The sequence below is a fragment of the Rhipicephalus microplus genome, chromosome 6 (genome assembly GCF_043290135.1).
Source record: "Rhipicephalus microplus isolate Deutch F79 chromosome 6, USDA_Rmic, whole genome shotgun sequence".
NCBI classification, from domain to species: Eukaryota; Metazoa; Arthropoda; class Arachnida; order Ixodida; family Ixodidae; genus Rhipicephalus; species Rhipicephalus microplus.
Window position 1 is genome coordinate 86,739,816 of NC_134705.1, and position 144,179 is coordinate 86,883,994.

Here is a 144,179-nt window from a genome sequence, read left to right on the forward strand (position 1 = left end):
TGGCTGGTCTACCGGTCGAAACCGTTGGTAAAAAATTAGGACAACTGCTAAGTTGTGTTCGTTCTTTCTCTTTTATCTCTCTCTCTCTCTCGCTATATATATATATATATATATATATATATATATATATCGAGAGAGAGAGAGAGCGAGAAAATAGAACATATATATATATATATATATATATATATATATATATATATATATATATATATATATATATATATATATATATATATATATATATATATATATATATGTAGAGAGAGATAGAGAGAGAGAAAGAGAGGGAAGAGAAGGCTAACGAGTGAGGCAGATTTGTCCCCTGCCCCCACTCACGAAAGAGTTGGTACGCCACTGGAAAGAAAGCTGAGAGGCACTCGCAAATGCGCGCTGCAGAGTGTTACGACCGGCCCTAGGGAACCAAGCAAGAGAAGTTGCGGGGAGAACCGGTTCTTGACCGACTGTGTCGTCGACCCCCACCTCCCCATTCAGGCTCTCCCTCTCGCCGGGAGAATTCCGGAATCTGCTGTGCGTTCGTGACCATGTCTGGGCATTTTTTAGGGCGCCGTGACCATATATGGACATCGTGTTAGGTTGTGCCACTCCATGTGTTGTGAGGTGTGTTTCCCCCTCCCTCGTGGCCGAGGTGCCGGGGCCACCGTATTGGCTGACGATGCGGACAATGCGCCCAGTGTTGGCAACGCGGCGCTATAAAATGCCGAAGACGTTTTGTATCTCTCTCTCTCTTCTCTCTTTGGATCAGTTGATCACTTCTCCACATGTAAATAAATCTCTGTCGTTCGTTCGGGCGCTTCTTCTCGCTGAATTGTTGGACGATGGATCCTGCGACGGGGCCAGCTACCGAAAACGAGACCGGCAGGACCCGGAGTCCCAACAAGAGCGATATGATATGTGGTGTTTAACGTCCCGAAATTACCATATGATTATGCGAGACGCCGTAGTGGAGGGCTCCGGAAATTTCGACCACCTGGAGGTTCTTTAACCTGCACCCACATCTGAGCACGCGGGCTGCCTCCATCGGAAATGCAGCCGGGATTTGATCCTGCGGCCTGCGGGTCAGCAGCCGAGTACCTTAACCACTAGACCACCGCGGCGGGGTGAGCTGCAGAGCGAAAACGGTGGTGGAAGTCACGTGCACTTGCAGAGGGGCTGTGGGATTGGGAGGGCACGCCGGCGTCTTGTGTCGTCTGCACTGCATCCCCACTCGTACGACCGAGTTGTTGCTAGCCGGCTGGAGTTCGGAATATGCATTTTGGTGCAGCTGTTGCACTTCACAGATAATACAATGTGTTGGAAGTGTGCAGCGAGCGCTGGTTTTGACGATTGCGAGTTAAACTCGCTTGAGGTCGAAAGCAGTCTTAACGAAGCTCGAGACCACTTCTCCGAAAATGGTCGGCGCCGCAGCTTCGCTCCTTTCCTTCGACACTGTGCTGTTTCGTGCCTCAGCGAAGGAAGCCTACAATGCCAAGACGAAAACGGCAGCGTACGGGGCTCTTAATGCGAGAGGCGGCGGTGAGTTGTTCTCGTGTACGACTGGCACAACTATCGGAAATCTGTACGTGGCCCACTGTTCTCACCGGAGCTTGCCGAATCAAGAATTAGACGTGCCTGACGGAGAAGATGATTTATTGTTTAAGTTATCGCTTAATGTTTACGTTTTGCGCGCAGTAACCTAATCTTTGGGCAAGTTTTTTCGATATGGTCACAGTCGGCCGACCCGCGCACTGCTGCGACGATACTGTTGCGCGCGTATCGAGACACGCATGGCAAATAATGATTCGAAGGTACTCAGCTGGCTAAATAGCAAAGCAAATCAAATAACATTTCAATGTTACATTATGTTCCGTACCCCGAACTTACCGCATCTGTACAAAAAAAAAAGGAGCCTGTCATGGCGATTATCTGGCCGATACGTGTCGGTGCTCTCTTGCATTCAGCGGATTAAACACAAAGTACAAAGCTTCAAGTTTATTGTACGTGCACATTAACAATACGAGCCGTAATGAGGCTATGAATGACACACGGGCACCCCACAAGCGAGTATCGCTGACAAGCTTGCTCAGAATCAGCTCAAAAGTTTCGCTTTTCCAGCGCGTCGTCTATCAGATGGCGGTAGTACCGCCCGACACGTCCGAAATCGGTTCACCCGGTTCGCCTCCTTCTCGCTGGCGCCCGTTGCGCATGCGCGAGCCGCCGTAGCGTGCCCACCATCGCGAGGAGGAGTCCTCTACTCTTCCCAACTTCCGGCTTCACAAAATGCTACGTAACGGCCTCTCCTCAGTTTATTCCTTCCTCCATGCACGAACAGAACAGTTATCTCATCACGTCATTGTTGAGGTCACCAAATAGAAGGAAAGAGTGAAAAGTGAGAGGAGGATTGCCGATAAACCTCTCCTTTCTCACTTTGGATGCAAGCGATATGCGCTCGTGCCTTCCATGAGGACCACTGGCCGCTTGGGCGATGCGGTCATTAGTAGAACTTTATTATTAAATGTTCGTTCAACCGTTTTGAAGTGGCGAAAGTTCAGCTGACTAATTTCTCAAAAATACGAAACTTGATCGACTCAAATAAAATCAACTTTTTCATTACACTTTTTGTTCAAAAAAAAGGAGACATTCGTGTAGCGTGAAAATGTCAGTCTATAAATGCCGCTTTAATATAAAACTCACGTATGGACATAATAAACAAACACTGACCCCAGGATATGCGAACCAATGCGAAAATGATCGTCACGATAAGGACACGTCGTACTTGACTCAACTACGTTTTTTATGACGAAACACATAGTTTTCTTACGGAACTCGAGTACGAAACGAGATGGAGTACCAGAGGAACGGAGAGGCTTAAATCAATCGGAAATTTCTCGAGGGGGAACGTCTCTGGAAACGGTGTTTTGGGTAGTGACTAGTCGATCGCCAGTGACTCCGCCAGTGACTAGTCAATCGTCAAGGCAAGGGCGTTGCCTTGGCAAAGAAAAGTTCACTTGTAAAAACGTTGGCTCCAGCGACATTCGCTGCAATATTTTAAAGAAAGGTTTAGTCCATCACGTGTATTTGAGTGAGAATATGAGAAGTAATGACACACAAAGTTTCAAACCATGGCAGCACAAATTTTATGAACAGGAAGGGGCCTATAATTACTTAACACAGTATTTGAAGTACATGCCGAAAGCAATCAAAGAAAAAGCTATGTAACCAAGCCAGCATGAATTCAAGACTTTCATTAAATGCATTTTGCCGACAACAGATTGGGTACCATCTTGAGCAAATAGTCTAGCGACACTGCCCTTCTGTCAGTCCAGTCAGGCTTGCATAGAACTGCGTTTACTCGTGCACTCATCTAAAATTAATACCTGCTCAAATAATGGGTCCAAATACTTTTTCTTCACCCGTTGCCAATAGCAAACCTTCGCGGAACTGGAAATCCCGGGTTCACGTACTGCAGAGCCGCGAAAAAACGTGTTGCCTGATTCAGTCATCTTCGTCGGATTTGGTTGACTTGCTCGGCGTAGCTCACTGCGGCTTCCCTTCTATGCCCACCACAGCTTGCTGTCTTCATCTTTCCCGTAGTTTGCACGGCAACCGAGCGTGATAACTGAGTGCGATTCAACTTGTAATATAGCTGAGCGAGTGGCGAGAAGGAGTGGAGGCATGCGCTACGAACGCAAATCAGTCCCTTTCCCCGCTCCGCCCAATTTCAAATTCACAAAATAAGAAGTAAAAAAGACATAAACAAAAGTTCTTTACAGTAGTATATATATATTTTTTTCTAATTTGTAGAAACTAGTGAAATCCAACTAATGCGAACATGTACATCAACCTCACTCCGTTCAACCAAATCTTAGGACGCCCAGCAACCGCTATGAGCGTGCCCGGCTCCACTATCAAAACTGCGTCATCTTGGAGGCCGTAATTAAACATCACGATTCTTTCCCTTTGCTAATGTATTTCTTATTATTCGCCCGTGCTGAGTGATTCACATAAGTAGTGAAAGTTTTGGAACCCTTAACGCAGGTAAACGTGAGTAACTGTAACTGCGTCTGAGACCAAATTGTCCCAGCCTAAAGCAAACTGGTGCCATCTGGTTTCTAACTGGTCCCAAGCTGGGCCATGTGGCTTCCCAATGAAACCAGCTGGGTGCTAAATGGGACCATTTGGGAACCGCGGGGCACCGGTTTGTCCAGGTTCTTGTTCACAGCTGGTCCCACACATCGCTCAAAGAAGGCTCGCTGAAAAACAGAATGGCCTCCAACTGGGGCCAATAGGCTTCTATTTGGGGAATCAGTTTGAGCCACGAAAATCCTGTTTAGAACTCATTGCTGGACAGGTTGCATGGCTCGGAACGCTCAAGTTGCGGGAGAGTTTTATGTCACAAAGAGGAAAAGTTACTGTGTCAGGGATAAGTGGCATTGAGCAACAAAGAGGAATGTTTAAGTATGCTCTTTCGATTTAGCATTCTCGCGATACATCTTTTGTTTTACTCATGACTGGCAGTGCACTAATTTGCACACGCCGGGTGGAAAGTCTACAAATGTCAGGAAGTTCTCTGAAATAACACCTAGGGTCTTACGGGCTGAAATCACAATACATAATTACGAGGCACGTCATAGAGGGAGTCTTCAGAAAATTTGACCATCTGGTGTCCTTTAACATACACTGACAATGCACAGTATTCAAGCCTCTAGCACTTCGCCTCCATCAAAAGGAGACCGCCGCGGCCGGTATGCAACCCGCTACCTTTGGTTCGGCAGCCGAGCACCATAGCCGATGTTACACAGTGACGGAAAATTTTTTACGATAGCTCGTGTTAGCTTTTGTCCTGTGTTGTGTATTTTATTCTATGTGTAGTATTGAATTTGTGCGACGCAGCTTAGCATTAGCTAATAGTGAGCGTTTCGTTCTCGTAAGCTTCATCTCTCGGTTTCTGGATGCAGTGGGGGAGCAAGAAGACGGCGGTATCCTCGAGGGAGGAGGTGGAGGTGGAGGAGGTGGTGGAGGAGGTGGTGGTGGTGGCGGCGGAGGTGGCGGTGGCGGTCTACCAGCCCCACCAAGTATAGCTCCAGGCGGCACACCTACAGCGACAACCGGTGATGAAGGGCCTGGAAAAATTACTAGGCGTCCTTCCACACCCCCTAGTCCTCCGCCAGCGGCTCCGCCAGTGGCTCCACCAGTGGCACCACCAGTGGCTCCGCCAGTGGCACCACCAGTGGCTCCACCAGTGGCTCCACCAGTGGCTCCACCAGTGGCTCCGCCAGTGGCTCCACCAGTGGCTCCACCAGTGGCTCCACCAGTGGCTCCGCCAGTGACTAGGCGTCCCGGCCCCATCACGGCCAAGCCGAAAACGCGCAAACCGTCGGGTGAGTATTTGTTGGAACAGGCAGGCAGATGTCAGTGGCATAGCCAGGGGGGGGAGCTTATAGGTTTTCAGTCCCCCCCCCCCCCTGAAAATGTTTCTTGCTTTCATGCACCACCGACCAGCGGCGCTGCCCGGGGGGTGAAAGTTATTGGGCTCAAGCCCCCTCCTCCCGCGCGTTTTGAATTTTTTTTCGTGCTTTAATACATCGCCATCCGAAATAACCATCTCCGCTGAAAACCACACAAGATGACGTCTAAAATGAGTTTTTTTTTGAACCCGACAAGCCAATGGAGTTAGAAAAGTTCTGGAAGGTGGCTGTTCTGCAATGTTTATTTCAACCATGCAGTTTGTGAAACAGTTTATGTAATGGAATGCAACCTTTTTGACCCATCATAATGCAAAGTAGCATGCGGCGCGCCACCTCCGTTGACCGGAGCACCGGCTTGGGTGCGAAAATATTTGTGTAGGAGGGAAGATCCTTTCAGTCTAACCTTGTCCGCGTCAGGCGTAACTGGCAGTATCTCTCGAACAGTAGAATAGATGGCACTGTCTCTTAGTACTTACAAACTGGTGAGGATATTTCATACGGTGCTGTACCGCTACTCTCCGAGTGACTGCTGCGTTGGCTGTGCCTGTGTGTGCGGGTAACTAGTGAATTTCTCTCTCACGCATCGTCGTCGTACGTGCGGGATTGTTTGTGGGGCATGGACGAAGTGGAGCGGCGGCCGTGGAGAGCCAAGAGCGTTGCCGTACGTATCAGTGTAATGGTGGGGCATGCAGGGAGTGGATTGGCTCTTGCTCGTCACCAGACAGGAAGACAGACGCACAGATGAACGAACGGAAGGACGGATACACGGATGAACGCGTGGACAGACGGACGAACGAATGAACGCTTCGCCTCTCCATTATTAATCACTCCATAGATATGCTACGATTCTTTTTTAGAACCGCGAAGAGCACTGGAAGCGGGAGTTGTTTTCCGAATGTTACTGTGGAGGCAGCTTCGTTGTTCTGTATCGTGGCCTGGTGTCAAAAGCTTTTGTTTCAAGGCCAAAATGGAAGTTTTGACTGCAAAAAGCTCGGCTGAGAACCGAGACCAATTACTGTTCCCACAGAAAAAGCTGCATGTGTGCTAGCGACCTACGTGGTTACCTTACATCGGTTGTCAGTGTTATTAGATGCCTGGCAGCTTTTTGACTAGCCTATGTAACGGTGTCCGTCCGTGTTTCCGTGTCAACGCGCCACACCACGCTCCCCTCGCCGCAAGTGTTGGGGTGGTGTCAAGTAGGTTACGCCTTCCCTCGCAGCACGTGGTGGTGTCACTCTTCCTCGCCTGCCGCCACTCACCGCGTGTCACTTCTCTCTCACTTCACCCTCTCCACCGCTCGCAACGTTCTAGCGCACATCAAGTGAACGCTCTTTCAGCTCGTTTATTTGCGATGTAGAGGACGCCAGAAAACGAACCTCCTTCGCCCGCCGAAACATGCACCGAAGTGATTTGGGCTAATCTGGCCGTCGTCGGTGTTCGAAGTTACACAGAGCCGATTGCGTTAGTGAATGGCAACGTCGCACCCGCAACAGTGACGAGGCGCGAGTCAAAAACGATGATTGCGTCCATACACAACGCCACTGCTTCGCATCCGATCAGGGTTCCCTTTGAGAAGATGGTGACGAAGGATGGAAAGTCACCTTGCCAGCAACAAGTTGTCGTCCCCATCGCTGTTTACAGCACACCAATACAAACGCCGGATGATTGTCTTTCTCCAGCCTAGCACAATCTGACGTAGCTTCGCACGGCCTAGAGAGAGTTGATATCTTCTTCCTCGAGCCTATAAGAATAAGTTCTAAATATCCATGATGTTTTACTGTGCATTACATCTATGACCTGAGACCACTGCACTTGTACTTGCACACACTATGCTGAAAGCATTACACCACTTGCATTTTCCAATGTGCCACAAATCAAACAGGTGCTTTATGTATGGATGGTACTTCTTGAGAAAAGCCTTGATCTCCGATTGTCTGTCAGTCACAAGAAATATGACCACATCCTGCTTCGTTAAATAGTTAAGAGCTATCTGCAACCTTTTTGTTCATCCACTTTGTTGATACTTAACACTTGATGATGATGAAAAACATTTATTATAAAAGAGAGAAGAGAGAGGTACGGGGCCAAAGCATGACCCCGCTACATGGTCGGCGTCCTTAGTCCGGGACACCGCATGACGAGGCCCCTACTCGCGCCCGTCTCACCAGAGCCCGTTGAGACTCTAGTGATGAGCAGTTGAGGAGGGCAGTCTCCCATGCCTCTCGGGAAGGGGTAGGGGAAGGGGGTAGGTGGGGATTTTTCGGACATGCCCATACCATGTGGAAGATATCACACGTCTCCCCACAGTATGGGCACTGCCCATCTGTGTTCGCATCGAAATGCTTTAGGATTGCAGGACAGAGTAGAGTACCTGTCTGCAGGCGCCTTAGAGTTCGCTCTTCCGCCTTACTCAACCCCTTTGCAGGAGCCGGGTAAAGGCGGTGAGTGTCACGATAATAGGTCAGAATTTCTTTGAACCGCAGCAGCGGTCTATTGGCCTCCGAGTCATAAGAGCCAAGGTGAGGAGCCCGGTGGGTAAGCGCTCGGGCGGCCGCTTCAGCGGCCTCATTACCTCGTAAGCCCTGATGGCCAGGAGCCCATACGATGCGTTTCGGGGCTGGATCAGCGAGAGCCCGTTTTAGAATTTGGCTGGCTAGGGGGGATATCTCTCCTACCAAGTAATGAGTACATGCTTTCCGGGAGTCCGTGATGATAACTTTCGAGTTGGGGTCCGCAGCAGCAAGCGCTATCGCGACTTCCTCAGCGCGCTCTGGATTTTGTGCTCGGAACGAGAGCCCATTGACATGCTTTTCCCGGTGAACTACAGAGGCCGTGTAAAATCCCGTGGGCGAAGGCCCTGCTATATCTACGTAGAATACACCAGGTCGGGAGCCGTGTTGCCTCTCAAGCGTGCGAGCCCGCGGCTGTCTTCTGCTTTCGTGCGTGTGCTTATCCATGTTACTGGGGAGTGGAGCGACCGAGAGCATATGCCGCCACAGTTCCGGAATACGCTCCGCCTCCTCTGCAGTGCAAGTGTGCTGTATATGTAAGCGGTTTAGCAGGCGGCGCCCGGGAGCCGTCTGCACGAGCCGCGTATATTGATTCATAAGGTGGGCCTCCCGCAACTCCTGGTAGGAGTTGAGCACACCTAACACCCTCAGTTTGGCGTTGGAAGTGGCCACCAGGAGATCCAGAGCTCGTTTAGTAGCCTTACGAATGATGGCATCTATTCTTTCGTCTTCTTGCTTGTTAGTGCGAAGGTATGGGACGGCGTAGAGGATCCGGCTAGTCACGAAGGCATGCGCGAGCCGAAGCGCGTCCCTGCCCCGCAGACCACCCCGCTGGTTGGAAACGCGGTGGATCATGCGCCCTACCTGTTCGCCTATTCTCTTAAGTTTTGCTATAGTGGAGTCCGGTCTAAGTCTGTGGTGAATGAACAGGCCCAGAACCCAGAGCTCCTCCACCTCTCTGATGGGAACCCCAGACAGGGAGATGTGTATGGCTGACTTATCTCTTGGCTTCGCTCTAACGTGCAGAAGCTCTGATTTGTTTGGAGCACATTGGAGTCCACAATCGTTGGCATACGCCTCGACTATGGATGCGGCCTGCTGAAGGCGTTCCTGCATTTCACCAAGGCTCCCTTCAGTGGTCCAGATTGTAATATCGTCGGCATATACTGCGTGTTGTGTGCCTTCCACCCTGGCCAATTCGCTTGGAAGGCGCATCATAGCAATGTTGAAAAGGAGTGGTGATAACACTGCTCCCTGTGGGGTACCCCGTGTTCCCATAATGTACGGGCCTCGTCCTCGATCCGAAGAAGTGCCTGGCGTTTAGAGAGAAAATCTCTGACATATGCAAAGGCCTTAGCCCCACAATCAGTGGAGCTCAAGTTAGCCAGGATGCTGCTGCGTTTAACATTGTCGAAAGCCCCCTTCAGATCAAGGGCGAGGATGGCTTTATCATTGTGTTGCATACTTATGGGCTGTATGACGGCCCTATGGAGCTGGAGAAGGACGTCCTGTGCAGACATGTGTGGGCGAAACCCAAACATGGTGTCTGCAAAGAAGCCCTTGCCCTCAAGGTATGGGGAGAGGCGATCCCGTACCATCGTCTCCATAAGCTTGCCCGCGCACGAAGTCAGTGATATGGGCCTCAGATTTTCCGTATTCACGGCCTTGCCTGCTTTGGGGATAAAAGTCACAAGTGACGTTTTCCATTCGGAAGGGAGCGCACGGCCGTCCCAGATCTCGTTCATGTATTCCAATAAATGGAGGTAGGCTGTGTCAGGGAGGTTTGCCAACAGCTTTACTGTTATGCGGTCCAGCCCCGGAGCCGTACCCCTGCGCATTTTAGCTAAAGCCGCTTTAAGGTCATGCAACTCAAAACGGGCATCGAGTTGGTGGTTAGGCTTACCAGAGTACGTGTACGCCGGCCCAGGCGGGTCCTCCGTACGACAGAGATACCTATCGCACAGAGCATCCGCAAGCTGTGCCGGAGTGCCTTGGTGCCCTTGCAGAGCTCGCCGGAGCTGCTTCTGCGCCTCCCCTTTCGTTTGAGAGGGGTCTATGAGACTGCGAAAGAGACGCCATGTCCCCTTCGAGCTCATCTGACGAGCTGCGGCGTCGCAGCGGGCTATCCAATTTGAATCTGAGAGTTGGGCAGCATACGCTGCAGCTTGTTCCGTGAGTTGGGCTATGCGGATACGTAATTTGCGATTAGTCTTCTGCTTTTTCCAACGTTTTGTTAAGCTTCGGCGCGCCTCCCACAAGTGTAGGAGGTGAGTGTCAACTGCGGGGATTTCTTCGTTGGTTTGGAGGGTAGTAGTAAGTCTTTTCTGAATGTTGTTTACGTGTTGAGCCCATTCTGCATAGCCTCCAGAAAATAGTACGGGAGGGATAGTCTGATTGCGAAATTGGGTCCAATCGGTCAACTTGGCTTGACCGCATTTTTTATGAGCTGACTTTTCCAGGAGTGTGACCCGGAGAAGGCAGTGATCACTGCCTAGAGAATGGCCCAAGTTCTCCCAGGTAGCATCCTTAGCGTTTTTTACGAGAGAAAGGTCCGGACACGTGTCACGGGTTACCGAATTCCCCACTCAAGTGGGGTACGCCGGATCCGTGAGCAGCGTGAGGCGAAGGGTGGAGATAAGCTCCGCCAGCTTACGTCCTCTGGCCTTCTCGTAGTGATAGCCCCAGTGAAGGCTGGGAGCATTGAAGTCTCCCACGATCACTAAGGGGTCCTTGTCTGCCAACTTGATCGCCCGGAGGAAGATTTCGCTAAAAGTTACGCGGGGCTTATGCGGGGGGCTGTATATATTTAGGATGTGTATTGACTGGTCGCGACGTCTGAGAGGCAGTACTCTGACCATTGTGTATTCTTGTTCAGTACTTAAGTTTAAATCGACCTGAATCGCGGTATATGCCTTGTTCACCAGGATGCATGACGAGGGCCCCCCCCCTGGAAAGTGCTATAGCCAGAGAATTTAACGTCCAAACCGGGCTCCTGCAAAGCAAGCAAGGCAGGCATGTTTCCGAGGGACTGCAAGTAGAGCTGAAGGTGCGACCGTTTTTTCCAGGCTCTAAAACCCCTGCAGTTCCATTGTATAATCTCAAATTTTTGTAGATATTTAGCTTGTTTATTAGATCGGCTAGCCATCTTTTAGTATTTATTTACGGTGCAGAGGACCGGTCCGTATCTGGAGCCGGCCCCGAAAAGCCTTCTTCTGCTGCCTGACGGGAGGCCGGCTGGCGCTTAACCTGCGGGGAGTCGCTCTGAGTGGTGTTTTTAATTTGGGCGATAACCCAGGGCTGCATGGCTTTAAGGACTGAGTTAGAGACCTGCGCTACAATTTCGGGAAGTGCTTGCGTTAAGGCTGCCTTGAACATGTCCTGAAAGGACTCGCGGACTGCCGACATGATTTGAGTGAGGAGGGCTGCCACGCTCGCCTCTAATTGCTCGGTTTTATGCTCTAGGGACTCGATGCGACCGATGGATCCGGTAATGGAAGCTGGTCCAACTACCGTGTCCGCGTCCTGCCGCGAGACGCTAGTGAGGCGGGATGTGACGGAAGAGCCGTCATCCCCGTCCTCTGCCTCGGCTTCCTGCACTGGCTCGGATGACCCAACCTGCTTCGCTTCTAATTCCTGAATTTTGCGCGCAAGAATTTGGTTCTGGCGCCTGAGCTCCCCTGTCTGCTGCTGTAGGGCGGTTTCGGTAGGGGAGGGAGAAGAGGAAGGTCCAGAGACTGCCCCACCCCAACAGCTCACCTGTGCTTGGACGGGTGTCAAGGGTGGGAAGTCCTTGACCAAGGCAGGAGGCCCCGACGGGGTCCCAGGCTTTACATTGGTGGAGTGCTCGGTGTCGGTCTTCTTGAGTTCTGGCTTATTCGACTTGGCGGCTGGTGCTTTCTTGGGGCCAGTCTTGGGAGTCGGAGCCTGTTTGTTCCCCCCGTTTCCCCCCCGTTGTCCTCGGCTTGGATCCGCGTGGGGATCCCGACTTGACCGGCTGCCGGAACCATCCAGCACAACCGGGAGCTCCAGTATTGTGGCCACCGCCGCAGAGTAGGCAGCTCGGAATGCACTGGTGTTCCGTAGGGCCGTCAGGAGTAGCAGCAGGTACCTGAACGCCGCAGCTTGTGCAGCGGCCGGGCTGCGGGCGCGGGCAAGTATCTGCTCGATGGCCCACTGTGCCACAAAGTGGGCATGCAGGCACTGTCTTCTTATACAAGCGAACAGGGAGCCGCTCGCAGTTGTATAACACCGTCCGTGGCACCTTGGTCCCCGCGAAGGTGATCACCGCAACCGGGGTGTCCCCAAGCTTGCGCACAGACACTATATTTGGCTCAGCACTGAGCTTGCTTTTCACAGTTTCGGACGTTTCGTCTTGAGAGACATGCACGATGCGCCGACAGAACTCACCGGAGAGTTTGGGATGTCCCCGGAATGTTAGCTGGCGGCCCCCGACTGGCAGCTTAATGTCCCCGAGGAGTCTCTCGGCGGCGTCCACTGATTTGAGCGTGCACACAAGTACATTCTGATCCCAGAGGGGCCACACCGCAAGTCCCACACTTGCGTCGGCTCCGAGGATGCTGCGGACTGCAGCGCCGGCTTGTCCAGGACCAAACGTGGCCTTGAGGTCGAGCGTCTCACGCGGTTTCAGCACCACTATGATGTCGTCTTCTTCGATGCGCGGCGTGTTCTTCGGCCGCCACTGGAGTTGCTTGACGCGCTGCGAGGCGACGCTCGGCGCGTTCTTGCCCTGTGCTTGCTGAGGGCGAGACGCTGCTTGTTGTTTGGCTGCAGGAGCCCTGGCGTCTCTCGAAGCCACTGCTGTGTTCTTCCTTCCGCGCCAGACGCGGACCATATTCTTGAGGTACTCTTCCTCGGTTGGTAGAGGTGTCTCGGTTTGAGCGGTATCCATCTGTATTATCTGTATGGACTCCGGATCGTAGCCGGTGACTTGATTTGGAGACGCCATTACCGGGGAAACCCCGGGCAGGGCCAGCGCGGCCCTTACTGCGGTTAGGCTTAACTCCGCGGTGGTTTGGCGAAAGCTTCAAGTGACCAAAAAAGGGTTAGAAGACGGCCCACCTGACAAGACGTGATGTCTTCGGTTGCGGCTGACGTTCTTGGAGACGGTGGTAGAAGGCTTGCAGGAGAACGACTTGATGTGACGCAAATAATTGCGATATTTCACAGAGCCGACGTGGTATGCGACCGCTCCCGTCGATCGACGCCAGCGCCCCCCCTTAACACTTGAGTGGACCGGAGGAAAGTTGAAAGTTATTCAATTCAATGAGGACATAGTGTGTTCTATTTCATGCAACTGCGAACCGAATAGGTTGAAGCACATTTTATAAGGACTATATGAGTGCTTTAGTATTCACAAGACATCTAAAGCACCGTTTTCGGAGTACTCTGCTGCCATTTTCATGAAGTGTTTACTATACTGGCCAACATAAATAAAATTAAGGAGTACACGGGTGCCTTGTACCATTTTGAAAGCATAACTTTAGTCACTGTACATCAATCTTGACTTTAATGATGAATTTTATGGTTCCAATGTTGAAATGCTATTGCGAGGTAATGACACAGGTCGTCAAACTTTCTCATTAGCTAAACCAGTTAGGCTCATATTGAGTCGGAAGCTTGAGCGATTTCAGTAGAGAAAAAATGTTGCCAAGAGTGCTCAATTAAGCCCCAAGAGCAAGCTATATTTCTTCAGTGAGTCTGAAGTCCATAAGCTTGCTGACCTATGGCCCTAACTACTCATCTTCAGCATTACCATCAACCTTATATACAATGATATTTAAACTGGCACCAACAAATCACATAATTGCACTTATAAAGAGCCAATGATAAAATTTAAAGCTCGAGGTGTGTTTTTATCTGTATGCTAATCTATTTTCGACAAAATATCAATTCTGTCCGTCACATGAGAGCTAAATTGTTTCGAGGCCAAAGAGCGTACCAAAGCCCAAAGGTTTTTCAGCACCGTAAGACATCAACGCTAGTACGATGTCTTGGGCATGACTCACAGCATTCTTAGTGATGGCATCGACAATAAGAGTATTGTTATCGTGGCGCTACGTGGCAACACTCTCTATCTTGATTCCCGGCCCTCGTCGTGCCACTTTTATTGATTTAATGAAATTACAAGATAAGACAGGTGAAAATGAAGAGCATGATTTGACGTGTGCTCGTCAGGCAGCATGTGCGTATAAAAAGTGTAGTTGCGTTGTTGGAAGCGTGAAGCAAGCTGAACGAGTGTGCCGTTTCACTGCATGTACACCGCACGGCAACACGACCACAAGCTATGAAAGTGGATTAGCATATAGGCAAGCTAACAAGTACAATGCACATAGACCTAATAGTACAATTTCGTTCATCCGAAGACTGTGCGCTAGCGTAATGCCAGGTTACAGCAGCCGTAATCATGAGAGGTCACGTAGGCGGGCCCATCTGGCAGCTCAAAGAACCCTGCAAGCAAACAACAGAGGAGGCCATGCCACAACATTGTTATTGTAGAATTGCAGCATGTTCTGTTTCTCGGCTGGTGTGCATTTGCTATACCTATATTCAATAAACCACTTTGGGTATACCAGAATACCGCCCATGCTAATACAGCTAATACAGCTAATCGAGAGATATCAGTGAGCGTAGTCCAAGCGTCGCCACCGGGCATCTCATCATTGCTTGGAATGGCATCGATATTTAATCGCTGTTTTGCAAAAGGTCGAAAAGAAATGATTCGAGCTGTCGGGAACAATGGCGATTCAGAGTTCCAGAATGTCGCTATCAACACTAGTCGACACTTTCGATGGCAATACTGGTGACAAGGCATGACTAAACGTGTGCACCTAGCAGACGAAGCGTCAGCTGAGCATCTGAACCTCTCATCACTCCTTTCTGAGGAATGTAGTCAGTTAGGGCGCGCTCTAGAGATGACCGCAAAGAAGTTATGCCAACGCTAAAACATGGCCAGGTTGCCAACTGTCTTGACTCGAGCTAGGTACCGGCGATACAAATTGGAGCAAGCCACGTGCGCTACACTTTGAATAAAATGTCAAAACAAATCAAGACAAGAGGCAAGGGAGGTGAAAGGCATAACGTAGTAGTTTTGTCACGAATCGCTGCTAGGGGGCTGATCACTGTCAATGGATGCAAAAATCTTGGCATGCGTGAATTTGCCGTCAGTGTTCCTTTAAAGCAACGCTGCTTAGAGATATATGCATGACATGTCAAAAGTCCTGTTCTGCAATTAAGTTATTTAGGCATTAACACTGATTATTGTTTTACTATGCCTTTTCTTGGTGTTTTCATAGCTATCGAAAAAAATGCAGATAAATGGTGTAAAACGGAGTGGGAGTGGCATAGCGTAACAATATCTAGCATAGCATAGCGTAACAATACCTTGTGCATAACAACATCTCACGTGATCAAGACATTACACAATGCTTTGGCATTTCAAATAACTTACAGATATACACAAAAAGAAAAAAGTTCACAAATTTCATATGTATATTTAGAATAGAAAAAGTTGGTTCCAAATCTGCATGTTACACCGCAAATGTAGCCGAAAGACGATAGTCTTGTGTCTGGAGAAAGTGAAAAAAAAAACGTTTATTTGATGTTCATGCGCAATAAAATTGGTGAATGGTATTCTGGAGGTGCTGCGTCAGAGTGCCTCGAGCGTGTAGCGGAGGTGAACGAGCGCATAGAGGCACGTTAGACACAAGTGCCATCTGGCAGTTATCTTCGAAAACGAAGCCGTGCAGCCCGCGGAGAAAGATGCGCGCCAGTCTCGGAGGTGATAAGGTGTAGAACGCAAAGCGACGGGTAGGTGCCACCACCGTAACGTCGTAGCAAAGCGTTGGAAACACGCTATTGAGCATCGCGTTGCACTGTCAGCGCAGCGCGACAAACGCGACATTCCTTAGAGTTACTTGTGCGCGCCTCTTCTAGTATGAAGGAAGACGTACAAAACTTAGAAGTGTTGTTATGGTGCCTCAGATATGTGCAATAATTGCTTTTTAATTGACAGTCGCACAACTAGGAACGCTAAACCTTGAGCAATATTGGTGGGCGATGCGAATGGGGTTGGCCGTTTAGTGCCGTTTGAGATATTGTTGGGGCGAACAAACAGACAAATGTACAGACAAATGTGCAGACAGATGCACACAGACAGTCAGACAGACAGACCAAAATTTTTCCGTCGAAGGTCCCCAATAACGACTACCGTTTTTAGTAAAAGCAGTGAGCCTTCACAAGTTCATGTGCAGGACTTTGTACTCGTGTCAATTAAGGTGTACGCGCCAAATTCCGAAGAATGACAAGGTGTGTCACACGTTCCATCGCATGCAAAAGACAGGGGCTACTGTTTATGCCTTTTTAAGGAGATTCATTTGTTGTGATAACCAGGCCTACTAAACAAGGCAATGTTTTCATATTCACTGAACAAAGCTTTCCAGTGTGTGTTTGAACTTACATTACGTATACTGAAGATTATGTCACATGCTCAAAGTTTACACCATAGCTCACATTATATGTTCATACTGTGAATCTCTAGCCATTAGAGCTGTTAGCAAATACTTCTTAATATATATCTTGAACATTATTGTTGGGCGGCAGGTCTTTTTATAAATGGCCAATAGAAGGGCAGTAAACAACACAAAATCTGTGGTTACTACAAAAAATAAAAACTGTTACAGAAAAACCTCGTATTGTTAGCAATTTTCGGTGAAGATATATTAAACGAGTATTGACGCCATTTATTGGAGGCATTTTTGCAGTGCTACACAAATATTTGAATACACAGACAGCTTTGAGAAGTGTGAGGCTCAGCAAATGATCGTAATGTGATTTACTTGGTTATTAAGTTAACTTTTCCGTAGTGCTCGTACCGACATCAACAGTAGCTAAACATAGACTATGCTACGTATTCTGGTGACCTCATGCAGCTAACTAGTTGGCATGATGTGAGGCAACAAACCTTCCAAAATGGCGGCTTGCGCATCACTAAAACATCGAAAATGGTCATTCGTGGGTTGCCAATGAAGTCGCGGCGTAAAGCGGCCGTGTAAATATCATGATATCTTGCCTAAGCACATGACCAGAATCTCATAATACCATTTTGTGATATTTGGCAACCGTAGGAATTGAAACTAGCTTTCAAAAACACACGGTAGTTACTCTTTCAGGGCACACACTTGGCAGCACTATTTCTAGACTCCTGAGGGCTTTACCTGTAATATTACGCAAGAAAACATCAACGAATGCATTAAGCACCTGTTACTTCCCTATAGGTCCCTATGCACCTGTTACTTCCCTATAGGTCTTATTTTTCACTCAAATAAGATCAATAAATGTGCAAACCTGCTGCACGGCTGGAAGAAAGTAGCACCGCTGGTACGGGAAGTACTGCGTTTTTTGTAGACACTGTACTCCCATCGATCACAAAAGCCGAATAACTTCGGTTGGGCTGCTACCAGCGAAGAGGATCGCAGAGCAGAGAGGCACATTTCCAAGGGGCTTTTTGGTTACAGGTTGGCTGCACCATTTCATCACTTGCTTTTTGCTGCATGTCGTGGTCGCACAAATCATAGTTCCACTGGATGTCAAGTTAACGGTGGTCTCAGCCTTTCCACAAGCCCGGCACTTTTTTGAGAAGTTGCATGAGGCATGAATGAAAAACAAGATATTTTTGTCATCTGGCAAGCTTTGTACAGGTACTTCTGGTGCTCATGGCCTTTGCAAAAACACACAAAAAAGGAAAGTGTGGCGCACCCTTGAGTTTATGCAATTTCAACAAACCTACTGATAGCTGTTAAAAAATGAATATGCAGCTAGCATTTTAAAAAGCTTCAGCAGGGGTATAAGAACATCTGTATCCACTATGAAACATACCAGGCAAGCCCTTCAGAAGGCACAATAAGGTTACCCAGAATCACTGTCACTTTTTTCCAGCTCATCAAACGTATTAAGATTCATTTGCATGGTCCCTGTAAAATTTCAAAAGCTTTGTTACTCATTCGAATAAACTGGCATAGACACAAAACCGTTACATGATAATTTCAAATATTCTATTGAAGGTAACTGCTGCAGCACAATTCAGGATATTTCGCTTAGATATTCTTGAAATGCTCTCACACGGTGATGTGCTCACTCAATATGCAATATACACTAAATTGTACTAATTTAATTTGCACTAATTCTACTGATTTGTGCTAATTTTTCTAACGACAAGTTTGTGAATTTGAAATCGAAATTGCTGCATTCCGAGACAAGGTGAAAGAGCATCAGCAAACCTTGCCTTGTGGGCTATGTGTGATCAACATAATTCATTGACCACCAATTAGTCAAGCTGCACCATCAGGACGTGTGGCTGTTCATATGTCTGTGAAAATTTGTGAGAAATAAGTCACTTCTTACTTTTCCTCGGTGTCTGGTTCATCATGCATAGTCATCACAGGCATATATGTCACCTCAGTTTGACCTAAAGAAACAATGAAAGAAGTAAGTAACTGTAATTGTTTAACTTTTTGTAATTTTCATTGCACATGTCAATGCTGTATGTCCCACTCGCTTGTATCAAGAGCTGGTGCACATACATTTTGTTTTGGGCCTAGAACAATGGTTCCGCTGCACCTGATGCAACTCATTCATATCATCTGTTATGATGTCACTTGTGGGCATACCACTGTCCCGGACAAGCACCCTATCGGTCTGGATTCCTGGCATATAAAAAATGGTTTGATGCTAGTGTGCTAGTGCTATCTTCATCACTAGCAAAAATTTCTCACCAATTGAAGGGTTCTCAAAGTGGGTCTGAGTAGCCACTGCGCAGCAACTGAGATACGTTGGCACGCCAGCGCAACGTGTATGCTGTGTTGTGGCACACATATTCGAAACTGCGAGTTTACTGCTCCGCTGGCATGCTGGTGGCTGTCTGGAGGCTTACACCGATGTCAGTATATACTGCCTTCCGAAGAATGCTCCGGCTGCTCAGCTGAACAAAGAGGTCTTGGACAACCAATGAACCAACCATAAGGTAAAAGCACACTGTTAAACAATGCATTGATCAGGCAAGACAGGGGGAGGGAAAATAGTGTGGTAGTGGAGAGGCAAAGGAAGGAGGTCATCGCTGCCGCGGCACGTCAGTACGCGACAGTTTAGTTCAGTTTACAGTAGCCAAGAACTGCTCCTTCTCAATATAATAACGCTAATGAGACTGCAATGAACCAACAAGTGACACAAAAACTAAACATCTAAAACGATGCCCCCGAACAGTATACCTGATTGGTCTCTATGTTGAACACACACACATGCACACACATATTATTCATATTTTTCCCAATACATGGGCCACATAAGCTGTAAAGTGAAGCTTCGGGCTAGTTGTTTTTGCATTATGAAGTAGCAACAATATTCTAAACGAAAACACACAGAAGAAACGACACAGACAAGCGCTGACTTTCAACGGAACTTTTATTAGGCACAAAATGAATATATATGTGGAAAGATTTTTAATAACAAAAACATAGGAAGATCTTTTTAAAGGGATGATTACGTGCAGCTTTTCATAAAAGAGAAATATTTTATCGATAAACACGCAGATACCGTTGATGCATAATGAACCTTCTTGGGCAATATGGGTAGCTTCAATCTTGGCCTGACTGGAAGGTGTCCAAATGACCATCTTCGTGAGCACAATAAAAATGTGCACAATGCTAAAGAAAGTTTTCAGCTATTTATTGCTCTTCCTGCAAATGCACCCACCCCGTCCCGTTAAAACAAACCGCAATCATTAGCACACATCAGGGCCACTGCACTTGCGAAGTCATACAGGCCACCCATATTGAACAAGAACGTTCATTAGGCATTGGTATGGCAGCTGTCAGTTTATCAACCAAAGAATGGTCTTTTTTTTTTTTTGAAAGAGCACGTGTTATCATCTCTTGAACAAAATCTTGTCATGCTTTTGTGCTTTAAAAATTTTTGCCACATATATATTCCTGTTATTTTTGTTTTTTTTTAATAAAAGTTCACTTGAAAGTTAGTGCTTGTCTGCGTCATTTCTTTTGAGTTTCCCGTTTGCAATATCGTGCTGTTCTTACTTCATACTCCACATAACCAATTATCGCCCCGATTTGTGTCACGCGTTACTCTGCATGCGAACTGATGAGAACCGCTGTCCGACATAAACAAGAGTAATCTTGCACGCGTAGCAACATAACTTGCCTTACTTGGTTGCTGTTTGGCTGCCTCCCCTAGCTGGTACTGCGGCTGGACTTCTTTTGCGTGCACGAACACTGTTGGCACAGCTTCTTCCTTTAATCTCCTGCGAGTGTTTGGCGGGGTGAGCCCGAATGCTTTCATCAAGAGCGCGCTGCATTCATAGCCTCCCCCCCCCCCCCCAAAGTGAAAAGATCGGAGCACACAGAAGTATTTTTACTGGCGGACCACTTGACACGCCCAACTGCACAAAGCCACTTCTCCCGAAGAGTGCTGTTGGATGGAAACGAATGCACACACCCTTGGTGTTCTTCACTTTGTTCTCGCAAACTTCAAGACAGCACCGGCTCCCACCTTTTTCGTTTTTTACCGCGTTGTGGCACACATAACCGAAACAGAGAGTTCGCTGCTCCCTCACGTGCTCGTGGTTGTCTGGAAGCTTGGACCGATGTCATCACTGCCTTCCACCAAACAATGCCTAGCTCCTCCGCCGCAGAAAAGGGGTCTTGCAAAACCTGCCGAGAAGCCAGGAGAGGAAAGTACACAGTAGCAAATGCATAAGTATGTGGGAAAAGAACAATGCTAGTTTATTTTAGGCTATAGAAGTAGAAAACAGTTCACAGTGAGACACTAATTAACCAACAAGCGACCCGTGAACAAACCAATCAGTGTATTCCTGAACAGAATATCATACAAAGGTTTTAACTAGCACCGCTTAAACCATCAAGAACCTTCCCTCTAGGTTTCGTATGCACATCACACTTATTCCTAGTTGCTCAATATTGTGCACGCTCACTGCAAGGCCCGATGTCAATGGTGACTTCTCTTGCTGCCCAATCAAATTATATTTTCTCTATTCTTGCTGAAGCAAATCATGTTCTCTCTATTTTGCTTTAATTTTCCATGCGTTGATCTACTCTTTTGCTTCTTTTTCATTATTAGCCACTATTTAACTGTGTTGCGAAGCTATGTGCGTAGTTTAATTCATTTAATCCTGTATAATAATAAGTATTCACTATGCATAGTAAATTTTGTGACGCCCCCTTTTACTATACACCTCTAACGAGGCCTGTAAGGACTTTTTTTAAACAGAATGAAAGGAATGACCTGTACTACATTTGTGTGCCACAATGCCCTTTCGATCAGTATAAGAAAACTCGTCCCGATTGGGCCACTTCGCGATCTCACGAACTCATCAGGCTTTTCGTGATATCACCTGAATTCATGCTCTAACCATGAGCCAGAACGGCGGTCACAACACATTAAGTCACTTTCGACAGCGATCGTACATGACCGAGGTCGAATCATCCTACCGAAGTTTACTACCTTTCACAAATCGTGCAAGTGTATTGCGATATAAAATTCGAGCACAATCTAAATCGAAAGTACCTATGACTAATTACGCTCGAGACAATAGGCAGCTTGAACATGCAAGAGTATATACAACTTGCCTCGGTTTGCTGCTGTTTGGCCATTTCCCCTGGTAGGTACTGCGACCGGCTTTGCTCTGTGTACAGGAACACCGTCGGCACAGCATCTTCCTTTATTCTTCTGCGATAGTTCAGTTCGGCGAGCCGGAATAATCGCATTAAGAGCGCGCTGCATTTACAATTTTCCCGAGAGAAGTGATCGGAGCACACACTGGCGTTACTACCGTGGGACGAGTTGACGCGACGAACAGCACAAAGCCACGTCTCCCCAAGAGCGCTGTCACAGGGGAACGAGTGTTAACACATTCCCTTCGTGTTCCTCGCTTTGTTCGTGCAACCTTGAACGCAACATCGCATTCCAACTTTCATTTTTAACAGCACGCTATACACGCAGCTGTCAAAACCGAACTGTACGAGTTTTGTCGTCGGCGATTCGAGAAACAGCGTGCGGCGAGACGGGGGTAGACCATGGAGGAACACACGGGAGAAGGAAAGACGCAGCCCCTTTCTGTGCGGGGTAGAAAACCTCCTTGGGGTAGACGGATACGTCACGTACACCGTGTAGCCCGCATGTAAAGGCGTGATTTCGAAATGGGCTACCAATTTTCAAACTTCATTTCACAGAGAACTAAACGACTTACGGTTGTATAACTTCGCACATATCATCAGAGCACCAAAGACAACTTATGTTGAAAGTTTTATTGAATTCGATGAATATGGAAGAATCGCCGGTGTTCCCCTGGTGCATTTTCGACCACACTGAGATAATGCTGTTTTCAAATAGCATTGGCAGTCCTGCTAAATATAGGGTGGTTCATTTTGCCCACACACTCGTGAATATTTTAATTAGGCAATAAATTACGAGTCAAAACTGAAACCGAAACAAGAAACTGCTCCGTCATCTATGGTGGGTACGTATTGGATGACGTCTCAAGAATCACTCGTCGATGACGTCATGAGATCCACTATACCTCGCCACGGCTGGCCAGGGTGTAAACGTAGCCCACGTGTCTCTTCTGACGCGCCAAAAGCAAGTTGACGAGAGAGAGCGAAAGTTTTTATTTCAATCATAGAGGAATGCCGGGTGGGGCTGTCAGTCTAGAGCTCCAACAGCCGCTTCTGCGTCCCGCGCCCACCGAACCAGCGCCCGCTGGGCACTCGGGCTTTCATCACGCAGCATGGCCTCCCAGACTTGTGAAGTAGGAATAGGAGAAGAGCTGGCAGAGCGCCTGGCTGGCGGACGCTGACATTCCAGTGTTACGTGAAATAACGTCGGTACTGCTCCGCAGCCAGGGCATTTGTCCAAGTAAGAAGTGGGATGGAGGATGTGTAGGAAATATAGGTTCGGAAACGTGTTGGCCTACATTTGGCGCACCGTACTTGCATCCTCTCGTGTGAGCGTGTGGTGTAGTGGAGGGTACCGAATGCGTTCTCCTCTATAGTAATCGAAAGCGTCTCGATATCCTAGAAGTTCCGTGTTTGTGTCCTCCTCATCTTGGTTGGACAGCTCTTCCTCCTGTTCCCTGTTAGTGAGTGCTCGAATAGCTGCATGTGCGCAGTCATGACAGGAGAGAGGTGTGCCCAGGCGTGCAGGCAAGTCGGAACTTATGTGGTGTGTAGATTCGGTGTGTGTGCTGTGAGACAATACCCCGTGTGAAGGCACGGCAGGTATCCATTGAGTCTGTGAAGATTTAAATAACGTCTGCGTGAGGAAGGTTTATGGCAGCGTGGGAAATCGTCAGAGCAACGGCACACTCTTCGCCCTCACATATGTTCTTTGTAGGTACGCTGATTGAGGCTACTACGTCGTGATCATTGTTCACCACTGCTCCAACTGTGACACTGCGGGACTAGTGTCTAGCGGCCTCGCAGTATAAGGGAGTGTTTGGGGGAGACTGATTGATGAGGCGCGTGAGGTTTTTCACTCTTGCCCGCCGGCGCCGAGCGTTGCGCTCAGGGTGCATATTGCGTGGAAGTGGCGCGACTGTAATTCTTGCTCGGAGATCATAGCTGTTTACCTGGTGCGTGATATTCATATCGGGTAGAAGGATAGCTTAGCTGACTACCATGTTGTGTTCGGTTAGTTCTCTTAGGTTGTTGTGTACTCCCATGGCTAGGATACGGTTGGTGGATGCGTACGTAGGTAGTCCAAGCGCCGCCTTGACACTCTACGAAGGAGAATGTCCAGTCGTCTCCTCTTTTGTGCGAGCGTTAGGGTTTGATAAGGGACGTGGTAGGTGATGCGGCTTGGTATGCAGGCATTAACTATACGTAGAATGTCTTCCTTCTGAAGTCCATGCCTTCAGTTGGTGATGCGGCGGATCATATGCGTGATTTGAGAAACTTGCTGTTCGAATATTTTTATGGTGGGCGTTGCCTTGAGATCAGCCTGAATATGAAGGCCCAGGACGCGGAGTTTTTGTACGCAGGGAATCGCATGGTCTTCTAAGGTGACCGTGATTTGCGGGCTGTTGTAGGGATTTCGCTGGGGATGACGAATGAGCAGAAGTACCGACTTCTCTGGAGAGCACGTTAAACCACCTGCTCGTGCGTATGCCTGAACTGTATTTACTGCTTCTTGGAGCGTATGTTGTATTTGTCCGTCTGAGCTTTTGGTCACCCATATAGTGACGTCGTCAGCGTCTAAAACATGCCGCAGACTTAATGGTGGCCCGTAGAGGCGGTCATTTAGCCATGGTGATGTTAAAAAGTGTCTGAGACAACAGCGATCCTTGTGGAATGCCTTTATCCTCGAGTTTGATGATGTCACTGCGAAGATAGTCTAACGCTATGGTTGCCACCCTGTTTGTTAGAAATGCTTTCACATAGTCGTAAACTCGGCGTCCGCACCATGTCGACGCGGGATTTCCAGTATTAAGTCATGTGAGACGTTGTCAAATGCAATGAGCATGTCCACGATAAGCAGATTTCTAGGTTGCGCTGAACTGAGCCTTTCCATTACTTCCTCTTTTAGTTGGAGAAGCATGTGTTGCATGGACAGATGAGCCCGGTACCCAAACAGTGTGTCTGGAAAAAATCACTGAACCTCAAGGTGTGGTTGCAGTTTTTGGAGGACGATGTGCTTCATTAATTTACCGACGCAAGACATCAACGAGATTAACCACAAGTTTCCAAGCTCTAGGGGTTCACCGGACTTAGGAATTAGTGTTATTTCAGTATGTCTCCATTCTTGGGGCAACGTTCCGGATTTCCAGTGAGTTGTAAAAATCTGTGAGCTGTTCTAAATCTTCGTCGTTGAGGTTTCGTATGAGAAAGTATTGGATGTTGTCTTTCCCTGGCGCTGTGATGCGCTTGATATTCAGAAGGGCAGCTCGAACTTCGTGCACAGTGATATCAGCATCCAGCGGTGTTGACTCTGTATATGGGTAGTTTTTATATTTTGGCTGAGGGCCTGCAGCGATGTATTTTTCTTGAAGCGTCTGTAAGATGCTGTGGTCGTCCCTATTCTGCTTGTGAAAAAGTGTTTGGATGGTACTGCTCGTGCAGGACTTGGTACTTTTCGGGTCAACAAGGGCTCCTAGTATGGCCCACGTGCGCGCAGTGCATAGTGTTCTATTAAGTGACTTACAAAAGTTGTGCCAATTGTTCCTCGTGAGCTATGTGGCGTATTGTTCGGCTTGCAGCGTGAGTTGAGCAATGCGAATTTTAAGCTTGCGATTGTGTCTCTGCCTACGCCAACGTTTTATGAGGCTTCTGCGATGTCATCCGACGCGGAATCAAGCTGTGCCAGCTCGTGTGAACTTACCAGTGAGAAGTTCAGTGATGATTGCAGATACTATCTCGGCGCGGAAGCATCGATCGCTTTTCGATTTCGACCCACCAGCGCGTGAAGCATCTGACATGCCCCGAATCGATTTTCTCATTGCTCAATATTGTAGGACCGACGTAACTACGACTAGCACGCTGTATGCAGCTGACGAAACTCAACTCTGCTCGCATTGTCGTCACCTCGCAGAAGAAAGCGCGCGCTGCATCCATGTGCTGGGAAAGGCGAAGTTTTTTTAAAGAGTAGGCCCTTACGTCACATACACTGGGTGGCCCGCGTTTACAAGAGTGATTCCAGAATCGGCTACCCTTTACTTTTTTAACAAAATTTAAAAATGTTGTTTAAAAAGACTAAATGGCTTACGATTGAATAATTTAGCACTTATTGCCACGGTACCGACGAGAACACATGTTCAAAGTTTTATTGAAATCGGTGAACATAAAAAAGCACTAGAGTTTTCTTGGAGACTGCCAGCCTTAAAAGGGTATTTCACTTTCGCGCAGCTGTGCCCGACGATTTGATCTGCACGCTGGGCGCCTACGCGGTGATACCCGCCATGTACCCGCCGGATGGTCTCTGCAACTACCTCTTCTACACGCACGTCATCGTGTTCAACAAGACGGAGCTGGCGGGCGTCGAGGTGAACGCTAGCTGGACATTGTTCAAGAAGCAGATAGCAGCCCGAACCAAGACGGCAGGCGGCGCCAGCTTCGACGCCAAGTAAGCAATAATTCACATATACAGGCAACGCTATAGGTCTTCAATAACACAATGATGCCTTCGTTGTAACGAAGAGCCACACTTTTCATGTCTATAGAACAAGACGTATTTTGAACGTCGATGTAGGGAAGCTTGTGTACCGTGATTTTATTGTAAGAAGATTTCATTGCTGCCACCGAGGGAAATCGAAATGGTAAAGTGAAACCTCTGAATTTAAGGGACCAGGGGTCATATGGTTGAGTTGCACACGGTTTTTACGGATGAATATTCCGCGTGGCCACAATGTATTACCCGTGGCGGCGTTACAGTTTATGGTAATCAATTGTTGACCCGAAGGCCGTAGGATAAAATCCTCGCCGTGGCATCCACCTTCCGGTGGAGGGAAAATGTTATGATAGTTCGAGGCTTATTTGCACTGTCGAGTTGAATTACAGCGGGGCGTTGCTCAAGAATTTTGGGTAGCTCCGGAAATGCGACCCCACGGTGGTCGAATTTATAAAGCCCACCACCAAGGCGTCTTTTGTAATCAATTGTGGTTTTGGGACACGAAAAACCAACAAGTAAGGTACAACGCCAGCAACAACCGCAGTATGTCGGACATGCAGTTTTTCGGTTTCATGGTACTTTCGGCAGCTGAGAAAAGAACTTCACCGGCGCAACGTCTAGCCATGGTCGCCGGATCTCACGTCCAAAGCATTCGACTTTTTTACCATTATTGAAATTTCATTTTGTACTCCCGCATCGTTCAATCATTCTAATGGCACTTCGCATGCAAACTGCCTATTTTCTTGATTCCGATCATTTTCATTGCACACCGACATTGTTTTTCTGCAAGCATTACGCTTCTTTATTATAGTCGTGCACAGTTGCATCATCAGCCTGACTTGCACAGTCTACAAGTCCTCATCTCCACCCCTGTCTTTCAGCCTACCTCGTGTATCGTGGTACATGTAAACTGTGTTTATCATTGTCTTTCTGTATTTCTCGTTTTGTTCTAATGCGTATTGCCTCTCACTGTTCTGTTTTCTGTGTTCACTTTCGCTCTTCGTATTTTTTAGCGCAGGCGTTTTTGATTCTGGGTAGATAGATAGATAGATATATATGTAGATAGATGATAAATCATAGATAGATGACATAGACAGATGACATAGATAGACAGATGACTTAGACAGACAGACAGACAGACAGACAGACAGACAGACAGACAGACAGACAGACAGACAGACAGACAGACAGATAGATAGATAGATAGATAGATAGATAGATAGATAGATAGATAGATAGATAGATAGATAGATAGATAGATAGATAGATAGATAGATAGATAGATAGATAGATAGATAGATAGATAGATAGATAGATAGATAGATAGATAGATAGATAGATAGATAGATAGATAGATAGATAGATAGATAGATAGATAGATAGATAGATAGATAGATAGATAGATAGATAGATAGATAGATAGATAGATAGATAGATAGATAGATAGATAGATGGTAGGCTCTTTAGTTGATGTTATCTTGTTGTAGATCACGACGTGAATTGCTAAGGGCTTGAAACATGGTGTGCACCAACTATACTGTTTTCATGCGGATGGGTCTACTGTAACCCTGTTCATTTAGTCGTTAAAAACGAGAAACGCAAAAACCAATAGCTCGATATGCGGCACTGACAGAAAATAGTTTCGACCCCCGATGTTCGTTTCGTACAGCGCGCATGCTCATAGCTGTTAGCAGATTTCTTATAACGCCGCCATCCTTTCATTTTCGGCTCAGGTACGTCACGGCGCAGGCATTCGACGACCAAGGTTTGAAGAAGCATCTCGCCAAACTGGCTTCGGCGAACGTCAAGAACTACGGCATACTGAATATGGTGACGAGTGTCAAAAATTGGGACGATTTTATGAATAGGGCCAGAGGAACGATTGCGGTGAGTAAGGGTGCCGTCGCCATTGTCATCATAACAGCTAACACTTCCGTCAAGAAAGTCCGTGATGACATTACACCGGGTGTTCGAAATTAAGATTTAGTGCTAGAAGGTACGCGAAAACTACTTTTGCGCAAAAATTATGTGTCCCGGAGACACAATGAAATATTTATTGCGGTCAGTCACCCAATTAACTAATTGGCTAAGGAACTTTTTGGTGACCGCAGCAAGCAGGCATATTTGTATGGAAACGTCATAGGCAGCTAACAATTCTAGCGTGTTTCTACTTCGAGATATCTCACCGTGAAGTTTGATTGCGGTTTTTATCACGTTCTAAATTGCAGAACTACAGCGTTTGAAAATCGCAAACGAGCGTCCATGTTTAGTTTTTTTTCTTTCTCTGCGCCCTCGCAGAAATTAAAGGCAATTCAAGGGAACGACAGCAAGAGAAAGATAGTGATGGCGATTGGCTTGTTCGATTACAACGAGCCGAATGCCTGGGATAAGTACCGTAAAGGTTTCCAGGATGCCGTCGAGTAAGTACACACACCGCCGCCGATATCGATAAACAGCAAAGTTTTATTTAGTCGACTGGAAACGATGGTGCTGCAGTTGGTTACGGCCTACATGAGGACCTAAAGAAGTGCTTAAGTTCCTATCACTGAACCGTGGTGCAACTGGCATTCAAAACTGAAAGTCCTGCTCGCGTTTATCCCTTTCGAACCGTACAAACTGACTCTTCTAATTTATAAATGCTACGCGTACTTAGAACCCAAACGTTCGTCGTTACTGTAACTTGAAGCCTCACGTCTGGACGAGCAGGGAAGTCGGAATCACTGACGAGACTTACCGGGAAGTTGAAGTGCTTGAGAAGTGCTTCACGTCATGACAATGCTTAATAGTTGATGGAAGAAGTATTTATTTAAATTCTTTTCCGAAGTATCACGTGAGCAGTGGACGGAGCTCAAATTGTTGCTTAGATTGCCACAGACTATAGCTCCACGTCGTATCTCGCTGCTTCTTACTCCAATATCGAGTGGGAAATTTGGGCGGAAGTACAACGTGCAACACACGTCACTTCCGTGACTGCGCGATATTGCGCAGTTGTATCCCAACGATGCCTAGTGTATCATACTTGATAAATCAAATGCGTAAAAAAGGGTAATGAACCAGTAAGGGCTTCATTTAAACGCTGTCATTGCATAATTGCCACGCTAGAATTAGGTTAATTTAGCTTAAAATTTAATCAATGTTCATCAATAATGTAATTACTAATAATTAAACTGTAATCTAAATAAAATTACACTATTCTTTTTTAATAAATTATTCGAGAAGAGTAAAAATTGTCAGTGTTTTTCACAATTTTTTTAGACCTACTGCCTGTGAGCATTACAGAGATAATATAGACAGTCGGGAGAGTCGTAAATGATTCATAAAATGTGTGGCATTTTTTAATTATTTTAATAACGTAGTGGTTATGCTGAAGCACAAAGACAGAAGGGTTCGGAACCTCGCGGCAGTTTTCATCGAATTGAAGGGTGGTTATTTCCTATCTTAAACGTCTGCATGCTTGTTCGTTAGATTGCGAAATATGCAGTATTAACAATCTCTTTCGCGTTCCCCGAAATTCCTGTGCACGTGTGGTGTGGAATTCCGTTGCGTTATATTTTTTTTTCAGTGAACTTCAGTTGAGAAACAGCGCTTGTACTGTGTCCGCCTCGTCGTTTGCTCCGTCCCATTCACGCTGAGCATTGTTGTACAGTTGTATAAAACTTCAGTAGTTTTCTTCTGTGGGTATTCAGGTATTAGTGGAGCCTTGGTAAACAACTTTCGACTGACCTATGCATCACGGTTGGACCTATGCATCTTAGCACTGAGATATGTAACTCTGTCGACAACGAACAGGCGAACCAAAAGGGAGTGGCATTGGTGTTGATCTGCGTGCAGAAGCACCATGGCCGACACGGTGATTGCGATCAGCTCGATGAGCATGATGGAAACATCGGAGACGTGCTACGCCGCCCCGACATCGGTGTTGGACAGCTCGAGGCTCCAGGATCCGGCCAGGACGATAGCAAAGTCCTACCCGGACCTCGTGAGTGCCACCTTTGCAGTCTTTGTGACGCCCGTGTTTGCCAAGCGCGGTGAGGCATACGTTGCGGTTGCGATTTCGCGGAACATTTTTGGCCGGGTATTCTGCAGTCCTTGCCATGTGGCGAAATTGCGGAAGATTGCGATGGGGACGCTGTATGTCCATACTGTTTCACACCTATACATAATAACTCGGAGGGCAACAATGGCGATGTGCTCCGAGGTTACCTCCTGTCTGGAAGAGCCTGTACAATATTGTTACTGATTGTATATTGCCACCTGCCCGTAATGTCAATGAAAAGAGTAGCTTTCACCTTGGAAGAAAATATCAAACGCTTTTTTGCTGCTCGAAATTCAGACCCGGTTCCCCCCCCCCCCCCCACACACACAGCTTTTGCTGGGGAAAGAGGGTTTATTCGCAATGTTCATATACTGTCACGCCGCCAAGCAGAATTCAGGAGCGTCTTTTTAAGGATGATCAGTAGGCAGACGCTCTGAACGCTTCCTTGTTCGGCAGTGCTAGCCTCAGTGTTGAAGCGTTGGCCAGGAACGAACACAGGCCACTTTGTTTGTTGCGTCCATCAGTGAATATACCAGACCATTCATGACACGATAAATCTGATTCGTTCTTCCGAGAGGTGGAGTATTCGTGAAACATCACACGAGGCAACTCGCACTTTCTATTATAGCCCGCAGAGTACACATGTCAGCTTCGCGAGATTTTCTGCAGCCAAGTTGGATACTTAAATGTTATACCTAGTCTAACCTTTGCAGTTGAAACTCACCTTGTTTTACGTGCGTATAGCATTCGCAAGCGCTTATGTAGTGCATGAATACCATAACATTAATAAGTTGAAAGTTGAAAGTTGAAATTTTATTTCACGACAACGATACACCGTGATTTACACAAACAAAAAACAATTGTGGCATGGAAAGTAGGAAAAAAAGCTGCGCTATAGCAGCTTGACTAGCCCCACCTCCCATTTGTACAAGGCAACAGAAACAATGGCACACCAAACTCCATACGGTGCTCACGTATGATTGAAAGAAAAAAGAAAAGAAAATAACATTGTAGTGCTTGTTTATGAAGTACAGAATAGATGCACACTTGGGTGTTTACAAACAAACAATTATTGGGAAAAAAGGCAACCAAAATAAGACGCTATAACAGAAAGGGGTACACTTAAAATTTCATGCATTTACAAGTACTGGGTGCAATTTTTCTGGGTTTATAGCTCCTTATACAAACAGGTTTAATATATCACTACTTGAAAGGAGACGCAATTGCTGTTCTGTGAGCTTGAACTTATTTAGTATATGGGGAACAGAGTGCTTTAGCATTTGGAGTCCGTAATTTGTTCGCCGTCGGGGGATGTGCCAGTGTTCAGAACTCCGCATCGGATGCAACAAAATTTTCGGCTGTAAATGTGCTAAGCCTCTCAGGTTTGCGCAATTCTTTGGAATTTCAGGCCTCAAAGACAACAAGTTATGTTCATATGCAACACAAAATTTTAAAACTTTAAACTTGACAAATAAATGGGATGTGTGTTCTCTGTAACCTATATTTGCAACAGCCCGCAAAGCGCTTTTTTGAAGTGTATACAACTTTTGTTTTGATGTTTCAGTTCCAGAAGCCCATACCAACTGACAATAGCGTAGATGAGAACAAAAAAGCGTATTAAAGATAAGAAGTTTCTGGGGGAGCGGTAGAAACGACTGACACCTTCTCAGCACGCCAAGGGCTTTCCTTAGCTTAATACACAATTGTTCAGTGTGAGAATTCCAGAACATATGTTGATGAAAGATGACGCCCAAAGTTTTGACAGTCTCTGAAAGTTCGATATTGAAATTATTTAGCATTAGTTTTTGTGTGTACGTACATGTCATTCCTTTCGCACGGAAAAGAACGGCCTTGGTTTTAGAGCTGCTGATCTGTAAAGAATTTCGGCAGGACCATTTCGAAAAATTGACTAACGTTTTATTAGCTGCTTTTATCAAATCGTCTATATTTGTTCCCCTAAAGAATAAGCTTGTATCATCTGCATAAATAATGTACGTTATTGAGTGATCCACATTTACAATATCATTGATATAAAAGTTAAATAGAAGAGGTCCTAATATGCTTTCCTGTGGTACACCACGTTTGATTTTTTTGGGCATAGATGTTTGCCTATTTATAGACACAAACTGGTACCGATTACTAAGGTAGCTTTCTATTAAATTGAGCGCGATGCCTCTAATCCCGTAATAAAACAATTTTTCTAACAAGGTTTGGTGATCAATTCTGTCGAACGCCTTCGTAAAGTCTATGAATACGCCTAATGTTAGCTTTCTTGCTTCAACGTTGCCCAGTATCACCTCTTTTTGATGCAACAGCGCTGTCTCCGTCGATACGCCAGACCTGAACCCATATTGTGCTGTTGTAATCACAGAATGCGAGTCCAAAAATTTATACAATCTAGTGAAAATAATTTTTTTTCTAGAGCCTTTGAAAATATAGGTAATACCGATATTGGCCGGTAATTACTCATTTGATTTTTGTCACCACCTTTATAAAGCACTGCAACTTTGGCATTTTCCATCCGCTTAGGGAACATACCTGTGCTTAAAACAATATTATAAATATGCGTCAGCCAGGGTCATAATATATCAATAACAAAGGTAACTGGTTCCATTTTTATGCCGTCAATGTCCTCATTTTTGCTTTTTTTAAGTTTCATGAAAACGTTGTTTACCTCAGTTTGCTCCGTAGGGTCAATAAATATTGAGGGGGCTACAGGTGTTGGCATGTAACTTAATGCATTTTCGTCGTAAGTACTTTCTGACAAAGAAGTAAAGTACCCATTGAATTTATTGGCTAATGTTGTTCCTTTAAATATATGATTATCAATTGTAATTTCGTCGACACCGGGCGTCCTATTACTTGAAGATATAATTGTGTTTAGTTTTTTCCACATTTGCTTAACATCTACGATACCGTTAAAAATAGTATGGTAATAGTCGCGTTTGGCTTGCCTTAAAGTTTTTGAAAGACTGTTTCTGTAGGCCCTAAACGCTTTCAGTGCATTCAAATCGCGATTTTTCAAGAACACCTGGTACAGTCTGTTTTTCGTACGTATCATTTTTAATATACTTAACGTTACCCAAGCCTTACGTGTGCGGTTTGGCTTAGTTATTTCTTTGTACAGAAAGTGTTTTTATATACCGAAGAAAAAATTTCTATGAAATGGTCATATGCGGTATCAGCCGTAGAGCACGCAAAAACTGCGTTTCAGCTTGTTCTGGCGAGTTCATCTCGGAACTGCGACAGTGTAACCGCGTTGATGTCTTGATATATTATATTAACAGTGAATTCTTTTGCCGTATTGTACGTATCAGTTACTAAATAGATAGGCAAGTGGTCGCTAAGTGTCACATTAATGGTACCAGAAAATAGGTCATTAATTGCTAGGTTAGTAATAAAAAGGTCGATAAGAGTTTCACTAGTTGCAGTGATACGTGTGGGGGTGGTTATTACATTCAACAAAAAATGGGAATCGAGAATCACAGATAATTCGCCCTGTTTAGGAGTTTTTGTCAGCATATCAATGTTTAGGTCACCTCCTAAAATTAAAGAGTATTAGTTTAGGTTTACAAGCGAAAAAATAGCCTCTAGAAACGTGAAAAATTCGCTCAAGTTACCATCAGGTGGCCTATACACGACAGCAAATACAAAATTGTCGCATTTTGTACAAATTACCTCAATGTCCGTTGTGGACCAAGAAAAGTCATCGAGGAGGTCATAGGTAAATCCCAGTTTTGTGAACATGCATACGCCGCCTCCCCTTTTCAATTTCCTATTCAAAGAAACGGCACTGTAGCCGTCTAAATGTATGGTATCAAGATCAGAGTACCACGTCTCAGTCAGCATAATAACCGAGAAGGAAAACCCGAACTCGTTTATTAAAATGCAAAAGTCATCATATTTTTGGCGTAATGACTGCATGTTCATATGTAAAAATGTTAATGGCGATTTACACTTTTCAACAATATCCGACTTGAGTGTGGTTGGACTAATACAAGATAGAGTCATTGCTGATTATTATGGGTCAACATAGAAGTGCTGTCAGTTTGCAGACAAGTAGTGACATACTCCCAAATGAGAAACAAACAACGAAAATTATCACTGTGCCTACAGATTTCATCAAGGGCAGAAAAACGAAGCCAAGTTGTTTCCCAGCTCATGTCGCGATACAAGCATAAACGCAAACAATCCAGAAAATAGCAAAAGCGGCAACTACAAACCAGTACTTCCAAAATTAAAGCACACAAGACAAAAAAAAATAAAAAAGCAGGCAACAAATATTGAAAAGAGAACAAATGTGTGGTGAACAGCGCATGCGCACATGGCCTTTGCTCCGGGTAGACTATCGCAACATATACAACTATGTGTCTCCTTAACACATATGAACGGCATGATAAGATGCGCCATAGCACCACAAAGGGCTCCTTCAAAGCTTGGAACATTGGTCTTATTTTCCAGCTTTCATAATGGGTTGACCATTTTAGCAACGTCCCCACTGCATGAAATCTTTATTTTTGGAGCGTTGTCCATGCGCCGTGCGAAAATTTTGCCATTTTGCACCCAAACGTATTTCCAACCAGTTTCGCGTTTGCGTGCAGTAGCCTGACCTAGTAGACGTTTCAGCTCTGGGCATAGGTGCTCGTTAACAAAGAACGGCTCCTCCGAGTCAAAGCATACGTCAGAGCACTTGAGCCGGGCAGTACGCGCATTCTCGAGGAAACAGTCCCTCTTCTGCCTCCGTGCGAACTGAACTACTACGTTCTTTTTTGTTAGATTGGAGGTTGGTACCCTGTGCACCGACTCAAAATCGGCTTCCTTAAGTGGTACACCTACTTTCTCGCCAATTTTGATCACTGTATCTTTAAGGTTTTCAGTGGCGTTGTACGGGATACCTTTGAGCTCCACATTTGCATTACGAGAATACTGCTCAAGGTGTAGCAGCCTACTCTCATGATCTTTCACCTTTTGAGCAAGATTAGCGCACGTGGCCTCTAGCATAGCGTTGGTCGCCTTGAGCTTTACATTTTCAGCCTTTACTTCTTCACAATCAGTGTTTAAGGAAGCCACAGAGGACTTAATTTCCCTCAGCTCATTACGAAAGTCTCGCTCGAGTGTTTCCTTGAAGCCTTTAAATTCAGCCCGTAATTCACGCATAAGTTCCTCGAAAAGTGCTCTTATCTCTTTCGCCATGTCTCAATGAGTCAATACAGACAACAGAACACTTGTGGCAGCACCAGCAGCAGCAAAACGAAACAGGCGAAAATTCAAGAAACAAGCAGGAATTTGGGCACAAACCTGCGTGAAAGATGTGTAGCGTTTTAGTCCTCGAGCTTCGCTGTCGCCTCTGCTGCCATGTGAAGGACGGGGGGCGTTGTTCAGTCAATTTGTAGTTTTCCGTCGGGGTTGAGGAACCAATGCAAGTCGATGGTCCAGGCAGCGTCACAATCACACGAGGGCTGACGTGGAAGGGCCTTTCTTGAAGTAGATGCAGATAGCTGGGCTGATATCAGCGCATCCAAACCGCCGCACGATGCCGGAACGAAATATTCCACAGCCCTGCGTGAAAGATGTGTAGCGTTTTAGTCCTCCAGCTTCGCTGCCGCCTCTGCTGCCATGTGTGCGGAAAGTAGCGCACGCTCACGAATAGTATGCGGAAAGTAGCGCACGCTCGCGATTTGCTCTTCCAAACCTTGGCCAACGCTGCGCCACATGATTTTTACTTCAGATGAAAAACTTCCGGCCAATAAAATAACGCACACAGGAAACGAAGAAGGAGACAGGAAAGAGGCCAGACTACCAACTGTTTATTCACATATGCATGGCTCAAGTATATATACTCATACGGTCACATGGTGAAGCTAAGTGCTCTTTAAAAAATAACCAAAAATTGCCCAAAGTAATAAACTGACTCATAATCATTCAAAGCTTTCTTCGCTCTACTAATCGCTACAGATTACAAACAAGATTCTAGGAACGTGTTTTCCTTCCTGCGCAGTGTCACGGAGCTATCGCTGCAGCATGCTTCACCACTCTTTGCAATATGAAAAGCTTCCAAAATTTCCCGTGCCAATTTTTCATGGCTTTTGCCTAAAATCTTGATTTCGTTCAGCAGTGGCTTACAATTGCACTGTTTACAATGAAGGGCTAGATTGGAGCCTGTGCCTTTCTCAAGTGATTTGAAATGTTCCCAGGCCCTAAAATTCACACAACGCCCTGTTTGGCCTATGTATAACATCCCGCACGTCAATGGAATTGCATACACCACGCCAACAACACACTTCACAAAAACCTTCCCATGCTTCGCCTCACACTGAAACTTCTTCTTTTTCCCGATGCGTGCACACAAACCACCCAATTTCCTTGGTGCGGAAAATACCACGGACACTCCAAACCTGAACGCCACTTTTTTCAAGCCATGCGCTACACGGTGCGTATAGGGCAACACCTGTGGTATCCTCTGCTCTGGACCTGTCTGTTTGGTTTTCTTTTTTCCTTTCATTTTTTGTAGTAACGTTTCAGCAACAGCTGACAAAACAGAACTGGGAAAGCCAGCGTTTTTTAGTCTCTCTATCTGGGCGGTGAAGCTCGTCTCAAGCATGTGCTCACATGACTTTGTCAGGGCAGATTCAAGGCAAAGAGAACCGATGGCCCTCTTTACCGTTTTAGAGTGTGAAGAGTTATACGGTAACAGCTCTTTCTTTGCTCTTGGCGAATACATCCAACACACGTTTCCATCACAACATCTAATGTTTATGTCTAAAAATTGGAGGCTATTGTTCAGCGGCACCTCATGCGTAAAACTCAGGCCTTTCCCTAGGTTTTTAAAGTAGCATAATACGCTTTGTACGGTGTTGTCATAAGTCAGATTAAAATCAGCTGCTAAAACTACCAAAAAGTCATCCACGTATCTAAAAATTTGCAGGACAGTGCCTTTGTCAAACGTGGATTCTAAATCCCGGTCAATGGAAGATAAAAAAATATTACACAGCACAGGGGCAACGCAAGATCCAATGCATATCCCTTTCTTTTGAACAAACAAGCCTGAGTCAAAGGAAACAACCGTCGCCCGAAGGTAAAACTCGAGGAGCGACATAAACTTGTCCACACTAATGCCCACAGAATTTTGAAATGCAACAGTTCCATTACACTCAATGCACTCTCGGACAGACTTAAACAGCTCTGTATGCGGTACAGAGTAGAACAAATCCTCGACATCAATAGAAAATAAAAAACCTATTTCCTTCTGCTTCTTTTTTAGAAAAGCAATGACATCTGTCGAATTCTTTGTTAAGAATGGGTCCCGCAACTCGAGCCCCCGCAAGTGGTCAAATAAAAAAGAGCTAACTTGTTGTAACCAAGTACCGCGTTCACTGACGATACACCTGAATGGCATGTGTGGCTTGTGTGTCTTCACCACGAAGAATACGTCCAGAGTTCCTTTCTTGCATTTCCTGATGTCACTGGCTAACCTAGGAAGCTGCATCCCGTTGCACATAGCTATCGCTTTAGTCTTCACTCTGCAAGTTTTGCTGCTCACCTGTACAAAGTTCTTCGATAAAGCTTCAGTGGCCTTTTCCTTGTACATTGTCGCAGACATCACCACGAATCCGCCTTCTTTATCTCCTTGTAGTAGTCGAAGGTTGTTCCTTTCAAAGTAGGAGACGACATGCCGTGTGCTGTCTTTTGGTAGAAGGTCCCTTTTCCGCGCAGTTTTCATGATGCTGTCAACACCGTCCAACAGACACCGCTCACTGTCATCTCCAGCTTTATAAGCCAACTTCCTGTTTAACGCGAGTAGATCGTGCGCTTGGATCGTAGGCGGCACGCTGTACTTCGGGCCTTTCTGCAAAACGGCAGCAACACCCTCGGGAACAGACGCTCCGTCCAGGAGAACAAGACTGCAAGGTTTCGTGGTCGCCTTTCTAGCCTTCCTCGGCAAGAACGGAAGGATTCCTTGCCACAGGAACTCGGTGTTCTGTGTTGCTATTCGCCTGAAGGTCCTCATTTTTTCTTCAACAATCCATGCCGCGTCGCTAGCACAGCACAGCACCCGAATCCAATCGTAGAGTAGTCTAACCTGCCTCCATAATTCAGACTTCATGATCCGGCAGATACGCTTAACGTGTCCACTAGACGGTGTAGCCATTCCGAAAAAGGCCACGATTTCTGGTGGCACCAGACCATTTCGTAGGTAATAGGAGTAACACCTTGCACGGCATATAGCTGTGGCAATTTGACCGATGAGGACGTGTACTTGAGCACCCTGAAGATAGGAACATTGAAAAGGGCCCACTGTATGAGAAAGATATTTCAATAATACTCGTTGTTGGGCTAGTTGGTGCATTGCTTCAGATGAAAAACTTCCGGCCAATAAAATAACGCACACAGGAAACGAAGAAGGAGACAGGAAAGAGGCCAGACTACCAACTGTTTATTCACATATGCATGGCTCAAGTATATATACTCATACGGTCACATGGTGAAGCTAAGTGCTCTTTAAAAAATAACCAAAAATTGCCCAAAGTAATAAACTGACTCATAATCATTCAAAGCTTTCTTCGCTCTACTAATCGCTACAGATTACAAACAAGATTCTAGGAACGTGTTTTCCTTCCTGCGCAGTGTCACGGAGCTATCGCTGCAGCATGCTTCACCACTCTTTGCAATATGAAAAGCTTCCAAAATTTCCCGTGCCAATTTTTCATGGCTTTTGCCTAAAATCTTGATTTCGTTCAGCAGTGGCTTACAATTGCACTGTTTACAATGAAGGGCTAGATTGGAGCCTGTGCCTTTCTCAAGTGATTTGAAATGTTCCCAGGCCCTAAAATTCACACAACGCCCTGTTTGGCCTATGTATAACATCCCGCACGTCAATGGAATTGCATACACCACGCCAACAACACACTTCACAAAAACCTTCCCATGCTTCGCCTCACACTGAAACTTCTTCTTTTTCCCGATGCGTGCACACAAACCACCCAATTTCCTTGGTGCGGAAAATACCACGGACACTCCAAACCTGAACGCCACTTTTTTCAAGCCATGCGCTACACGGTGCGTATAGGGCAACACCTGTGGTATCCTCTGCTCTGGACCTGTCTGTTTGGTTTTCTTTTTTCCTTTCATTTTTTGTAGTAACGTTTCAGCAACAGCTGACAAAACAGAACTGGGAAAGCCAGCGTTTTTTAGTCTCTCTATCTGGGCGGTGAAGCTCGTCTCAAGCATGTGCTCACATGACTTTGTCAGGGCAGATTCAAGGCAAAGAGAACCGATGGCCCTCTTTACCGTTTTAGAGTGTGAAGAGTTATACGGTAACAGCTCTTTCTTTGCTCTTGTGTGAGGCGAAGCATGGGAAGGTTTTTGTGAAGTGTGTTGTTGGCGTGGTGTATGCAATTCCATTGACGTGCGGGATGTTATACATAGGCCAAACAGGGCGTTGTGTGAATTTTAGGGCCTGGGAACATTTCAAATCACTTGAGAAAGGCACAGGCTCCAATCTAGCCCTTCATTGTAAACAGTGCAATTGTAAGCCACTGCTGAACGAAATCAAGATTTTAGGCAAAAGCCATGAAAAATTGGCACGGGAAATTTTGGAAGCTTTTCATATTGCAAAGAGTGGTGAAGCATGCTGCAGCGATAGCTCCGTGACACTGCGCAGGAAGGAAAACACGTTCCTAGAATCTTGTTTGTAATCTGTAGCGATTAGTAGAGCGAAGAAAGCTTTGAATGATTATGAGTCAGTTTATTACTTTGGGCAATTTTTGGTTATTTTTTAAAGAGCACTTAGCTTCACCATGTGACCGTATGAGTATATATACTTGAGCCATGCATATGTGAATAAACAGTTGGTAGTCTGGCCTCTTTCCTGTCTCCTTCTTCGTTTCCTGTGTGCGTTATTTTATTGGCCGGAAGTTTTTCATCTGAAGCAATGCACCAACTAGCCCAACAACGAGTATTAATGATTTTTACGTTCGTTCATAGATGGCAGCACAATGCAAGCAATTCCTTTCTTGCACGGTAACGGAGCGAAAAGTACTCCGCACACCCGATTAACGTGGTGCGTGACGCCGTGTTGGGGCTGTGCAATGATGCTGATGACGCGTTGTTGGTGCCATCAAAGTCGTTTGGCGAAGAGAATTTCTCTGATTACTTTCAGCAGTGATGTTCAAATAAACCGTCTTGACGTCGAGGATTTTCACTGGACGTAGATGGTTTTCAACTTGTTGAGAGTGACAGTGACGATGAACGATAAGCTTGATTGATTGATTGATATTTGGGGTTTAACGTCCCAAAACCACCATTTGATTACGAGAGACGCCGTAGTGGAGGGCTCCGGAAATTTCGACCACCTGGGGTTCTTTAACGTGCACCCAAATCTGAGTACACGGGCCTACAACATTTCTGCCTCCATCGGAAATGCAGCCGCCGCAGCCGGGATACGAACCCGCGATCTGCGCGTCAGCAGCCGAGTACCTTAGCCACTAGACCATCGCGGCGGGGCTATGAACGATCAGCTGCTAGCTTACGAGCAGCCAGTTGCACTTCCCGTCCCGTCGTGTGTTAATTCTTTTTTTCACGCTCGTAAGTGACGTTGATTGTATTTATTGTACACTTATCTTTCAGAGACCACAAAAAAAAACATAGTGTTTCCTGTGCATTGCATGTAGCCCAATTACAGTGAATATTACAAAACGTCGCATGGCGCCAATACGCCCGAGCTTGACAGTGAAGCGAAATGGTTAGAGCAACGACATATGCAGTTACGGCTACCGTTCACGCTATCTCCTTCTGCACTTATCGGTGCCGTCCGAACGACGTGGTTGTTCGACAAACTTTCACAATGTTGACGTTGCGAAAAGCGTACGCGTGTATTCATTTTGATATACTTGTTTCGATCGCGTTGATGGAACCTGCATTGCAACATCCGAGTGCAGCGAATTGCGCACTGTTTGAGTCTGATCATGGTTGTGGTACAAGCGCTACTTAATGGGAAGTTAAATGCTTGTATTCCGTCCAAGAAACAGCTGCATGATGCTTACAGCGCAAGTAATGACGACGGCGTAATATGTTTTCTAACCATCGCTACGTTAAACACTCGTTCCTGTGCAGCCGCGACGGCGCGCTATTCGCTATTGGCCTACTACTGCGGCAAATCCGCCAGGCAGTCTCGGCGTAAATGATCTCGAAGTGCCGTTCAGTTCATACGTGAATTCGTTTGCGCAGTTTTCTGTAGCACGCACAGGATTACGCAAAGCATCGTTGATACACGAACGATCAACTCACACTACCACCATTCGCACAGCGGCAAGAAATGAGGTAGCGAACATTCACCAGTTCCTATAATTTGGGGAAGTACTTTGGTTCTATATACATTCATTTGACGATCAAGAGTTCATCCAGTGAAAGCGGCACGGGAAGTAGGTTCGTGCGTCCTATTTTTTCCATGCGAGATCACGGGTTGATCATCCCTCCGCGGCCATCACGGATTGCACGGATAGTCCGGGTCTCTCTTTTTTGCCATTGGCGGCGAGATCAAGCAGAATCGACGCCTGGAGGCAATTGGCTGAAGCGTGCCTAGTGTTAATTTCTCCCTGCGTCGTCTGCGATAGCCATGAAGTGTTTGCATGTGCGGGTACGTCGTGCATGTTCTCAGAGGGTGGTTTGTTAGGTTACGTTAGCGCGAATTGAAATGTTTGTACTTATGTCTGAAACTACATAAAAAGCATTTGGTTTTGCTCAGCTGTTAATGCACTAATATGATCAGCGAGTGCAACTTTTCAGAGTGCTCTGTATTGTCATCGTACCCTCCATTCACCAGAATTATTTCAATCTGCGTGCCACTTTCTGCTTTAAGCACATCGTAAAATGCACTTAGCATCGTCTCGATCATGACGACTAATACATGGTGTGCGAATGCAGCGTTTTAGTGACTCGTTTGTAAACAAAAACGAGGCTCCAGGTCACGCACCTAAACGTTGTTTGTTAAGTGTACAAATACGGCACTTTAGATATCTATTATGTGATGAGCTTTTGTTATGTTTATCTGGCTGCGATACCACTACAGAGAAATATTACTACGAGATTAAGTGTGGCCCTTTGGTACTTAAACTGTACTTAAAGGGACACTAAATGCAACTATATTAAGTCAACGTTGGTTAATGAAATAGTGGTCCAGAAACCATATAATGATACTTTTGTGCCAAAGAAGAGCGTATTTTGAAATAAAATCACATTTTAGTGATTGCCTAAAATTACGTTGCTTGCCATAGGAAGGCAACGATGCAAGTAGCAAGCACATACCTTCTTTCTTCAAATTTTAAAGAATATTGGACGCATTTCTTGAAACGCGCTGTATATATGGTATAGTGACTATATGCTAGCAGGCCGCTACATACAACCGATATATATAGTATGAGGCTTGGTTATGGTGTTTTTTTTTTTTTTTTTGCTCGCAGGATGATCACACAGTCAAAGTTCGCTGTTATGTTTCCCAGAGCTATTTCGCAGGGGGTTCAGCGCAGATAGGGGAAATTCTCGTTTCAAGCACGATAGGACAGCATTTCTCTCTCGGAGATTTGGAGCAATTAGAGCAGCCATTCTATTGATTTCCGGGGAGAAGCTCTACGTTCCGACCAGGGTGGACGCGCGAAGATTGGCTCCCGCTTTCAAGAATACTTTCCTGTGGAATCCACGAAGTTGTCGCCGTTTTTTCAGCCACATCGTGTGCCTAAGTTCTCAAGAAACCAGTAGATACCACATTTGTGCCGGTGAGTGGACTTTTAAACCATTTTTGGGACATTTTTACATGGCAACGCCACGGGAAGATTTAGGCTTAACCAAGGAAGCGATTGCCGCCGATGCGCCGGCCCGGCGCCAACGTGACTCAACGCTCTGCGCGTTCCAGGAGCTGCAATGAAGAATGGAATACCAACTAGATGGAGAGGACATCTCTCCAGAGGATTGCATGGAAGACATGGGTTGGAAGGAAGCCGTAGTGAGGCGCTCAAGGAATCAGCTAGCCGCAGTTAGCGTTCTCGCTGCCAAGGGCTCGACCAATACTGGCGTTGGGGAAGACGCTCGAGCCAGTCGTTGTAGGCATGGCACCAAGCACACTATCGTGCTAGCTTGACGTATGCCGCCACTACCCAAGGACTTTAGCAAAATTGTGCTACGACCACATGGAGATTAGATATCTTGAGAATTGGCGATGTATGGAGCCATGGCAGATGCGATAGTACTGGCGGCCAGCATCAAAGAGGAGGACATCATGCAGGACATCATCTGTTCCAACTTGTAGCAGAACATTATGATGGCAAGCACTCCGGACCAGGGCCGAGCTTCAAGATACCTCAAGGTCAAGCAAAGTGACATTGGAGGCAATGTTTTTGAGGTTAGCGCATATGCCACGGCACCCCATGATACTTGTAAAGGAGTGATTCGCGGGATTCCCGTAAGCGATACTCAGGACATTTTGACCCGAAAGATTGTGAACGCGAACAACCTGCTCGCACTGCAGGCCAAGAGAATCAAGGACACTGGGACAATCATCATAGCGTTCGAAGGACACGAATTGCCGAGATTCGTGAGACATGGTCCTTCACTTTTTCAGTGCTCTCTTTACTGCAATAAGTAGTAGTAGTAGAAAACTTTATTATGTACATAATCCAGACAGGCTAGCAAAACATCGACGTTGTTACGCCGGTCGAAAGCTGGGTGTGATGAGTGAAGAAAACGACAACGACGGAAGTGCGGGGCAAGGCGCGCGTAATGTGCGCGTGAGTGTCAGCGAATCAGCTGATGACCTGTGGTGGCCCATAGAGGTGGCGTGCCACGATTGGGCCACGGGCGACCATCACGTGGCAGTGGGCTTTGTGGCTGGGTACGAGCCGAAGCAGCGGCCGACGGGAGACAGCGGGCCGAAGCGTCGGACGCAGGCGATCCAGATTCCGGCCAGGGAACGCGGCCGTCCACGCTACTGCTGTCCAACTACCAGCTGGGGCGGCGTTGCCGGCACGAGTACTGCATCTCGGGGCGCGGCCTGGCCTGCTGTTCTCTTCCTTGCCGAGGGCATCGCGGATCTCGGCGAGGCGTCTCCACGGTGAGCCGTTCGACACAGCGATGAACGTGGCCTGGCTAATGGTCACGGTTGCGTCGAGCATCGCGTCTCGGCGCACGCTCTTCGATGGACGGGCTGGCTATGCCCCGCATGGAGCATCGCGTCTCCGATGCGTGTTGACTGCTCCGTGGCCGCACCCATGCCATCAAGCACCGGTGTCACCGGAGCGTCGCACTTCGGCAAGGAACGAGCGAGGTGTTCTGCCGGGCGAGGCGCGGGAGTGCGCACAGAGGAGCACGTAGCCGGGCGAGGTTCAGGGTGGCCGAGGATCCAGGTGCCAGGGGAGTTCTGGCTGAATCGAGGATCGTCGAGCGGTGCCGAGCCGTACCGAGCGACGCGCCAGACTCGGACGTGGGCCGCGAGCTCATGAGCTGCAGTGTGCACCCGAGGGTACCTGGCGGTGCCCTGGCCAAGAAGAAGGAACGTGCGGAAAAGAGAGCTCGAGGGTTGAGGCCACGAAGGCAGAGGAAGCGGTGCGCCGCTCGAGAGGACGACTTCCTGGCAGCGTTCCTGAGCCGGACGTGAGACCCGTACGTGTCGGCCAGGTCGAGCTTCGGTGTGTCTGTTCAAGGTCCAAGGCCGAGACCTGCCGAACGGCTCCTGCCTGGGTGCAGTGGCCGGGAGCAGGTTCGTGGGCGAGGCCTACCGGGTGTGGTCCTCGTGAGCCGTGGCCTGATCCTGGACCTCCGGAGTTGCGACCCTGACTGCTGGGTTGGCCGCGACGTCCGACTCAACGGCGCTGCACACGGTAGCATATCCGTGTGCCGTCAGCCGTTCCACCCATGCCATGAAATAAAAAAGTTCATGTTAATCCTTTCTTGTCTGCTATAAGCAAACATAGTGACGAACGTTCCTTAACCATTACACTGGGACATCGGTCTGACGTCTGTCCGAACCCAGCTGAAACCATCTGCAGAGGCTGCGAGATCAAGAACCCAGATAAGCTGCACCAGTGCAATCCAAGATGCAGGCTGTGCGATGGTCACCATCCCCTGGCAGATAAGGAGTGCAAGAACACGTTTATAGTGCCATACGTCGTCAGACGCAGACGTTGGGAAAGATCGCGAGCATCCGCAGAAGTCCGTGACGCATCAATGGCATCGAGTCGAGACATCAACGACAAGCTGCATGATAGAATTGCACAGCTAAAGCAAGAAAACGCGAGGCTTACAAAATCGAATGGGAGGCTATCAGCTGAGTTAAAGGAAATAAAAAATCTTCTCACTAAGCTAACCAGCGCGCAGTCTTCACAGCCAACGCCTCAGCCAGTTGATGTCCCTGTGGCTGAAAACGGGGGGGGGGGGGGGGGACTCGGGAACCACAAAAAAGAGGGCAGTCATGGCAGAACTCGTGGAAGCCAACCAAGCGACCATATCAGATATGAAAGAGCTCTTTGACACGTTCAGCAAGGTAGTAGTCAATCTTAGCGAACAGATGAGCAGGCTACAATCAATCGTGGCGGCACTGGAAGATCATATTGTTACACGACATCGGCAACGAAAGAGCATCATAGACGACGAAGACGATAAAAGCGACCGTGCTCGTGTTGTTGTTGCTGTTGTTCTTCCATCTTGGCTGCAGCTGCCTCTGACTCTCCCTGTATATTTTGTAAATATATTTATTTCATTCATTCTCTCACCCCCGTAACATTTGGTGGAGGTGCGGGTCTGCCTACTTTTCATCTATCGACTTGCGATCAGGATACTGGCAGATTTCTGTCGATCATCGAGACCGTGAGAAAACCGCATTCATCACACCGGATGAACTTTTCCAGTTCAAGGTTATGCCATTCGGAGTGTGTAATGCGCCAGCTACATTTGAAAGAATGATGGACTCTCTCCTGCGTGGATACAAATGGGCCACGTGCCTGTGCTATCTCGATGAGGTCATCGTATTTTCACCTACATTCGAAAGCCACCTTAGCCGCCTAACGGCTGTTCTTGAGGTTTTCTGGAAAGCAGGACTTCAGCTCAACTCTTCCAAATGTCGCTTTGGCCGTCGGGAAATCACTGTGCTCGGCCACCTTGTCAGTGCTCGAGGCGTGCAACCTGATCCTGACAAAATTCGAGTTGTCAAAGATTTTCTAATACCACGTTCTGCAAAAGATGTACGGAGTTTTATCGGCCTTTGTTCTTACTTTCGACGTTTCGTGAAGAATTTTGCTGACATTGCCCGACCACTTACGGAGCTACTGAAGAAAGACATGCCTTTTTATTCGGGTACTGACAAAGCAACTGCCTTCAGCACCCTCACAATATTACTTACTTCCCCACCCATCTTGGCCCATTTCGACCCGTCAGCCCATACTGAAGTTTGTACCGATGCCAGCGGACATGGAATTGGTGCTGTTCTCGCCCAGCGGCAACGAGGACAAGATCACGTCATTGCTTATGCCAGTCGCCTCCTTTCTCCTTCGGAGAGCAAGTTTTTTATTACAGAGCGTGAGTGCCTCGCGCTAGTCTGGGCAGTCGAAAAATTTCGACCATACTTGTTTGGCCGCACCTTTTCGGTAATTACAGATCACCATGCCTTGTGCTGGCTGTCGTCCCTTAAAGTTCCAACAGGACGACTTGGCCGTTGGGCCTTGAAACTACAAGAATACAGCTTCGACGTGGCATACAAATCTGGCCTAATGCACCAGGATGCCGACTGTCTATCCCGTCACCCTGTGGACCCACCTAACCTTTCAGCACATGATTCTGACCCTTATGTCTTCGCCATGTCGGCTTTTACCGACATACGCGAGGAACAGCTAAGCGATGTCCACTTTCGGTCTATGATGCAGAGTCTACGTTTGCCCCACGTAGACCCGTCGCTACACTTGTTCGTTCTACACGATGGCATTCTTTACCGACCTAACACCAGCGCCGAAGGACCAGAGCTACTACTCGTAGTTCCTGCGACACTCCGTTCCGCTGTACTTGAACAGCTTCCCGACGCCCCAACCGCGGGACATCTCGGGGTCACGCGCTTGTACGATTGCGTGCGGCGTAGATTCTTCTGGCCAGGCCTTTAGCGTTATGTGCGCCGATACGTTGCTGCATGCGAGTCCTGCCAGCGCTTCAAACATTCCACCTTGCCACCAGCTGGTCCGCTCCAACCAATAGACATACCATCCGTTCCCTTCTACCGCGTCGGTCTTGATCTCGTGGGACCATTTCCTACTTCTCTCACTGGAAACAAGTGGATAGCCGTAGCCACTGATTACGCCACAAGATACGCTATCACACGAGCGCTACCGACAAGCTGTGCCATTGACGTCGCGGACTTCTTGCTTCATGTCGTAATTCTTCACCATGGCGCTCCTCGACAGCTGCTGACTGATCGTGGTCGCTCATTTCTTTCAAAAGTAGTAAGTGACATCTTTCGCTCTTGTTCGACGCGTCACAAGCTCACAACGGCCTATCACCCACAAACAAACGGTCTTACCGAGCGCCTAAATCGAACATTGACAACAATGCTCTCCATGTACGTTTCCAAAGATCACCTTGACTGGGATAGTACTTTGCCTTATGTGACATTCGCGTACAATTCGTCACGCCACGACACCGCTGGCTTCTCCCCCTTCTATTTATTGTTCGGCCGCCATCCAGCGTTACCCTTCGAGACTCTTCTCCCATCAACTACGCAAACGGTTACAGAGTACTCCCGGGATGGCACTGCTCGGGCTTAAGTGGCCCGCCAAATCACACGGGAACGTCTTCTTGGCTCGCAGCTCTCTCAGAAGGCCCGCTACAATAGCCATCACAGAGTAGTTTCCTACTCTCCAGGTTCATTGGTCCTCCTCTGGACACCATGCCGCCACGTTGGCCTCTCTTCGAAGCTCCTGTCTCGCTACTCGGGGCCTTACAATGTTTTTCGCCGGCTTACCGATGTCACATACGAGATTGCTCCGTTGGACAGTCAGTCATCATCGTCCGCACCCGCTACTGACTTCGTCCACGTGGCCCGCCTCAAACCGTACATATTTGCATATGACCCTACTCTCCTTTAGGCGCCGAGACGGTGCTGCCAGCAGCGGGGGGTTTTATGTTACACGACATCGGCAACGAATAAATGTGCAAGTACCCCGGCTATTGAACATTGTTGAACATCATATAGATTTTCATGCACCCCGCTTTAAAAAAATTATAAAGAACTTTCTGTTACATTCCACGATAACTTATCAATAAAATATATCTGTCTAATTTTCTACGTGTACCGCATATACAGTTTGTGCTACAATTTGAAAGTTCACAATTTAATGCGTATAGGTATTGTAGCGATGCTGAGGCAGACAGGCTAAAAACAAGCAACTTTATTAGGGCGAACTTGTGCCCACAAGTCTAATGACTATGGTCGTCGAGTCCGAGTAGCCGAGAGGCACCGATTCAACTATCTTCTTCTTCCTCGTTGTTGGAGCGCACGAACGCGTGGCGCATGCCAGCCGGGTCTTGCTGGTGCTCTTGCCATGATGATTGCGGCGGGCTACTTGGACGTGGCCAACCTGTCGCGGCATTATCCCCCTCCTCAGGTGCATCGTCCCGATGCTTGAGAGAGTGAAATGATACATGCGCCCTCTCACTCGTTTTCCGACGATCTGTCATGATAGGGCTTCATGCGGACTACGTGTACCACTTCCGTGGTATTGCGGCGTCTTGAGCCCACGTGTCCAGCGGATCTGACTTCATAAGTGACGTCGCTGATTCGGTTGAGTACTTCATAAGGGCCGAAGTATCGACAAAGAAGCTTTTCAGAGAGTCCGCGGCGGCGCACTGGGATCCATATCCACACTTTGTCACCGGGATGATAGAGTTCGTCACTGCGTCGCTTGTTGTACCGACTAGAGTCGATGCGCTGTTGACGGCGTATTCGGTACCTTGCCATTTGTCGTGCTTCTTCGGCTCTTTGCAAGAAGTCATCTAAGTCAGGTGGATAGCTGTTTTCGTCCTGTAGTGGTAACATAGCATCCAGTGGGGGGGTCACTCTTCGGCCGAATACTAGTTCGAAAGGGGCAACGTGGGTTGTTTCTTGAACGGCCGTATTATATACGAATGTTACGTAGGGTAATATTTCATCCCACTGTTTATGCTCAACATCGACATACATTGATAGCATGTCGGTCAGAGTTCGGTTGAGGCTTTCGGTTAAGCCATTTGACTGAGGGTGATACGCCGTTGTTCTTCTGTGATCGGTATTTGTCATGCGCATGAGACATTGCATAAGGTCTGCAGTAAATGCGGTGCCCCGATACGTAATAACGACGACGGGCGCACCATGTCTGAGCACTATGTTGTTCACAAAGAACTTGGCGACTTCGGCAGCTGTCGCACTGTACAGAGAGTCAGTCTCAGCATAACGGGTCAGATAGTCTGTAGCTACGACAATCCATTTCTTGCCTGCACATGATGTCGGGAAAGGTCTTAGGAAGTCCATGCCGACTTGTTGGAATGGGGCATCCGGAGGTTCTATTGGATGGAGAAGGCCGGCTGGTTTTACGGCTGGAGTTTTGCGCCGTTGACATTGACGACAAGTTTTCACGTAGCGCTGCACTGATGCGAGCAACTTAGGCCAATAGTACTTCAGGCAAATCCTGGCGAATGTTCGGCTCACACCCATGTGGCCAGATGTTGGCTCGTCATGGCATGCATGCAGAATTTCCTGTCGCATGGCTGTGGGCACGACTAGCAGAAACGTTTCGCCATTAGGTTCAAAGTTCCTCCTGTAAAGGACACTTCCTCGAAGGCAGAACGTGGAGAGCCCTCTGGAGAATATGCGAGGAACTTGACCGTCGAGACCCTGCAGGTGTTGTATAAGCGCCAGCAAATCCGGGTCATCTCGTTGTTGTTGAGCAATTTCGGATGCGTCGACAACGCCTAGAAACGGGAAGTCTTCCTCTTCAGGTACACTTGGATCGACGGGAGAGCGTGACAGGCAGTCGGCATCACTGTGTTTCCTTCTAGATTTGTATACGACCATAATGTCATACTCCTGCAGCCTAAGGCTCCATCTGGCTAGTCGACCTGACGGATCCTTGAGATTTGCTAGCCAGCATAGAGCATGGTGGTCACTGACAGCTCTGAACGGTCTACCATAAAGGTAGGGTCGAAACCTATTTATTGCCCAGATGACTGCGAGGCACTCTTTTTCAGTAGCAGAGTAGTTTGCCTCAGCTTTTGATAGTTTGCGGCTGGAATAGGCTAACACTTTCTCTTGACCATTTTGCCACTGGACCAGGATGGCGCCGAGGCCGACATTGCTGGCATCGGTATGGACTTCAGTGTTGGCTGTCTCATCAAAATGGGCAAGTATTGGTGAACCCTGTAGCCGTTTTCTTAATTCATCAAAAGCTTTCTGTTGTTCGCTTTCCCATGTGAAGGGCACGTCGTCTTTCGTTAGTTTTGTAAGCGGTTCCGCAATCTTTGAGAAGTTTTCCACAAATCGCCTATAGTAGGCACATAAACCCAAAAATCGACGCACTGACTTTTTGTCTTTCGGTGTAGGGAACCTCTGAACAGCGGCTGTCTTTTCGGCATCAGGACGAACCCCGTCAGAACTAATGACATGTCCAAGGAATCTCAGCTCTTCGAAGCAGAAGTGGCATTTTTCGGGTTTGATTGTCAAGTTTGCTGACCGGATGGCTTGTAATACAGTGCGCAGTCACTCTAGGTGTTTGTCGAACGTTGCAGAGAATACCACCACGTCATCCAAATACACTAGGCATGACTGCAATTTCAATCCCGCGAGGACAGTGTCCATCATTCGCTGGAACGTCGCTGGCGCGGAACAGAGGCCGAATGGAAGCACTTTGAATTCGTAGAGGCCATCTGGTGTTACGAATGCCGTTTTTTCACGGTCCCACTCGTCTACCTCTATTTGCCAATATCCGCTTTTCAGATCCAAGGAGGACAAAACCTTTGCGGATCGCAGCCGATCTAGTGTATCGTCAATACGTAGCAAGGGGTAGACATCTCGTTTAGTTACACTGTTGAGGTTTCGGTAGTCGACACAGAATCTAAGCGTATTGTCTTTCTTTTTAACGAGCACTACGGGGGACGCCCACGGACTATTCGAAGGCTGGATGACATCATCCGAAAGCATCTCCTTCACTTGCTTCTTGATAATTTCCCGTTCTTTCTGTGACACTCGATATGGATGCTGGCATATAGGCCTCGTGCCGTCTTGCGTTATAATTCTGTGTTTCGTGATTGACGTGCGCTGGACCTTCGAGGTACTTGAAAAGCAATCAGAGAATTCTTTCACCAAGGCGTAAATCTGCTTCTTTTGACTGTCCGGAAGGCTCTGATAGACGGTCACGGATGTGTCGATGTTGCAGGCCACTGGTCGAGTGGTTGATGTCGTTGAGCTGCATAGTTCAGTCGCCATACAGAAGTCGTGTAAGTAGGCAATAGCCGTGCCTTGAGCGATGTGTTGAAGTTCATTGGAGAAATTTGTGAGTAGGACATCTGCCCGGCCTTTTGTCAAGTGAACAAGACCCCTAGCTACGCAGACACCTTTGTTCAAAAACAGCCCTACATTTGTATCCGCAATGCCTTCGCGGTTGTAAAATGCGTCATTCTCTATGAGCACCATTATAGTGCAGCGTGGCGGCACAGTTACGTCATCATGAACAACGCGTAGAGCAGTCAGGCGTCGCTCCTCAGATTCCTCTACACGTATAGCTCGTTCAGTCGAAAACGACACGCTGGACCTACGCAGGTTAATTATGGCGCCAATAGCTCGCAAAAAATTCATTCCTATAATGAGGTCTCTTGAACAATCTGGTAGCACAATGAAATCGGCAACGTAAATAAAGCCCCGTATTTCAAGTCTTGCGGTGCATCTGCCAAGGGGCGTAATAATGTGACCACCTGCCGTGCGTATCTGCGATCCACTCCACTGTGTCACAACTTTGTTTAACTTCTTCACCATCTTGTGACTTATCACTGAATAATCAGCACCGGTGTCGACTAAGGCATTCAGCTCCCATCCTTCCATTCTCAACCGCAAATCTGAAGTAACGCTTTCGTGGCTGCACCCATTTACCGGAAATACACCATCGTCCACCTCAAGCCATATTGTAGGATCTTCGTAATTGATGTTATCAGCGGCTTCACCTCCACAGGTCGCTTGCTTCAGTTTTCCGGGAGTAGACTTGGAGAGCGATGACCAGGCTGCCTTGAAGGTGCACGTGGGCTGGATGACCGGTAGCGCATAGGCGATGGTGACCGTGACCGACGTTGGTTTAGAGGTGGCGAGTTCTGGCGCGTGGACAAGTACTCCTCAATCTCTGCTGGTCGTTCGCCGTTTCAGGGGCACGGTGCATACGACGGGAAGCCTCTTAATCCGGCCTGTCGGTAAGGGCAGAATCTGTACAAATGACCCGCTTCGCCACAATGGAAACAAAGAGGCCTGCGCTCGTGATCACGCCAGACGTCACTTTTCCTGGGCCTAGGCTCCACATAGCGATGCGTGCTACGTGCTCCTGGGGGCAGATAGGTAGCCGTTGGTTCCCGTGGACGAGGTGCGCTGCGTGCTGTAGATGGGAGAGGAGTCGCCGTCATCGCAACTGCTGCATTGTTGTGTACTGTGGGTTGTCGGAGAACTTCAGAGTACGTTCGGATAGGTCGAACCGGCTGCAGTTCACGCTCTGGTTCTCGTATTACCTGCCTCAGTTCGTCACGAACAACGTCTGTAACAGATAGTGCAGTTGGAGTCTGGGGCATTTGCAGTCTGCTCAGTTCTTCCCTAATGACTGATCTAATGAGCTCTCCCAGGGCTTCAACGTCGTTTCGCACGCCTCCAGAGAATACCTGTGCAGATGCGCAGTTAAGATTCCGGTTGTACTGCCGAGCGCGTTGTTCTAGTGTTTTTTCGATGGCCGTCGCTTCCGAATAAAACTCAGCAACAGTGCTTGGAGGGTTGCGGACGAGAACGGCGAACAGCTCTTGCTTCACTCCGCGCATTAGATGGCGCACCTTCTTATCCTCAGCCATGTTATAATCCGCACGCTTGAACAGACGGACCATGTCCTCAATGTACATGGCAGCACTCTCGTTTGTGAGCTGGTTCCTGGATTGAAGAGCAGCTTCCGCTTTTTCTTTTCGGTCCATGTTCGCGAACGTAGCCACCGCTTGTCGTCGAAATACCTCCCAGGTAGACAACGAGGTTTCATGGTTCTCAAACCATGTCTTTGCGAAGTCTTCCAGGGTGAAGTATACGCGACGGAGCTTCTCTCTTTCGTCCCATCCATTCAAGCTCGCCATCTCTCGAACAGGTCCAGCAAATCTTCAACATCCTCGTACGAGTCGCCGTGGAATACTGGCGGCTGGTGCGGTTGGCTAATGAACACTTGTGCCGGTGTTACCTGTAGTCATAGTGGTGGCATCCATAGTTTGAATTCACCTTGGTGTGAAGTGAAGAGGACCGAACTCAGGTGAGTCACCTCGAAGACGGCTACTTGCCCTCTGGTGTACAGGAGTCACTTCCACGGGGTTGATACGCTGGTCGTCGGGGCTACGCTGTCTTGAGCTCGCGGTGCTTCGATTCATACCCAGTACCTCCACCAGAAATGTAGCGATGCTGAAGCAGACAGGCTAAAAACAAGCAACTTTATTAGGGCGAACTTGTGCCCACAAGTCTAATGACTATGGTCGTCGAGTCCGAGTAGCCGAGAGGCACCGATTCAACTATCTTCTTCTTCCTCGTTGTTGGAGCGCACGAACGCGTGGCGCATGCCAGCCGGGTCTTGCTGGTGCTCTTGCCATGATGATTGCGGCGGGCTACTTGGACGTGGCCAACCTGTCGCGGCATTATATAATCTTGGAGTGTCTGTATGATATGTTTGTTTTCATGAAGAGTTTTCATGTATGATGTCTATCTGTAATGCTTTATTTGCAGTGACAATTATGTACATGCGTGTTTTGATTTTTCTGGTTGCTCTATTGTTTGTATACTTGCATCGCATGCAAACGTCTACACGCATGCCGAATGCGCATGGGAGTAGGAGCCTCTGTCAGGCAATATGGCCTTTAGCTCTTACTCCTCTTTCTGTATCAGAAAGAAATAAACTTCAATTCAATTCAATTAAAAGGGCATCATAGACGACGAAGACGATGAAATCGACCGTGCTCGTGTTGTTGTTGCTGCTGTTCTTCCATCTTGGCTACAGCTGCCTCTGTCTCTCCCTGTATCTTTTGTAAATATATTAATTTCATTCATTCTCTCACCCCCGTAACATTATCTCTGCGCATTACAAAGGTCCAAGCTTATCTGCACAAGACAGCAGTGCCTCCTCATGCATCAAAGTCACCTCTTCAGCCACCAATATTAGTGATACCAAACCTGTCAACAGCTGCAGCATCAGGCTCTGGCGGCCCATGTAATAACCATGATGACAGTGCTACGTGAAGCATTCCGTATCTGGCAATGGAACTGCAGAGGTTACCTTAGAATGAAGGCAACGCACCCTACAGCAGTATATCAGGAGCAGCCAAGAAAAGCCTCATATAATAATATTGCAAGAAACCCTTTCACCGCAAATAACGCTGCCTGGATTCCGGCCTGTAATAGGGGATACTGAAGGAAGGGCAGTCTGCACCTTCGTATGCAACAAACTAACGCACGTAACCCAAGACCTCAAGATACAAGCAGGCCGGTTGGAACACGTCATGGTAGAAATCTTACCGGGTACCAGCAACCGTCAGAGCAACTTTATTCTTAACATATATAGCAGATCAGAGGAACAAAAGCAAGGGTTTAAGACGGTTCCAAAGAAAGCTGTTACTATCGCCGGGGAATGTCCACTCGTCATAGCAGGTGATTTGCACGCCCCTCATCATACATGGGTTTACAAGTACAACACTGGAAAAGGAAATCGTTTTCGACAAAATACCAGCGAACTTGATCTCACCCTAATCATGAACCTTAGTCTACCAACAAGGCTTGGTACATCCTGCTCCAGGATTCCATCCCAGATCTTACATTTGTAAGGAACATCAAAAAGGCCCAGTGGAAGACCTTTGCTGTAGACCTCGGGAGTGACCACTGCATTCTTGCCACCACCTTCTTCGCGGAACGTAAGAAGCAGAGAGAATTTCACATCACAGACTGGGATAAGTTCAGGAAGTTAAGGGTGGAAAGGGAATAAGATGTCCACAGACCAGGCTCCAGGCTTGGAGCAGTGGGTCAAACAGATTAAAGAGGACATCAAATCCGTCTGCTAGACTATTACCACAGATTTTCCGGTTGAAAGATTGGATAGCCGGTTCGCTCATCTTCTTGAGGCAAAGCAAGCATTATTGAATCGTTGGAAGGGTCAGCGCCTGAACCGAAGACTGGGGAAGAAGATAGCCGGGGTAAACAGATCAGTCGAGGAACACTATTGTGCACTATCTAGGCAGCAATGAAACGAAATCTGCAACTCCGTCGATGATCAGATGCGCAATGGCAAAACATGGAATATGTTAAAACATCTCCTCAATAAAAACACCACGAAAACAAATCAAAAGCATGTGATCACTCGAAGTTTGAATAAAGAGATGGGCTTCTCTATAGAACAGCAAGTCGTGCAGCAGCTCGTGCTTAAGTACCTCCCAATCAAAAAAGGATTGGCACCACCAAGTAAACAGTGCCAGGGCACGCCTAATCCAGGTCTTGAAGGTGACTTTAACATCGAGGAGATCCGAAGAGCCTTGCATGATCTCAATGGCAGATCGGCCCCTGGCCCGGAAGGTATATCAAACAAGGCCCTTCGTAACCTTGATAACAATTCAATCGAGACCCTGAAGGATATGATTGATGCATCATGGAGAGAGAAGGCAGGGTGCCAGAGCAGTGGAAGCTAGCCGACACGTTCCTTATTCCAAAGTCAGGAAAGCTCCCTAACTTGGACAACATGAGGCCAATATCCTTGACATCATGTATCGGCAAGGTTGCAGAACATGCCGTACTGCACAGAATAAGCAAGTACTTGGAAGATGACACCTATACACACAATATGGTTGTATTCAGGACAGCTATCCACACAAGACACAATGAAGCTTATCAAACACCAGGTCATTGACAACGAAACCGGAGACACAAGAGCCATTCTGTGCCTAGATCTAGAAAAAGCGTTTGACAACATCTACCACTCATTCATATTCGCCGCAATTTCCAAGCTTGGTTTGGGGAAAGCCTTATCTGACTACGTGTGGTCCTTTCTTACAGATCACAAAGCCGTGATGAGGATTGCAGATATCGAGACCACAGCAATCGAACTAGAAGCAAGGGGCACACCGCAAGGGGCAGTGATTTCACAAATGCTGTTCAACATTGCCATGGTTGGGCTGTCAAAGAAATTATCGAGTATCGAAGGATTGAAGCACGGAATCTACGCAGATTACATTACTATATGATGCACCGGGGGAAGTGAGAGGCAGATTTAGAGCGTCCTACAAGATGCGATTGACATCGTAGAAGAGTACTTTCGTCCTTCTGGGCTTAATTGCTCCTCGAGCAAGTCAGAACTTTTACTTTATCGGACTACACGCCGGGAACCGAAGCCCAGGCAATGGAAGCCGTTAAATCAGATAGGCATCCACCTTCGTACAAATAAAGGGGATGCTAGCCAGAGGGTCGACTCCATCAAAGTCCTGGGACTGCTGATAGAGTCTACCGGCGCTAACAGCAAATCTATAGCCAAGTTAGCTTGGAAAACAGACAGTGCGGTGCACCTCATGTGCAGAGTGGCCAACAAAAGAAATGGGATCAAGGGAGACAAGCTCATCAGGTTTATGCATGCGTTTGTTGTAAGCCACTTCACGTACGAGGCAGCAATGCACAACTGGTCTAGAGCAGAGTCCGAGACACTGAATGTGCTCCTCACGAAAGTTATCAAGAAGTTCCTGGGCCTACCCATACATACCAGCACTGAGCGTCAACTTTAGCTTGGCATTCACAACACGCTCGAAGAAATAGCAGAAGCTCAAGAGAGAGCACAGTTTGCAAGGTTATCTACAACAAGGTCGGGGAGAATGATCCTGCAGGAACTGAGACAACACCCAATGACGATTAGACTCAAGTACAATGATATCCCCGACCACATCAGGGAGAATATCACGGTATCTCCTATACCACGAAACATGCATCCAGAACACAACATTGGAAGAAGAGTAGTGAGATCCATAACTATACTTCATCATCATCATCATCATCAGACTAACTACGTCCACTGCAGGACAAAGGCCCCTCCCATGTTCCGCCAGTTAACCTGGTCCTGTGCTTACTGCTTCCAATTTATACCCGCAAACTTCTTAATCTCATCTGCCCAGCTAACCTTCTGTGTCCCCCTAACTCGCTTGGCTTCTCTGGGAATCCAGGCAGTTACCCTTAATGACCAGCGGCTATCCTGTCTACGCGCTACATGCCCGGTCCATGTCCACTTCCTCTTCTTGATTTCAGCTATGATATCCTTAACACCCGTTTGTTCCCTAATCCACTCTGCTCTCTTCTTGTCTCTTAAGGTTGAACACGCTCTGAAAAACGGAGGAAACATCAAAGCAGTGAATAGGAAACTTGGGATAGGCGAAAATCGGATGTATGCACTAAGGGACAAAGAAGGCAAAATAACTACTAATACGGATAGGATAGTTGAAATAGCGGAAGAGTTTTACAAATATCTGTACAGTAGCCGGGACAACCACAACTTTAATACTATAATAACTAGCAGTAACCCAGATGACACCCCAGCAGTAATGATAGAAGAAGTCAGAAAAGCTTTGGAGAGCATGCAAAGAGGCAAAGCTGCTGGTGAGGATCAGGTAACATCAGATCTGTTGAAAGATGGAGGACAGATTGTGTTAGAAAAACTAGCCACCCTGTTTACGAGATGTCTCCTGACGGGAAGAGTACCAGAGTCTTAAAAGAACGATAACATTATCTTAATACATAACAAAGGTGATGACAAGGACTTGAAGAATTACAGGCCGATCAGCTTGCTCTCTCTAGTATACAAGCCATTTACAAAGGTAATTGCTAACAGAGTAAAGAAAACAATGAAATTCAATCAACCAAAAGAACAAGCAGGATTTCGAACAGGCTACTCAACAATAAACCACATTCATACTATCAATCAGGTAATAGAGAAATGCTCAGAATATAACCAACCACTATACATAGCCTTCATAGATTACGAGAAGGCGTTTGATTCAGTAGAAATATCAGCCGTCATGCAGACACTGCGGAATCAGCGCCTCGACGAATATATAAACATCCTGGAAGAAATCTACAGAGGATCAACTGCTACCATAGTGCTTCATAAAGAAAGCAACAGATGACCAATCAAGAAGGGTGTAAGGCCGGGGGACACAATCTCCCCAATGCTATTTACCGCGTGCTTACAGGAGGTTTTCAGTAACTAGAAGAATAAGAATGGGGTGGAGCACATTTGGCGAACACTCTCAAATCATGACAAGTATATTGACACTATCCCTCAAGAGGAAGGTATATAACAGCTGTATCTTGCCGGTACAGCTGTCTTGCCGGTACGGAGCAGAAACCTGGAGACTTACAAAGAGGTTTCAGCTTAAATTGAGGACGACGCAGCGAGCAATGGAAAGAAAAATGGTAGGACTATACTTCTTCAAGTCCCAAACAAGGAACGGGGGGTCGTATTTCTTGACGCGCCTTCCTACGCCAATGAGAAAGAAATTGTGGCAGTGGTGCTCGATGGGGCTCACCATGTCGTCAACTCAGCGAGGGTCAGGACGAAATACCCAATCATTGGGGAACAGGTGGCCATCGCCTTACAACTCAAGATGGATAACATTGGAGTCGTCTACAGCGATTCTATGGCAGCACTACGGGCCTTCGCATAGGGGATTGTCTCAGAACAAACGCTGAGAATACTACATGGCAAGGACATGACGCATCATCTTCTGAGTTGGTTCCCAGCTCACCTTGGACAAATCAGCGACTTCCCTTCGAACCGTGCCTCCCCGGGCATGGGTTCCACCGGTGAAAGGGATAACCGTCAAATTTTTAGAACATATAACGAGCTCACTAAACATTTCTACTTGTCTAGAAGGATTTCCCTCCAGCTCACAAAAATCTAACTCGGCCCCAAGCACTTACATTAAGGCTTTTGCAAACGCGGATGTACCTACTTTGAAGATGTTACACATCGTGTACCCTGACCTATACCCAAGTAATATTTGCCCTCATTGTGGGGAAAAAGCTTCATCAGAACATGTGCCCTGGCAGCGTAACAAAATCGCTCATTTATCGAACATCACCTTTGCCAGGTGGGAGGCGGCAATCTGCAGGTCGTCCTTGGCAGATCAGCTCTGGGCTGTCCACCAAGTCCGCGAGGCGGCTGAGGAGTTCGGCATCTCAGTCTCCACGTGGGAGCGGCCCGCAACACAGTGATCTGTGTTTCGGAGAACCAAATAAAAGTTTATCCAATCCAATCCATCGGTCACATCGGCAAGACCTTGTACAGGCGGGACGCCGACAAGTTGCGTCAAAATCTTGCAGGGATTCCTTACGCCTGTTTGTACGGTGATCTCGGCGTCCAAGTATCTCACGGTAGACTGTTTCCAGTGGGCGCGCTAAAGCTCGAGCGCGCTCTCTAACCGGCGGAGTGTGCCGGTGCAGAGCGGAAAGCAACGTCCGGTGCACGACTACGCCGTACGCACTCAATCTTCGAACCCTGCGTATAGAGTGACCTCGCTGAGACGGTGCACGAGAACTGGCGCCTGCTACGGCTTCTGGAAGATCGAATTACGCGCTTCCGACGCTATCTTCCGATGAAGTGAGTTCTCCTCCTCCTTCCCTCCTTCCTACCACGAAAGCAACATCGCCATGTGACGCTTTCTTGCCCCCGAAAGCATCCAGTTGGTGCAAATCGCTGTCGAGTTAAGTTTTGAACGTGTCGCATTAGACCGTGTTTCTCGGAATTCGGAGTGCGGTAACTTAATGCGCCCGTTGATAATGTGATTCGTGCGCGGTTCTCGTTGCAGACCGGTTCTGGTTGCCCGGTTCTGGTTTGCTCTGTGAGAGGAGAGCGCTGCATTTCATCGGTTGGGGAGGTTCGGGCCCTGCCGAGGCGGATGCATTTTCGGTGGAGGCGAAAAATGCCCGAGGCGCCCGTGTAATTAAGATTTAGGAGCATATTAAAGAACTCTATGTGATCGAAATTGCCGGAGCAATCGACTCTGACGTTCCTCATAATAAAAATGGTGATTTGGGGGACTTTAAGCCCAAAGAAACATTTTCTTCGGTTAGGAGTGGCCCATATTTTCTGAACATTTCTATTGGTACTGCCTACTTTGCAGTGAGCCTGTTTTCGAGGGGCGCCACTTTCTAATGCGCGCAAGTCTATGCACGGGTAAATTTTGAGATCTCAAGGGCTTTCTTTTTCAGCGGAAAAAAAATGATCACGGAATTGATTAGTGCGCTCTTGAAAACGCGCCGCACTTTGATGTCATTTGCACAAGACGACACAGTATGCCTTATTGACATTTCGATGATTATGTGAGTGCTTGACGACTTACAGATGTAATTATGTATAATTAATTCAACCTCGTTAACGCAAGAAAAAGTGTGATGTGTATGTACTCCAGTCTACTGGCAAAAAATATGTAGTAGGTTTGCTTAGTGTATAACACTGTTTCTCAATTTAAGAACCATGCTGCGTTAAACATGGGACACCCTGCATAGCGTTGGAAATCGTCGTACAGCGTATACCGTTGGATATCGTTGACTAGTTTCACGATATGTCAGTCAAAGGGTCACTGAAAGATTTCTTACACTTGTAAATTAATTCTTACACAAGTAAACTACTCTTACTCAATTCCAAGATCGCCATGCTTCGCGGTAGAAGACGCAAAAAAAAAGAGGGTGGTGGCTTCACCCTGAAATTCTCGCACCAAACGCCATGAGGTCATATGCTTTGACAGCGTCTACTAAGCCGTACGTAGTTCGTGATTAGCAAGTATATGTGACGCACATTGTCCTCTGATGGAGACATTGGTTTAGCAATTTCATGAACAATGGAGTGTACAAAAGCAGGGGAATTATTGTAACGACGGCAGCATCATTGCAGCTGTTTAAGGCTATCGCATTATTATCTTAAATTTGACGTTTAGGCTCAGTTGAGGAGCCGAAACTTCAAAAATAATTTTTTTTCCGCCTCAGTCAGTGTCTTTCCAGGTTTGCACAAGTGTTCCACCCCGAACTGACGAAATCTCGCCAGACACTCGACTTCGACACAGAAAATATGATCTCAAGGAGCATGTTATAAAAGATACACCTATTGTAACAGGACCCAGGCAACGAATAGGCAGGACAAGTTTCGTCTTTGGAGCGATACGTCTTCCTCAGCTGCTAAGTGCATGTACACCTGTCAAACATAACCGTACATCTAATAAGATGACAAACAACCAAGACCAAGAAAGTCAAGTGATTTCCTGTATAAGTGCAAAGGGGCCTTTCTAAAACACTTATCGCTCTCATATATTGTGATGTACAAGGCTTCGACGATGCACGTACTTTCTCCTCGCAGAAAACCCACGCGGCCCTGATCTCGGCGAACACCATGTACAACAAGAACGGCACCAGACTGGGGCTCTCGTTCGAGATGGGCACTTTGTACTACAAGCTGAACGAGACCACCGACTCCCTCGAGAACAGGCCGTACCATCCGTGCGAGAGGTTCTACCTCACCAGCATAGACGTCGTGGTCAGCATACGCCTTCTCTCCTTTTCTCTCGCGTTGCTCTAGTGTTTGTAGCGTACGACAGTGACTGTTAGGTGAAAAGAGCAAGACGAAACAAAGGGCAACTCAAGATGCGTTCATCCTTTCACCCTGCGTGCACTAGCTTATAATGATCAACCAACTGACGAACGAGTACGTGTGTCCTTTTATGGGCAGAGCGCTTTAGTGGCCCGTCCTAATTGTCATTCATTTATTTCATGTGCCATGAACACGCTCGCAGTAAAGAGCCGAATAAAGGCCATATCACAACTATTAGTTATAAAATCTGGGTTAAAATGAACAAAAAAGTCTGAAATATTGTAATTAACAGAAGTAGCCAATCAGTAATCGCTTATAAACTTCAACTCACTTTAACGTTTCGGAAACTCAGCGCTGACGCAAGCGGGCTCCGAGAGAGAGCACCGCCATCTAGTCTAGCCTAGAGTAACTGTATATGCTCCCTAAGCAAAGGTAGAATATACACTTACTCTAGTCGAGACAAAAACCCTTACACGTTGGAAAGTAGCGACACTCCTTCACCTGCGCCGTCTCACTCTCGCCACGCTGTAGACCTCCTATTATTTTACCCCTTCTTTCGCGAAGCCGGCCCATATGCGCAGCGCTGAATGGCTAGAACGCGCGCTGCCAGCTGGTCAAGTGACCCGGAAGTCACTTGAAACGCGCACAAACATCCCGCGCTTTTCATTCGCCGCGCACGCCATGAAGGCCTCGAGGCTCCCCGCTCCGAACGTGCTTTAGAGATGAATCCCGAGCTTTGTTCTTCGAGGCGACGCCTGGCTGCTGCGCGTGTCGCTACAGCAGCACATCGGAGAAAGGAGTAAAATTATTCTATATTCCTCAAGGCGAAAAAAAAAAATGCCGTGCGCCGGAAGCAGTGGATTCAAGACATCGGGAGGAAGAACTTCGCGTCTTTCAAGCACGTCGTTTTTGGGGGAGGTAATTATTGTCAATTCCCCGATATATATCTCGATATCTGGATAAAGTTGTATGAAGATTATAATATCCCTTGCATAACCGTAGTGTCCGTGGAGTTCAACAAGAAGCACATCTAAATTGGGACATAGCTTTTTTCAAGCGAGTCACTATGCTATATATATATGTGTGTGCGGGTTTTCTTTGTGCCCTGGCAAAGCTTTGGTGTGCAAAGTAAGGTATTAGGCTAGTAGGTTTTTTGTGACTGAAAGTTGCGCGGCGTGATTTCGCTCGTGCATCAATTTCTAAAGTATGCACTTTGTAAGCTAATGCGTTTAATTCCTAACTTGTAATTCCTAACTTGAGCGTAGCATGCAGTCAAGTTTTACCTGACACGCGTGTCATGATTATCATGTTTGCACCAGTCACATGCCTTCGTCGTCCATTCACGTCCCGTAATACCAAAATTGGTATATGTGAAACTATAGCGAAACGGTGGCAAGTGCATCATGAAGGGCCCAATATATTCTGACGTAATGTTGACGTGCGCGCACGCTGGGCGCAGCGACGCTATACGCTAGCAAAACACGAGCACCGGCGCGACCCAGTGGCAACCGGCGCAAAACGTGTCATGCTGCGTTTCGCGGTGACAACGTTACCCAGAGAGCACCGCATCTGCCTCTCTTCGTGACGCATGCACGCCGGGCGCGCTCAAACGCGCATGCGTCAAAGCAACGCAGAGGAGATCTGCGCCTGGCATGGCATCGCCGGCGTGACGCGACAAAACTAACGTTGGTGCACATGCGCCGGACCACGTTGAAGTGCATTGGCGCCTTTAGGGTGGCATGTAGTCACGTTCTTAGAGGGCACGCATCTCATGATTATCGTGTTTGCACCAGTCACACACAATCATCCATTCACGTGACGTAATACCAAATTTTGCATAGGTGAAGCTAGCGAAACGGCCGCCAGCGCATCATGAGTGTGGCATGTAGTCATGCTACATGACACGCATATCATGATTATCATCGTTCGATGTGTCATTTGCTTATGTCGTCTGTTCGCGCCATGTAATGCGGAATTTGGTACATGTGAAGCTAGCGAAATTGCCGCGAGCGCACGATGAGCGTAGCATGTAGTCATGTTGCTACATGACATGCATCTCATGATCATCATGTTTGCACCAGTCACATGCCTCTGTCATCCATTCACGTACTGTAATATTAAATTTGTTATATGTGACGCTCGTGAAATGGCCGCAAGCGCATCATGAGTGTGGAACGTAGTCATGTTGTTACATGACATGCATGTCATTATTTTCATGTTAGGGTCTGTCGCTTGTGTTAGCCATGCTATTATGTCATGCCATGCCAGTTTTGCAACATGCCATGTTAACGAAACAACCACAAGAGCTGCAGGACCATGAAATTTAAATCATGACATTCATGACATGCGTATCATGATTTTCATGTTATGACTCACCATATATGTTCTTCATAGAGTCATGTTATGCCATACCAAGTTTGGTATCGATACCATTATCGAAACGGCTAGGAGAGCTAAAAGTCGTAGGCGGCTAGATAGATAGATAGATAGATAGATAGATAGATAGATAGATAGATAGATAGATAGATAGATAGATAGATAGATAGATAGATAGATAGATAGATAGATAGATAGATAGATAGATAGATAGATAGATAGATAGATAGATAGATATGCTCAAAGTCGCCGAAGTTCGCTAAGAAATGCTTCGCATCTAAAAACTTCGGGGGGCTGCACACGCAGGACTGCATAGGAGGTCTGTACGACATCGACCTGCTACCCGGTGGCATGAAGTTCGGCTCCCCCTTCGTTGGACCCGACGTGGTTGTCACTTGGGAAGACGAAGAGTCGCTGAAATATAAGGTAAACTATATGTATATTAGGTGCGAAGCAGGTCTTTGACTTGCCTTTGTAACGCTGTCCCTCCGTCTGCACCATGCTCCCCTGGCTGCAGGTGTAGGGGTGGTGCCAAGTATGTCACAGCTTCGCTCACAGTGCACGTGCGTTGACGTCACTCTCTCCCTAGCCTGTCGCCGCTCGCCACGTGTGGTCTCTGTCGCTTCACCCTCGCTGCCGCTTGCAACGTTCGAGCGAGCATCGAGTGAGAACACTTTTTTGGCTCGTTTTATCTGACATGAAACTTACACAAAAGCCAACCCGCTTCCTTTTTCTTTTCTTTTCAAAGAAACGTTCACTCAAGTGAAGGCTACACTGAGTTTCTCTTTAAACTGTTCTACCAGCACCCGCGTCGACGTCTGTTCCAGCCGGGTCAACAGCATGCGCACCACTGCTGCTTTGCATCGCAATACAGGCCCCTTCGGGGAGATTGTTCATACTTTTGTGCATGACTCGCCTGGCGGATTTCTTGTCACTTGCATGCTCCGCCACCTGGCCTGGCGAACTCTCAACCTTTTAACCAGCTCGCCCAAGTTGCACGCGATCTAGACAGGTTTTACCGAAAATACTTGCTAAAAATTTTGGAGTGGCATTCCCGGAACGCCCTACATTTCTTGCGATATTCAAGTCGGCGTTTGCCCCGGAATACATTTGTCCGCGCGTTCATCCGCGCATCCGCGCGTTCCTGCGTCCGTTTGGGCATCCATCGGTCTGTCCCTGCATCCATCATCTGTGTCTGACCATCGTCCAATCGTGCGTCTTCCATTCGTGCGTCTTCAATTCGTGCGTCTTCCACTCGTACGTCCACCTAGTGAACACTCTAAGCACCGCCATCTCGCATCTTTTCATCATATATTCATCATATAGAGGTACCGCCATCCAGCCGACATTCCAAGAACTCAACGAGAGATGGCACGGCCGGACTTAAGGAGTGGCACGTGCATTCTCTGACGGCCTGTTCTTCGTGTCTAGTTCCCACTTTTCACCGCCGCTAGTTCATGGCACTGCGGTCCAACCCTCGCTAAACCATGCTAAAACCAAGGTGGTTACGCCCAGAGAGTTTAACGAGACAACCTTCCCTCGTCAGATAGTGCTCAATGCGCGTCCTTCTGACACTACGATGACGATAGGTATAACGCGAGAAGAGAACGACGACAAAGGGACAAGACGGAGACGAGCGCCAAATTCCAACTGGTCTCCTTCTTGTCCCTTTGTCGTCATTCTGTTCTCGCGCTATAACTATCGTCATGTCATACCAACTCACCCAAACTGCCACCCTTCAGATACTAGTTTCGTTTAGTAAGCATCAAATTCAAGGCAAATTTTATTGGAGATTGTCACCGATAGTCGCCTCTGTAGGTTATTTCAACAAAAACGTCTTTTTATTTATGATTAACGTGCGCAGGCTTCCTCCTCAATTCGAATGAGTGCGTGGGTGCCGTTCCTCTAGTCTGGCCGTGGAGGTTGCTACTACTACTACTACTACTACTACTACTACTACTACTACTACTACTACTACTACTACTACTACTACTACTACTACATACATCGCGGACGCACGACCCACGGCTTAAAGGGGCCCTGAAACACTTTTTTGAGTATTCATGAAACTTATTCACTAGAAAAGTGTATTGACTCACAAACTCAGCACCACAAACTTGAATGTTAAGAATCCGCCCAGTGCGAGGGAAGTTACAAAGATTTGTCACACGCTGCAACCATATTCTGTCTTCTCCCGTCTCGAGGAAAGCGCTAGAAGCTAAGCAGGGAGGGATGTGAGGGGCAAACGAAAAACGTCGCGCGCGCCTCTTGTCTTTGAGCACTTTTTATTTTTTTTTTCTTCGAATACGCAGCTTTTTCAGAGTGGTCGCGCACGCGTTTGTGTACAAGTGACGGCCTCTCACGGCGATCTCTGTAACAACCGAGCGTGCCATGTTCAAATCAGCCAATGGCTGATAAATGGGTAATCTACGTGTGATTTTTGAACATTTCCCGTCATTTGTCGAGGGAAGAGAAAGCAACCTCTAGCTGAATTTGATAGTTTATTGTGAATTGCAGGCCATGTGCTGCGCCATAACATTTGGCTCGCGTGTTCTCGGGAGGTTCTACTACCGATCGGCAGCGTTTTCTGACCATGCTAAAAAAGTGTTGCAGGGCCCCTTTAAGGAGCGTCGCCCCTAAAATTGTGAATGGCTAGGAGAAACGAAAATTCCTTTGTCAGTGGTGTCCCGAGTGGTCTCTATTGGCTGTGTTATCAGTTACGCCGTTCGCAGCGTCGTACCCATGCACGCGCACCTTTGGCTGCCTTGTGAGTGACGTCGTCCATCCAGTCGCAACCGTGGCGCCGAGCGCGCGCGCATCAGCTTCTCCTGAAACCTTCCACATGAGTAGGCCACGGGCAACTCTAGAATAGCGCCGAAAGTGAAAACGTGAGAAAGTTCGCCTTCGCCGGGCCGATGGCGCAGTCGAGGTACAACAACAGGCTTGGGATGCCAAGTGCCAGCACAAACTTCATATGGATGATCCGGCAGCCTTCCAAGCCAAGCTAAATCTAAAACGGAAATGCAAGCGCCAGTGCCGGGCGGATCCTGCCAACCAAGACGCCGAGTTAGCTGGCGATGTCAAACGCTTGAAACGTCGTTGCGGAAGCGCGTTCGCCGGGGCGAACGCCCGCTTTCGGTGAGAGTTGCTCCAGCGGAACATTGCCTTTGGCGGCGACGTTTGTGGTTCGATTCGCTCGCAGGATTTCAAGCTGGACGGTTGTGCCCTCGCGATCTCCGACATCAGCGTAGCTCCCGCCGACTGGTTCGCCCTCCGCGGTCTCCTGACGACGTGCAGCTCTCGCATTGTGGCGCCCCGCCCTTGGACTGCTTCGACCGGATCCCCACTTTCCTATCTCCTTCTTTTTTCTCTCGATTGGCTGTCTTCTTCTCCGTCTATTTTCCTTCTATTCTTTTTATCCCTCCTTCCCCCCACCCCTATAAGGCACTGCGCCGTGTCGCCTGAAGGCAGACAGAAATTAGGTGCCTTTTTCCTCTTCCTTCTAACCACTACCACCCCCACCACCGTCTGTGGTTCGAGAACAACCATTATGATGAACGCGTTGCAAAACGCATTTAACCGCTCATTGTACTCCTTCATGACCGTGGTCATGCGAGTGTGATAAGCGCACGAGTGAAACCAGTTTGTGACTCGAAAAGTGCGTGAGTGCATCGGCGTGAGAAAGACGACGATGATGACGACTGAAAGTCTGGACGCGAGCTTGTTTCGTGTATCCAGTGAGGAAGGTGATGTGAAGACGGAGTGCGTGAGGTGACGTCGTAAGACTCGATCAATGAGAGGCTCCCACGTGGTTTGGGGGAAGCAGTGAAAAAAAGAACACGAGAGACGTGGTGGAGGCGACCAGGCTACCAGGGCACGGGAGTGGCGGCTGTGTTCTGGTGGCAAGGCGGCTTCAGGCTCCCACCTGGACGAGTTCCCGGGCATCAACCGCCACCTGGCGTTGGCTGGGTTGCTCGTCGTCTGGTTGAGAACGGCATTTTGTCTGGCGTTGGCCAAGCTGCTCATCGGCTGGCGTTGGTCAGGCATTTCGTTTGGAATTGGTCTGGCACTTGCCGTCCATCTCCGGTTCGAAGTCCAAGTGTCGGAGAAGGAATGCCGACAGGGCGCTGACCTCAGGTCCACCGACGCGTCGCCACCTGTCCTCCGAGCTACACCGTGACCCCGACGGTGTTTCACCAAATCAAGCCTCTCTGTGTGCACGTGTCTGCTTCAACAGAACGGTGATCATCGTTTGTCATTTCTTCTGAACGCTTCATTTATCTGTCAGCCCCAAGCCTTGTTAACTATAGCTCTTAGGCATCATTATCACTTTTCCGCTTTTATTCAAATATATTGAGTGTTGGGTTCTTTTCTTTTTTTTGCACAAATTGTCTTGTCTCTTTTCCCCCGATGACGATTCTGTCATTGGTTTGTACTCACACGAACCTACACGAGAGCGTCTTGATAAATAGCCTCAGGACAGCGAGGCACTATGTGCGGCATGTGAAATAAACACTGGGGTAAAACCAAGCGAAACGTCTGTGTCACCTCATTAAGAATCTTAGCACGAACATGTAACCAACGATTGTGAAAGGCTTCAGTGCCACGTCGGGTTGAACCCACGGCTAAACACCGGGGTCGCACTTTTCAGCTTTCACCGGTTAACCATTTGAACGGAGTGTTTGGCCGGTGATTTTTTTAAATAACCTTTTCACTCCTGCAATTTGCCATTCATTTTAAACCTCCTTGGGTGGTACCAGTATGGCCCATGGCCAGTTTCCCTCGTCCAGCCTGATGTGTGCGCCTCGCTGCCTCAAATACGGGGTAGCCAAAAGGAAGAGCGCAGCTGGATGACTTTTCAATTATTTCTCTTGATTTTTGTCTCTTCTTTTCTTTATCTCACTGTTCCTTGTATATATCTTTTCAAAACAAAAGTGTTTCATGTCGGTGTTCACCGCGGATCCGCTGACGTATTTCCGTCATGGTTACGACGTTTTAAATAAATATTAACGAATTGCAAAGAAAAAAACGACCAGAAAAAAAGAGGAAAAAAAACCAATAGGCCACGAACCGTACGTGGTCCAGTTTACTAACGGCGAACTATTTCATACAATAATACATAGAGAGGAATCTGGCGCGTCGATCGCTGTACTCCCATAGGAATTATGGAAAGTACTGGCTTCGGATAGGATAATGTTAGCTATATAGCGAACTGTGTATGGAACTTTTTCTGCAGTTTAAGCTTCGTCCTTTGCACGGCGTTGGTAGTGGGACGCCGTACTCAAGCAGTTCCTTTGTTGTTCAAAGGGGCTGAAGGCCTCTAAGTCTCTTGATTTGCTGCGACCTTGGAGCTTTACAAGTGATACTTTCGAGTTTAAGCGAAGCGTCGTACACTTATTGCTGTGCATGGATATCCGTGCCAGTGCAGGATATTGTATTGAGTTAATATTTTTTTTTCATAATCGCGTCTTGCCAAAACTCGTTTGAATCAACCGCAAAACGACGGCAAAGCTAAGTAGATGCAACGTCATACTGCTCTGACTCGAATTTACAAGAAAACGAGAGGCGAGTCTGGGGCAGACCACTTGGCACCCTATAGCATCGCAGTAGACGAAACACTGTGTTTATCACTTAATACTGTACTGTTATTTCCATAAATATATGATGCGTATTTTCGAGGCAAGAACTAGCATGTTTGTTTTCATGTGTTATTTGTAAGAAATAGTTCATTATATTTTGATGCCCCGTCTGCAACGCAATGGCAGAGCAATGCCTACCCAGGTGGTTAAATTTGTCCCGGTTTCACTTCTATTTCACGGCTATGGAAACTCATTGAAATAAATGTTACCTACTAAAAATTGAGCAAGTTTAAATTGGTTATCATTTTATATCACTTTGTCTTACACTCGGGAAACAAACATTGAAATCTCAAGAACGTAACTCATCCGAAACGGATCTGAAGTCTGTACTTCCGATCATTCTTGGGGACGGAGGTGCACCGCTGAAGGAGCACGCGTAGACACATGGTGCCAGATTTCCCTCTAGGAATTACAGTATGCAACTTTATGATATACATCTTGTACCGCTGGTGGCCCTCAGGGCTGAGCAACCTCAGCACGGTTTCGTCATCAGTAGAGAAATGGCGCGAAGGGTGCGTGTTGGGCGTGCTCAAAAGATTGTCGTCCCATGCGTTGCGATGCGTGTGTGCCTTTTGTGCAATTCGTGGGCGCGGTCATTCGCACATGCGGTGATCTCACAAATTCAGGCGCTTTGCACGTCTTGCGCTGCCACCGCAAGCGATAGCTGTGAAGTTACAGCTGTAACTGCAAAGCTAACTTGCGGTGGTCGAAAGAGCCCGAAGGTCACTTCGATCGCTTCTACGGCCACGTTTACGAAAGGAGCGCGCTTCTCACACGTGAAGTGAGAAGTCGCGAACTGCGACAGTTCTTAGTCATCGCTCGCCTACTCGTCTCGTGCGTGCTTTCATCTTAAGGTACGCGTGGCAAGTTTCCAGCTGCTTGTCGTTTTTGCGGGACATTACGATTTGTTGCTTTTATTCCTTTGCTCTTGTGGCGAAACAATTCACAATAAATGCTTAATTTTCTCGGTAAAGAGGAAATTCACTTCCTTGTTATGCCGAATTCCTAGACAGAGAGATAAGTCATGTTTTTTTATGTATCCTTTTTTCTATCTCTCTCTTCCTCTCTCTCTCTCTCTCTCTCTCTCTATCTCTCTCTCGCTATTTTCTTCTTTTTCTGGCTCTTCCTGTAATTTAATTTTCTTCCCTTTCTATTCCTCTCATTTATTCGCTTCATTTTTCTCTTTCTGCCTTGCTCTATGTTTTTTTTCTCTTTTTCGTGCTTGTTTCTTCGCATCTCTTTCTCTCTTTTTTTCTGTCTCTACTGGTTTATCTTCCTCTTTGTTTCTATCACTTTCTTTCGCTCTTTTCCTCCATCTTCTATCGTTACCTCTTTCTGCTCTTTTATCTCCTTTGCATGCGTTTCTTCTCGTTTGAAACTTCTACCTACTGTACACGGCAGAGGGAAAACTCCTCAGGTGAAACTTGAGGAGTTTTTATGGCGACACCGCGCAAAGTACAGCTAGATAATGCAGCTTCGCTGTCTCAAACGCTCACTGCTCTTACCTCAATTCTGTGCAGTTCTATGGCCTCCAGAACTCAACCAACCTTCGTGAGGGCTTGTCGTGGCTCCTTTACGACGTGAACTTCGGGGACTTCAGCAAGAACTGCAATGATAATCCGTTTACACCGATCGAGATCATGAAGAAGTTTGCGAGCCGTCGGTGATCGTAAAGAAGAAGGGCTCACGGGAGCACGCCGTGTCGGTTATGGTTTTTGGGGATTCCAGACGGTGCCCATCTTCTCGCGTGTGAGCAATACAAACCACGCGGGCTTTAAAACGAGTCTTTTATTGTTCTGTGACTTATGTGATATAGATAACTTTGACGTGACGCCACGGACAGGTACTCTCTGCTGGGTACCTCAAGATGGCAGCTGCCATGACGTTTTATCGCGTTTCAGAGGTTAGTGCAATAATAATATATAGAGTTTTATGTCCCAAAACCAACATATGGTTATGAGACGCTGGTGAGGGGGTAGGGGCTCTCGGAATTTTGACCATTTGATGTTCTTTAAAGGAACAGAAAACTGAGCATAGCACGCGGTCAGAACCCAGTAGAAATAAAGGACTACAAAATATATTGACATATTGCACCATTCTTTTCACGTTTTGATTAGGAATTATATTTTTAAATCGTGATTAAAAGTAACAAAACTGCTATGTCGCGCACCCTAGTGGAAGAGCTTTGAAGCTGGATGATTGATTATGGAGCCGAACACATTGCTGTACGCAGTCACGGGGTCCAATTCTGTCATGCATGCCGGCTCTCAAACTTAGAGTGTGTATATTATTACCCAGCCCCGCTCGATTCTCTGCTGCTTATGACGTAAAGGAGTTGTGCGGTGAGAAGCAGCGCTGCCGTCGCGGTCGCCAGTGGCCCAAGTCGAGCCACTGCGCATGCGCAGTAAACCACCTCGATCAAGCACGAGCCTCTCTCGCGCTCACTGTTTGCAGCATGTGAGTATACGACTTCATATTCGCTCCAGCTAGATAGAAAAATTCTTATTACAAATGCTTCACGGCGTTTTCCACTTTCCGTGATTAGATTCACAGACTGAACTAAGCACCATGAAAATTGCTTGGCGTTCGTTTAACGTTCACTAACATCGCCTCTACCATTCCGCGAACTGCCAGTGCAGAGGCAGGCATGATAATTCCCTCCCCGCGTCTTTTGTGATATTTCAAATTTGTTCTGTTCACCAGGTGCTCCAAAGTACATCACAAAGAATGGAAGGTTGCACCGGCAGTGATCTGATGTCATCGTTTCATCGTTTCGTGCTACGCGCGTTCGAGCTAGAGTTAACGCAGCATTTTAATAAGCTGGTGCCCAAAAATGGTGACTCAGGGACGTCAATGAGTCATGTACAGATAGGACCTAAGGCAGAACTCTTTAAAAGTTCTGCCTTAGGAATATTTAATAACGTGTCATTGTCGTGCCTCTCTTTTCGCTTACTAGGCTTTAAGTTACTAGACATTCGAACATTTATTGGAAGTGTATTTAACGTGTTATAGCTTGAAAGCGCTCGTTTCGCAAAATTTAGGCTTTCGGCATCAGTTTGGGCGCCGCTGATTGTTTGCGAAAAATTATCTTGTCCTAACCTGCATCATGTGACCGAGAAGTTGAGAAAGATGCAAATAAACAGAAATTTTTAGGTCTCCATGAGGATCTACTACAAGCCGTTCGCGTGTCAAGCAAGTGTTCTATACCACACAGCTACGCGTTTGTTTGGAAATACAGTAAAAATAACTTCATCTTCTTGGAACTACACTGTGTAAATAACTAACACGTTTACGCCTGTATACAGGTTTCACAACAAAACGTGTAATATATATATCGCAGTAATAATGCGTGGTACAAGCGCACATTGCCAGGAGGCGCAAGATCCTGTGGATCTCGTAACGGCTTGGTGGATTAAAGCCAGCCACCCACTACCGAAAACACGCGTTACTGCGCGTATTTCCTCAAGACCACGCACTGGGTGCATAGCAAGTTCGAAAACATTTAAATTGCTCGTCGATTGAAGCATGCTACCCATTGCACAGAAGGCCGCCATATGTGAAAGCTTCAGTGATACAAGCCAGTTTCAACTTTATCGATTAGTAGTAACCTACAACCTAAATTATTCGTGTAACATTATAGGTCGAAACTTTTTACGTGCAGGTCTGGACACCTCACGATACTTTTGCAAACCGGACTACGTTTCACAGTGACTAGATCATGCCAATAAGATAAGGGAAATAAGCTGCCGCACTGACGCATTTAAAATGTCATTTTTTTTCCCAGAACGATAGCGCTGTGGAATAGGTTGCCTTCTGAAGTAGCAGAGGTTACTTCACATTAAGTATTTTCAAGTTTACTTCAGGGTCTAGAGTAGTATACTCGCGAGGATGTGTAGGGACGAGACGGTACTGTGAAGCTGCTTTGTGAATTCAACTCCCACGTGCCGCTACGTATAGTTGACAATGTATTGCGTTATTATTGTGTTGTAGAAGTGTGAGTATCTGTATTTAGTGTTGAAATTTGGTATTATCCCCCCCACTGTAATGCCCTTGGGCGCTGTGGGTACTATGATAAATAAATAAATACCATAAAAACTATAAATACTGGTTGACAGGCATATGATATCGCTATCGCGTTGAACTCGTAAAAACTAAGCTTGAGGCTCCACCTCCCCCCCATCTTTTTTTTTTCTTTGAGGCTTGCGTGGTTTTCGTTGCTATATCAATAGGATGTTCACTCTCATACTTTTGAGTTCTGCTGTTGCTTTTACGCGCGAGAGTGAAAGTAGGAGAGTACAGAATCGATGGCAGGTGCAGGTGCCAATGGCACGCTACGGAGCGGACATTATTTGTGCGCATATAGATAGATAGATAGATAGATAGATAGATAGATAGATAGATAGATAGATAGATAGATAGATAGATAGATAGATAGATAGATAGATAGATAGATAGATAGATAGATAGATAGATAGATAGATAGATAGATAGATAGATAGATAGATAGATAGATAGATAGATAGATAGATAGATAGATAGATAGATAGATAGATAGATAGATAGATAGATAGATAGATAGATAGATAGATAGATAGATAGATTTTTGTTAGGGCTTGTGTAGCTCTTTCCTTTCATGCTGTTTTTGTTTTTCGTGACACGGTTTGAATTAAGGTTTGGGGTATGTGGGGGTGCTACACCCCCTGAAAGTCGTTTGCGCCTCGTGGCGCACGTGTTTCGCGAATTTTGGCTTCACATCTACCTAGCGGTAGGCGGCGTTGTGCTCGCGAGCGTTTATCAATACCACCATCATCATCATGTTTAGCGTGGTGGCGCCGGCAGTGACGCCTGGTGGTAGGTTTGGGTGGCAGTACATGAGAGATGAGCGGCTCTCTTGTCACGTGGTGGTTGGCGCGAACGGCTGTACCTTGCGTCGTTTACCGTGGGCCCTCGCGTGTTGAGTCGGTCATTGGCGACGCCGCCTTGTGTGTGTTATATTGAGTGTTATGAAATATTGTGTAAAATTGTCTTAGCGTGCTGATCACAATTGATGTATATTAATTCGGCTGGCGATATTGTCTAAAAGTAGATAAATAAATTGTGTTAAGTTCGTTTCAACCACGTCTACTTTGTCCGTTCACTCCAAGAGTGTGGCGCCCTCCCCAGAAAGACCCCACAATACATACATACATACATACATACATACATACATACATACATACATACATACATACATACATACATACATACATACATACATACATACATACATACATACATACATACATACATACATACATACATACATACATACATACATACATACATACATGTGACGCTACATGCGGGAGACGTGGCCTGGCTCATACCCCATGTTTATTCTTTTCTGCACTTCTTCTTCATCGGCTTCTACCAACCATCGCTTCATACGTCACACGATTCCCCCTCCCCCCGAAAGAAGGCATGGGTTACGAACAAGAATAAGTAAACAAGGAGAGGTTAAAAAGTCACAAATGTCAAAATTCACAATTGGTTCTATGCTTCAGGGGAGTTCCGTAAACTTTCAAAGACTTCAGAGGAGAGTGTAGCAGTCCGGTTAACGCAGGAGTTCTGGTGGCCGAGGCTGGTGGTTGCGTCCTAGATAACACAAAAATGCTTTGGACGTAGAGATAGGGGAAATCACAGCTGGTATTCTTGTGAAGAACGAACGAGGTTCTAACATCTTGCAGAATCGACAGTTCCGATATTGTAGGCATCGAATTCCTCGTCGTGGGTGATACACAGGCCATGCAGGCAGCTTGCGTGCTCGTTGATCGAGGTTGATTGGGTGCTGCCTGTGTTCCTGCCGAGTAGAAGGGGTGCTTTTGTGGCTTTTGGAGATTTTTCTAAAGCTATGTCGCAGATGTTTTGATCGAAGGTGCATTTTCAATCTCTGATGGAGAATGAATCTACGACGATGGGCCTTTTTGAAATGCTCTTTGAGCCTTAAGAGTGGTTTCGATGAAGTTTTTTTTCGTCGTTGACAATGATGAAGAACACGTTGACGTTGTACTTTCTTGGTTTCATCGACTTGCTTGTGGTGTGACATTGATGGTGGTGTGCCCGGATTCTTAGCAAGCCCTCCGCAGGCTTCTACGACGCCAACCAATGCAGCTGTTTCTGGCGCAAGCCAATGGGGGGGGGGGGGGTTTCGCGCACTTGAATCTTCTGTATTCATAAACCGCTCATTGTTGGTCGTTGCCTTAAGGGTACTTGTGTCATCAGAAGTCGCACCTACGCTTTTGTTTTCAGTGTTGGCAGTGACGTTGTGCACTGGATTGATGTCGTTTAGATCTTGGGATTGATGAACACTAGACGCTTCTGCAAAACATTTTTCTTCACAAGATGCTGATTCTGAATTCTTCTGTCTTTGTGGAACTGCTGAGCTGAATACCAAGTCAGTTTAAAAAGTACGCATGCGGCACGAAGTATTCAATGCATTCGAGTCATCAATAGTGGATTCAAGTCTTTTATGCAGCGGAGAGTTAAGCATTGGCGATATTTGTGCGGATGAGGAACCAGGTGGAAGGTTCGGAAAACGACAGCGTGGTCTTTCCATGAGCATGTGGCTAACTTCACCTGAAGGGAATTGTAAATTCATGCTCTGTGCTCGAATGCGTGAAGGCTGCTTATGACTGCGATGACTGAGTTCGAATGCACTGAGAGTGTGTGTTCTAATCGAATCTTCATTAAAGTCTTGAAACCAGACGATCATTTCGTCTTTTATCTTTTGCCAAGACTCGTCGTTGTCGAATATGTGGGTGAGGTAAAATTTAAATGCCTCACCGGTGACGTAGTCGCTGAAGTTCGTAACCATCTCCCGCTCCGACCAATATGCAGCGGTTGCGTGGAGCTCGAACAGGTCGAACCAGTCCTGTACAGGTCCATCGTCCACTGCTCCGGTGTACTTGGGGATGGGAAGGGCAGTCGATGATTCTGTCATGGTGCTGGTCATGGTGTAGAGTTGGGATGCACTTGTGTGGTTCACATTCAGTCACTGCGTCTGGCTGAGGTGTTCGATGATGATGGCCGGTTGATGATGTGGCTACCAGGTCTTCATCCTGTCGACTCGTGTGACGCTACATGCGGGAGACGTGGCCTGGCTCATACCCCATGTTTATTCTTTTCTGCACTTCTTCTTCATCGGCTTCTACCAACCATCGCTTCATACGTCACATACATACATACATACATACTGTCACAGAACGAGCGCTAAAAATGGGCGCGCCGCCAAATTCTTGCGGCAACGCGCGGAAGAGACGCCGGGAGGTCAAAATAAAAAAAAAGAAAACAAACATCCAAGGCTCCCCGGGCGCGCGCTCTCCCCTTGGAACCTCCTTGGAACCTCGCCGACGAACCTCCTCACCCCACATCGGCGGCCGAGATAGCCCGCGAAAGTTCTAGAACGAAAGGGGCGTGGTCATACCGAGTTGAGTCATCGGCCGCGGAGGGCATTCCAACCGTCTCGCCCTCTTCCCAGCCTTCGCTGCGTATCGCGCCGACGAAATGACGAGAACCTTCTGGAATGTCGCGCGCAAGGTATTTAACCGAGCAGCCGAGATGAGAGATCAGGAGAAGATGGAAGTAGCGCCAGAGTGCGTAGGGATTCCGCCGTGTAGTCGGCGAAGGTTTTGTCCGTAGGGACGAAGCAGGAAATGAAGGGGATTTCCACCTGAGGGGTGAAGGCTCGAGCTACAGGCAAGAGAGTGTGTTTACCGCTATCGAGCGAAGACGCGTGGCGACAGCTGCGTGTGTGAAGCCGACGTGTTCGGGCGAAGAAGTTTGAAGCTTGGAGAGTGGCCAATTGAAGACGCGAGGTTTCCTGGAAGAGAAACTTCGAGGGCCGCGGAACGACAACAACGCTGGACTTTGAGTGAGTGATTCTCGAAAGAGTATCATCCAGACTTTTGTTCCAAGAACTTTGGACTGAATAGGTTTTCTATCTCTTTAGTCTCTAAGTGTCTTGGTTGTTCAATGCATGCGACTGCATTGTAGTGTGTACTGTTGTCTGTGTCCGCTGTTCGAGTGTGGCTAATTCTACTGTGTAGTACGTTGTTTGATCGGTGGCATATTGTACTCAGCTATTGTGGAGTGAGCATATTTGTGTATTGTTTTTCGGATCTGCCATTATTGAAAATATAGTTTTGTTTGTTTATCAACTCTCGGCTCTGACTTGTTCTTTGGGCCACAGCCGGCGTCCGCTGGCGCGCCAAAAAGGACCACTTCTAAATTGTCCACGCTTTCGTGGTGCAGTTCGGGGGGCCGATACTTCGGCCCTTGGAATTAGCCCGGCGATCGCCTCCCTAATTAACTGGACCTGTGTGACAATTAATCTGGCGTCCGCGACACAGGACCTTTTGGTGCACAGTGTGTCCAAAGTAGTGAGAAAAAGCCTCGAGTTGTTGATAGTGCTATCGGAACGATTTTGTGTGTTGTTCAGTGTTCTCGTTAACGAGCGCAGGGGAGTGTTCCGATAGACTGATTTAGGCAGATACTTTTTGCACGCGGCAAGACTTTATTTGCGAGACACAATGGATCTCGAAAAGTTATTAGCTCTTGGTGAGAAGATGGGTCTTTCTGGCGCCGAACTACGGAAATGCGTAAGCCAGAAGGAGAAAGAGGCGGTGGAGAGAGAGAGGTTGGCAGCTGAGAGAGCCGAGGAAGAAAAGGCAGCTGAGTTGGAACGAGAGAGGTTGGCAGCTGAGAGGGCCAAGGAGGAAAAAGCAGCTGAGTTGGAACGAGAGAGGTTGGCAGCTGAAAGGGCGAAGGAAGAAAGAGAGGCAAAGGAGCGACAACTGAAGGAAGAAAGAGAGCAGCAATTGAAGTTGGAGCTGGAGAGAGAGAAGTTGGCAGCCGAAAGGGCGAGAGAAGAAAGAGAAGCTGAGATGGCTGAAAGGGAACGGCAGCGGCAGCACGAGATGGAACTCGAGCGGCTCCGTTTGCAACAGCGAAGCGAAACTCCCGTCCAAGCTAGAGTTGAAAGCAGCGAACGGGAGGACCACGGCTTCCGCTTGAACCCAAGCAAGCTGCTCGTAGCGTTTGATGAAAGGAAGGACGACCTTGACGCGTACCTTCACAGATTTGAGACGATTGCGAGGAGCCAGAATTGGCCGGAACAGCAATGGGCAACTGCTTTGAGTACTTGCTTGGGTGGTGAAGCGCTCAGTGTGTACGGTAGGCTGACGCCGACCGATGCAGCCAACTATGCAAAGGTGAAAGCTGCTTTGCTGAAGCGATTTAGATTCACTGTAGAAGGATTCCGGGACAGATTTAGGACAGGAAAGCCAGCTGATGGTGAGACGGCTACACAGTACGCCGCCTGACTTAGCCATTATTTCGACAGATGGATTGAACTTTCAGGGACAGCGCAGGAGTACGATGAACTTAGAGAGCTCCTAATTAGAGAACAATTTCTTACTAGTTGCCACCCAAGCCTGTCGCTGTACTTGAAAGAGAGGAAGGCTGAGTCACTTGAAGGAATGCTTGAATTGGCTGATCAATTCTTGGAAGCGCAAGGTGGAACTAATTTGGCCAAGGTCAAGAAGGATTGTTCCGATGATTCGAAGAAATTGGCTCCCGAAGAAAAGAAGCGTGCACCAGAGAGCATTCCGCGATGTTTTCTGTGCAACCGAGTGGGTCATCGCGCGAAAAACTGTCGAACGATCTTTACGAGCCCTACGGCAGTAAAATGTTTCAAGTGTGGTCAGACTGGGCACAAAGCAGACGCTTGTCGGAACGGAGTGAGTAAAACTCACCAGGTATCTTGTGTGCAAGCAGCACCGACATCTGATAATAATGCCGCCACCGATGGATTCGTAGAGTTGAAGAACGGGGAGAAAATTCCTATTGTGGGTGCTGTAATGTCAAAACAGCCAACCAGTGTTACGAAAGGAATGCCAACGCTGCCTGGAAAAGTTGCGGGCAAAAAGATTACGGTGTTAAGAGATACCGGCAGCTCCACTGTTATCGTGCGGAGAAACTTGGTAGGGGAAAGCGAGTTAACCGGCAAAACAAAACCGGTTTGCTTAATTGACCGTACAGTTCGGATGCTTCCCGAAGCAGAGATTGAGGTTGAAACCCCATACTTCAGCGGGAAGGTTACCGCTCTATGTATGACGACCCCCCTTTACGACCTTGTCATCGGAAACATCGACGGGGCGCGAGGACCGAATGATCCGGAATGTTTGGGAGAAGACCTTAAGACAGAGCCCTCGCCAACCCAGCGACCGCGAGATACAGTGGAGGAGCAGCCCGTGACGGATCTCACTAGAGCCCAAGGTGAAGCCGTGGCCCAAGAGACAGCGAATGAGAAGATGATCGTGTTGAATGAGTTCACGGGCCGAGCAACTGGACTTACGTCGGCACGACCTCAACCGACCGACAGTGTAAAGGAGACGGAGTTGGCCAGCCGGGCAAAATGTAGAGACATGATCAAGCTGGTAAATAAACAGACAGGGCCCGTCGAATGTTATGACCCGTTAACGGTGTCGGAAGTGACAACGATGGCTGAGACGACGCCTCAGATATCGTCGTTGGAAAGGGCTCGCCGGAAAAGAACGTGGAAACACAAGAAGAGCTTAAGCGAGCACCGCAAGAAAGGGTGTAAGAGCCGTTCGAAATGCACAGGATAAGTGCTGAGGTCGAATCAGAATGTGGTTGGCAGTGCTGAGTGCCATATGTTGTGTTAATGTTGTGTTACCCTGTGTCACAAGTGTTGAAGTGTTTGTGCTGTGATGTGATGTATAGTGTTGTATAATTGTTGTAATGAGAGAACTGTGTACATTTGTATTATTGGGAATGTGTGGTGGAGTGTTGTACTCATGTGCCTGTGGTTATATTTCATGTATTGTGTAATTGAATTACAATGTACAATTGTATTGAGTGAACTATTGCGAATGTGACGTGTCATGAGCGACGGACTATGTTACAGTCTTTGAGTGTGTGGGGACTGTTCGCGCTCGTTTGTGTGGTTCTGAATATTATGAGATAATATTCTTAAAGTGGGGGGCAGTGTCACAGAACGAGCGCTAAAAATGGGCGCGCCGCCAAATTCTTGCGGTAACGCACAGAAGAGACGCCGGGAGGTCAAAAGAAAAAAAAAGAAAACAAACATCCAAGGCTCCCCGGGCGCGTGCTCTCCCCTTGGAAGCGTGGCTTCGCCGACGAACCTCCTCACCCCACATCGGCGGCCGAGATAGCCCGCGAAAGTTCTAGAACGAAAGGGGCGTGGTTATACCGAGTTGAGTCATCGGCCGCGGAGGGCATTCCAACCGTCTCGCCCTCTTCCCAGCCTTCGCTGCGTATCGCGCCGACGAAATGACGAGAACCTTCTGGAATGTCGCGCGCAAGGTATTTAACCGAGCAGCCGAGATGAGAGATCAGGAGAAGATGGAAGTAGCGCCAGAGTGCGTAGGGATTCCGCCGTGTAGTCGGCGAAGGTTTTGTCCGTAGGGACGAAGCAGGAAATGAAGGGGATTTCCACCTGAGGGGTGAAGGCTCGAGCTACAGGCAAGAGAGTGTGTTTACCGCTATCGAGCGAAGACGCGTGGCGACAGCTGCGTGTGTGAAGCCGACGTGTTCGGGCGAAGAAGTTTGAAGCTTGGAGAGTGGCCAATTGAAGACGCGAGGTTTCCTGGAAGAGAAACTTCGAGGGCCGTGGAACGACAACAACGCTGGACTTTGAGTGAGTGATTCTCGGAAGAGTATCATCCAGACTTTTGTTCCAAGAACTTTGGACTGAATAGGTTTTCTATCTCTTTAGTCTCTAAGTGTCTTGGTTGTTGAATGCATGCGACTGCATTGTAGTGTGTACTGTTGTCTGTGTCCGTTGTTCGAGTGTGGCTAATTGTACTGTGTAGTACGTTGTTTGATCGGTGGCATATTGTACTCAGCTATTGTGCAGTGAGCATATTTGTGTATTGTTTTTCTGATCTGCCATTATTGAAAATATAGTTTTGTTTGTTTATCAACTCTCGGCTCTGACTTGTTCTTTGGGCCACAGCCGGCTTCCGCTGGCGCGCCAAAAAGGACCACTTCTAAATTGTCCACGCTTTCGTGGTGCGGTTCGGGGGGCCGATACTTCGGCCCTTGGAATTAGCCCGGCGATCGCCTCCCTAATTAACGGGACCATGTGACACATACATACATACATACATACATACATACATACATACATACATACATACATACATACATACATACATACATACATACATACATACATACATACATACATACATACATACATACATACATACATACATACATACATACATAGAACGGATGAACAGACCCCAACCATAAGGCGCTTCGCCCCTAAAAGCAGTCTCACTATACTCGGAGACAACTTTCTGTGGCAGCACAGCCAAGGCTACGTGGGCGGAGCTTCTGCACATGTGTTACTACGCCAAGTACTCCGTTTTTGTGCGATTTCGGTTTCGCAATCGCATCCGACATGAGCTTTTTTCGCACGACCACCATGCAATAAATCTTACATTTATTAGGGAGTAAGTACATGAAATGTTCATTTTTAAGGGAAAAAAAACAGGAAGCTTCTTTGAGCATTGCGATTCCTTTCAGAAAAAAAAAAGAAAGGCATGACAGAGCAGGTACTGGCCGAATGGAACAACGCAAAGCCAAGACGTCATTTCCTATATTGCAGTGCATACTTGTTCGGTATCATTGTTTCCCTTCTTTTAGAGACGCAAGAACATGCTGGAGAAGCTCACGTTATTTTTTAAAGGACGAGAAGGCAGGAAAGAGAAGAAGAAATCTTGACACTGATCGGTCATGAGCGGGCGTCTGGCGTTCGTAAAATGAAGTTGGTGGCACGCAATCTTTACTCGGCCAAGAAGCATGTTTGTTTCGTTTTTTCACAGTCAACAGGGTAATATACGTGAACGCGTCTGTCACCCAGGCAAAGCGCAAGGAACGACTACCTCCGTAGGCACCGATGGTAGTGGTGTTACGGTACGCAATCTTCAGCGTTATCGTATCAACAATATTAGCCCGCTGAAACACCGACCACGTATGCAACGCAATTTAGAAAAAGGTTCATTCGTTTTACGAACAGTTTTCAATCGCACTCTTTATTCCAAGCAGCTGGCGTTGCTGAAGGCTGGCAGGCCTCCGGTGTCACTATCAAGGCTGCTATAGCGATCAGAGTCCCACTGATGATATTACTTGCACACAAATACTGGGTGATAGCATGCGCGGAAAACAATATATTTCACAACGCACCACTGTTTTCGTTTCTACCTGCTCGATGGATGCACATCACCTAACGAACTTGTACTTACAAGCTTGGATGTGAACTTGCTGGAACCCATAGAGTTTCCTAATATACACTATAGAAGGAACTCTCGCGCTAGTGTCTACTGGAGCTGCAACGCACGGTGCTTCAGCGAGCATGCGAATGATGGGTAGTACACATACTTGCCTAAACTTCGTACTTCTGGCCTGCTTCTGGCTCCGTGTGAATTCGCGTGGCTTGGAGCTGTTCTCTCACGAAACAAAAAATCAGCAATTGTTCAGCGGTTGTGCTTCACCACCTTATTCTTTAAAATCTTACCTTTTCAAATTAGCTAGGTCACGAAGTTCAAAAAGGTTCATTTTTTTCTTTAAAAAAACCGTAACCAGCAATAAACGAAGCCGCAAACACGATTCGCCACCCGCAAGTACGAAAACTAGGCAAACGTGTGTACTACCCATCGTTCCCATGGTCGCTGAATGATCTCAGCGCCAGAGACCCTCTAGTTAATTTTAGGAACCTCTATGCTAGAACCAAGTGACGCTATCGTTGTGTACTGCAACAGGAAAAAGGTGAATTGGCACAAGAAAACTAGAAACAGCAAATAACGAAAAACCTACACGGGTGATGCTTCTTAATAATAACGCGAACAATCTTGAACATAATATTTACTTCTTTTATTTTTATATTTTCCATTATGTTACGCAGCCTACCAAAGTAAGCGTTTGTGGACTACATGCAGAAGCGTAGTAAGGAAAGGCGTCCTTGGGCTCCGTAACCTTGGCTGTGCTTCCACAGAAAGTTGTCGCCGAGTATAGCAACTGGTGTCATTTTCAAGCAGTTTGTACGCAACTGCACAGAACATGTAGAAAAAAAGACTTAAAGGTGGTTAATATGGCTCTTTTAGATGCGGAGCATCTAATACTCGAGGCTTGTACTCGAGGCTTGCGGCGCCGTCCGCAAGCTTCCTCCTCCTTCTTCCACCATCTGTGCATCCCTGCCTCCTCTACACACCGCGCGCGCTTCACTCCTCCACCATCTGTGCACACTTCCTCCTCTACACACCGCGTGCGCTTCTCCTCTTCACGAACATTCGCTAGCTGTATAATGTAGCGCGCATGCGCCGTCACGCTTCGAGAACATCGGCAGCTGACGCGCGCGCATGTGCCGTCGCGCTTCGAGAACATCGGCAGCTGACGCGCGTGCATGCGCCGTTGCGCTTCTCCCCCTTCTCAAACATTCGACAGCTGACAGTGCATGCGCCGTCGCGCTGTATATATACTCAAGGTCGGTGCTCGCTCGCTCAGTTGCCGCTCGTCGGTTGGTTTGTACGGCGCGTCGTCGTCCGAGGTCGCAATGATCGACGTCCCTTCGACCAGCGCCGGCCAAAGTGGCATCTAAAAGCCATCGTGCTCAAAGTTCGTCGCAATAAATAAACACCGCCCTTTCGCATACGTGTCGTACGTGTTCACTCATTTAGCACCCCTCCTACAACCACGTTAACCAATTTAGCCAGCGACCCAGGTAAGTCGCAAACCCCATTTCACAACCACGTTAACCAATTTAGCCATCGACCCAAGTAAGTCGCACTTTAACACCCCGTTAACCAATTATATGCTCCGCATCCTCCTCAGTGTTCCCCCGAGGGAAGCTGCGGGCAATTTTTTTTATTTTAAAAAGATTTTGATGAACTGAGCCACAGAGCACGCAATCTTAATCCTTAGTTTAGAGTCAACGAGGCTGAATAATGACGCAAAAATTTATCTAGTGATTTTTCTTGTAATCGTAATCAAGGGATTTTTGAGGGTCAATCTAGGGATAAAACCTTGCCCTAGATTTGCATCACTGCATCCGAGTGACACACTACTGAGTTGCGTCATGGGGCGCGAAAACTACGAAAAAAGTTTCGCGCTTCCCTGGCTTTGGCTGTGCTGCGCAACGGACCTGGAAGCTTCGAGAACCCAATCGCGAGAGGACGTAAGCAAGCAGCGGAGACAGCCGCAGCAAGTGAGAATGTCAGCGTGCGAAGGCTTGTCTTGCAGTGGCAGTACGTGAGTGGCCGATGGTGATGTCAGCGAAGTTTTTTCGTTGAAGTGCGGTTAGTCGATCTTGAATAGTCTATTCACTACGCGTGAGTGTAAAAGTTCTGAGACGCGTTTTCTGGAAGAGAAACCTTGGACGAAGGGACAATTTTCCAAAAAGAAGCATTCAAGAACTTTAGACTGCATTCGTTTAACGAACATTCTAGTCTATAAGTGTTCTTGGAGAGTTAATGCATGAGATTGCATTGTGGCGCGAGTTGTTTGTGACCGTTGTTTTGAATGTATCGAAGTATCTTGTGAGTTGTATTTGAAAACTGCCGAGTGTGCATGTTTGTGTGTTGTTTGTACTGCCTTATCTGAGAATATATACGTTTTGTTATCAACTATCAGTTCTGACTCGATCTTTGGGCCACAAACGGCGTTTCCTGTCGCCCCAAATGAAACAATACTAAATTGTCCGAGCGTTTCTGGGCTTGATACGTCAGCCGTTGAAATCTGCCCGGCGATTACCTCCATTGAATGGGACAAGCGACACTGCTGCCTTTTTCGTTTTTGGGGCGACGCTCTAAATAGCGGCACCCGTTCGTCCCTCGTAGCCGTTGTAGTAGTATGTAACAAGTATAACATTTTGACCTCCAAGGTGGTGCCAGCGAGAGAATTCTTCTGTGCGTTGTTGAACAATAAAAGATATTGCTCAATGTACATGCCAATGGCTGCTAATGGGAAATGAGAGAAGGAGAATTCGGCTTTTAGTTAGCGCGCACGCTGCAAATTTTTATTTTTCAACAACGCACAGAAGACAAGAAAGGGTTGCTACATTATACTCGCTGGGCGTAACCTCCTTGGTTTTAGAAAGGTTTAGCGAGCGTTGGGCCACAGTGAACTAGTATATACCATGAACTCGAGGTGGTTAAAAGTGGGAAGTAGGCACGAAGCGCAAGCCGTAAAAAAGTGTGCGTGTGCCTCCTCTCGTTCAGTCCTTGGAATGTCCGCTGGATGGCGGTGCTTCTATATGAAAAGATGCGAGATGGTGGTACTTGGAGTGTTGAATAGGTGGACGAACGGACACACAGACAGATGCATGGACGGATGCATGGACGGCCGCAGGAGTGGATGCATGGACAAAAGCAGGGACGGACGCACAGATGAACGTGTGGACGCACGAACAGACGCTCGCACGGACGGGCGGATGGACGCATGGCCGGCCACACAGACGCACGCGTGGATGGACGGAAGCAAGAACGAATGGACGGACGGATGCTTCGCCCCACTATCCATCATTCACTCTATGGATGTGCTGCCATTTTTTAGTGGTTAGGTGGCAAGTTGTGAGGTTGACCCAAATTTCGTGGCTAACACACGTTTATGATGGACCCTGACTACATATGACACAAGACGCACCTAGTATGTCAACAGGAATAGGTAGATTATGTGGGCTCTCGAAAGGAGGATGGCGTTCTCTCGAAACACACGGACACAGCAGACATGGTCGGGCAAACCAAACCCATGCTTACATTTCCGCCTACACTTTAAGGCAAAATTACCCGAAAAAGGAGTAATGGAGCCCAATAGGCACGCGCGATGAACGGATAGACCGTTGGGGAGTAACCACAGAGGAATGCGTGTCGCGTGCAAACCACTTAGGCTCCCTTTTTCATGCCAAGGGATGAACGGCGCGGCAGATGCGGGCCGTGCACAAACCGCTGTCGAGGAAACCAGCCGTCCTTCTCTCTCCTGGCTCAGTCTTGCCCCTTATTTTGCTCGTGACGGTACGCGTTCCGTCGCGCTCATAGAGCTAGACGATCTAGAATTTACGCCGCGGTTTTAAACGTGAAGCATTTCTTAGCGAACTTCGGCAACTTTAAGCGTATCTATCTATCTATCTATCTATCTATCTATCTATCTATCTATCTATCTATCTATCTATCTATCTATCTATCTATCTATCTATCTATCTAGCCGCTAACGACTTTTAACTCCCATGGCCATTTCGACAATAGTATCGATACCAAACTTGGTGTGGCATAGCATGACTGTATGGACGAGCATATTTGACTAGTCATAACATGAAAATCATGACATGAATGTCATCATTTACATTTCATGGTCTCGCTGCTCTTGCGGTGCTCATGTTCACATGACATGTTGCAAAACTGGTATGGTATGACATGATTGCACGGCGAACATAAGCCACAGGCTCTAACATGAAAATCATGACATGCGTGTCATGTAACATGACTACGTGCCACGCTCATCATGCACTCGCGGCCATTCCACTTGCGTCACATATAAAAAATTTGGTATTATGGGACGTGAATGGATGACAAAGGTATGTGAATGGTGCAAACATGATAATCAAGAGATGCGTGTCATGTGACAAAATGGCTACATGCCACCCTCATGATGCTCTGGCGGCCGTTTCACTAGCTTAACTTATACCAAACTTTGTATTACGCGACGGGAATGGATGACGAAGGTATAACGATGGTGCAAACATGATAAACATGGGATGCGTTTTATGTAACAACATGACTACATGCTACGCTCATGATGCGCTCGTGGCCGTTTCGCTAGCTTCACATGTACCAAATTTGGTATTACGTGACGCGAACAGACGACATAGATAAATGACATCCAAACATAATAAAACGGCATGCGTGTCATGTAACGATATGACTCCATGCCACACTCATGATGCACTCGCGGCCACTTCGCTAGCTTAACATATGACAAATTTGGTATTGTGTGACGTCAATGAATGACGAAGGTATGTGACTGGTGCAAACATAATAATCATAATATGCGTGTCATGTGAAAACATCAGTACATGCCACAGTCAAGGCGCCAAAACAGTTCGACGTGACCCGGCACGCATGCACGCCGGCGTTCGTTTCGGCGCGTCACGCCGGCGATGCCACGCCAGGCGTCAGTCCTGCCATATACGCGCCGGCACGCACCGCGCTGCGTTGCTTTGACGCATGCGCGTTTCAGCGCATCCGGCGTCTCTCCCTCACGAAACGAGGCAGACGCAGTGCTGTCTGGGTAACACATCAGCGCAAAATGCAGCATGTCGCATTTCGTGCCGGTTGCCGTCGGGCCGCGCCGACAGACGCTGGTCACGCCTGGCGTCCGACTTTAGTATATAGTGCTCATGTTTTGCTAACGTAGCGTCGCTGTGCCAAGCGTGCGCGTGCGTCAACGTTACGTTGAAGTGTACTGGGCCCTTCATGATGCACTCGTGGCCGTTTTACTAGCTGCAAATACACCTGATTTGATGTTACGTTACGTCAATGGATGACGAAGGTATACGACTGGTACAAACATGATAATCATGACATGCGTGTCATGTAAGAACATGACCACATACCCCATTCATAGTGTGCTTGCGGCCATTTCGCTAGCTCCGCATATACTAAATTTGGCATCACGTGACTTGAATAAATGACGAAGGTAAGCGACACATCCAAACATGATAATCATGACCCGGAAGTCGTGTACGGCATAATTTACCTCCAGCTCGTAACGTTATGGTGATTTTAAAGTGACATATCAACCTTCCTCATTCATGCTTCGAATAACATCGATTCACACTGATGAGCGTGCGCTGCTGCTTTTGCGTTTCGCCGAACTCAAGAAATCTGCAGCCGCTCTCGACACGTCGCCACACCACGCCGTATATCCCTGGCTTACTCAAGATGGTCACGATTAACTCACGGCACCACCAGTTGGGAATAAAGGCCAACATAGTGGCTGAGAAGACAGCAGGCCTGTCGGATTTCAGTATGACGGGCAGAAATCAGTGGTGGATTTTTGCAAAAGTAGGCGATCATTTTTTATTCTGCCGTATACTTGTATACGGTGTGCGATACGGATCGCGCTTGCCGGTAACGGGCTTGGTCGTTTTGTATATCGCACGCACGAAATGCACCGCGAATGTCGTCTTCGGCGTCTGTAGTTCGCCTGCACTATTTAACCACTCGGAAATTGGCCGCCATTGCCCTCGGCCGCCCGGACGCTTGCCCATCGAGTGCTCGCCTGTCTTCACCGCCGTGATGAGCTCCGGGCGGACGATATTGGGCGGAGACCTCGTCGCTGTTTTGCAAGTCGTCCAAAACTCGTTGCGGTTGCTCGTAACGCGCTTGGTTGTAGTATGTCGTGCGCTGTAAGTGCGCCGGCACGGACTAGCAGGGCTCTCACTAGCGCCGGAACCGCGTCTGTGAAAATTGGTCGCCATTACAGTTGGCTTCCCCGTCAATCGGTCGCAAGCAGCTCGGCGCCGACTGTTGACGGCTACCACGGTGGCGGACTCGGGTTTCTCGCTGCACTCGCTCTATTTTGAGGAAAAGGGCTGAATTACCGTCGGTATTTTAGGCGTTTGCTCCAAACCAACTCAGAGCTGTTTGTGGCGGCGGCCCAGCGTACGGTCGCTCTCCTCTTCGAGGCTCGCTGGCGGCAGACGCTGCGCGTTCAGCGCCGTGTTTGGTCTCGCGTTTGCTTGCTCGATCTGAATGAACGGTGGCGCTCGCTTGGAACTCGCTGCCTCGCTGGCGGCAGGGTGGTTCGCGGCACCTCTGAGTTATGACTGCAGCTGCCGAACTTTAGCTGTTGTGCTACGGGGATCGAAATGCGTATTTGACGATGTGTGACATCACAGTGAAATTATTTATATGTCCTATTTTACACGTATTTTTTATCTTAACTTGCATGTATTTGTCATACCCATGTACATTCATCTTAATTCTGTCACGTGTGAATAACTATTTTTACAATCTTATTGTGCAGCCGTGGGCACACACCGTGCAGAAGGCTGTGGCTGTGTGCGCTGGCGTCTGCAAATGCCTGTCATCTATAGCTTTCGTCCGAGCAGCTTAAGGACTGTAAGAGATGTTCAGGTAAAGTTATTTGCGTGTAATATTTCACATATGTTACGGGGTTGGTGACGTCTGTACAAAATCCATTTACAGAGGAAAAACCACAGGTGAGCATCACAATGGCTGATTGGCTCACTCGTGCGCCGGTCAGCTGATTGTGTCCTGCCTCTTCCTTTACTTCATCTCCGTAACAGGACCCCCGGACGTTGGAGGGCCGTCTTGGCGCGAGCCCGGAGAAGTGCGACAGAAGTAGGGTTTCATGCGCGAAAAATAGACAATGTCAACAAGTGACGAACTTGGTGACGTATTGGAGTGTAATGGCGCTATCTCGTAGTTGACGTCGCTAACTTGACGTAAGACAAGGTAGGGTCCTGTGTATCGGGAGAAAAGTTTTTCGAAGAGACCTACACGCCGAAACGGTGACCAAATGAGCACGCGGTCACCTGGAGCAAACGTTATATTACGATGCCGGTGGTCGTAGCGGGCTTTTTGCATATCCTGTGAACTGGTGAGACGAGGCTGGGCAATTGGACGAGCCATGTGAGCCCGATCAATGGCTTCGCGAGCGTACTCGGAAGCAGATGGCCAGAGAGGTAAGGTGGTTTTAAATGGCGATATGGGGTCGCGATCATACAAAAGATAAAAAGGTGAGAATCCTGTGGTGTCATGTCAAGAGGATTTATATGCGAAAGTCACATGGGCCAACGTGGTGACCCAGTGACGATGATCGTCGGAGACGTACATCGAAAGCATCTCTGTGAGCCTGCAGTTTAGGCGTTGAGTTAGGTCAGTAGTTTGTAGGTGGTAGGTGGTAGGTAGCTTATGCGCTCTAGCACATGATCGAAGGAGGTCGTCGACAACATTGGACAAGAAAGAGCGGCCGCGGTCTGTAAGCCGCTGTCTGGGTGCACAGTGGTGCAAGATGACGTCATGAAGAAGAAAATCTGCGACTTCAGTGGCGCAACTGGTTGGCATGGCATTCGTTATCGCATAACGGGTCGCATAATCTGTGGCGACGGTGATCCATTTATTTCTCAGTGTCGTCATCGGAAAAGGGCCAAGAAGGTCGAGTCCCACGCGATGAAATGGTTCAGAGGGGACTTCGATTGGGTGAAGCTGTCCAGCTGGCTGCAAAGAAGGTCTTTTCCGGTGCTCGCAGAGGTCGCAAGTGGTGACATATCGACGCATGGTGCGGTACAGTCCTGGCCAGAAGAACCGACGTCGCACGTGGTCGTGTGTGCTGGAAACACCGAGGTGTCCCGCTGTTGGTGCGTCGTGAAGTTGTTCAAGTATGGCAGGCCGTCGATGACGAGGAATGACAAGCAGAAGCTCAGGGCCGTCAGTGTTGACGTTGTGGTGGTAGAGGATGCCATCACGCAGCACGAACATACGAGATTCAGCGTCATGGCTGTCAGACTGGATGGCGTCGATGATAGTGCGCACTGACTCATCCCGTCGTTGTTCAATGCGCATATCGCTGATGTCAGTAAACGCCATTACGCTGCTTTCCAGGTCCGTCTCAACGGGATCAGGAGGGTCCACCGGATGACATGAAAGTCTGCGTCCTTGTGCAAATGGCCAGACTTAAAGCTGACATTGAACGAAAATTCCTGGAGCCTCAGAGCCCAGCGACCTAAACGTCCAGTCGGATCTGTCAGAGAAGTCAGCCAGCAGAGGGCGTGGTGGTCCGTAACGACAGAGAACATGCGACCATATATATACGGCCGGGACTTGGTGACGGCCAAAACTTAGGCTAAACACTCTCTCTCGGTGATTGAATAATTCGTCTCAGGGGGAGAAAGCGGGCGACTGGCATAAGCTCTCACGCACTGTTTGCCGTGGTGCCGCTGAGCGAGAACGGCGCCAATGCCATGGTCACTGGCGTCGGTGCGAAGTTCTGTGGCAGCAGAAGGATTAAAGTGGGTGAGTATGGGGGGGGGGGGGGGTCATAGTTAAGCAGCCGATGAGGGCGGTAAACGCTTGAGCCTGCTCAGGGCCCCATGAGAATGTGGCATCCTTCTTCAGCAAATCTGTGAGTGGCCTGGCAACGTCGGCGAAGTTTTTCACAAAGCGACGAAAGTAGGAACATCAGCGGATGAAGCTCTGGACGTCGGATGTAGAACAGGGCATCGGAAAGCTACGGACGGTGCGTATTTTTTCGGCATCTGGTTGGACGCCATCGGCGTTTACAAAATGGCCCAGAATGGTAACCTGACGGTGGCCAAATTGACATTTCTTGGAGTTTAGTTGTATCCCAGCTGTTCTGAAGACTGCGATAATTGCAGCGAGACGGGTCAGGTGGCTATCGAAAGTAGAGGAAAACACTACCACATCGTCTAGGTTACAAAGGCAAGTAAACGACTTATAACCACGCAGAAGAGAGTCCATCATTCGTTCGAATGTGGCAGGTGCGTTACATAGTCCAAAAGGCATCTCTTCAAACTGGTATAAAACATCCGGTGTAATGAAGGCCGTCTTCTCGCGGTCCATCTCATCGACAGAAATCTGCCAGTAGCCGGACCGAAGATCAATAGACGAGAAGTACGTAGCGCTGTGCAGGCAGTACAACGCGTCTTTGATGCGTAGTAGCGGGTATACGTCTTTTCGAGTGATCTTGTTGAGGTGGCGATAGTCAAGGCAGAAGCGCCAGGTGGCGTCCTTTTTCTTCACAAGGACGACAGGAGAGGCCCAAGGACTACTTGATGGTTCTGTGATACCTTTGTTGAGCATTTTCTCAACTTCCGCTTGGATAACTACGCGCCCAATGTGGGAGACACGATAGGGACGTTGGCGAATAGGACTGGCGTCACCAGTGTTTATACGGTGCTGAACGGTGGATGTTTGTCCTAGAGGTCTGTCGTCGAAATAATAAAATGTCGGTACATGACGCGAGAAGGCGATGGATGTCATTGGCTTGCGCAGGATTGAGGTCAGGTGCAATCATCTTCGACAAACGATTTGGCAGAGAACAGGTGCTGTTAGCCATATGAGACTGAAGTAAATCAATCTCGATGGTGAGAGCCGCTATTTCAAATTCGTCAGCATTATATACGCTGGCCAAGAACATGCCAAGAGGAAGCACTTGAGGGCAAAAGCTGAAATTGAGAAGTGGGAGTGAGGTACATTTGTCAGTGACAGTCACAAGCGTATGAGGAATGGCGATGTTGCGCTCGCTCCAAAAGGACGTCGGCGAGAGAAAGGAGGACATATTTACCATCGGGAACCTATGGCTGTGCGGTCAAAACGTTGTAGGTGGCTTCCTGAGGTGACAGTCACACATCCTGAAGAAAGCACAGGCGCGGCAGGCCAGTGTGGGGTTCAGCGACTCTCTGAGGCAGCTCTAGCTGAAGGACGCCGGTAGCACAATCGATAAGAGCAGAATAATTCGACAAGAAGTCCAGGCCTAGGATAACGTTATAAGGGCAGTGGTAAATCACGGCTGAAATGACAGAAGTAGTGTGGTCCTGTATACTTAAGCGGGCAGTGCACAGACCAAGAACCATCGGCGTGCTGCCATCAGCCACACGGAGCATTTGTGCAACCGCTGGTGTCAGAACTTTCTGTAAACGTGTGCTTAGGCTTGAACTCATGATCGAAATGCTTGTGCTGGTGTCTACAAGTACTTGTACAGGTATGCCGTCTACTTCAACGTCTATTAGACTTTGTCTGGTGGGAACAGAGAGAGGATTTGCTGCGGAAATCGTCAATGCAGCGCCACCTCCAGGGGCTGCATTTCTCAGTTTTCCGAGACGATGCGGCCGGAAGCCACGGGGTATGAGAAGCGCCGTGGCTGCGGCGAACGGGATGATGGGCGACTTATTTGTGGCGAACGCGACTGGTGCCCACGTGGTGAAGGCGAGCGGCTGTACCAAGTGTTCCTGGAATGGTCAACGGCATTGGACTCTTCGGCCGGTGAAAAGGTGCGGGCGGTACCGTCGAAACGGGTCATGTTGTTCGTTGCACGAGGTGCCGAGGACCATGTGTTGCAGCCGTAACGAGCAATATGTACAACACGGTGACAGTTGAAACATATAGGGTGGTCATCTGCAGTTCGCCACTCAGCCGGGTTGGAGAAAACCGCCCGTCGGAGGAGAGCATAGGGAAAGGGCGAACGCTGACTGTGGGCGCGGTGACATGGCACACGGAATGCACTCCGATGTTTTCAAGTTCCTGGCGCACGATGGCTTCAACAAGAGGAACAGTAACAGGAATGGTATCGGTACTGCGCGAATAGAACTCCGAGGGCGCCATTGCTTCCAGTTCACGACGAACATTGCGTATCAGATCTCCAGGTGGTGACGGACGTTGTGGTGCGGACTGGTCCTCACAAGTCGATGTTGCAGCGGGGTTTGGAAGTCGGGTGAATGTTTGTAGAATGCGGCGACTTTTCTCTTGCTCAAACCGACGACACTCTTTGATGATCACGTCCACGGTGGAACAGCCCTTGCACATCAGGTGATTGAACGTGTTGTCGGCAATCCCTTTCAGGACATGCCCGACCTTGTCACTTTCTGTCATGTCGCTTTCAGCCTTTCGGCACAGGGCCAGTACGTACTCAATGTATGCGAGGTACGTTTCCGTAGGGGATTGGGCACGGCAGGCTGATTCCTTTTTGTCGGCGATCTTACTGGTTGGTTTGTCAAACACCTCTCGCATCTTTTCTTTGCATTGGTCCCAACTTGTGTGTTCTTCTTCGTAGTTTGCGTACCACACCTTCGCCGTGCCTCTCAGGTAAAACAGCACATTAGCCAACCTAAGTGTGGGATCTCATCTCTTGGGCACACATCCTCGTTCTAACATGGCCAACCAATCGTCAACGTCGACGTCATCGATCCCACAGAATATACCGGGATCCTTAATTGGCGTGAAAACGTATGGTTGCGACGCCGTGTTCGTCGGAGGCGCTGACGTTGACCATGGTTGGAAAACTGATGCGACGTCCGCTGCGGAGCTCCGTTGCCTGATGGTTACCCAGCACCTCTCACCAATATGTTACGGGGTTGGTGACGTCTGTACAAAATGCATCTACAGAGGAAAAACCGCAGGCATGAGTCACAATGGCTGATTGGCACACTCGCGCGCCTCTCAGCTGATTCTGTCCTTCCTCTTCCTTTACTTCATCTTCGTAACAATATGTTCTTATATAAGCTTGAACGTACTTGCCATGTGCGTGCATCTTCCTCTTCTGTCACGTGTGACCAACTATTTTTACTATCTTATTGTACAGTCGTGGGCACACAGCACGCAAAACGCTGTGTGCGCTGGGGTCTGCAATGCCTGTAATCTATCGCTTCCATCGGAGGAGCTTCCCAAGGACTGTACAAAATGTGACAACGAGGCTGCATGGGCTTGTATGTATCACCACGAATTCTCTCAAAGAATGGAGAATCTTCATGTGCAGAGGGAAAAATAAAAAACTTGAGCGTCTCACTTTTGTCTGTCGTTGTTGCAGTGACTGCGAAAGCAGTGACACACAGGTGGCTAAATAATTTTTCGCGTGTTCTTTTCCGCGCCATTTGTTTCGAACTGCGCAGAAACACAGGCGAAAAAAGTATTAGGCCTGGTGAAGAGTAAATATGAAACAATATTTGAACTGGGGATAAAAATTTCATCTGATTGGAGTATTTGAGTGGACCACCCGTTCGTCCAGCGAGGTGCAACCGTGAGGACTAATGGTTATCCGGTAAGGTGTAAATGTGGGGATTAACAGTTGCCCGATAAGGTGTAAATGTGAGGACTAATTGTTAGTCCTTTAAGGTGATTTGTGGCAATAATGGTTACCTGCTAAGGTGAAAATGTGAGGACTAATTGTTAGTCTCTTGAGATGGTCTGTGGGGACTAACTTTTAGACACGGTGGCGTTAGTTCCTAAAAGGATTAATGGTTGTGGCAGACCCATTAGTCCCCAAAAGAACAAACCACACACCCTTTTAACACCCTTTTGCCTTAGAGAGTAGTTCACACTGAAGAATCCGCTTTTTACTGCGACCATAATTCTGTCGCCTAAACACAGCGTCGTTCACACTGGACACGCACCGCACCACCAAATTAGAGCTACTGTATATTGCTACCTTTATGTAGCAGAGTTGCGCACACCTTTTCTTTCCGCCGCTCACGCCGCTATTCGGCGAGCGCTATCACGTGGTGCAAGGTGACGTCAAATATTCAATATCACGCGGCGAAGCCAACTTTACGTGCACGATGGCGTGGTGCCCGCGCGTTCCCTGCCCGCGCCGATTTCAGTTTCATCGTGACCGCCATTAGAGGCTCACCTAGGTTGAACAGCGCACACGAGATGACGACAAAATAAAAGGACACAGACAGGCGCTGACTCGCAACTAAATATTATTTGGGAAAGAACAGCTGAAGCGCAACTTAACAGAAAATGAAAAAAAAAAACAGCAATACAACCAAACGCGCCGCAAGCAAGAGAAAAATTATAACATTGGTGTCGTCTTCTGCAGGTGCTAGAGAGATAGCTAAATTCTGCGTCGCCCAGCCCAATTGACGGCATGCTGACGCACTTAATGTTTTTCCTTTATAAGTGGAGGACGGCTTCTATCACTTCTCTTGCCAACTTATTTTTATGACACGACAGTACCATTGAAGAAGGATACGCGGCCGCATTCGTGACAATGAGCGGCAAGGGAGTGCAGTTTTGACTCTGATAATGAGCGCTCATGTTCCCGGAAGCAAATGCTGAGGCATCTTCTGCTTTTGTCACGATAAGTGGCCACAGGTAAGTCACTAAAGGTAATCCCTGCGTCGGATTACCTTCAGCGCTGAAGGTAAGCCGTGCGTCGTAATAAAAGAAGTGAAGGGCTCGAGGATTAATAACAGATCTAGCCCGTCTTTCCGTATTATTGCTCAAGATTATGGCGAGCGCTGATGAACGGACGTAACTTCTGGTCTCCGTATCATCCCCTTCCCCTCTCGTGATTAGCTTTCAACGCGCTTGCTGAGAATAAAGTGTTTAGAGCGTGTGATCTGCGCTCACACTCGACAACTTTTAAAAAAAAAGTTTTTGCGGCACTAGGCGATGAACTTGTTTAATGAAGCTACTGGGAAAAGGGTTGCAGGGCCTCTTTAGAGACTATTTCCTTCTATCAGAGGCTGCACAAGTCTAGGTGTTGTTGGGCTGCAGGCCTCGGCGGTGACGTGGTTTCGTGTCTACATTAGCACGTATAGCGCGGCAGCAGGATCAGCAAAAGGTCTACGGTTGTTGCTGGTGCCCTGAGTGACCAAGTTGGGTGCCCCCCGGCAGTCCTGATGCCATGCACCGAACAGCCGAGCACGTCCAGCGACGGGGCAACCACCTGACAGCCATGGCCACCACTGCCCGCTGGCCACCCGAGCAACGCCGGGTTGCCGTGCCACCGGCGGCATCGAGGTGGCGATCACCTCGCCCCCACCCCGTGAACAGCCAGGTGTTACGAACTGAAGAGTCGGCATCGCAAGTACGGAACAGCTTCCAAGACTGGAAACTGCCGCAAAAAGCGCTTACGTTTCAAAGGTACGATATTCACAGCTATACTGTGTTAATCGTAATGACGAAACAACGAAGATGCTGGCGAGCTTCCATACAAGTGGAGCATTATTTTCCGCTGTCACGTGGTTTCCCAAACGTTCACTCTCTTCTCTTTCAATAAGGCAGAAGTTCAAGGGAAGATGTACGCTATAGGAGAGGTAAAAAGTCCTTGAACACCCGGGGGTCTCTGGAGCTGACGTTTCGAGTCAGATGTTACTTCATAGCAGCATCTGCCTATACCTTAGCACGTCCGTGTGAGTGTGTAGTTTCGTCCACTCTCGACCAACGAAAGTACAAGAGTAGGAGAGGGCAAGTGATTTGGCACGCTGTGACACACACACACACACACACACACACACACACACGCACGCACGCACGCACACACACACACACACACACACACACACACACACACACACACACGCACGCACGCACGCACGCACGCACGCAACGCTAAGAGGTGCAGCTAAAGCCATGAAAAAGACACTTGTTGAAACGTCAGCCTCAGCACCACCCTTGTTCAAGAATGTTTCATCTCCCTTTTCTGAAGTATTTGACCTCATCTCAAGTTCTCTCTGCAACACTTGTGAGCAGAAGTGTCTTCCTGCACAAAAAAAAAAAAGAATCAATTCGAAAACAGGCATCGCAGACAATTGATTACTTTATAGGACGTCTATCCCAGTGTTTAAGTGTTTATTAACGCTTAGTTTCACAAAACAGATGACGTGTTCGTATGCCAAAAGCAATGTTACGTCATTTTCTTTCACAAAAACGGTACACGAGTGGCCCATGCGTGGCGCGTATACATAACGGCAAATAACATGTTTCGCTTTCAGTTCCGCATTCATGAGTGCGTAGCCAGGTTGAGACACGTGCATGTTTCGATAATAACATGTGCTCTGATTGCAACAAGTGTGTAAATATGAGGAGAGCTCGACATTGTGGCCACGCGTCAATATTATACTTGAAGTTGGATATGAGTACAGCTCAGTCACCCTGGGTTTGTGCTTTCTTTGCAGGGTGACACAACGTTTAGCGTCCACTCAGACACGCGGTAACATGGACTCAAGAGCCCATTATTCAAGCGAGGCCATGGAGCGCGAAGAGAGCGTTGCGGACGTTGAGGTAAACCTTCAATTCGAAATGGTTATTTTACAACGTACTTGAGAGTGCGAGCAGTAAAATGTCCAACACATCTTTTTTCTTTCTCCCTTAGGTACATATCTTTTTGTGTTTTTTTTTTTGTTTCTGCGAACTGAAAGATAGCCTTATGGCATCCTGCACTGAATGAGAGGGAATGACCACACGTTGCTTTCAGACCTGCAGCAGCTGCTACAACATATTTTTTTAAGATTGGAGAACAGTTCTACATAATTTTTTAAGACTGGAGAACAGTTCTATCCTGTAGGTTGTATCAAAACATTGCTTCTTTCAAAGAACGAGCAACGCTACGTGCAATCGCTGTGATTTTATTTGGGTATGCGTTTATATGGTTCTTATTTGTCAGGACTACAACAGTTTTTTTTTGTGTGTGTAAACGTAGAACGCGTACGTCATAAAAAATGTCACGCGTGCTAATACGCGAGCTTCGTCGAAAACTCGTCATTTTTAACGGCTTGCTTCTAATGATGTCAGTGCTCTGACTGATTACGCCGGAACTTTGCCCGGTTGGGTTGGCCATCGTATACAATTGCACGATAACGACAGAACGAAACGAAACAAGTGTACTGTTGTTCCGCATTCCATCATTCAATTAACACTCTCCTGGGTCTCTTTTGTTTTGTTGTGGCTGAGAAGCGCAGCGCAGGAGCAAATAACAGACCACTGATACTCCAGAAGAGAGGGATGCTAGGTCTAATTGTGTAGAACCAATTTCTCCCTTATCGGTGAACACCCTAAAGAGCCCTTCACTGGGTTCGGGCGTGTCGAGTTGAAAAGCGTAATGGTGCACTGGGCACTCCGGACCATTCCTGTTAAGATTCGCAAAATTACGTGTAGCGGAAAAACGCTCAATTTGTAATTAATGCCACTTGCCTTTCTCGCGGGCGTGCACCCCAAGATCTAGGGAGTGACGTACAGCAAGGAATGGTCCTGTTTTTACGTCGCTCCTTCAGGTTGACATTGGTGTGCGAACGTGGCATACCGTATACGTTCTTCATCAGAACTTCGTTAGACGCAAGCTATACCTAGAACAACAGACGAAAAATGTCCTGTCTCCTTATTATATCCTGCAATTCAAACGGTATCTCATTTAGAGCTTTGCACGTGACATTACTCTACTTGGCATGTTCACTTTGTGTGTTCTGTTGTGTAGCATGAATAAGGAGTACTTGGGTTTGGGCTAGCTGCTCCATATCATTATTGAAAGGGAAACGCTAAGACAAAGGGAAAAGAAAGACAGCACTCTTTGTCTCTATGTCTTTCTTTTCCCTGCATCTTTGCACTGCCCTTTCGAAATCCGTATAATGAATGAAAACTGAAAAAAAATAATAAAACAGGCAAACGAAATCTCAACTTGTTATTATTTTTATTTTGCTTTAAGTACCCTCGAGATGCTATTCACTAATTGGCCCTCGTCTCGCGTCCACCTCAGTGGACCAGTCGTTATAGGGTGCTCCGCTGCTGACCAGAATGCCGCGAGATGAATTGTGGCCGCGGCGGTGACATCTAGGTGGAGGCGAAAAAGTAGATGCCCATGTACTGATGCCCATGTCAGAGCACGTTAAAGAACACCAGGTAGTCAGTATTTGCGTAAACCTCCACTACAACATCCATCATATTCATATTGTGGTTTTCTTTACGTAAAACCACACATACTACCACTGCTACTACTACTACTATATACTAATATTACTACTACTATTATGACTGCTCCTACAACTACTACCCCATTCCGCTTGCGTTCGTCCTCTCGTCATTCCTGCATCGTGCCTTCGCCAACCCTGACAACGCTTAGCTTGTGTTTCGTGCGTCGTCTCTGACCGCAGTTTCAGTGGAGGGACGTGGTGTATCGCGGTCACAATACATGATACTTGCCAGCCTCTCCTAAAGTACACGCACTGACTGACCCATCCCGCAGAAACTGGTAATACACAACTGAGAACGCCGAAACGACACAACATCGATGGCATATGTGCACAAATAGGCTGGGGCACATAATGCGTGCGTGACCTTGCTTGCGCATGTTGTTCTTGGTGCGTATGCGTCATGTGATCCTCCAGCCCCGATACCAAAAAGAACAGGGAAGGAATGAGGCTCGCGATGGCTACACGGGAGGAGAGGCAAAAGATTCAAGCTAGCTTGCTTCTTCGCATCATGCTTGGGTGGCTCGTAGCGAACCAATTTGAAAAATCACCGTGGTAGAACGCTTTTCATTGAACACGCAAGAACTTCTAATGTCTAACTACAACTTATTATGCCACCTAGAGAGGGATGCTTAAAAAGTATATTACGAACAAAACAAAAGCCGTGTGTACATCACATTTTTTACCCGAAGGTGCTGCGGCGGAAGGGTTACAATGTTAAAGAAAACACGCCTTCATTAACGCAACACACTTTTTTTAACTTTTTATAAGCCTTTTTTATATTTTGTCATGAAACTAATAAAAAACGAGTTCATAAAAATTATCTCTGATACGACATTCTAAAATCTTAACTATACCAATGCGCGAAAAGGACTGTTTGTGTATAATAATTTTCGAATGCTAATTTTTACCATGAAACGTATGACATAGGAGCTTTAACCACAGTTTAATTCGGCGCGATGATAGTAATTTCCATCCTAGTTCATTTTTGCTATCGTTAGAGCTGTCATTTTGAGTAATGGCTTAAAACAAACCTTGAAGCCCTGTTCTGTATTTTTTCATGTTTGTCACTTAAGCAGATATGACAAGAAATCTCATACGGAACGAGCGTATTAAAACATACGGTTACTGTATACACGATAAATACACCGTTGATTATAAACATGCCAGCGCCTTTCTCAGGCTTCGCTGTATAAAGTATTACGATTTGGCAACCTTCGCCACCACTGAATCAACAAAAGCATTCCAATAGTGACCCTCCATGGTTTTTCAGTCGTCCTCCAGCTACTCGCGGCTGCCCAGAAAAACCTGATGTTCCTTTCCCACCGCATCACCCAGGTTTTCAGGGCGATTCCTCAGTTCCTTCAGGGCACTGGACAGCTGTCTGTAGAAGGCAGTCGCCCCGTCCTCGGCCATAGACGTCACTTTTATTTTCTTACCCCAACTTTCATTATTTCTCCTCCTTCACCTGCAGACGCTGAAACGTGCTTCCACTTAGGGCTGCAGAAATAGCGTCTTATGCATTCCTCATGCTCTTCCTTCAAACGCTCGCAACATGTCAGCTTTGCCTTTGTAGTGTTTGGAAATATCAATGTTGCCTTTTTTACGTGAATAATGGTTTCATACCACGCTCTGAAGCAAAATTTGGGCTGTGTGTTCTACGTCCAGTGAAAAATCCTCGACGTCAGGACAGTTTTTATTTAATCCCACTGCTGAAAGTAATCCGAGGAATTCTCTTCACCGAACGACTTCGCCCCACCGCGGTGGTCTAGTGGCAAAGGTACTCGGCTGCTGACCCGCAGGGCGCGGGTTCGAATCCCGGCTGCGGCGGCTGCATTTCCGATGGAGGCGAAAATGTTGTAGGCCCGTGTGCTCAGATTTGGGTGCACGTTAAAGAACCCCAGGTGGTCGAAATTTCCGGAGCCCTCCCCTACGGCGTCTCTCATAATCATATGGTGGTTTTGGGACGTTAAACCCCACATATCAATCAATCACCGAACGACTTCGATAGCACCAACAACGCGTCACACACCACGCACAGCACCCACACGGCGTCACTCACCACGTTTATCGGGGGTGCGGAGAACATTTCGCTCCGACACCCGGCAGCGTATTTGGAATTGCTGGCCCCGCATCGCACGAAAGAGGGAAAAGAAAGGGTGCGAGGAGGACGCCAGCGCCAGCGTCAGGATTGCTCGCGCGCTATTGGTTCCTCTCTGTAGAAGACGTGCACCCCTGTATGTGACGTGCTGGTGACGCACGCACGCACCCGCGATGGAATGTGCGGAGTTTTTCCGGCTGTTCCACCGTAAGGAAGCACCCACAACCAGCCGCCACACTCTTTCTCAACCTTTTCCCTTCAGCCTTTCTGCATCTCTCTTTCCCTCTCCCTGCAAGAGCTGAGCCGAACCGTGCTACCTGCAAGAGTTGTAGAAGAGTGACTTTTTTGTTTTGTTTTATTCAATCAACCACTACATCATACGCGCCACTGCTGGCATGGTCGACGCTCATGTGCGAATTAAAGTTCAAAATTACCATCTAACGTTCAATCACATGCATCGCACTTCTGTCATACACCATACTATTTCCAACTGCCCTTGCAGAAACGCAATTCCGACTGTCATGGCAGACGCCCAGACGCGCACGTCTGAATTAGACGCCAACACATCAAACGTGAAGCGTTTTTCGGTCAACGAGACAGCTCCGAATGACATGGAAGCCTCGCGCACACTTACGTGCAAAATAGACGCCAGTTCGGCAGGCCCATCTGACGTGAAGTGCCTCCTCATCGACCTCTGCACGGACGGATGAGCACGAGTGGCTCGCCAGCTACAGTAAAGCAACTAATAGGACGATCCACGTCGTATAAGTTGCATTGCTGCTGTCTGTGCTGAAGGCGTCACGGAGGCACTTCACGTTGACAGTCGGAACCTCTTCGCTCATTGAAACCATCTCCGTGCTATCACCATCTTATAGAAATTCACTCGCTGGCGCCCTCGCCGCACGGTAGTGATCCATCCAAGACACCCAAAGGGCACGGGTGCTTCGGCACGATGGAACAGCCGTAAAATCTTCTCTGTGTTTCCGTGAATAAAAGTTTATCCAATCCAATAAAAGTTTATCCAATCCAATCCGTGACTCCGCGACGACAGTGACTGCCGGCGTGTCTTCGGGAGATCGGTGGCAGAGCGCAAATTCGCCCCATGTCTTTGCTTCAAATGACCACGAAGCGGGCAATCTTGAGGGAAACAATGCCCTCTGTGAGGCTTCTGCGGCGTCTGAATAGGCAGCTCGAGCACCCAACTGAAGTATTTTCTTCGCTACCTTATTGTGTAACCCAGACCCCGTCCCTCGTTACCACGGATTAGGGCGGGGGCTGCGCAGCTTAGCCAGAGAGGGTCTATACAGAGCGGGGAGCATGGCTGAAAATGAGGTGCAGGTGTGCAAGTTTAGCCGGTGTCGCTGCGTCACCAGCGCGCGCGTCACCAGCACGTGAACTCCAGAGGCGAACCAATAGCGTGCGAGCAATCCTGAGGGTGGCACTGGCGTCCTCCTCGCACTCTTTCTTTTCCCTCTTTCGTGCGATGCGGAGCTAGCAATTCCAAATACGCCACCCGGCAAGAAGCGAATCGCTTGCAGCCTGCTGCCATTTTTGAAGAGCAAATCGCGAGCGTGCGCTACTTTCCGCATGCCATGAATGTTATGGGATTCATGAACTACATAAGCGCTGACGAATGCTATACGCACGTAAAACAAGCTGACTTTCAATTGCAAAGGTCAGGCGATAACAGTTAACTATCCAGCGCGGCTGCAGAAAATTTTGCGAAGCTGATATGCGTACTCTGCGGGCTGTAATCGAACGAGCGAGTTGCCACGTATTTTTACGAAAGCTTCGCGTCTCGCAAGAACGAATCAGACTTATCGCGTCACGGACGGTCCAGTATATTCATTGATGCCCGAAACATACCAAGTGGCTTGTGTTCTTTTTTTTTTCTTTTGCTAACGCGTTAACACTGAGGCTACCACAGCCGAACAAGAAAGCGTCTGATCTACTTGCTGATTATCCTTGATAGGACGCTCCTGAATTCCGCTAGGCAGAGTGACAGTCTATGAACGATAGTTATAGCGCGAGAACAAAAAGACGACGCAGAGACAAGAAGGACACGAAGGATTTTGTCTCTGTGTCGTCGTTTTGTTCTCGCTCTACAGCTATCGTCATGCCATACCAACTAGCCCAATCTTCCACACTTCTAAGTCTATGAACATTGCGAATACTGAAGTTCTCTCCACAGTTTCCAAAACCACCAACGAGTGATCGACAATGTGGATTGACGACATAATCAATTCCTCAGAGTATGTAACGTGGTATATTTTTTTTTTCTAATGGATGGACGCCACATATTGAGGAGGTGCTATAATATCCTGTTAAGTCGTTTTCGCTTCATGGGCCGCGTAAATCCGGCGGATGAGCCATAGATTAAACGCCACCGAGCGTGGTGTGAATCCCTAGCGTGGTGTAGAGTTTCTGTATATGCTACCTTTAGGTACCTAAAGGTAGCATATAAAGCAACTCTAGCGTGGTGGCGCCAGCAGCGCCATCTCGCCATAGCGGGGCTACACGGGCACTTTTCTATTTTGGGGTTTGGCGCCACCGTGGACGGGCATTTCACATGCCTAGAGATGTAAAACTTCCGGAATTATTGAGCAATGGAAGAAAACAAGTTTTTTTTTACATGTTTTCTGTTTCCAAATTGTGAAAAAAAGAGAAAAATAACAAACTTTCTCTAGCCTACGCAGTTATTTATTGTCCAGTATTAAAGCCATGCCTTTCATCATGTAAATAAGCAAATAAAATTGTTTCTCTCTTTTCAAAAACGAATATGGCATTTAATTTATTGACTACAGGCCAGAAACATCACCGCCAACTCATTTAGCTCTCTGTGAATTAGTGCGGCGCACTAGAATTGTTACGTCAGTTAGAACAAAGAACCCATAAATGGGCTGTTTTCTCATGGCTTGGATATGGAAACACCCATCGAGATGGTAAAAAGATGAAGTTCTCATTCAGAATTGGTATCACTGGCTTCATCTGTAGCTTTCTTCGTCATGTACGTATGTCGCATTGGCGAAAGCGTAGCTGCTGTTGCATTGCTTACACACAGCTAATCTTCGTTTCCCGCAAACTGTCTCCCCGAAAGTACATCAACACGTCAGAAAATTTATTATATAGTGACTAGAATATACTCTAGGCACTATAGCGGTACCAATTAATGATTGCCGAATCTTCTTGCACACGGCTTTATAAGCGGACTCCCGCCACAGGTCGCAGAACTGTACGAGGGAAAGTCAAAACTGACAATAACGGGCACCAAAACATCAACAACCACCCTCAACACGACCACACCCAAACTAAGCTACGCTACAGACTCAAGCTAAGCTGATGTTGGAGCTGACTTTTGTTGATGTCGATGGTGAGTTGGTCAGGTGTCGTGTGGTGTCTTGGTATCATGTAGGACGTTTTAGTTTCCCGTTCAACACTGGGTTTTGCCGAAGGTTTACTTCTGTACGTTTTATCCCTCAGAAATTTTGGCATATTTTATTCAATTGTGCCGAAAAAAGCCTTTTTCGGTATTCTCTCGTTTTTTTTTTTCGCCATTCGAATGTCTACGCGAGTCCGCGGGGACGGTATACCACGCAGTGGGTGAACGTCGCGACGTCGCATTTACGGTACATTGTGTGTGCCATGTCCTATGCGTGCTGTATTGGCGTCGCATTAGATTATTTGTCATGTTACAAATTGTTTAGAAGTTTTGGCGGGCGAGGTCACCGTTATGTTAAATCAGTTAATAAATGTACGCGTGTTGGTTCCTTCCGGAGCGGCTCCTAGGACGGTCGATACCGGACAATATGAAGCACGTAAGAACAACAGGTAACTCAAAATTCAACACGAGCTATGTCAGTTCAAAAATCACGACAGGCATACGTTGCAATCAAGTATATTGACAATGCATGCTGCTACATATATGCAATAGAACTATTTACAATATTTACGGGGCTCCGCGGTCACTCTAGACAAATTCTATTCACACATTACCGATCGAGCTTTTCAGTAGTAGGAACGTGGGAGGAGTTTAAAGGCTTCGCCTCCACGAGGCTCACTATTGCAGCCAGGTCGTACTGACACGATGGGTATTCCTTGGCGCAGCCAGGCACTCCGTGGGCCTTTCCCCAGATGAAGGCCGTAACGAGGTCCGTGAAGGCAGGGTCCTGGGCGACGGGTCCTGTGCCCTCCATGACGGCGGCCAAGCGCGTTCCGTACGAGCCGTACCGTGGAGGGTCTGCGCTGACCTCGCACGACAAGCGACGCACGCACTCGTCCGTCTCCAGATCGTGCATCAGCTGCCTCGCCGCCTGGATGATGAGTGGGTGGTTTTCGGCGTAGTCAAGTTCAGCATCGCGGCGGCCCTGTAAAAAGAGAACGAGAGCAACAAATGTTAGTCTTGCGTTGAATTCCGATTTCGGAGCAGGTGTGTTTCAATGGCAGAGTGAGTCAGGAGCTCCAATTAGGAATCGTCGATGCGGGAACCCCACCGTGGAGCTGGAAAAGTTGCTCGAGCAAAACAGGTGCAGTGGACCAGAACTCGGCGTGGCGTCTACTTGCTTTTGCATGCTTGCGGGGTTCCAGTAAATATACGGTTAGCAGTGTGAGCGATATAGCAACAAAGGGCATTATGCGAAAAGTCAGGGTGGCGTAGAGGATTAACTGGATGGCAACGATGGGGGAGGGAGGGGCTACTCTCAGCAACTGCCGAAGAGACAAAGGAAGACGCTTCATCGGGATTCAAGAGGAAGCACTTTATGTTGCGTTCTGAAGCGAGGTTGGGTCGCTTCGGAACGCGTAGTTGTAAGGCGGAAGTCAGTGGGGAAAGTAAAGAAACGATGGAGCATGTTCTACTTGAATGGGGAAATATTCACCCAGGTATACGTTTGGGCACGAGCCCGCATGAAGCCTCGGGTTTTAGGGACAGTAATGGAAAGCTGAACAAACCCGCAATAAAAATAAGTGAGATACGGTCAGAGTATTTGTGGCAGAAAAGTAGACAGAAAGGACAAAAATAAACAGTGGGGACAATTATGATAGTTCAACTTAAGGGGCAGAGAACTGAGCAGTGAATTTACGTCGTGTTTTTTCTATATATAAAACATAAATTTAATCGGAATACACAAGACATTAGACCAACCTCAGTAAAAAAAAAAGTTTTTTTTTCTGTCGAGCCTGGTGGTACACATGTCACCATCCAGCAATAAAGGGGGCGCTCATAGCATCCATCCAACTGTGATTGTGGTAATGGGGGACGACATAAACGAGTCGACTAATTTTGCGGCACTGCTTCCGCTACCCGATAGCGACAGATCCGAGCCAGAAAAATGTCCCTGCACGATCGGAAGGTGACAACGATGCTGAAACTGCCGCACACCTGCAGGGCATGCAGCTTTGACAGCGAAATGGAAAAACTGTATGCAAGGTACTCTGGCCAACTCGACTCGAACGATAGACCTTCTGTCTTTCTCCAGTGGCATGGGTCATGTTCCAATAGCGTTGCCCAACTCCAGAATGGAGTGCTTGCTCACGGGGTACACTGGCGGACCCCGCGTCATTGATATGAAACATTAGGTATAGGCATGCTAGCACTGAAAACGTGGCAGCGAACAACTTCAGAGAAAGGCATTCGAATCGCATCTACACGCTAATCACGAAATTGAGTTTGTGTATAAATCAATTATTCAAATGATGAATAATTATCCAGAAGCGCGAAAGCGTGTTACAAGGTTTTTCAGAGTTATATATATATATATATATATATATATATATATATATATATATATATATATATATATATATATATATATATATATATAGCTAGCTGATCCTGCTTTCGACAATTTGTGAGCTGTGAGTCAGTTACATAACTTCTGTGCGCGAACATTGTGTTGACGATGTAAATGCTAGCGCTTTCAGACAGTCATTTGCAAGCTGTATGCAGAAACCCCCTCAACATGGAACTACTCTTCGCCTTCATATACAAGAAAAAAAAAAGGAGAGGTATACCGCCATCCCATCGCTTACCCGCATTGTGGCAGTCTTCTGTGCCTGCAGGTTGACCAGGGGACTCTTCAGCTCTCCAGAGGCGCGCAGCGTGGATCCCTTGGTTCCCCGAATGCTAGCGGAGCCGTCGGCAGAAAACCTGACCTCGGGCGAATCGAAGCGGCCAGTGCGGTCCCCGTGCAGAAAGAACTTTCGGGCCGAATGACGAACGGGAACATTTCTCAGGTAGCGACCGGTAGTGAGGATGTGCGGCAGAAAGGCGATGGGCTCGGAAATTTCATGACCCGTGGAGGAGACCTTTCGTGGCTTGGGAACCGGGACCATGCGGTCGGGCATCCTGTCGCTTTCGAGAGACGTCGGAAGGCTCACACCGTACCGAGCGACGTGCAGCCCACCCAGCATGCCGAGTAACTTCATGGCGATGGCGAGCTTTAGACCGCCGACGCCGCCGAGACTCACGATTGCAGAGACGGGAAGCAACGCCGAGCTGGAGAGGAACATGAAGTGGGCGCTGGGCGGGAGTCCCAAGACTAGAAGGGCGGCGAGGACCGTGATCGAAGATACCTTCATTTTCGCTGGCAGTCCGAAAGGCGTCTGTCGACGGCAGCGAAGGACACTGTCGCTTTTATAGGCCTTTCCAACAGATCGGCGGAGCACCACCTTTTGTGGACTGTGACACGGGAGTAGATAGGCTGACGCACGATGATTGACTGCTTCTGTAGTGCGATTTACGCGGCCACGTGTCTCTGCGATAGCCCAAAGTGCACTCGGGAAGCTTTCGTTGAAAAGGTGTAGGGGACAGCATCATTGTTAGGGACAATAATGGAATTGGTCACGCGATAAGGTGTCTCCTGGCCATCCCATAGAGTGAAAGGGTAAGGGTGATGGAGATAACATAGTGGTCAGACTGGTAGCTGATAAACTGACTTACTCATCGTCCCTTTCAGGTTGAGTGGTGAACAGTGACTAACACATAGAGAAAAATGGGGAACGGGGGATCAGGTTTATTTACAGAGTTTCAGATGACACGTTCCGCACTGTGGCTTCACGTGGGCAGAGACAATTTTGACCCAGGCAGCAATCGCCAATTGTTGAACCGCAATTTATTAGCTCGTATCAGGTAATTGTTATATCCTTAGTAATAACCTTGATTCTTGGTTAAAATTCAACTTGCATATTGAAGAACTGCACCGCAAGCCATCCTACCGTATTAGGGCACTACAGAACGCTAAGTGTTAATTTGATTTGACTACTTTCACTACCTTATAGTATGCGTTCGTTCACAGTCATCTTAACAATTGCGTGGCTTCATGGGGCTGGACGCATCATTGCAATCTTCCATCCCATGTACGAAATCAAGCCATTCGCTTTTCACCTGAAGCATCAAACGTTCTTATGTTACCTATCTGTACCATCAACTAAACATACCAAATACTGACAGTCTAAAAAGTGAATGCACTTTTTTTTTGTTACCCGAGTAGTTAGAGACCATAGCCTTCTAAAATTTGTTCTAGCTCAAATCCCCTATCAATTCGAACATTACCTCATTCTGCTCAAGCAATAATTCTTACTTACCAAGGTCCGAACTAACTTTGGTCTTCAAGGCATATCTTTTGTTTTAATCAAAGTTTGAAATTTTCCACCGTATAACATTTATTATGCTTTTTCTGCAACGTCATTCCAACATCAGCATATTACTTACGCGTTTCACCAATAGCACCGTTTATTGAACGTTCTTCAATCGTTCCGGGTTCGATCCCCACCCTGACCCCAAAAACTTTATTTATTTTATTTGAATCGTTCTCCATTTTCCGGTCACATATAAGATAATGATATCTTGCTCGCAACCAATGAAGCTGGAATTTTTTTTTTCGGCACGAGCTCACTGTGGGGACTCGACGACGGGAGATAGCAAGGCTGGTGCCTTTCAGCTGGTGCCTCTCAATTTGAGTTGTGCGGAGAGAAAAGGATCGGGGCAGCGATAACAGCTGCAGCTTTACTCGACCTTCTCTGAAACTACGCCCAGCCAACACTTATCGATAATCTGCCCAGTGACTGATGCTCTAGGAGGGAGAAGGGCAGGTGGAGTGTGAAAGGTAGAAGGGAGCCGGAAATAGGGGGCCACCTTACCGAAGAATCACTAAGTACCCACAATCGTCCATCTTGTTTCCCTAACCTACACCAACTCATACTTCTTAGTCAACTTTAATAACATATGAGTCACCAAGATATTTATTTTTTAACAGTGCCTATATATAGTCTTTCGTGTCTCGATGAATTACTTTTTCAAGAATAAAAGAAAACCCCAAAAATTCAGCTCAACAAACTAAGCTTTCTGCATTTTTGTACAGTAGAGTAAGCTTAGTTTTTATGCAATGTTGTTGTTTTTTTTACCTACTTTTATGCCATCACTACGTGAGGCTCCAACCACCTTTTGCTGATCTCTGTTACGTAAAACGTAGGTGTTCGTCGTTTTCATGCAGCCCGGCGTTGACAGAGCAAGATACGAGGCTGACGCTCTAAATAAATAGTCATTCAGCTGCAATGCACTGAATAAAAGCAACAGATGTGGCAAGTTCGCATAGATGGACCTGGACAAGAAATGGACAGTCGTAACACGTCCATTCTTCAAACGACGGTTTGTTGAGAGCACTGGCGTAACAGGAGGAAGGTGAGGGGGTCTACTCTCAACCACGGAATTGTACAGCGAAAGCTGCTACGAGATCAAAACTCGGGTCACGCGCACTTGTCCGCCGCCGCCGGTGTCCGTAAACACATCGCACGAAATAAGAAAAAAAAACCTAGCACGAATGACACAGTAAGGCTCGAACCCGGGTCCACAGGGTGCCAGCCCGCTATTCTACCTCTGAGCTCCGCTGTTTTTTTTTCTTTATTGCCTTGCATATCAAGACTGTTCACATTTCACATATTTACATATTGGTCAAAATACAAGTGCGTCACAAAAAACACCCACAAAATTCGTTGAAGTACCGTCAGCTTAAGAGCTGACTATTGATCAATACTTGGGAATTCTTAACAATGGCTCAATGTGCACAATACAGTCTGGTACGTCCTCTTGGCCCTTCAGCACTTCAAGAAAATGGCACACAGATTCGCAAAATTATTGGCGCAGATAGCACTACCGCATCGGCGTTTTCAAAGGCACATCGGGTTTTCCATATACTGTGCAGGCCCCGAAGCATGATTAGATCATAAGGCACGCTTGCCTCGTTTTTAACCGAAAGAAAACGGATGCCGTGTGGTCTTAATGGTAATTTTTTTTAAGGTTCTCTGCAATATGTCCCAAAAAATGACCCCGCTCAAGCAATCTATAAACACGTGTTCAATTGTTTCCGGTTTACTACACAAGTGGCAATGTGTGCTCTATGGCACGAATATTCCCCTGTGCTGCAACCACGTTCAAACTGTTAAAATACCAGTAGGTGAGTTAACGAAAAACGTTTTGACCCCTGGCGCTACAAGCATCCTCTTAACACGTTTCAGAACTCCAGCGGCACTCCTTAATACTTCACTGGTGTTTTCTGCCACTTAATATTTAGAAATATCTATGGTGTGACGTCCCATTCCCCATGCCAGAAGCCAAGGCACTTATCCCAGTCCACGGCACTACCACTCTCCTGGCAAAAAGTTTTCACAGCATTTACAGCATGCATTATACTCTCATAATTTGTACAGAAAACTGCAATGTCGTCTGCGTATGCATAAAGGCTAACCTCGGCTTCATGCAATTTAAAGCCGCTTATTTACACTCTTATTAATTACGCTTAAACAGAAAGGTTCAATAAAAATAGCAAAAAGCAGGGGCGATAGTGGGCACCCCTTTCTCCCTGACCGCAGACAGGTATACACTCACCCGCAGTTCTATTTACTACCAATCTCGTCGTGCATCCTGTTTAAGCTATGCACACTCTGTCGCTCTAATCAAACTCCATACGTTCATGTGCTCAAGTAATGAAAAGAGCAAGTCGTGCGGCACGCGATCAAATGCCTTTTCAAGGTCAATTTGAAACATGGCAACATTGAGATGCATAGCGTCATAACTTTCTAGCATTGATCTTGCTATGTTTATGTTGATCATTATTTTTTCTTCTCTTTATGTCACAAGTTTGGTTGGACCCAACCAGTTCTGTCATAACTGTCGAGATTCTTCTGGCCAATATTTTCATTAATATTTTATAGTCAACATTCGTTAGGCAAATTGGTCTATATGCAGTAACACTTCTTAACTTCACGGGGTCTTCTGATTTAGGTGTTAAGACCGTTTGGGCTGACAATAATGATTGTGGAAGTTGTTTACATTTAAACGCCTCGTTAAATACCTCCTTCGAAATAGGTGAAATTACATTTATGAATTCCTTGTATACTGCAGCATTCAGGCCATTAGGTCCTGAAAACTTACTGTTTAACTTATCAAATGCTTTTTTAAACTTCTCGCTTTATTATAGGCCATTATAAAATTTCTTCCGTCATCAAGTCTTGGCATTAATGAAATTAAATCACTATTAAAACGATCTGCGTGTACACTGGTTGGTGTGAATAACTCTTTGTAATATTCGAAAAACGCACCGGATATTGCTTTTTTCGTATGATACCTTGTTTCTTTATATTCCATTTCTCTTATTTCACTTTTACAGGCATGTCTCTTCTCAGCTCCAAGAGCTCGTTTTGTTTGCATTTCTCCCGCTACCAAGTTTTCTGCTCGAGCTCGAGTCAATGCTCCGTGAAAACGTTCTTGGTCTATCAACTCTAGCTTCTGTTCAGTTCTGTCTATCTCCTCTGAAAATGTACCGGCCTGGGTACATTCTTCCGCTACTAACTGTTGCAACTTTTCCCGCAAGCGCACTTCAAGTTCTTTTTCAGCATGTCTCAGGATACTGGCTCTCTCAAGTGCTTTCAGTTTAATGGTCTGTTTGAATAGCTCCAACTTGTGTCCCCAGGATTCAATTGTTCTATTTGCTAAGTCTTCTGTGCCCTCTAAAAAAAGCGATTAAACTCTTCAGCCTGTAATAGCTTTACATTAAATTTCCAGAGGTCCCAAGAGAAATGTTTGTTGTTCCTTTTATGTTTACCACCCACTGAGAATGAAACCAAACAATGATCACTAAACATAACAGGTGCAACTCTGTAATCATGGCTCGAAGGAATGATTTCAGAAGACACGTATACTCTGTCAAGTCTAGCATGGCTTGAACGCTGAAAGTGGGTAATCATAACGCCTTTTCCACTGCAAAGACATTCACCCACGTCCTGAGCCTTCGCCACCATGTCGATTAGAACGGCGGTGCTTGGATCTCTGTGTGGCCTGAAACTTGATTTATCTATACACGAACAAACGCAGTTGAAATCCTCGGCCAAAATTAGTTTATACGTTCACATTTACAATACACATCAAGCGTTTCAAAAAACTCTTTTCTATTTTAAATCACAGTTGGTGCCTACACACAGATCACTCCATTTTTCTCTTAGTAAGGATAAATCACATGAAACAGAACGACGCACCTCGTAGGTAGTTACCGACTCCACTTTCGCATCAAGGCTCTGCCGAATCAACAAGAGGCACCCTGCAGACGTATACCCAATGCGTGAGAAACGAACACATCAAGCAGGCTTGTGAAAGGCTGCACCATTCGCTCAGCGTGCTCTTCACTCTCTGCTTTAGTTTCCTGTACAGCGACGATGTCTAGATCTTGTTCTTTAACCAGGCGGTAAAGCTGGTTTTGCCGCCGTTTGGCAGAAAGCCCCCGTACATTTAGCGTCGCCAGTCTAGGTGGTGGTGGTGAAAACGTATTTATTTATTTATTTACATGAAATTTTCTGCGGAGAAGCTCCGAGTATTCGGAGATGCTTGGCTTGCCGTGGGGGGGGGGGGGGGGGGGGGCTTAGTCCAGGGCTTCGCTTGCAGCAGCCGCTCTGCGGGCCTGGTTAATCAGACTCAACTGATCTTCCAGGTTCTCGTTGGCCAGCAGCTCCTCCCATCGCTCCGCTGTTGGATTTTGTACTGGTTGTAAGGCTGTAATGGCCTGACACTCCCACGTGACGTGGTACAGAGTGGCTTCAGCTGAACACCATGGGCAGAGAGGAGAGTATGCCGAAGGATGCATTTTACTCAGGATGTGCAAATTTGGAAATGTGCCGGTTTGAATTTGCCTCCAGCTGACCAATTGCTCTTTATTTAGTGTTCGGTGTGGTAGCGAATAAGCTTTCCTAAGTCCTCTGTAATGGTTTAGGATGGCCGAATAGTCGCAAGGGACCGGAACGAGTTCCTCAGGGGTGGAGTTGGAAGGTGCTCGGCTCCCATACCCTCGAGCTACCCTATCCGCTGCCTGATTCCCCTCCAGTCCCATGTGGCCTGGAGTCTATATAATCGGATGCCAATCGCCAATCTAATCGTCGCCATCGTGATGAGAAAAAGCCGAGCGAACGACGCCTACCTAAGCAACACCTAACCCACTGTCCGGCCGACGCTCAAGACGTCGTCCCATCGCCGCCGCGTAAAAGCGACGACGAACGCAGGCGGCCAGCATCCCGAGACTTTTTGGAACCAGCCACCACCTTCCACTACCCTTGATCTTCCTGTGTCGGACGCTGCTGGGACGCCGCGTCTCCCTCATTCAGACGTCGTTTTACTGGCGTATTTTCGACTGTACCCAAGTCCAACGTAGCGCCGAGGCTGATTACTGGTTCAGGCATGTGTTGGGTTTCCGTCCGAGTCGAACGCCGTTGCATTGGAGCACCTATGACCGTATTTTCATCTGTGTCTTACTTAGGTGTCTTCATCTCCCCCTCCTTGGTCGCCAAATCATGAGACGCCTCCACCGCTGCTTCCGACGCCGCGGCCCTCTCTGCTTCCTCTTCATCATCATTCTCATCAGCCTGACTACGTCCACTGCGGGACAAGGGCGTCTCCCATGTTCCGCCAGTCGACTCGGTCCTGTGCTTGCTGCTGCCAATTTATACCCGCAAACGTCTTAATCTCGTCTGCCCACCTAACTTTTTGTCTCCCCCTTACCCGCTTGTCTTCTCTAGGAATCCAGTTAGTTACCCTTAATGACCAGTGGTTAAACTGTTTACGTGCTACATTCCCGGCCCATGTCCATTTCCTCTTCTTGATTTCAACTAGGATATCCTAAACCCCGGTTTGTTCCCTAATCCACTCTGCTCTCTTATTGTCTCTTAAGGTTACACCTACCATTTTCCTTTTTATTGCTCACTGCGTCGTCCTCAATTTAAGCTGAACCCTTTTTGTAAGTCTCCAGGTTTCGGCTCCGTAGCTAAGTACCGGCAAGATGCAGCTGTTATGGGATGTTGAGTGATAGTGGCAATCTACCTGTCATGATTTGAGAGTGCTTGCCAAATGCGCTCCACCACAATCTTATTCTTCTAGTTACTTCAGTCTCGTGGTTCGGCTCCGTGGTTATTACCTGTCCTAAGTAGACATAGTTTTTTACAACCTCAAGTGCACTATTACCTATCTTGAAGTGCTGTTCCCTTCCGAAGTTGTTGTACATTACTTTCGTTTTCTGCAGATTAATTTTAAGACCTACTTTTCTGCACTCCTTGTCTTTCTGCTTCCTCGTCATTCATCAGCAATTCAGTGTGGCTGGCATTTGTTGCTCGACTTGCTGCACTGGCGTAGGAACAAGTACAGTCTACCTGCTCATGCCCAAAAGTGCGACAACCAGCGCACCTGGGCACTCTGCAGTCGCGACGAAGGTGTCCAGTGTTCCGGCAACGCAGGCACAGCGGCGCTCTTCCTGGCACGACCACCAGTGCCGTGTCGCTCCCGAGACGCACCTGGTGGGGTATGCGATACGTAATAACGCCTTCCTTTAGTAAAAGCCGAACGAATTTCGTGGTTGACTCAACTCCTTCGAAGTGTTCGCCTCTCCACTTGTCACTGATGACTTATTTTTCACCGTACTCCCGGAAAGCACGCCGTACAGAATCTGCGTTGACGTCAAAGGCTACCCAATGCAACTTGAACTTCTCGCTTCTCTGGGTCGACGACGACGTAGGGCTGGTCTTTCACGGAGAGTAGGCCAGCGTTCAGAAGTGTCTTCATGGCCTCATCTGTCTTCATGTTAAAAAGACATACGTGCGACATCTGATACGCTTCTATGCCGCTCGCCTCTTGAATGATGCCTATTTGCTTGAGCGGCTTTCGGAAGGCATTAATCCTGTACGGACGCGCTGCGATGTCACAGTGCAAAACCAACGCGCGTCTAATAAGTCCTTCTCCTGAGGGCAGTGGTGGCAGAATCAAACGGTAGTCCATAGCCTCCTCTATAACTTTGTGCCCGAGCGGTCGGTCCCTCAGCGCCGTCCCCCGAGCTATTATGGGATGCGAGCGCTCCTGGCGGAGCGCCGAGGCGCAAAACGAGAGAATGGATGGCAGCTATGGAGAAAAAACCGGCTTTGAGTAACTACCGAAAGGGCAAAAATGAAATAAGGAGGGAGGCATTTTACGATAATTCAAGGGGAAGCGCTTTACTGTTTGAAGCGAGATCGGGTTGCCTTAGAACGCGTAGTTATAAAGCAAGATTCAGTAAAGAAGAAGAACAATGCACATGCTGCGGGAAAGATAAGGAAACGGCGGAGCATGTTCTGATTGAATGTGGAGATATCCACCCAGGTGTACTCCTGTATCCGTCAACTGAGCTCGTAATGGTTCTAAATTCTCTAAAGAATTACGCGGAAGTTTTCCTCGCAAGAGCGAGAAAGATGAATCAGCCACTGAAGGCTGCCGTTGACAACGCCGCGCAAATACTACAGAAACGTGACAAACTCAAGTGCTCGACCCCGGGACATCATAAAAAACTTTTGGAGGTTGTGCTCGTGAAGTTTCTCCGCCCACTTTTTCTGAACTTCGCGACGAGTGTGACTGACAAACACGACTTGGCAAAAGATTTTCATGTCAAACCATTGTCTCGAAAAGTGCTCAAGCTTTGAGCGCGAAATCAAATAACAAAGCTCACATTGCATTCTGCATACAGTGCTTGTGTTAAAAATTTGGTGTGTGTGCACTTCTTAACGTATACGCATAATCCAATGCAATGTAGACGGTTTCTAGACCGTCATAAACGCAAGCGTGCATAGGCCGCGTCGTCTGCTGTTATAATGGGATCGGTGCGGCATCTGGCGGCGAGCGCCAAAACTATAAGGGACGGATGGCGCGTATGTATTTAGCGCTAATGCGCGGGCACAAAAAAATATAGGAGGCTATGGGTAGTCCTTGGGAAGTGATGTGCACGAGAAACCACGGCCAGCGTCGGCCGCTGTAACAGCTCTTGACGAGCCTGCCATCCTGCGTCCACACGCGTCGGTGACCAGAAGCAGAATGTGTGGATTGTATGACATAAACGTAGTATTAAGTACGCATGGCGTATATATAGCCCCTATTTTGCAGGGACATATCTGGCACAGGGAAGCACTTGTGTTTCACGATGAATCATAACAAGTTTAAATCTATAGCACTATAATATACTACCTGGTTACGTATGCTTGGGAACGTAGCACAAGACTTTTAAGCAGCCTTACTTGTAAAAAATTGTATGTCATATTTATTTTTTATAAAAGGGTCACGAAAAGGCATTTTGGACAGTGGCTGAAACAAGGTTATGCACTCTTTCTCGGTGCATTTGCATGTGTCACACGGCTAATATAGCAGCGTTTAAAAAGTAATAATCGTTTTTGGTGTTAGACGCTCCAAAACAATGATAATGTTTAGAGACACGCCACAGTGGATTGATTGTCACTGTTTTCGGGGCTAATTGTGACCATCTGAAGGCTTGATCCACTGGTCTCGTTAATATGTGCTGTAATTTAATAAGTTTGTTGTAATTGTCTATTGCAACTCGTGTACACTTGTTTACGGTTCGTTAACTTGTACTTCTCCGTTTCAATAATATCAGAATCACGTGTACATATCACCGAACTGCACAAATTGAACGATTGCGTGGTAGTAAAACCGGAAGATGGATACTTCAACGTATCGGAATTCCCTCGTCACCAAGCGGACAAGACTTGATCTCGCTACCGCCTCTCCTCAGACAGCGCTTCATTGTGCAGCCGCTGCCGAAAAACATGCTGGCCGGCATTCATGACGGTAGACGATCAGCCCGCGCCAGAAACCTTCACAATACCTATGGTACGAACACAAAAGTGGCTCACGTCGACGCGGCAAGCTACCCAACCCCCAAACAAGCCTTTGCAATCAACGTCTCGTCGAAACGTACCCCAGTCGATATAGAGCCTACCACGAGGTGCGCCGGCTCCATACGCACACAAGACCCAACCGAGGCCGAAGAAGCTGCCATAGCACTCGCCGCAATGGCCGGTTTTGAAACAATTATCAGTGACTCCAAATCTGCTATCATCCGATTTGCCCGGGGCACTGTTTCCCCAACCACGGCGCGCATCCTCCGTCCTCTGCCCCGAGCGGCACGCAACGCCTCAGGCGACACTACTGCCAGCAGCACCGACGATGACGATCCTCGTTTAATCCAACTCATCTGGGTCCCAGCGCACGCAGGAAACCCGGGCAACGAAGCCGCCCACAGACAAGCTCGAGGACTCGTATGCCGAGCGGTGGGCCAGACTTCGGACCACGATATCGAAGCAACTGAAGCACTCATCACCTTTCACGACATCACACAGTACTACAAGCTATCAAGGCAAACCAGACCACCCCCGCACCCGGAACTAAACAAAGCTCAACAAATCACTTGGCGGCGGCTTCAAACGAACTCATTCCCTTCCCCGTACATATACAGGCACATATACCCTGCCTTATTCACATCTACGTGCACCCTTTGCAAGACCCAGACCGCAACCTTGGATCACATCATCTGGGGATGCAGCAAGGACCCTCCCCCACCAAACCTCCTAGGACAGTCACCTTCAAGTGAGGCCTGGGAGAGAATCCTCACGACCACAAGCCTGGACACCCAGCTCCGGGCCATCAAACGCGCTGACGAGGTGGCGACCAGGCATGGCCTGACAGCCCTCGCCACTTAGGAAACCGTCAGCTGCCTTAATAAAGTTGTTTACTACTACTACTACTACGTGTACATATCTTTGTTGCGTAATTTAAAACAAAATGTATTTTCTTGATCTATACATGTTTTCTGCGTCATTTTTTTGTTTAATGATAATACGTCGAGACGATTCCTCTCATAAATCATCAGAATCAGAATCGCACACTATTTTGAACAAAATAGCCAACGGCCTGGTGCCAAAAAGGTAGTAACAAGGCAAGAAAGGTAGTAACACCTGCAGTTACTACCTCTTTCATTCCAGTTGCAAACTTTTTCCTAAACAGGTAGTAAACAGGTCGCAAAAAGTTAGTAACAGTGTCAGCTAGTAACTGTTTATGAACGTAGGTAGTAAACAGGTAGCAAAAGGGCATTAATGGTCCAAGTAAGGCAGTAACCACTGAAGTTACTACCTGTTTGGTTGCAGTTGCTACCTTTTTACTAACCTTCTTTTTTTAAGAGTATGGTGCACTCGGATAGGCAAGCTGGATCTGGGGAGCGCGCGAAAGCATGGGGGGACGAACATGCTCTTGATGACCATCAAAGCAGACCGTGTGATTGCTCGTAAAAAGAGAAGCAACCACTTAGATACCTATACCAATTCGTTGTCGTTCATTAGATAGTTATACCGTTTGGTGTATGGCCAAATTGTATTTTCGCGGCTTTAATGACAATATATACGGCGGAAAGCTCATGGCTGCGAGATTAACAGCTGAGAGAACATTTTTTAGGGGGGGGGGCGCACTGCGCTCATCTTCTCGCCGCTCCCATCATCCCTCCTTTCCGTGCACGGGAGGAAACTCCTTTTATGTATTTTTTTTCGTTTTGAATAATCAGCGCACCTTTTCAAGAACACCACTGCAGCCATAATAAAAGAAAAGGAAACAGTGAATGCAGAAAATAATACAGCGATAAAAATTCTCTCTGCGTCTGTAACAGAAAAACCTAAACTTTTATTACGTGTCATTGGATTGCATAAACGTTAAAGCAAATGTTCGTCCCTGTGGCAGGTAGCTTTCTCTTTCTGGGCGCGCGGGAGCAGACAGAAAACTGCAAGATAATGCATCTTCCGAAAGAGCGCTTAATTCTAGCACGCCGAGCAGCACCTATCCTGCTGGCTCTCCGAAGGATCTTTCATTCAGAATCATATCATCTGTGAAGTGATTGCTACAGACTGCATCCTTTGTGCTGGGCGTACTGTTTCCCTGGGTACCACTTTTGCCTGTGCTTTGAGGCATTGGGGATCACGAGGAACATAAAATAAAATTGCCTTTTATTGACAGGTAAGGTAACCTGACCAAATTCTTTCGTAAGAATTCCGGCATGGCTACGTATCACTCAACAAGTTTGTTAAACAAAGGGGAATCATAAAATGCCAGTTAGGGAACGCATCTAAAGCATGCCAACAACTCTTAAGTTACTGCTTGGCCCGTTTTCCTCTAGTGAAAAACGCGGCGCTCACTGAATGCTGGTGTTGCCGCCGGCCTCACCGCTTGCTATAGCAACAGTACGTGTTTTTTTTTTCTTCTACTTTGAAGTTGCGCTGCTTTGCCGTTGGTGTCCGCTGCCGGCAGCGGTCCGGCGGACCCGCGTCGCTGTTACTATATTTGGCGCTTCTCTTGCACGAGGATCAGCGTACTCGTGCTCCTGTTCGAACACCACACAGAAACACAGGCCCACTTACTCCTTTGCGCGCACACCACACAAGCCCCCCTTAAGTCTTTTGTTCGTCCAGCAATGTGAACGAAAGGTGAATCTTGTGCGCGTCACATCGAAATTTGCAAACGCTACGTAAAGCAATCAACGCTCATTCCTAGGTTACACAGCACTCAAACTAGTGGGTCCTACTTGAAACAAAGGACACGTAAGCTACTTCAGCAATAGTCTCTAAGCCTTTTGTGATGCACACGTTTAACTTCCCGCAAGCCCTCATGTGATTGGTGACGAGCAGTACAATGAAATCTTTGGAAACTATACCTCTCGAATTCACTGTACCGTACTTTCTGCGTAAAAAGCCCCACTTCTTTGCAATTTATGGAATGCGATATCCCATTATTCGTTCACGTCAGTACTACCCATTTTCTTACGCCCAAAGCACTGCACTGCTGTACAAAGGTTTTACAGAAATTTAGCGTTTTTCTTTTAATTGCTGAAACTTCGCTGGGCACTAGGCACGCCACCGCTCTCTAGTGAATCTGATCCGTTTTGCTTTTCTCTTCCTTCAAAGTGGTTTGGACTAGCTGCAGGGTACTTCTGCATACATCACAATAAAGTCTTTTCAGTGGCTGTTCAGAGGCGGCAATGACATCTTCACCCCCTTTGTTTTCTAGTGCTCAACAAAATCAGTTTTCTTGCTCTCCTCTCCAATAACGGAAGCTGTCTCCGGCTGAAGCGACAACCAAGGCAGCCGATGCTGTGAAAGCAGACGTCGCATATATGCGTCCTCATGGTAAGAACAACTGCAGCATGAGTATTTTGTGTTGCCCTGCTGCTGAGTTTGAGGGATGATGTTAGCCGGCTTTCCTGTTTGGATTGTCGACTCCTCTAAACTCACGCAGGCTTCCTCATGCTTGCCTGCTTCTTTTCCGATTGTCGGCGATGCACCGCTTGATTCACTTTTCTTATGGGAGGATCTCTCGTGATGCAGATGTCTGTACCCTCTATAGAGGCATACAACACACGTGCCGTAGACGCACACTCTTCACAATGAGTGAACCTGCTGCACGGCAGTCCCTTTTCGAGTAGGCGTTGGTGACCGCAGTAGGGTCATTCTTTCCCTCTCCTTTCTCAACTATTGTTGGCGAATGTATTTCCGACCTATATAGCCATTTTAAGTTGGGGGCATTAGCACATCGGGCGCCCGGAATATTACCGGCAATTACCTCGTACACAGGGCGTTCCGTGTACTTAACAAGCAGCTTCCCTAAGTAGTATGGTGAGGACAGATACACCTATGCCTGTGGGAGCTCAAGCGACGTCCCCTCCACCAAAATGATCTTACCGCTACGTCCCGTTAACACCGCGTCAGGCACCAGACTACGTTGGACAACTGCTGTGTTGCTGCCAGTACTATGTAACACCGTCATCTTTTGTCCGAAAACATATCCTATGGACGTAGACATAGAACTTTGGTAAAGTTTCATTCAAAAGTTTCCTTTACGTCGATAACTGTTGCCGCTCGCTACCACACCTGAGCATTGGCTCGCTCATGTGTCATCTTGTCCTTTGGTGTTGGTAATTCCCCTGACTCGTCACCCAGTACGTCTGCCGCACGACGCATGGGCCTGCTGCGCTTACAGCTAGCCGCAAGATGTCCCACCTTTTTACAAGTCTGACAAAGGGTGCCCAGTTTTTTGAGCGACATTCCGAAGCGCTGTGTCCGACGTGGTCGCAAAGAAAGCGTTTTGTTTGCGGCGATTTTGGAGAGTCCTTGTCGTATCGACATTCGCCTTGGGCAGTAGGGTCTCCGAGCTTCTCTCGGAATGGGCACAAATTTGATCGTCGCTTAGCTTCCATGAAATGGTCACATGCTTCTGACATTTAGTGCCACGGTCTTGCAGCTCCGCTCTCTCATAAATACTGCCAGCTTGTCAAAACAATTCTTGAGGAACTGCTCTGCGACAAGAAGGTTTCCGATGCTGTCAAACATTTTATCAATACTTGACATTTTGATCCATCAGTCGAAGTAACCCTGAAGACGAACAGCAAACTGGCTGCATGTTTCGAGGTCTTCGGGCCTACACGACCGAAACTTCTCGTGGTGCCCATCGGCCGTAAATCGAAATCGCTGCAGTAAAGCTTTCTTCGCTTTCCCATAGTCCAATGAGCCTGTGGACGAGAGACGCTCGTTTACTTTCAGTGCCTCGCCCGCTAGACGCGTGCTCAGTGCGGTAGCCCACTTGTCTTTAGGCCAATCCTGCCCTTCTGCAACCACTTCGAAACTCTTGAAATACGCATTGAGGTGGTCTCATTTTCATCAAAAAGAGGCATAAAGTTTTGTGGACATATTTGCAGAGGCTGAGAATGATTGTGGATGGCACTTAGTGGCCCACGTCCACTCAAACCTGCTTCCTCTTTTCCCTGGCGCAGGCGAAGCAACACAAGTTTCTTTTTGCGCTCTGCTTTCTCACGAGCCAAATTTTATTCCTTTTTCCAAGTGCACTGCTCGCGTTCGGCCTGCTCGCGTCTTGCCTCACGTTCAGCAGTACGTCCCACTGAGCAAGTGCCTTCTCCCCCCCACCCTCTTATGAAGCGCCTCTCCTGTTAAGCCTAACTTTTCACCAACACTCACTACGTCTTTCAAATCCATGTTTATTGAATTAAATACTCCAATCAGTCTCGTCCTGTCACGAACGACATTGCATTGATAAAGATTCATTTTGTTTCGCTTTTCTGATGCAATGGTTGGGACCGTGATCGGCCCCTACAAACGACGAGGCTGTTTGCAGGTTTATGAAGAACACTTTACAAAACATGGACGAATGAGCACACACGCACAGAGAGAACAAACAAAGCAAATTGTAAAAGCGGAGAGCTAACTACAAAAGTTTCTGAGGAGCGAATCGTCTTTGCGGCGGTACATCTCGGTGTATGGAGGATCACCCTTCTGACAGATGAATACGCCGGGCGATGCGAGTTGAAGAGTGACGCGGCATGCTTTCAGAGAGTTCAGCAACGCCTTGTGCAAGGTGACGAAGAACGTCTTGCCGCAGATAAGTGTCGTAGGCAGAGGACGTCAGCGGTCACGGGAGTCCCGTAGCACCGAATCGAGGATCACGTCCCAGAGCGTCGACGCTCGGGCCCAGTCACCCGACTGCTTCGAACGCCCAGCTCCATCTTCCTCTTTCTTTCTTCACTTCCTCACTCAACCGCTCGCACCACTCTTGTGCGAGAATCAGCGTCCTCGTTCTCCTCTTCGAACACCACACACACCCAGGCCCACTTACTTATTGGCGCGCACACGCCACATTTGCTTATGTTGTTCTGTTTGGGTATTTGCGCTTTCGAGCTAGACAGTGCTTTTGAGTTTATAACTTCCCCGTACCAGATGAAATTCTATGGAGATGGTGTGATAGCAGCATCCGGTTGTAACAAATACCTTTGCCGCCCGAATCAGGAGTGATCTCCACGCTGAATGAGCCTCTTCCATTACCGAAAATTGAAGACAGTGACTCGTATGTTGCTAGAGGGGGCAAGCCAGAGGCACATTACAGGAAGATATGGGTATAAGATAAGCTCTTGTGAACGAAATCTTGCAGCTTACTAAATTAGCATGTTAGGAAGGTAAGCCCATTAGTGATTTTGTGATTTATTATCTTATGGCAATTTACATGTTGACAATCGTGTACTAAAAACTAGACACAAGTATTTGACGGACCATTCTGCATGTCTTTTTAGAAATACACAAGAATCCGTCAGGATACTGCCTGGCCAGAGTGGATTTTTCGTGTCAATATTGAGTATTAGTGTAATAACACCGTGTTCGGAATACAACAAGTGTTTTTAAACGTATTATGTTACAGGGGTTAGAACGGTCCCATCATCCACGGCAACAATTTATTGATAATATTTAACGTACATCTTTTAAAAAGTCTTTGAAAAAACTCGGCAGATCCAGTGTACTTCGGGAATCGATGTTATGCGGAACATGATGTTAGAAGGTGACTGAGCTGTAATGTTTTTCATTGAGCGACACGTTACGAAGTGGCGCTAAAGATATGCACAAACGCACGCACAGACACATGTTAAACAACTGAATACGTTTGTTTTACATAACTAGTTGTACATGAATATTATCAACATCAGAAGCTGTAAGCTGATATGAAGCGGTGTTGGTCGTAAGGATGGTAACCCTGCAGACACTCCTACATAAATGAACTTCAGCGCATTCCGCTTACCTACAATTGACGTTATGCCGGCGTGAAGGCTATATCTCAGGAGTGCATAAATTATGTTTATAAAATTGTATAGCCAGCAATGCAACCATATTTGACGTTTCACGAACATTAATGTCTATTTTGAAAGTAGTTCCGAGACCTGGCGTGGCTCTGTAGTTATCAAAATGGTTGCACATAAATAAGTTACAGTTAATGTGTACAAAAGTTAGTATATATTGTTTTCGCCAAATAAAAAACCACGTAATTATAAAACTGCATTGAAGTTTCGGGAGCTGCACTGGAACACGTGCAAACACTCAAATTTTTCGGTGTATGGTTTAAAGAGGATCTGTCACGGAATACTCTTGTTACTATCTTTACTGCTTATCCAAGCAAAATTACTGGTTGTTTCTTCAAGATACATGACATTGTACACATGTGGTTAAACGCTAGGTTTTCGTACTGTGCACAAGTATGAAGCACTACCTATACCGCGAATTGTAAGACACTTGTTATCTTCCAAAAAAGGGTGCTCAGATTTTTCGAAAATTACCACAGGATTAAGCCACAACATTTGAGTTCAGAACTTTTGTTTCTGCGATATGCCCGACTGAATGCCTCTCACATCTATTCATAAATTATTGCAACACATAAAATGTAATGAGCTGCCCATCGCATATCAGCCATTAGCGCAAGCTCATTAACCGCTACGTAAGACACTTATTCCAACCACGCGGACAAGAATTCATTATGGCAGACAGCACATTAGTTATCAAATCCCGGCATTGCAAAATCGTCCACAATTTACTGATTTCAACAGATTTACTAAGAGTTTGCATAAAACCTTGTTAATTAAAAACAAATCGAATATAGCTAGCTTCCTTCCAATTCCTCTAATCTTCTCAAAGTATGCTTTCATGGAGTGCTACTGATGTTAGTGATGTATACTGAATGAGAAAATGTGTTCATGTTTTGCATATATGATATTGCTTCGTGTCATTTGCTGTTATATTTGTTATATCGTAGGATGGTAATGTACTAGATGCCTTTGTCACACAAATAACCTGTTCACGGCAGCCAAATTTGTGAACGAAGCAGGAGCATTGGTCATGCCTCGGTGCCTTTTGCTCGTGCCACTTCTGTGTAATGTTACAGAATGAATAAAGCCTCATTATTACGATAGTAAATATAAAAATCTTCAATACAACGCCAAATGCTGGTGTCGGATTCCTGCTGGAACCCTGACATTTATTCTTTGCATTCGTTGGGTAATGCTGCCGGTGTCAGCCTTTTCTGGGTACGGACAGATGGACGGACGGGTACATGGATGGACGGACACGTGGACGTATGCATGGACGGACGGATGAACAAATGGATGGCGTGAGTGATCATGTATTGTGCTGTAGAATAGTTGATTACACATAAACTCGTTCATTTACACATATGTTCTCGTTTTTTTTTTTGTACATGTGTTCAGTTTTAGTTTGGGTCTTGTGAAGCGTGATGAACGCCTACTGAGTCGGCCTTTGAGAGCGTCGCCGATAATAACTGGCATGGTCAGCGTTAAACTTACGAACGACAAAACTAAATGCCATAGCCCCAGCAGGAATCGAGCCCCAGCATTCTGCGTGCCAATCAGGTATTCCACGACAAAGCCGCGCCAGCTCTCGGAACTGCTTTTCAAGTAGACCGTGATGATGTTCGTGAAACAGCAATTGTGGTTGCAGTGCTCGCTATCCAATTTTATAAACAGTACATATGTACTCCTATCAAACAGCCTTCAAGTGGGGATAACGACAATTTTAGTGAAGCTCGAATCACTGAAGCTCATTTATCTAGCAGACTCCATAGCCTCAATCCTTGCTGGCAAAGCGCTATATATCAGCTTACCGCTTGCTGATACCCATGTGGCTCTTGGCATCGTTTCGCAACAATAAACACGTGAATGTTTAACGTATGTCTGTGCATACAGCATTTGTACATATCTTTAACGTCATTTCGTAACGTCTCGCTCAATCAAAAATTACAAGAGTCACCATCCCCCGCATGCTTAGCAAAACATTGATTCCCAAAGCACGTAGAAACTGCCAAAGTTTTTCATGTCATGACCAGCTAGTCATAATCATCAAACCGTCCTATACCTCCCATACTAATTTTAGTTTATTCTGAGCTGAGAGGTGATCACCAGATCACCCATACGTATGCAGATAGATAGATAGATAGAGAGATAGATAGATAGATAGATAGATAGATAGATAGATAGATAGATAGATAGATAGATAGATAGATAGATAGATAGATAGATAGATAGATAGATAGACAGACAGACAGACAGACAGACAGACAGACAGACAGACAGACAGACAGACAGACAGACAGACAGACAGACAGACAGACAGACAGACAGACAGACAGACAGACAGACAGACAGACAGATAGATAGATAGATAGATAGATAGATAGATAGATAGATAGATAGATAGATAGATAGATAGATAGATAGATAGATAGATAGATAGATAGATAGATAGATAGATAGATAGATAGATAGATAGATAGATAGATAGATAGATAGATAGATAGATAGATAGATAGATAGATAGATAGATAGATAGATAGATAGATAGATAGATAGATAGATAGATAGATAGATAGATAGATAGATAGATAGATAGATCCTCTGTCATGTAGCAAGAACTATGTCTGGGGCAGATAGAGCGCTGCTTTAATAATAGATTATTTGACCACATAGCCTCTTTGAATGAACCACTATGTTCGAACCTTTGGGTGCATTGCAGGGACTGTTGCGCGCCTACACTCTAAGGCAAAAGGGTGTTAAAAGGCTGTATGGTTCGTCCTTTCGGGGACTAATGGGGCTGCCACAACCATTGATCCATTTAAGGACTAACGGCACCAGGTCTAACAGTTAGTCGCCACAGATGAGCTCTAGGGACTAACATTTAGTCCTACCATTTACACCTTAGTGAGTAACCGTTAGTCCCACAATTCACTTCAAAGGACTAACATGTAGTCCTCGCATTCGCACCGTGTAGAGCAACTGTTAATCCCCACATTTACACCTTACCGGGCAATCGTTAGTCCTCACAGTTGTACCTTGCCGAACGAACGGTTGATCCACTCAAATACTTCAATCAAATGAACTTTTTGTCCCCAGTTCAAACACTGTTTTTTGTTTATTTTCCGCCAGGCCTAATACTTTTTTTGCCTGTTTTTCTGCGCAGTGAGCAACAAAATGCGCAGAAAAAAACACGCAAAAAAGTAGCTAGCCACCTACGTGTAACTGCTTTCCCAGTCACGGCAACAACGAACGACAAAAGTAAGACATCGAAATCTTTTATTTTTCTACCTACACATGAAGTTTCTCCATGTTTTAAAGTGAGTTTATGGGGAAGTGTACAATACGTCTCATTGTCAAATCTTGTTCTTTCCTTGGGGAGCTCATCCGACGGAAGCATTAGATGACAGACATCGCAGACGCCAGCGCACACGGCCTTTTGCCTGTTGTGTTCCCACGGCTGCACGTAGAATAATATAGTAAAAATAGTTAGGCACACGTGACAGAAGATGGAGATGCACGCATATGACAAGTAAATGCACGTTAATATAAAAACAAGCGTTAAAATATGACCCACTAATAACTTTACCTTCACATCTCACACAGTCCCTCTGAAGCTGCTCTTACGAAATAGATGGATGATAGGCATCGCAGACGCCAGCGCACACAGTCTTCAGTACGGTGTGTGCCCACGGCTGCACAATAAGTATGTGAAATAGTGAGTCACACGTGACAGAGGATGAATACAAAGGCACGTATTTGAGATATGACATGCTAATAGTTTCACCGTAATGTCACACATCGTCAAAGACTCATTTAAATCCCTGTAGCGCAACATCTTAAGAGCAACGGCCACAGCCACAACTCCGCGAACCACAGCGCCGCCAAGAAATCCGCGAGTTCTAAGCAAGCGACGTCGTTCAGCTCGAGAAAGCGAACGCGAGACCAAACACGGCGTTGCACGCGGAGTGTCTGCCGCCAGTGAACTTCGAACAGGAGAGCGAGCGTACGCTTGGCCGCCGCCACGAACAGCGCCGAGCTGATTTGGAGCTAGCGCCGAAGAAATCCACGGTAATGCGGTCCTTTTCCACAAACGCGAGTCCGCCACCGCAGCCAGCGGACGGCGCCGAGCGGCTTGCGACCGACTCACGCGAAGTCCAACTGTAATGGCGACCAATTTTCAGCTAGTTCCGACGGTAGCGAAAGCCGCGCCAGCCCGTGCTGGCGCGCTTACAGCGCGCGACATATTACAACCAAGCTCTTTACGAGCACCCGCAACGTGTTTTCGACGACTCCCAACACAGTGACGAGGTCTCAGCCCACTATCATCAGCCCGGAGCTCATCGCGGGGGCGAAGACAGGCGAGCACTCGATCAGCGAGCGTACGGAAGGCCGGCGGCAATGGCGGCCAATTTGCAGGTGGTCACAAAGCACAGGCGAGCTGCCGACGCCGAAGCTGACCTTCGCGATGCATTTCGTGCGTGTGATATGCAACACGACTGAGCCTGTTGCCGGTAAGCGTGATGCGTATCGCACACGCGACAAGTAGAGTAGAATAAAGAATGATAACCTACTTGCCCTAGAATCCAGCGCTGTTTTCTGCCCTGAGTCAGACTGAAGTATATATCCCATAGACCTGTTGTTTCTCGGCCGCCATATTGGCCTTCCCAACTGTTGCTGTCGTGTGTTGGTCGTGACTGGGGCTCTTCGATTTTCGGATTCCTGGGTTGGTTCTGGAGGCCTGCGGGCTGCTCGCGGGCTCCCCGAAAGCTACCGATGCATCCGGTTGAGATAGGAAATGACGTAAGCAGGCTATGCGCCCGCCCGGCGACAGCCCGAAGGTCGCAAAATTGAACGCAGGACAGTCAGCGTAAAAGTAAACAAACTCTACCGGCATGGCAGCAAACAAGACAATGCGCCGCGTGTATGTTGGTTTCTTCCTGCATTGTCCGCTTGGAAATACGTACCTAAACTCACCAAAAAGCTCAAATAATATCCTCGAGCGCACGCATTTGGGGCACGACTTCGTAAGCTCGCACGATCACTCCCCGCGAACGAAACAGCTAGCTGGTGCACGCTGCCTTGAGAACGATGCAAGGTGAGCTGCCGCGACGGTGACGGCTTGACAAGCTCATGTCTCTTTTAGTACTTACATGTATCAGTCACTGCACAATACGATGTGAAGTCGCACGAAATTGATCGCAGCCCCAAAAGAGCTTGAAGATATATACCTGCTGAGCTATGGCGTATCATATGTCGCAAACACACGTTGACCAACTTACGTTTATGTCTAAAGTTTATGACATGCGCAGGTATCGGTACCACGAGTGCGCGTCGTATATAAAATAAACATTTGCATGACGCGTTCTCGACTCATCTTTAGAACTTGCCTTGGCCTGTTTTTCTGTCCTTGGTTGGCACTTAACGAATGTCATGTATATCAGCTTTGATTCGACCTACTAGGTCATAGTACGTACTGCACGGCATTATTACGAAGAGGTGGAAAAAAACAAAGCCAACGATGAAATGGGCCACGAAAGGATGTATACACTTCCATTCTCCGTCTCTTTTTTTCGCGCCATATCGTATGATATTATACCACATATGCTGGCTCATAGATGAAAATGGGTTCCCACGCCGTTCGCGACCAGCGAGCATCAACAACAGTCGCGATCCAGGACCTTTTATCTGTTATATTGCTTTGATAATACTTTGATATTTACGCTGGGTGCTTCCTACTGCACCTGTATTGCATAAAATTGCAGTATCATTACCTGATACGGGGTATCACAAAATGAGGCTTCACATCCAAATTAAAAGACATGAGCTAGAGCGCACTGTTCCTTTTGAAACTGGGAAAACCAGCCGGACGTGAATAACTGATCAGGGCAGTTAGTATGATAAGCGCAGTTATGCTCGCATGGGTCGAGGAGATTGTTCGTTTCAAGGTAATGTACAAGTCTGCGGTTTATCATTTTTTCAAAAAGTTTACACATGCAACTTGTAAGTGCGATATGCCTGTAACTACTAACGGAAGATGGAGCTTTGCTTTGCTTTAAAATCGGAACAATAATGGCTTCTTTCCAGGCAGAGGGGATTTCACCGGAAAACCAGATAGAGTTATACAGGGAAAGCAGAGTTTTTTTGTGTTTCAGAAGGCAGTTGTTTTAATATTTCGTATACTATATGGTCCGAACCTGGAGCTGATTTATTGCAAACATGTAGCGACGCTTGTAACTCGACCAAACTAAAAGGGTAGTAGTACGACTCATGTTTAGAGGATTTTCGCTGTAGTTTCTCTTTTTCGATTTTTCTTTTGTGTCGCTGAAAAGCTGCAGTGTAAAGCAACGAACTGGACACCTCTTCGAAGTGGGCACCGAGGGAGTTCGCCTGGTCTTCCAAGGTGTCCCCTTGTGTGTCTACGAGAGGTCGTGAAGATGCGTGTCGTCCTGCTACCTTGCGAATCATGTTCCAGACTTTAGTTTCTTGTGTATGCGAAGTGATGCCCGATAAAAACTTATGCCAGCTTTCTCTCCTAGCCTGCCGGTGCGTTCTCCTGCCTTGGGACTTGATTTTCTTAAAGCTTTCAAGATTCTCTGCTGTCGGCGAGTCCCGTAGCAATCTCCACGCTTTGTTTTGTTGTTTGCGTGCATTGCGACATTCAGTGTTCTACCATGGGACACGTCACCTGCCAGGCAGTCCAGAAGTTTGCGGGACGCATTTTATCGCAGCGTTGGTCAGAAAAGCAGAAAAGCATTGTACAGTTTCATCTATGTTTAAACCAGATAGGTCAGTTCAACCCAAGTGAGTAATCAGCGAGAACTGTTCCCAATCAGCTTTGTCAGTGATCCATCTGGGGACCTGTGGGCGATATTCATTTGATATGGGTGTGCTTAGCGTTACGGGAAAGTGGTCACTTCCGTAAGGATTATTTATGAAATTCCATGTCAGTAGAGGAAGGAGGGATGGTAAGACAATACTGAGGTTTATTGACGAGTAGGTATTGCTGGCGAGGCAGTAGTATGTGGGCTTTTTCCGATTTAAAAGGCACGCGCCAGAAGTAAAAAGGAACTGTTCTATCAGGCGACCTCGAGCATCGCAACGAGAGTCACCCCATAGATTGCTATGTGCATTGAAATCTCCAAGGAGGATATAAGGTTCTGGAAGTTTATCTATTAGGGACTGGAATTCACGTTATTTAAGATGGTAGTGTGGAGGGATGTAGACAGAGCAGATGGTGACGAGTTTGTTCAGGAGAACTACACGAATAGCAACTGCCTGAAGAGATGTTTCGAGTGGTAGATGAGTACATGCAATCCCTTGATTGACTATTATGGCCACACCACCAGATCACGTGACGGCTTCACTCTTGTCCTTTCGAAAAATATATACTGGCGTAGAAAATTAGTGATCTTGGGTTTTAGGTCTATTTCTTGTACACACAGCACTTTTGGTGACTGTTTATGTAAAAGTTCTTGAACATCGTCAAGGTTTCTCAGAAGTCTTCTGACGCTCCACTGTAAAACTTGTGTCTCCATATTTAATTTAGTTAAGTGATCTGTGTAGAGAAACGTTGCCTTAAGTTACAGGGCCTGTTGGGGGCCCTGTAATACGGGGTTTCTCTTTCTTGTTTCGCTCCAAAGAGCTGCGCCTTTCCTTCGGCGTCTGGGGCGTCGGAGGAGTATGGCTTGTGTCCATCACCTCTTCTGAGGTGGCGGATGGTGCCTTCTTGGCAGGCACGTTTATGGCAGTTTCGGACCTGACTGCACTTGCAGTGGTCCGTGGTCCAGCAGACTCTGATGTCTGCTGGCCCTTTTGAACAGGAGGCGGAGCAGTACAGGCTGCTCCAGCTAGAGGCGCTTCTGGCACAACCATAGTCACATTTGGTTTGAATCTCGCGGGTGCCGTAATACGTGGCACGGCGCCTCGACGCGACGTCGGCGAAGGAAGGTTCGGAATGATTGTGTGTAGAAAAACGTTGACGTGCCTTTTGTAATGACAGGTTGAACCTGACCTTAAGTTCTAATATTTGTTTTTTTTTTTTTCATGTAGGGCATGATCGGGAGTAGGCAGCATGATCTCCTTCACAGTTAGCGCAACAGGCTTCTGAAGTGCACTTTTCGGTTACATGTTCACAAGATGCACACTTCGCGCACCCTCTGCACGTTTGGGATCCATGTCCGAAGCGCTGACACTTGAAACATCGGTGAGGATTCGGTATATAAGATCTGACACGAAGCTTGCAGTAACCAGTTTCAATGGAGTCAGGAAGGTTGCTTGTACCGAAGGTAACTATGATGTGCTTTCTTGGGGTCTGTTTATTATCTCGCCTGATTATTATTATTTGTACTTTCACTACATTTTTCTCCTGGCAGCCTTCGAGCAATTCACTTTTAAACAGCTCGAGGAGGTCATCATCAGATATGACACCACGCACTGTGTCCATTGACCTATGTGGGCCCACTGATACTGGGATGTTATCAAATGATACGAGTTTTGTGACCTTGTCGTACTGAGTCTTGTCCCAAACTTCTAGAAGGAGATCGCCATTCCCCATCTTAGTTTTCAAGACAATAAATGGTGAAATAGATCGAACTGTTCTTTTCATTTTGGCTGTGGATTACATGGTACTTGGAAAAGGTCTGCTTAGGCTGTGCAGAAAAGAAGCTGTCATCGGTGCGCCACCTTTCCAGGTGGCAATCAGAGAGTGCGGGAAAAGGGTTTTCAGAAGCATTTTAAATTCGGCGGCGATGGTGGCCACCTACCACCGAGCCCAACAAGGGGACGCTACAAGGTTGAATAGTGAACACTTGGAGACGCCAGCCATGCATTGCCGCTATAACCGAATATAACTACCGAAGGTTGGGTAACTACACAGGGTTAACTCTCTTAGGCACAATACTTAGGCACAAAACTTAGGCACAATACACATGATACACTGATTAAAATAGTTTGAACAAATACAGGAATGCATCAAAGTTACAAAAGTCCGCAATACACGTGGTACACTGTTGGAAATATATTGTACACATACACAAGAGTACATCGAAGTTGCAAAACAAAGCAATCAGAATTCCAAATGTTTAAAGGAGTGAATATTGGTCACAGCCAATTCAGTTAGTTTATTCCAATCTGTAATAGTACGCGGAAAAAAGGAAAACTTAAAAATATTAGTTCGAGCGCTGTACGGAGTCAGAGATTCGAGGTGTCTATGCCGTGTTTGTCGGGAAGTGAGTGGCTGAAGGAATTCCTCGGGTTTAAGTGAAAGTTTGTTATTTTTAAGCAAGAATAGAAATTTTAACCTTTGAATTTGACGGCGTGATTGAAGTGTTGGAATGCCATGCTCTTCCATCAATCTTGTCGGGATGAAATGTAGGTACAGAAAGATAGGAAAAGGCGACTGCCGATTTCCCTTGGGTGGGTCAGCCCAGGGGTGCTGTCTACGTGAAGCCGAGGCCAAAGGGGTGTGTTGCCTCCACCGGGGGGCCTTAAAGGTCCAATCACCCGGCGTCGGCTCAACCCCCAGAATCCCCTTTTCCCCGGGCACGGCAGAGCCACGCACGGCTAAGCGTGGGAGGGAGCCAAAACTCTCCCGTTAGCTCGGGTCCGTGGTGTCGCTACACACCAAACGCTTACTTTCGCAGGCGCCCCTGCGGGGGCGTTCACATGAGTAGTAGTGTCACATTTGTGCAGTCGACTGAATGTGTTTGAAGAAAAAAAATACACAGGCAGATATGCCATGGTTATGTCAAAATAGCCTGACAGAAATCATCACTGACCGCAGTACTAGATGTGACATGCGTCTCAAGACCCAGTACCCACTTCCAAATTTATTACGTCTTCCGTGGAGTTGTACGCAGCTGCTTCGCAATTTTTTTAATCGCTTCTCTGGGTACGCCGCAGGCAATGTAGAGTATTGGCACAGGGTTCAAACACACGAGCCTTCTGGAACACTTGCGCAGTCCACGACAGAAACCCGGACCAGTGTGTTGCCGAGATAAATGTAGCTTCTGAGAATCAAACAGCGCCGAGAGGAAGATCATCACACTACACTGCACAATACAGCAACTGGCATTCAAGCTTTCACGTCTCTGCTGACATGTTTTTGGAGTTACTCGAACACGGATCGCAATGACAAGAAAATTGGCAAAACTGCCCTAGAAAAATAACTTAGCACCCTAACTTTCGAAGCAATATTTTTGCAGAAAACCGATGCCAAGTAGTGTTCCGTCTAATCCCGTCTGTTCCGACGGGCACCGCCACTGAAGATGAGTGCGCCGAGCAGACTGGCACCCACTACCACGGCACCGACTCTTGCTGCCGGCTGTATGTAGTTGGTCACAACAGTACGGGCGTCGACTTCATCAGAGGGCATTTCAATGTCCAGTTCATGCAGGAGGTCTCGGGCCCATTTCTGGCAGTTGTTCTCGGTGTAATGGTACTGGCCGTAGTCACACATCTTCCTCAGTAGCTGGTCAATGCGTTCTTTGGGAATGTTCCGCTTCGCGAGATATCTCTGCAAAAACAAAGAAGCCAGTGAGGGTGTGCTGGGCTCGAGCACTCAATGTAGATGACAAAGTAACTGGAGTACAAGTAAATGCAAATGTGGTGCAACAGAACGGCAGCAAATAGTACGTATTAGGTTTAGCTATAGGATTTGACAGCGGGCGCCACTGCACATTTAATTGCACACAATTGTTAAATATAAAAAGTATTCACAAAAGAGATAAAACACCATCGTTACAGTACACACTTACTTCAACACTTTGATACTACAGGCACGAATTCACAACTCTATTATGGTCGGCATTGTAGCTTTTAAATTTACCGCGCAAGTAGCACAAAAGATGAGGCTGAGTCCAAAGTTTTGCGTAAGGATGCGCATGTTTTACAGTGCGTTAGGAATTATTTTCATTTTCAGACTGTATGCGTAGAAGGGCATGCAGATCATTAAATAGTTGCAGCCTACATATATGTTACATTAATTATAATATATTTGTGGGGGCTCCCAAAATTACGCTGCGCAGTGCATAATAGCAAAGACACAACATAAACTGCTGTGCGTTTTAATACCCTCTTATCTATACACTCTTCAAAGACAAGAGCGTACAAAACTGTCGTGTTATGTACACAAAGTTGCCTAATATGCGATATTATGCATGTGCCAACATTCAGGTCTGTCCGAACGATGAAGGTAGTTCGATGGCTTTGCAGCAACAGAAAAATTAAATTGCGCAGATTGACTAGCGTTTTATTAACATTTGGAACGAACATACAAGAGCGACGCCCATTGATGAGAACGTCAGCGTTGGGGAAAAATGCCACGCATCTGTACAAATTTGTCAGAACACTCTTGCTTCGAAGCACACAATAATTACAGTCTATGCAAAAAAGCCTGGATACAGCAGACACTCATGTAATATATACTCGGCGACAATTTTACTCGGCAGCAGGGTAGAAGCTACGCAACAAGAGGGCATGCCTGGTAGCGCGCAATTTTTTTCATTCACATTGCTGTAATAGGTGCTGCCTTATCTATAGTAAAACTCAAAATCCAGCTGCACGATGTCGTAGGTAAAATACAATGTTGTCCGGTATGTAAAAATACCCTCTTCTTCTTCTCTGTTCTTTAACAACACCTTTTCAGCTAGCTGGTTTCGCAAAGTAAATCAGAATTACGTGGGTAGTAAGTGTGCAGCCGCTTACGCGCTGTTTAGATCTCCAAGCAAATTATTTTCTCACTGACACTAAGATGTACACTGAACAATCTTGAGACGTTTTCCTGTGCACATTTTTTTTTCAGTATGTAATTTTCGAAGGGTGTTAATGATGCCAGTAAGTCAATCTGATATCAGCCATAAACAGCCGTAATACTTGCGGAGCAATGCGAATATGCGGAAGCCTTCGCTCCAATGTCAATATAGTATATAGTTGGCACCGAGTATATACGACTATATTGTCACGGGGTCGTGACGTGGCCGAAGACAGGAGACTTCGTGTTGGGATTTGATTGTTTATTTGGGCGAACCTGTGCCCGGTAAACTGAAAGTCCAATTACAGCAGCAGTCTCGCACAGATAGCAGTCTCGGACTGATAGCGGCGAACGGAGCGTCGGCCTTCGATCAACAACTGACAAGCGGCGAAGCGCGTCGGCATTTATACTCTTGCCGTCGAATGTTCTAGCGTTATCGCTGGCGGTGGCGTAGCTTCCAGAACAATCTGTACCGTTCGCACAGTGGGCGTGATCTTATCGAAATGATCTACTACAGTCCGGAACCTTCTCGAAAACTGCAGGCGCGGTTTGCGCTGAGAATCGTGTGGTGTTTTGGGACGATAACAAAAACTTGGGAAATGAAACATGGCAATATGGCTCCTGAGCCTTTATAGTGTTTGGCGTAGATGATTGTCATTATGTCGTGGTGATGTGAATGGCTGCCATGTTGAAGTAGAAAGTAAAGAAGTAAGTTCGAAATGGCTTCCTATAATGGATGATTCTGTTACATAAAGACTCTTTGAGGCCGTCGAGTACAAGAAGCTAATCTGTCTGAGATTCAATTTGGAATGTAGATTTTGAATAAGTGCGCAGAAAATCCGTCAGGGCTCAAGGATTTCTTGCTACAGGTTCTGAGTTTGCACCCTGCTATTTGGACGTTTTCAACATTTTCACTTACGTTCCAGTTTACCTGACGCAGATTTACTGAGCTGACGTCATAAAGCACTTGTGTGGATGACTCACACATGCAACACGGTAGTACTCCTTTCGAGAGCCATCTGTGCTACCATAACATTGAGCTTGAAATTTGCAACAACACGTCCGCATTGTAAACCATTTTGTGCATGACGAGCACCGGAAACTATAGAGCTGTTTAGTGTTTGCAGAGCCTTTTCAGAGGTAACTACGTTTGCTCTAATAATTTGTTAAGCACTTATAGACAGGTAACCGCAAATAACAGACATTTAACAACAGATAATAGTTCAAGAGTGTAGGAGTTCGAGCTTGTTGGTAAGGCTTTATTGATACGAAACAACGCGAAAAACGAGGACACGAAAAGAAACAAATGGAAACGAGCGCCGACTATTAACTAATACGTTTATTTTTGGCAAGCACAAATAATTAGGCTTTTACACATGACGGGAAAGTGCAGGGGGATGGAAAAAGCGCGTGCGCCTCACTTATACATTGCATACACTTAACGGTGCAGATAGCTTATAGCTTCTTTCTGTTTCTTTGTTTCTGTGCGCTTGTTTTTCACACTGTTTCGCATTGATGAAGATTATAGTTGATTCCTTGCGTATAAAGTGACAGGAAACCTGGAAAACGTACGCCTGATTTCGCAAACTCATACGAGAGTTGAATATCTGGCGAAGTGTTAAAATGTGGAATATTTTCTTAGAGTGTATAAAGCCCCGCTGCCGTGTTCTAGTGGCTATGGCACTCGACTGCTGACCCGCAGGTTGCAGGATTGAATCCCGGCTGCGGCGGCAGCATTTCCGATTGAGGCGGAAATGCTGTAGGCCCATGTGTTCAAATTTGGGTGCACGTTGAAGAACCCCAGGTGATAGAAACTTCCGGACGCCTCCACTACGGCGTCTTTCATAATTACATGGTGGTTTTGGGATGTTAAACCCCACATATCAATCAATTAGATAGTATAATAAAATCTAACTGTATAGAACATGAAGCGCACACAGGTTTTTGACCGAATTTAGAGAATAACACATTAGTCACGCCATGCCTCCTTAAAGAACGTGACTGAAAAAAAAAAGTACCATGTCATGCGTAGCGCAATGGCACTATAGCCAGCACAGGGCACTCGAAAACTGTGTACGGTTGAAAACTTCTTTTTGAAGAGAGACCTGCAAAAATATATTCTGCGTCTTGTTTTTTTTTTTCAGTCTTTGAAGACTAAAGGATGACAGTACTGTCATAATTGAGGGCCATTTCTAATTCCAAGTATTCCTTGTATTTATTTTTTGGTAACAAAGTGAACATAGAAAAAAAAAAGCTTCATCTGTCACCATTCTACTGAAATGTGCGATTGAAAAAATAATATTGACGCTGAACACAAAGCCGACCTGAATATGGATGTGCTCATAATCAGAGAGAAAGCTGGGCTTATTGGTAGGTATTCAAAGTAAACATACAGGGCATGTGTGTAAGCACGGACATAGCAAAGAACTTCATAGACACCTGAAACGTCGACGAACAACAGGAAAGGTGCACGACGGTGGACAAGAAAGAGGCGCGAAACCCCATCTGCGCATGCTCATACCGTAGGCGAACCATTCAATCCGGCACGCGTAGGGGTCTATGTGAAAGATAACTATTAAGACAGTTCGTTTTGTTTTTTGAACATGGTAATGAATAGTGAGCTCACGCATGCGCTATCACAGTTATCGGTACGCCTGGCTTCGAACGATAAACGCGTTTCCTCGTCCTCATGCCGGTGAAAATCACGCGTTCATTGAATTTTGGCGTGCAATAATACTCTCGACCATTCGCAAATGGATTAGATTGTGAGCCTCCGGTTAGCGATATCTCATACTTCATTACACTCACTCTCACTTGCGTCTATGTTTGCAGCACGATCTGCCTCTATTATACCATCAATATGGGCACATTATTGCACAGCGCCGCCTCTATTCTGGGCGAATATTTTGGCAAAATTCACAAAGAAGCGTCGGCGCTTACTTTGACTGCTACATGTTCAATACTTTTGTATTCCTAGAAATAAGCTGACAACTATAAGCGCACACGTCTTAAAAAAGGCATGCATCTATACAAAGTGCATGATGACGAGTGCGCAAAGCTATAGGCCCTATAAGGTCAATAACGTCTACGTCAGAGTCGTGTACTACTATAAAGCACAGACACATGGACGGGCGCACGAATGAATGGACGGATGGCCAAACGGACGGCGCAAATAATCATCTATTGTAGTGTCATATATTCATTGATGTACAGATCAAGTAGCCTTTTTTTTTCTTTCCATAGATGTTTTCTCCGATGGAGACGGCAATATTGTAGGCCCGTGTGCTCAGATTTGGGTGCACTTCAAAGAATCCCAGGTGGTCGCAATTTCCAGAGCCCTCCACTCGGCGTCTCTCATAATCATACTGTGGTTTTGGGACACCAAACTCCACAAATCAGTCAATTAATCAATTATTTACATGGATGTTTTCGTTCTTCATTGTGCAGGTGTTCAGTTTTGGTTTTGTGGAGCGCGACGCACGCCAACAAGGTTCAGCCCTCATGAGCTTCACCCTTAAAAACATGGAGGGCGCTTGAAGAGTATACAACGCGATAGCGTAATTGGACCAATTTCACATCAGTGTCAGCGTCGTTGTTTGTCAGCGAACAATCAGCGATAACCTTGAGGTAAAATTAAAAACTGGCGCAAATGTTATAGTTATAAAGCCAAGCCGCAATGGAACCCCGGCCTGCATGGGAAGCAGGCGTTCTACCACGAAACCAGAATCGTGACCCAAGCTACTTCAGATAAATATCCCGCGCGTGTGTTATATAGTGCGTCGACTCACAATAAGACATATTGACTGCGTGGGCTAAGCCTAAAATCTCACCAGTTGTCTCAACATGCGAGTTGAGCAAAGAATAGATGGTTTAAACCTTCTATACCCACTACAAATGGCTCTGCCACCACCCATCATGATCAGTCACATCAAGAAAAAACGGCATACTGTCTTAGGGCACGCCTGGTGGTTACCTCGCTTGTAGTATGCACTTCGCAACGGCACTTTCAATGTGCACTCTAGGGTAGTTTAAAAATGTGCTAAGTTCCTTTCCTCGCGGCGCGGTTGACTCAACAGGAACATGACACCTGGCTAGCGATTTAAAGCACGATGCCAACGGGTGCGATTAGGCTATCGCGTTGAATTCTCGCAGGCAAATCTCAAGCATCGTCAAAGTTTTTTTATTTGATTGATTGATTGATTGATTGAGTGATTGATTGATTTATTGATTGATTGATGTGTGGGGTTTGACGTCCCAAAACCACCATATGATTATGAGAGACGCCGTAGTGGAGGGCTCCGGAAATTTCGACCACCTGGGGTTCTTCAACGTGCACCCAAATCTGAGCACACAGGCCTACAACATTTCCGCCTGTTCTTTTATTTGAATCAATCTCGAATTTTTACGCACGGACCACGCAGATCTTTCATTCACAGCCGTCAAGGCACATGCTCGATTTACTCTGAAAGGAGCTCCTGAACGCCAACGCATTAAAAAAGCCGATTTGAGATGAGCTTCTGTCCGCAAGGCCCTTGGCCGATCGTCACCTGCTTTCGGTGCGCGCCACAAATTCAAGAGTCGACTCTACTCTTCTGCCATGTACAGCAATGTCGTTTATACTTACCTTCTTTCCGTAGTTCTCAAGAGCGGCCCTCTTTTTCCAGTACGTGCGCCCCGTCAGGTCTCCCTCGTGGTTGTCGGCGTCGCAGATGAGCACCACGTCCTCGCCGTAGTCGAACACGAGGAGCCAATGCATCGCCCACGAGTTGCCACTTGCCGACTGCGACGAAGACGTCAGCAGGGAAAAGGCGTTGACGGCGCCATTGATGGAGCTGCCCTGCTGAAGCGGCCTATACCGCAGAGGTACACCTCGCACCAGCCAGAATACTGATGCTGATGCTGATGACCTTTGATGGATGGCGCTTACCCACAAAGGGGGATGGGCCAAGAACCGGGCGGCAGGATACTTAAATGAAACTACACTGAAAATGAAGCCAATCTGAAAAAGTAGCTTAAAATAATACTAACAAAAAACAAAAATGTGTGCTGAGCAAGCGGTCAAACCATCTTTTGTTTTTGAAAGACATAACTACGAATTATAAACTAAAGATCTGAAAGGGTAGTGGTTCACTAGCATGGTAATCTTTTAGTTGCGTTGATGTAATCAAACACAGCGGAGCATACATCCCTGTGGCAGTAACCAAATGAAGTTCCGCCAAGTGATAAAATTACTGGTAAATTTACTTGTGTTCCTAGCTTTTGTAATGGGGCTACTAAAAATCTTTTTCTCTGATAAGAATAACGTTGACAGAATAAAAAGAAATGTTCAATTGTTTCAATTTCGTTGCACCAAATGCATAGCGGTGACGCCTTGAGCTGAGCTTTATTAAGGTAATAATTTAGTTGTGGAACTGCACAGCGCAATCTGGTATAAGTGACCTCTAACTGGCGAGATACACACCACTGTTTATTCCAGCAATAGCTCAAATGCTCGAAATCTTTAAATTTATCCAAATTACCTTTTCCCCATTGCAGGCAAGCATTTCGGAACCTTAGCGCGGTTACGTAGGCCGTATCTGGCAAAACTGGGATGGTGGGCCCACCCAGGGATACTGCTGCTAAAGAGTCCGCCATTTCGTTCAAATATAATCCGCGGTGGCCTGGTACCCATAGCAAATGCAGTTTTTTTACGTTATTCGGTACTAAATGCCGAAACGTATTCATCAGCTCTGAATTTACTGCCGTAGAAAGTGCATTACAAACTGATAACGAATCTGTAATGATAACTGCTAATGATTCACTTGAGGGTAATTTGCGTAGGGCAAGAACAATGACCAATAATTCTGCTATGAATACCGGGGTATAATCTGGGAGTCGAATCGAAAAAGACCAGTCCAAAGAAGGAGAGAAGATGCCAACCCCAGCCTTTTCTTTTGACACAGATGCATCAGTCGCTATGATATTGCTTATCTCTAGGTGGGCTAGATAATCTGCTAACTGGTCATTTAAATACCTATATGCCAATTGTTTCGCGTTATGAGGAAATATATCATCGAATTGTATGCTAAGCATTGACTTTAGGTTGTGTATTGGACCAATATGTCTAATTTTTACATTCAGTTGCTTTAGTAGCGCTTGTGCAAATACTATTTGCGGGGTGTGTAGTCGCGACCAATGGGTTTCGAAAAATAAAGTCGGTTCTTGAATGAAAGCGTAAAATGAGAGTCTTTGGTGTGAACTGTATATCTTTAAGAATGCTTGCACAGTAAGAATTTTAAACCTATTTAGCAGAGAAGGTAGGCGAGCTTCCATATACAACACGCTATTTGCAACAAACTTAGGTAGACCCAGACACAAACGCAACGCTTCTCTTTCCAGCAGTATTAGGGGTCTCATTTTATAGGCTGCGCTGCCAGAAAATAGTACACATCCGAATTCCATAATGGGCCGCACATAAAGTTTATATATCATTATTAGCACATCTCTTCTTAAACCCGCTTTACGGTTTGCAAGCTTCCGTAGCCACCCCATGGCCCGTGTTGCCTTGGAGTACACATCATCAATGTGACTTCTCCAATTTAATGTGTCATTATATATGACGCCCAAATATTTAAGGGAATTCGCCTGCGGAATGAGCTCATTACTGTACATTAACGAGATGTTGATAGGCTGCAGAAAAGA

At 47.0% G+C, this 144,179-nt stretch overlaps 2 protein-coding genes across 2 annotated transcripts; one reads left to right on the top strand and one right to left on the bottom strand.

Moving 5' to 3' along the window:
• Positions 1–5,056: 5,056 nt before the first annotated feature.
• Positions 5,057–71,887, top strand: LOC142765357 (uncharacterized). The gene is made up of 8 exons (XM_075866156.1): positions 5,057–5,378; positions 25,918–26,134; positions 27,913–28,066; positions 28,478–28,599; positions 30,011–30,158; positions 61,859–62,035; positions 64,772–64,891; positions 71,625–71,887. The coding sequence occupies exons 2-8, from the start codon at positions 25,971–25,973 to the stop codon at positions 71,769–71,771; spliced, it is 1,032 nt and encodes a 343-aa protein (XP_075722271.1). The 5' UTR covers positions 5,057–5,378; positions 25,918–25,970; the 3' UTR covers positions 71,772–71,887.
• A 63,646-nt stretch (positions 71,888–135,533) lies between these two features.
• On the bottom strand, positions 135,534–142,380 carry LOC142765358 (uncharacterized). Its single transcript, XM_075866157.1, has 2 exons — positions 142,123–142,380; positions 135,534–136,262 (listed from the first exon to the last, which is right to left on the bottom strand). Exons 1-2 carry the CDS (start codon positions 142,252–142,254, stop codon positions 135,978–135,980), a joined length of 417 nt encoding a protein of 138 aa, XP_075722272.1. The 5' UTR covers positions 142,255–142,380; the 3' UTR covers positions 135,534–135,977.
• Positions 142,381–144,179: the final 1,799 nt, after the last annotated feature.

Coding starts and splice junctions, on each gene's coding strand:
- LOC142765357 (XM_075866156.1), top strand. CDS start 25,971: ATGTACCCGCCGGATGGTCTCTGCAACTACCTCTTCTACACGCACGTC. Junction 62,036..64,771: donor TCACCAGCATAGACGTCGTG/GTCAGCATACGC, acceptor CTGCACACGCAG/GACTGCATAGGAGGTCTGTA. Junction 64,892..71,624: donor AAGAGTCGCTGAAATATAAG/GTAAACTATATG, acceptor AATTCTGTGCAG/TTCTATGGCCTCCAGAACTC.
- LOC142765358 (XM_075866157.1), bottom strand. CDS start 142,254: ATGCATTGGCTCCTCGTGTTCGACTACGGCGAGGACGTGGTGCTCATC. Junction 136,263..142,122: donor TTGAGAACTACGGAAAGAAG/GTAAGTATAAAC, acceptor TTGTTTTTGCAG/AGATATCTCGCGAAGCGGAA.